At 42.0% G+C, this 124,113-nt stretch overlaps 1 protein-coding gene across 4 annotated transcripts; it reads left to right on the top strand.

The window, feature by feature from the left end:
• The first annotated feature begins 2,628 nt into the window (after positions 1 to 2,628).
• Positions 2,629 to 110,917, top strand: LOC117383618 (rho GTPase-activating protein 6-like). Of its 4 annotated transcripts, none has more exons than XM_055227337.1 (14): positions 2,629 to 3,339; positions 78,428 to 78,587; positions 85,826 to 85,897; positions 92,316 to 92,464; positions 92,899 to 93,027; positions 93,114 to 93,309; positions 93,442 to 93,497; positions 94,771 to 94,921; positions 95,012 to 95,160; positions 101,209 to 101,388; positions 105,650 to 105,741; positions 105,826 to 106,040; positions 106,275 to 106,358; positions 107,689 to 110,907. In XM_055227337.1, exons 1-14 carry the CDS (start codon positions 2,884 to 2,886, stop codon positions 108,207 to 108,209), a joined length of 2,610 nt encoding a protein of 869 aa, XP_055083312.1. In that variant the 5' UTR covers positions 2,629 to 2,883; the 3' UTR covers positions 108,210 to 110,907. The 4 variants fall into 4 exon arrangements, with proteins under 4 accessions (XP_055083312.1, XP_055083304.1, XP_055083307.1 ...); XM_055227332.1 differs by having other exon boundaries at positions 2,630 to 3,339; positions 105,823 to 106,040; positions 107,689 to 110,917; XM_033980824.2 differs by lacking the exon at positions 2,629 to 3,339 and adding an exon at positions 37,391 to 37,728 and having other exon boundaries at positions 105,823 to 106,040; positions 107,689 to 110,917.
• Positions 110,918 to 124,113: the final 13,196 nt, after the last annotated feature.

Raw genomic sequence — 124,113 nt, 5'->3', positions numbered from 1 at the left:
ACACATGAGGATTGGCCTTTTTAACCACATGTTCTAACATTCAGTCAGTGGAGTAGGTGGTGGCACAGGGTTAGTAGTAGTAGCAGTAGTAGTAGCAGTAGTAGTAGTAGTAGTAGTAGTAGTAGTAGTGGCAGTAGTATTTTGTCCAGTCTCCTTCAGTTCTTATCATATCATGTCACTGTTGTGTGTGTCAAGCAGTGCAACTTCATAAGCTCTTTATCAGCCCCTCCTCCTCCCCCTCTTCAACCCCTCCACCTCTCCCTCCTCCTTTACTTCTCCCTCCTCCACCTCTCCTTCCTCCGACTCTCCCTCCTCCCCCTCTCCCTCCTTCTCTCCCTCCCCCACCTCTCCGTCCTCCTCCACTTCTCCTTCCTCCTCCACCTCTCCCTCCTCCACCTCTCCCTCCTCCACCTCTCCCTCCTCCTTTACTTCTCCCTCCTCCACCTCTCCCTCCTCCGACTCTCCCTCCTCTCCCTCCTCCCCCTCTCCCTCCCCCTCCCCCTCCTCCCCCTCTCCCTCCTCCCCCTCTCCCTCCCCCTCCCCCTCCTCCCCCTCTCCCTCCTTCTCTCCCTCCCCCACCTCTCCCACCTCTCCCTCCTCTCCCTCCTCCCTCTCCCCCTCCCCCTCCTCCTCCTTTCGCCTCCTGCTGGTCTCTGTTCACTTCACTCACACTTTCACACACACAGCTGCACGTGCACACTTTAAACTCCTCTTTCCACTGAATGACGTCGTGTTTTCAAACTTAAAGAGACAGTGCACAGGTGTACACAGCCCCGCCCACAGCCCCGCCCACAGCCCCGCCCACACAGACCCAGGACGATATGATGCCCGGATCATGTGACCAGGCCGGAGTCCGCAGCGTGAGGACTATTATTCCCAGACGCCTTTTGGATTAATGAAAGACACGGATTAATGCGTCTATTTCCATCCTGGGTCTGTGCAAGTATGACCTCATGTACACACACACACACACACACACCCCTACACACACACAAACACACACACACACACACACACTATTCAAACACATAAAACATGATCCTCACAGACAAACACGCTCAGACTCTATTCAAACACATAAAACATGATCCTCTCTCGCTCGTGGTTCAAACACAGTGCGTTTGTTGTGTTAAAGTGATATTGTCGTGTCGTACATGTGAAGATGGACAGAGTGTCAGGAGAAGAATGTGCGGTATGTTCCCTCTATCGCCCCCTGGGGTCCAGCTGGAAACAACAGTAAAACTCAAATAGGACTTTGTGTTTTTAAGGATTGCATAAGAGGACCTCACGCGCTCTGAGGAGTGTGTACTTATATAACGTCACTTACACATAAATGTACTCAGACCTGGTCTTTGAGTCTGTGCTAAAACTGAAGTACTCAGAGTCGTTACTTCAGTAAAAGTACAGATACAAAGGTCAAAAGTTACTCAAGTAAAAGTATTTAAGTATCATAGTAAGTTCATTGTGTAAATGTAGTGACATGTTTTGGTCACAGTAACAACACAAATCAGTTTCTTCACTTTTCTTTTGAGTTTTGTGTTTATTTTTGTGTATTTATTTTTGTTTTGATAGATTTTTGTGTATTTAATTTAATTTTGTTTATTTTTCTGTATTTATTTTTTGTTTGTTTTGTTTATTTTTCTGGATTTATTTATTTATTTTTCCTGGATTTATTTATTTATTTTTTCTGGATTTATTTTTTATATTTTTTGTTTATTTTTCTGGATTTATTTTTGTTTGTTTTGTTGTTTTTTGTGTATTTATTTTTATTTGTTTTGTTTACTTTTGTTTGACCCAGTTTTGCTTGTTCTTGTTCTTGGAGTGTGTCTTTTTTGTGAAGTTAAAGTCTCTCGACTCGTTTGGCTCGTCCAGTTTTTTGTCTGGGGACAGTAAAATGTCTCACGTCTTATCACAGGTAAAGTCTCGTTTACACTTGTCCCTGATGTGTGACAATATTTATTTTTGTGACACCAACAGAGGCAGAATTCTACACAACTCACAACTTTATTTAATACAAATGTAAGAAAAGATTTTATAAATATGTCCAGGATAAAATAAAATCATCACACGAGGCTTTGACGGGATGAAACTCTGACAACCCGCCATTTTACATCGTCTTCTTCTTGGGGCCCCCTGCTGGACTCAGGGCCCTAAGCAGCTGCTCAGTCTGACCATAGTCTGGACCGGCCCTGGATCTGTGATTGTTTCATTTGGCTCGACTGAGAAATGACACATAATAAATGTTTTGATAAAAGTCAAAGTCTCTTCTTCTCTCTGTTTGTCTGATTTCAGTGTTGTGTTGTGTCGTTGTTGTTGTTGTTGTGTTGCAGATGTTGTGTTATTGTTGTTGTGTTATTGTGTTGTTGTTGTGTTGCAGATGTTGTGTTGTTGTCGTTGTTGTGTTGTTGTGTTATTGTTGTGTTTTCTTCTTCCTCTGACTTAAATTTAAACCTGATTTTCACATAAACTCTCTCACGCGCACGCGCTATAACAGATTCGAGGCGCGCCCCCGCGCGCCCGCCCCCTGTGCGCGCTCACAGCGTGTTCTCCTCGCGCACACGGGCTGGACTCTGTGTCTCTGGACTCTGGACACATCAGTCTGAGTCTGGACCGACATGAGGCGCGTGTGGAGCCGAGCGCGCACTTTGGCACGCGCTTTGGCGCGCGCTTTAAGGAGATAGAGACAGAAGGACAAGAGGAGACACAGAGGGACAGGAGGAGACACAGAGGGACAGGAGGAGACGCAGAGGGACAGGAGGAGACGCAGAGGGACAGGAGGAGACGCAGAGGGACAGGAGGAGACACAGAGGGACAGGAGGAGACGCAGAGGGACAGGAGGAGACACAGAGGGACAGGAGGAGACACAGAGGGACAGGAGGAGACATGTCGGCCGCGCACGGGCTCCTTAACAGCGTGTTCTCTTGCTCTTCACCTGCGTCCAAAGCCATCGCCAAACGGAGACTGCGCCAGACGCGCAGTTTAGATCCCGCGATAATCCGCCACTGCGGGACAGACGCCTCTGGGACATGTCCCGGCGCGGACACAGGTGCGCCTCTGTCCAGACCCTCTTCACGCAGCAGGACCCTGAAGGAGCCCATGTCTCCGTCCCTGTCCACGCCCTCGATTCCTCTGGATATTTCTCCTTCGTCCAATTTCCACTTTGACTTTGACTCAGTGACGCGCGTCAAGCGCAGCACCGCGGGGGACCTGCCGTATCTGGTGAGGGGCCCCGGGGCCGCGCCCTCCCCCAGCCCCGGGACACTCTTCTCTCCGCGGAGGTGGCTCCAGAAGAGACCGGCCCCGTCCTGCTCCCACGCGTTCGTGGTTTGGAAATCTGAGGTAAAGTCTGACAGTTTTTCACTTTTCAGCTGTTGACGCGCGTGTTACGCGCAGAGGATGAGGCGCGTGGTCAGAAGGTTTGGATGGACAGTTGTGTGTTGTGTTGAATTCTCTGATTCTCTGCAGCTTCATGAGGAACAAACTCCATAAAGTCATAAAAGTCAAACTGAGGCTGTTCTTTGGGTGAAAAGTTCTGGACTAAACACATTTGTAAAAATAGAACAGATGAAAAAGTGATTTTTGGCTCCAGGTTTTCACAGAGTCAGAGTTTAATGTCCCTGGACAAAGATGATTTCATAGTTTAAATTCACATTAATCAGACTCGCTGTTCTGTGGCTCTTCTGTGGCTCTTCTGTGGCTCTTCTGTGGCTCTCCTGTGGCTCTCCTGTGGCTCCTCTGTGGCTCTTCTGTGGCTCTTCTGTGTCTCTCCTGTGGCTCTCCTGTGGCTCTTCTGTGGCTCTTCTGTGGCTCTTCTGTGGCTCCTCTGTGGCTCTCCTGTGGCTCTTCTTCTCTGTCACCTTCTTCTTCTTCTCTTCTCTCTTGGGTGTCGTTCCTCGTTGTTTCTCTGGTGGACTTACGTCTCTCTCCAGACTCAGGTGTTTGTTCCTCTGGAGTGTCTTGCTCAGAGGCACAGGGGCATCTCCTTAAAGAGGCTCCGTGTTTTGGCTCGGAGTTTCCTCTTGAGAACATTCATTCATTTCTAATCCGTGTTTTGTGCGTGGTCTTCAGATTAAGAGAGCGTTTGGAATCCCTCACCAAAACACACTTGGGTTTATTTTTAGCGTCGGCGCTGCATAGTTGGCTCAGGATCCTCAGAGAAATGTGCGGCATTTTTACTTTTGTGGAGTTAAATCGACCTGCGGCGTTTGATTTACGACGTGAGAATGACCGGAGTTTGTGAGGCGACTCTAAAAACAACAGAAAAAACAAAAAAAACGGAGCGCGATCCAAAGAGTTTGACACTAAACGTTCCACTTTTAGCTCAGTTTTCCGGCTAATTATTCCGAGCCGTTCGAGTTTTGTCAGGATCTTGGAACACGCGGCCTCAAATGTGGTTCTCACGGCTCGGAGCGGTCGAAAGGTCAAACTCCAGCACTCCCCCGTCGCTTCAGAGCGGCTCCTCTATCTGTTCCGCTTTTCCGGTTTTGCAAACATCCCGACGCTTTTAAAAAAAAATTCCAAAATCTGAAATCTGTGTCATAAATCAACAGCGTTTTCCAAAACAACATGAGGTTACGACAAAGACGAGGGATTTTTTTTTAGGATTTATGAATATTTTTCCTTCACGGGGAGTTTTACAGTTCGCAGGGAGTGATGTTTAATCCTGAAATGAGCAGAAAAGTGTAGATTTTACATTTTAAACACAAAGAAAAACAGAAAAACAGACGGATTTTGTCAGAATATTTGGAACATTGTGTAATCTCTGTGTAATCCCTGTGAATTGAGTCGATTCCAAAGGTTTTTACAGTTTTAAAAGTCCATATTTCTCTCTATTCTCTCATCTCTGTTTAAACTGAGTTCTTTTCTCAAACTGAAAACACCCCGTTCCACCTTGTGATGTCATCAAGTGGCGATACAGGAAGTGCGACGCCGTGTTTTTAAACTCCACACACCTTCGTTTGTAGAATCATTTGGATCATTTCTGGAATCCTGGAATTGCCGCGTATCTCTGCTGAACTAAAGGTAAAAAGTGGGAGGAGTTAACTTGAAAACTCCCACTTGATGACATCACAAGGTGGAACAGAGCGTTTAGAGCGTTGGAGATGTAACAGACGAATAATAAAGTGTCTCGTGTTTTAGACTCAGGTTCGTTTTATGAGCTCTGCGAGACAAAGTTTCCATTGGCCATAAAAACAGAACAGAGCTATTTTTAACAGAACGAGGTTTGACAGACGAAAAATACACCACCTTTTATTCTTAAAGGGGATGGACACAGACTGACTCCTGCAGCTTTAAGTCGAGTTAAAATAGAGTCAGAGCATCAAAAACAGACCTGGAGTTGTGTTTTTGTTTCATTCACATGTTTGAGTCACTTTATTATCAGTCTGTAACATCTACAAAGATCAAAATGCGACGTTCCACCTTGTGATGTCATCAAGTGGGAGTTTTAAAGTGAACAGCTCCTTTTACCTTTAGTTCAGTCGAGATAAGTGGGTTTTCTAAGACTGAAATGATCCAAAATATTCGATAAATGAAGGTGTGTGGAGTTTGAAAACACAGAGAAGCACTTCCTGTATCACCACATGATGACATCACAAGGTGGAACAGAGTGTTTTCAGCCTAAATCTGCAGGTTTGTGTGTTAAATGAACAGCCGTACTGTTCCCTTACAAAAGGCTTAAAGATGCACTACGTAACTTTTCTGCTTTTCCACCACCCACTCGTCTCCATCTTGATCTGGCCTGGAATGTTCCACAGTGCGGCATTAAACTGATCTATCTGCACCGGGCCCAGATCAGATCTGAGGAAATATGCAGAGAAATAAAAACACACTGTGGAACATTACAGCCAAAGTAATGACATCGCCATGGAGACGGACAGGTGAGAAGCCCCGCCCACCTGCCCCGCCCACCACTGGAGAAAGAGGGAGAGAAGAGGGAGAGAGAGAGGAGAGACAGAGGAGAGAAATGGAGAGAAAGAGAAAAGGAGAAGAGAAGGAGAGAGAGAGAGAGACTGAAGAGGGAGAGACAGAGGCAAAGGAGAGAGAAGGAGAGAGCGAGAAGAAGGGAGAGAGAGATGGACAGAGAGAGACATAGGGAAGGAGAGAGAGAGAGAAGGAGAGAGTGAGAAGAAGGGAGAGAGAGATGGACAGAGAGAGACAGGGAAGGAGAGAGATGGAGATGGAGAAAGAGATGGAGAGAGGAGAGACAGGAGCGAGATCGTGAGAGAAAGAGAAAAGGAGAGAGCGATAGAGAGAGAGGGTAAGAGAAGGAGAGAGAGAGAAGAGAGAAGGAGAGAGCAGGATGCAGGGAGACAAAGACGGACAGAGGAGTGACAGGGTAGGAGAGAGAGAAGAGGGAGAGAGAGAGATAGAAAGAGATGGATAGAGGAGAGACAGAGTAGAGAAAAGGAGAGAGTGAGAGAAGGAGAGAGAGGGGACACATGTAAAAACCCAGATTTGACATTTTTATGATGAATCTGTTTAAAAGCTTCACGTTTGGAGCTGAGAAAGAAGAAAGAGGAGGAGCTGAAAGAGGAGTGACAGAGGAGTGACAGAGGAGTGACAGAGGAGTGACAGAGGAGTGACAGAGGAGTGACGGAGGAGTGACAGAAGAGTGACAGAGGAGTGACAGAGGAGTGACAGAGGAGTGATGGAGGAGTGATGGAGGAGTGACAGAGGAGTGATGGAGGAGTGAGAGCGCGCTGAAGGAGGAGGAAGTGAAGAAACTCGTTGAAAAAACCCAACAACTTTAACTTTTCAGTCCAGTTCAAACATGTAGTGAAACAGAGAGTCCAGATACTTCTCTCACATGAAGTAAAAGTACTTTAGTAAATGTACTTTTACTCCATCACATGCCTCTAAACCTCCTCACGTCACATCCGTCAGTTCTGTTTCTGATTTAACATGACTCAAACTCTCTCCTTCTCCTTCTCCGAGCGCCTGATTTGTGCGTTTCGCTTCTTCAAATTAACTGTTTTTTCCGCGGAGACGCCGCAGAGGCCGGTGAACGATGTTGTTTGGAGAAGAGAGTTATTTGCAGAACAAAACTGGCAGCGCGCGGACGACCCGAGCCGCGCCGACGCTCTGTGTGCACTAAATCTCTCGCGCTCACACAAGTTTTCAAACTCCCAGTGTCATATTTATTTAATCCCAAATCAGACTTTTGGCCTGAGTCGTGGTATTTGATGTTTGTGTTTGAACAATACAACAGCCACACTTCTGTTTAATGCAGCTGTTTTTAACGACGTCACCGTAGCAACCGTGGCGGAATATTACACGGGATACACAAGAGAATTTAAATTATTATATTGTGAGGTCATCTGCTTTTGTTTTGGTCTTAAATGTTTGTATTAACCCGCTCTGCATGAACCTGGGTTTTATTTATTTATTTTATATTTATTTATTATTATTATTTTTAGTTATTTAGATTTTTTGTTTATTTATTTTTTGTTATGAGTTTTTTTTGTTTTTTTTCCTTTTTTTAAAGTTATTTTGAGTTTATTTTTTGTCATTATGAGTTTTTTTTTTAAAGTTTTTTTTCTTTTTTTGTCATTTTTAGTTTATTTATTTTTTGTGATGGGTCTTTTTTAGTTTTCTTTTCTTTTTTTTAGTTATTTTGAGTTTATTTATTTATTTTTTGTTATTATGAGGTTTTTTTTAGTATTTTTTTCCTTTTTTTTTAGTCATTTTTAGTTATTTTTTAGTTATTTTTATTTTTTATATATTTAGTTTATTTTTTGTTATTTTGAGTTTGTTTTTTTTACTGTCCTCTCTCTGTCTCTGCTGCTTCAGACTCATTCTGGTCTTAAATGTTCGTATTAACCCTCTACATGATCCTGGGGTTTTTATTTCACTATTGTGTCTGTAAATCAAGATATGAACATGAGGTCTCTCCTGTTAGCGTTAGCAACAGGTTTGATTGACAGCGTTGCTAAGCGCCCTCTCCCTGCTAACGGGAAGGGGCGATACCTTCAACAGCCTCGCTCCTGATTGGCTCTTTGGTTGCTATGATACTCACGGTCAAAGTTTCAACCAACCAGCGGGTCAGCGGATTTGACTTTTTATGTCAAACGCGGGATTCAAACCTGCAACCTTCAGAACAGCGGACAAACGCTCCTCCAACTGAGCTACGCTGCTTGTGGAGAATTTGTCCCGGTGAATAAACGCCATTCTCCCTCCTCAGATGGATAAACTCCGCCCTCTGCTCGTCGCTCGCTAAAGACGAATATCAAACATCACGACAGTTTCAGCGATTAAACACAAACGAACAGGACGTCACTGAGAGTCGCAGCACACAGATCTTTACTCACATTTTAACAGTTTCATGTCGCTCCGTTGTAGGCGACGCAAACCAGTACGAACATTCGAGCGTGTTTTGCGTAGCGTGCTCCATTTTTGTCTCTTTTTTTTTTGCGGATACTTCGGGTACGCTCGATCTCCAAGGAAACGCAAATTGGCGAACTGGGACACGGCCAAAGAATCGCGCGTAACTGTTGGTATTTGTTAATAAAAACATACGTCCGCTCGATGCTAAAACAGTTTTGTGGGCGGGAACTGGTTTTAACTTCAACATCCTCGCTCCTGATTGGCTCTTCGGTTGCTATGACACTCGCGGTCGTCATACGTAGCAAACGACGACACTCTACATCGCTTCTACTGCTGCTTTTCCATCTGAGCGTCTGGTTAAATACGTGTTTACTCAGATTACCGCCGTGTACTTTTATCAGGCTGGAAAAGCATGAACCCGTGAACCTCTGCTGAGTGTAATTTCGCTCTGCCTCCCCGTTTCCTCCCTGCGTTCCCTAAAGCACGACTCAGAAGTTTCAACATCTTTGGAATCCGGATCAAACTGCGGTGACGGCCCTATCTCCCCGACACCGGCTTCGCTCCACCGCGGCTCGTTACACAACAGTTTCTTGGCTCGTTTTTTCGCTCCTCCGCGTTCTTTACACTCGATAAATACAAGCCGAAGCTGCGGCGCGTCCTCCTACAGACGAAATACCTCAAAGCAGAGATCGGAGCTCGTGGTACGGGGCGGTTTGCGGCGGGGAGGGCATCCGGGACGTTTGCACCCGCGGGACTAAAGCTCTCCGGTTCTGCGTAAGCTAGTTTAATTACACGGGGTTTTATTGAGTTTAATGGGAAGGTGCAAGAGCCAGACCTGGTTTTGAATGAGTTTATGTTTGTATTTGTGCTTCATCCGCTGTTGTGTTACTGTAAAAGTACAAATACGTGGATAATATGTAAATGTAATACTGTTCACCTTCTTAAAACGGTGTAAAATGTTCCGTAGTGCCCGTATATCACAGATTGTACTTTACATTTCTTATCTATAAAACGTAAAGTCCCACAGTTTGAGTCGTTTAAAACACTGGAACAAGCTCAACGTCTTCAAACTCGACGATAAACATCTACACACGAGTCTGCGCTTGTTCTTCACGCAAACCGACAGATACCGCAGCGAAAAATACTCACGTAAAAGTAAAAATATCACGTGAAAAAGCGACTCAAGTGAAAGTATCAAAGCGTCGGTTTAAAAATGAACCGAAAGAGTAAAAAGTCAAAGTATTTCTCTCAGATTTTGAGTCGTATAAAAGCTTCAAATGTGGTGATTTGTGCCGGTTTTGACTTTTTTGTGTTTTATTTATGAAAAAAAAGAAACAGTAGAATATAAAACATAACAGGTGGATAGAAACATGCGCCGGAGACAAAGAAACAGGCAAGAAAATGATAAATGTCAAACAAAACAAAGGACGAGAAACAGAAATAAAACAGGGGGCGGGTTGAGGGGGCGGGGTGAGGGGGCGGGGTGAGGGGGCGGGGTGAGGGGGCGGGGTGAGGGGGCGGGGTGAGGGGGCGGGGCTGGGGTCTTACAATGAGCTAATGTTTTATTATTGAGCAGTAAAATGAACGAATGAGTTTATTAATGAAGATAAATCTAGTTTTGACTTTCAGGGTTGAGTCTCTTCTTTTTTATTTATTTTTTTCCTTTTCCTTTCTTCCCTTATTATTTTCCTTCCTTTCCTTTCTCCCCCTTTTTACTTCACTTTCCTTCCCTTTCTTTCTTCTCTCTCCCCCTTCTTCTCTTCTCTTCCTTAGCCCTTCTCTTTCTTTCTTTTCCCTTCTCCTTTTCTCTTTTCTCCTCTTCCTTTTTCCTTTTTCTTTGACTGAATAATAACCTTCCTTTTTTATATTATAAAAAAAACAAAACAAAAAATCCACAAAATCAAAAAACAAAAAACAACTCAAAACAACAAAAAAATCCAACTCAAAATAACAAAAAAATACAAAACAAAAAAAACCCCTCAAAATAACAAAAAAATAAAGAACATCAACTTAAAAACTCAAAATAACAAAATTATAATAAAAATAAATAAAAAACCCTTAAAATAACAAAAAACAAACCTCAAAATAAAAACACAAACAAAAAAATCCTCAAAATAACAAAAAAAGAAAGAAAATAAACTTAAAGAAACCCTCCTCAAAATAACTTAAAAAATATATATAACAAAAACTTAAAAAAAACAACAAAACAAAACAAAACTCAAAACTCAAAATAACAAAGAAATCCAAAAAAACAACAACCTCAAAATAACAAAAAAAAAATAAAAAACAATAAAAAACATAAACTTAAAAAAAACCTTCCTCAAAATAACTTTAAAAATATCTATAATAAAAACTTAAAAAATAAATAAATAAAAAAAACAACAACCTCAAAATAACTAAAAAAAAAAAAAAAAAAAAAAAAAGAACCCAGGATCATGTAGAGGGTTAATACGAACATTTAAGACCAAAACGACAAGTCTGACCTGGAACGCGGCGGCTAGCACGTTAGCTCTGTCCGTTTCCACACACAGTCCATGCGTCGCTCACGTCTGGAGGCCGTCGACCTGCTCTGTGTCTCAGGTTTACGATAGCGTCTCGACAGGCTAATGCTAACATATTAGCTGCAATTTGGACGTGATTAAACTCCAGTGAAAACCGCATTAAAACAACGATATCCCATTTCTGAAACCAGCCCCTCGACCTAAACCCCGCGCGCCGTCCCTTTAAGAAGCTCTTTCATGTGTCTCCAGCCGCTTTCCTGTACCATTATATTAGCATAATGCAATACGGCTAACGCTAATTACGCCAAAAGGACGCCGTCGGGTTCAAAGACCTTCAACATTTGGAACGAGTGAGTTTCTAAGCCTCGCGCAAACGTAATTCGATATCGAGAGTCATTTTTGCACAATCTCCAGCTGAAAGGAAGCAGTTGTTTCGCAGCGTTTGTGGTTTTGGCCGATGTTAGATGTTTTCTCAACAGTCGACCGAAGTCTGAATAAAGATGGAACTTTAAGTAAACATTAATTTCCGCGGGTTCCAGATCTCGGCGTGTCTGTTGTGCATTACAGCTCCGTGAAAGAGGAGGCCAGTGTTGTGTTTGGTGTTTGGATTCGTGCAGCTCTGATCTAATTGTCGTGTTCGAGGCCCCCGAGCCAAACGCACAAAGCCTCGTGGGTCGTGGGGGTCGTGGGGGTCGTGGGGGTCGTGGGGGTCGTGGGGTGTGTGTGTCGCGCTGACCTCATGGCCCGTGATGTTCTCGCTAATGCGGTTTGTCACGAGGCAAAGAGGAAAAGACGTACGAGAAACTGCTCCGACAACTTCACAGCTCGACGTGCGCTGGGTCTGGAACCAGGAAGTGGACCGAGGAGGTGGAGGAGGTTGGGAACGAGGTGGAGAATGAGGTGGAGAACGAGGTGGAGAACGAGAACCGATAATGAGGTGGAGAACGAGGAGAACAAGAACAAGGCCAAGAACAAGGTGGAGAATGAGGTGGAAAATGAGATCAAGAATGAGGCGATGAATGAGAACGAGGCCAAAAACAATGTGGAGAATGAGGTGGAGAACAAGGCGGAGAATGAGAACGAGGCGTAGGTTGAGGCGGAGGATGAGGTGTAGAATGAAGTGGAGAAGAGAGGCAGAGAACAAGGCGGGGAATGAGGCGGAGAACAAGAACAAGGTTGAGAACGAGGTGGAGAATGAGATCAAGAATGAGGTGACGAATGAGAACGAGGCCAAAAACAAGGTGGAGAATGGAGCAGAGAACAAGGCGGAGAATGAGGTGGAGAATGAGACGGAGAGCGAGACCAAGAACGAGGTGGAGAACGGGGTGGAGACCGAGGTGTAGAATGAGGCGGAGAATGAGGCGGAGAAAGGGGCGGAGAACGAGAATGAGGTTGAGAACGAGGAAGAGAACGAGACTGAGAACTGAAAACAAGGTCAAAAAACGAGGTTAAGAACGAGGCGGAGCGTGAGGCGGAGAACGAGGCCGAGGTGGAGAACAAGGTGGAGAATGACGTTGAGAATGAGGCGGAAAATGAGTCGAAGAACGAGGCCAAGAACGAGGTGGAGAACGAGGCTGCGCGAGGTCCAAACAATGTCAGAGCGTCGACGTAAATCCCACAGATGACCTCAGTCGTACTCAGGGAAGTAACTGAATACATGTACTGCATATATGTACTCAGAGTACTCTGTTTGAGTAACTGTATTCGAGTACAGTTACTTTTTCAGTTGGTGGAGTACAGTTCCTCTTGGTGGTATTCAGAGTACAGTAGAGTACATTTAGCTTTCAATCCATCCATTCACTTCCTCTTAACTTCCCTCATCCCAGACACTTCCTCCAGCTCCAGGACCTCACGGTGTTCCCACATGATGACATCACAAGGTGGAACAAGTATTTTCCAGCCTAAATCCTCAGGTTTGTGCGTAGAACGTGATCTGTTGGTCTGTTTGCGACGAGGAAACGCGATTATAACGGATCAGACCGTGACGTCACTCGACTCTTTAAATATAAGTTTGTGTTTGTCGCTCACAGACTTTTCTTTATAAAATTCTTATCTGGCGTCTAAAGTTGAGCTTCATTTCCTGGTGCAGAGCAAACACGAGCTCAAGGAACTAAACCCCGTCCCACCGTGTTTTCTGATTGTATCTTTCTCCCTTTTGCGTTTATTTGAGTTTCGATCCGAGCTGCAGTTTTGTTTCTTTTAAAATGTGTGAATTATGGAACGATCCGGCGCTGGTTCCGGTCCATCTTTGGTCCGAGTCAATAAAACCGTTTCATATTGTATTTAATGAGGATTAGTTGATCCTGACGGGATTTGGGATCATTTGGGATCAGCTTCCAGAGTGAAACGAGTGTGTGTGTGTGTGTGTGTGTGTGTGTTTACAGTGTGGGCAGATCAAATATTCCCGGGTTGGACAAAGTCGGCTTTTTGGAATTCCGTGTTTGGATGGACGAGGTTCTGCTCCGGAGCCTGAAGCAGCGACTTATTTCGGAATTCCAGGTCAGGGAATTTTGTCAGGCCTCGGGATACAGACCGAGCCAGAGCCGTCCCTGTCGCAGCTTCATTTAGCATTTTTTTTGCGGGTTTATATACTCAAAAAGTACTTCTGATCGAGTACTCAAGTAAAAGTACATCTATGTAAATGAAGTACTCATAACTTTACTGCAAACACTGTGCTGTTAATCAGACTCGTGCTGTTATTTACAAGAAAAAACTGTAAATACTTAAGTAAAAGTACAGATATTAGAGCAGAAATACTCAAGTAAAAGTATCACGTGAAACAATCTCCTTGAGTAAAAGTATTAAAGTACCTGTTTAAAAATGTGCTTAAAGTTTAAAAAAGTAAAAGATTTTGAGTCTTTTAAAGCTTCAAATGTGGTAATTTTGACAAAGATTTGAGCTGAATTTTGTTCAACAGAAACGATTCAACAGATACTGCTCTTAAATGTACTGAAGTAAAAGTAATGCGTATACTTAAGTGCAGTACTTTAATACTTTTACCCCTGCGTAAGCTCCTGGGGACAGTTCAAACCTGCAGCTTCTGTTTTCTTTCATAATCGCTCCATCGTCTCAAAAGAACTCGCCGTCAAAACATCTCAACGTCTGTGTTCAGAATTTAAAGCAGCACTGCGGAACTTTCCTGCTGGAGCGTTGCCTTTTGTCTGTGTTGTTTCATAATGTGGCTCTGATCTGTTTTCACTCCCAAGTCGTTCTGATTGTTAAAAGAAAAAAAAAAAACCTTAGACCTTATACGTTCTGACTTTGAGCTGGCTCGCCTCCGCGCAGATCTGAACTGTAACATGGTTTTACAGTCTGTTCTTAAAGCTGCACTGTGCGACTTTCCAAGGTAGAGGGTCCACCGCTCACTGCTTGTCTCCATGGAGATAAGAGACGAGAGATTAGAGCCTCGTCTTTGTCCATAAAAACAACCACCGAGCTGAATTACAGACCAGATCTAGGGAAAGGAGAGCTGTTTCAGGATGAATTTCAAGGTATTTTTGAGCAATAAAAACAACTTTAATTGAACGGATGCAAGATGGATATGTTTAACGCCGTACTGTGGAATATTTCAAACAAAGTGATAGCAGAGAAAGCAGGAAAGTTCCATAGTGCACCTTTAGACCGCTGTAATACTGCAAAACCTTCCCATCGCCATGGAGACGAGCAGGTGTAGGTGTAGGTACAGTTTTTATCTGAGTATTTATGACGTGACTGTTCATTTTCTCCACGTGGGACAGTCTCAGGACGTCCCACACCAGTCACATGATCAGTCACATGATAAATATATCGATCCCGGAGCCGTCGCCCAAACGCGGAGCTGATATGGAAATGGGGACGTGTTTGAGTTCACAGTGAAACGTGGTCCTAGCTCCGGCTTATCTCCTCCTCACTCCCTCGAGGAGTCTGCGTTATCAGCCGCCGGGAAGCACTCTCCCGACGCAGCGGAATATGTGGAGCGTCTTAGGCACGCGGAGCTAAACTGTGTGAGCTAACGGTAAAACAGTGTACGCTAACGGTAAAACAGTGTGAGCTAACGGTAAAACAGTGTACGCTAACGGTAAAACAGTGTAAACTAATGGTAAAACAATGTGAGCTAACAGTAAAACAGTACAAGCTAACAGTAAACAGTGTGAGCTAACGGTAAAAGAGTACGAGCTAACGGTAAAACAGTGTAAACTAATGGTAAAACAATGTGAGCTAACAGTAAAACAGTACAAGCTAACAGTAAACAGTGTGAGCTAACGGTAAAAGAGTACGAGCTAACGGTAAAACAGTGTATGCTAATGGTAAAACAGTGAGAGCTAACATAAAACGGTGTAAACTAATGGTAAAATAGTGCAAGCTAACAGTAAAACACTACGAACTAATGATAAAACAGTGTGAGCTAACGGTAAACAGTGTGAGCTAACGGTAAAAGAGTACGAGCTAACAGTAAAACAGTGTAAACTAATACTAAAACAGTGTAATATAATGATGAAACAGTGTACGCTAACAGTAAAACAGTGTATGCTAATGGTAAAACAGTGTGAGCTAACATAAAACGGTGTAAACTAATGCTAAAATAGTGCAAGCTAACAGTAAAACACTACGAACTAATGATAAAACAGTGTGAGCTAACGGTAAAACAGTACGAGCTAACGGTAAAACAGTGTAAACTAATGGTAAAACGATGTGAGCTAACAGTAAAACAGTACAAGCTAACAGTAAACAGTGTGAGCTAATGGTAAAAGAGTACGAGCTAACAGTAAAACAGTGTAAACTAATACTAAAACAGTGTAATATAATGATGAACACTACGAGCTAATGATAAAACAGTGTGAGCTAACTGTAAAACATTGTAAGCTAAAGGTAGAACTGTGTGAGCTAACGCTAAAACAGTGTGAGCTTATAGTAAAATAGTGTGAGCTAATGGTAAAACGGTGCAAGCTCACAGTAAAACAGTGCAAGCTAATAGTAAAACCTGTAAGCTAACAGTAAAACAGTGCAAGCTAATAGTAAAACCTGTAAGCTAACAGTAAAACAGTGCAAGCTAACCATAAAACTATGCGAGCTAACTAACACACCTGTTTGTTTATAGTTTATTTGTTTGTATTATATTTAGCATAATTGTTCAAACCCTTAAATGGGCACTCTCACATCTATTAGCATACTGGCTATTAGCATACTAGCTATTAGCATACTGACTAGCCTTGTTGTTGTCCTTGTTTAGATTTAAGTCTGAGGACGGAGTTATAAACAGGAGATAGTTCATGTCTGAGGCTCCATTTCTGTTCAAAGATGGATTGTGTTTCCAAACAAAAACATCGTCTTTAACTCCTCCAACTCTCAAATAATTTATTTCCGTTAGCTCAGATCTGTACGTCACTTTAAAATCGTGTTTAGCGTCGTTGAAATCAAGGTTAACGTCAGACTGTGGTCCTGAGCTGCTCTTGTGACGCTGTTCAGTCTTTCATGAAGTGGTTGTTTTGTTTTTCCAATTTAACGTCAATCTGGAGCGACGATGTTGAAGCTAACGCCTCTTCTCGCCCGCACCGCTGGTTTAGCACAGAGCGGGCGCCTAGCAACTGTCAATCAAACCTGTTGCTAACGCTAACAGGAGCGACAACGGACATTAAGTCTTGCTGTTTGCGCTTGTGTAAATAGAAAGTTTTATCGTTTACTTGTACTTTCATAGCCAGTGTCTGCAAAAAGTTGATGTTTTTTTTTTAAATTTAACTTAAAAATCAAGTCCTGTCAATCATAACTTAAGAAAAGGACAGATAATAAGTCAGATGCCCTTCCTCGTATCCCCCTCGCTTTACACATTATGTCATTTTTACATCGTTTTAAGTCTCATTAGTGGTAGTTTTTAAAGTAAACATTAAACTTCATAATCAAAAGCTGTCAATCACAACTTAAAACAAAGTCCCGATAATAAACCAGATGCCCTTCCTCTCGTTTCGCACACATGAACGCTCGTCTAACAGTGACAAACGCAGACTCCGCCCCCTCGTTCCACGTCTTTATGTCGAATAACGTCAAACAAAACTCTTTTTCCTTCCTGCTCCTGAACTTCGAGGAAATCTGACCTTTTTCCCCCTGAGCCGAAGTTAAACACGGCGCCGAGCTGCGAAGAATCAACGTGATTTAACTCCCCCCCTCCCTCCTCCTCCTCCTCCTCCTCCTCCTCCTCTTCTTCCCTCGCTCCAACCTTAAGGAAAGCAAAACAGACCCATCCAGCGCTCCGGGTTAAAAATAGAAAGTATATTTGCGGTGGAATGACCAGAGCGGAGGATTATTTGCAGGTGTGAGTGTTTTTTTTTGCTCACGTGGGTTCGAGTGGTTGTCGTAGCGAGCGTGGACCACAGGGGGCGCCACCGCAACGTCACCCTCGAGCTCGGCACTTCAGGGTTTTTACGGTAAACTGTATGAGAACTTTAAGAGCTCGTGATCGCCGCCTGCTGGAGTCAGACTGCAGCTGTTTCATGTTTGTGTCTTTGCTGTGAAAAAGAAAAGCGACAGTTTTAAAGAGATAATACGGAACATTTTAGACTTTCATTGGACAAATATGTTTTTCCATCAGTGGCAATGGCAATAGCGTTTTTATTTTTATTTTTGACTTTATAAACTAGAACTAATGAGGCTTAAAATGATGTAAAAATATAATTAAAAAAATGTCTTAGGTGTGAAATTCAGGATCACTCTGTTCAAAACATGAATTCACTAAGATTTATTTTATTTATTTTATTATTTTATTATTTATAAACGCCAGAATTTCTTATTTTCATTATCGTCCGCTCTCTCAGGAGCAAAGACAAGACAAAATAAAAACAAATACACTCATTTAAATTTAGTGTTTCTAAGTTTTGTAAATGTAATGTCCGTTTGTGTCCAGCAGAAGGAGCCAGTGAGCTTCAGTAAAACAGGACTCAGTGACAGGACTCACTCTCACCTCCTCTTTCCCTCTCTCTCCTTCTCTCCCACTCTTTCTTTCTTCCTTCCTACCTCGCTCCCTTCCCCCTCCCTCCTTCTCCTCCCTCTCTCCCTGTACCCTCCATCCCTCTCTCTCTCCTCTCTCCTCCCTCCCTCCTTCTCTGTGGGATGACAGATGTAGTGTAGTAGTGTTTGAGTGGAGTCTTTCTCCTCCCTCTTTCCTCCTTCCCTCTCCTCTTTCTCCCTCTCTCCTTCCCTTCCTTCCTTCCTTCCTTCCCTCCCTCTCTCTCTCCTCCCGTCTTCTCTCTGGGATGACAGATGCAGTAGTATCCGAGTCTTTCTCCTCCTTCTCCTCCCTCATTCTCTGTGGGATGACAGATGTAGTAGAGTCGCTCCCTCCCCTCCTCCTCCCTCCCCTCCTCCTCCCTCCCCTCCTCCTCCCTCCCCTCCTCCTCCCTCCCCTCCTCCTCCCTCTCCTCTCCTCCCTCCCTCCTTTTCTGTGGGATGACAGATGTACTTGTGTCCGAGTAGAGTCTTTCTCCTCCCTCTCTCTCCCTGTCTCTCCCTCTCTCCTCCCTCCTTTTCTCTGTGGGATGACAGATGTAATAGTGTCCCTCCCTCTCCCTCCTTCCCTCTCCTCCCTCCTTCTCCACCCCCTCCCCTCTCTCCCTCCCTCTCTCCTCCCTTGTTCTCTCCGGTATGAAAGATGTAGTGCCCAAGTAGAGTCTTACTCCTCCCTCTCCTCTCCTTCTTTCCTCCTTCTCCTCCCTCGTTCTGTCTGACAGACGTGTTGGTGGGTGGTGTTGGTGGTGTAAACCAGGACTGAACTGGGACTGAACTGGGACTGAACCAGGACTAAACCAGGACTGAACCAGGACTGAACCAGGACTGAACTAGGACTGAACCAGGACTGAACCAGGACTAAACTGGGACTACCGTGGACATTTTGTTTAAGTCTGAGGCAAAAACAAACATTTAAAATGCCCCAAAAGCGACGCACAAGCACAATGTGGACCTGAGGACTTCTGTGTACTTCCTGTGTACTTCCTGTGTACTTCCTGTGTTCTTCCTGTGTACTTCCTGTGTACTTCCTGTGTACTTCCTGTGGACTTCCTGGGTACTTCCTGTGTACTTCCTGTGGACTTCCTGTGTACTTCCTGTGGACTTCCTGTGTTCTTCCTGTGTTCTTCCTGTGTTCTTCCTGTGTACTTCCTGTGTTCTTCCTGTGTACTTCCTGTGTATTTCCTGTGTACTTCCTGTGTACTTCCTGTGGACTTCCTGTGTTCTTCCTGTGTTCTTCCTATGTTCTTCCTGTGTTCTTCCTGTGTACTTCCTGTGTTCTTCCTGTGTACTTCCTGTGTATTTCCTGTGTACTTCCTGTGTACTTCCTGTGTACTTCCTGTGTTCTTCCTGTGTACTTCCTGTGTACTTCCTGTGGATTTCCTGTGTACTTCCTGTGACACTGGAAACACATTATACTGCAAATACTTATACATATATAAACACTACACTGTTCTAGACGTGTGAGCTAAGTAAGCTACCTGCTTGTTGCCATGGAGATGTTATAGTTTTCCCTAGAATGTTCCACAGTACGACATTAAACTCCTCTATCGTAGTTCAAAATAACATGACAAAACATTACGGTCCATGAAGAGGCTCCTTTTGTTTGGACTTCACCCACGTCTTTACTGCAAAAAAACCCCACAGTGAGCTTTAAAACACACACACTTATGAGCATGCACACGCACAAACACACACATCACACACACATCGCACACACACACACGTTGTTTTGGGATCTCCAGGGGTTTATTCTCGTCTCTAAACACGACGTCCTCAGCACAAACAGCTCTGTCCTCGTCCTCTGTGTTTACACTCGTGGTATTTGTCGTGTTACATCATTGGACTGGTGGTGGTGGAGTGTCTTGCTCAGAGGTACAACGGCAGAAGAGGTTTGAACTGATGACCCTCTGGTTAGTGGGTAAACACCGCACCACTGCTGACTGTTAGAATGAGCGTTTATTATCGAGGACAAAATATGATTTTCATTTTATCCAGAGCCGAGTCGTGAGGAAAGCAGGACTAAACCAGGACTAAACCAGGACTAAACCGGGACTAAACCAGAACTAAACCAGGACTAAACCAGGACTAAACCAGGACTAAACCAGGACTAAACCAGCACTAAACCAGAACTAAACCAGGACTAAACCAGGACTAAACCAGGACTAAACCAGGACTAAACCAGAACTAAACCAGGACTAAACCAGGACTAAACCAGCACTAAACCAGGACTAAACCAGAAATAAACCAGGACTAAACCAGGACTAAACCAGGACTAAACCAGGACTAAACCAGGACTAAACCAGGACTAAACCAGGACTAAACCAGCACTAAACCAGGACTAAACCAGAAATAAACCAGGACTAAACCAGGACTAAACCAGGACTAAACCAGGACTAAACCGGGACTAAACCAGGACTAAACCGGGACTAAACCGGAACTAAACCAGGACTAAACCAGGACTAAACCGGGACTAAACCGGGACTAAACCAGGACTAAACCGGGACTAAACCAGAACTAAACCAGGATTAAACCAGGACTAAACCGGGACTAAACCAGGATTAAACCGGGACTAAACCAGGATTAAACCGGGACTAAACCAGAACTAAACCAGGATTAAACAGGACTAAACCAGGACTAAACCAGGATTAAACCGGGACTAAACCGGGACTAAACCGGGACTAAACCGGGACTAAACCGGGACTAAACCGGGACTAAACCGGGACTAAACCGGGACTAAACCAGGACTAAACCAGGACTAAAACAAGAGTAAACTGGGACTAAACTGGGACTAAAAAAGACCTAGATACTTGCCCTGCTCCACTTGAGGCCGGCTGTGTCCACCCTCCTGCAGGGGGCGCCACCTGTTGATTTTGGTCTGAGTCTCTTCAGTCTCGGCTCAAACTCTCGTGAAAATGTGACGAGGATTTTTAAACTCACAAATGTTTGTTTTGTGGAAGAAAAAGTTTTGCATTTAAAGGCTGCACTATGGAACTTTTCTGTTCCTCTGCTCGTCTCCATGGAGAGGTCAGTGCTTTTATCTGTCGCCATGGAGACATGTGACGACACCAGGCCAGGTTTTTTATTTATTTATTTATTTATTTTTTACAAAAGCTTTAATGCCATCCTGTGGAACATTTCGGGCAAAGTAACAGCATCTCCATGGAGACGAGAAAAAGTGACATAGTGCACCTTTAACATAGAACCTCCAATACAACGATATGCACGACCGACACCACGAAAAGGTCCAGAGAAACGTCTATAAACCAAGTGTAAAGTTCATTCATGGAACTTTTTCAAATCCCTGTGATATTCCTTTAACATGAACAGAAACGTCTCATTCCTGCTGATTCCATGAGTCTGGAGTCGGAGTCGGAGTCGGAGCCGGAACTGGATCTGGGAATGAGCTGGCACCAGGACTGAGATTCTCGGAAGAACTGTGCCCCTGCCCCATGTGACGCCTTTTACTCCTCGACTGACGACTGTAAACACACGAGTACTACAAACACACGAGTACTACAAACACACGAGTACTACAAACACACGAGTACTACAAACACACGAGTACTACAAACACACGAGTACTACAAACACACGAGTACTACAAACACACGAGTACTACAAACACACGAGTACTACAAACACACGAGTACTACAAACACACGAGTACTACAAACACACGAGTACTACAAACACACGAGTACTACAAACACACGAGTACTAAAAACACACGAGTACTACAAACACACGAGTACTACAAACACACGAGTACTACAAACACACGAGTACTAAAAACACATGAGTACTACAAACACACGAGTACTACAAACACACGAGTACTAAAAACACACGAGTACTACAAACACACGAGTACTACAAACACACGAGTACTACAAACACACGAGTACTACAAACACACGAGTACTAAAAACACACGAGTACTACAAACACACGAGTACTACAAACACACGAGTACTACAAACACACGAGTACTAAAAACACATGAGTACTACAAACACACGAGTACTAAAAACACACGAGTACTACAAACACACGAGTACTGTAAACACACGAGTACTACAAACACACGAGTACTACAAACACACGAGTACTACAAACACACGAGTACTACAAACACACGAGTACTACAAACACACGAGTACTACAAACACACGAGTACTACAAACACACGAGAACTAAAAACACACGAAGAAGAAAACAGAGGAAGAAGAAATGTGGTGATACAGGAAGTGCTCCACTGTGTTTTTAAACTCCACACACCTTCATTTCTAGAATCATTTGGATCATTTCAGTCCTGGTATTAAAATAAAATCTCGACTGAACTAAAAGTAAAAGGAGCTGTTAACTTGAAAACTACCACTTGATGACATCACAAGGTGGAACGGAGCGTTTTGAGCTTTGGGGATGTCACAGACTAAAGTCTTACTCAGGTTTGTTCTCCAGGGCTGATGAATCGCCCAATACAAACCGTAGAGGTGCAGAGTGTAAACAGAGATTAGCATTGTTAGCGTTGTTAGCGTTGTTAGCATCGTTAGCGGCGGTCCCCGTGCCCGTCCTCTTCCCGCTGCGAGCTGCGTTTACCTCACTTTGACCTGAGCTCTGGAGGGGCTCTGTGCGGTTGCCAGGTTAGAGAGAAAAATGTGAGCGTTTGTGGAATCTGCAGATGGTCTGGATTAGCGGCTCGCGGGGGGCGGCGCGCTAATGGACTTTTAATACGCTCTGAAATGACTCACGCCGGAGGACATGTGTGTGTGTGTAGAGCGCACGTCTTCACACGTTTATGAGTCGGGTTTGTGGAGGGGACGCTCGGGCAAATCTGAGTTTAAGAGAAGAACGAGTAAAATATGAGCACGACGGGAACATGTTTAGTCCACAGGTGGAGGAGAGGAAAGAGAGGGAGGGAGGAGAGGAGAGAGAGAGAAGGAGGGAGAAAAAGGAGAGAGAGAGAGAAGGGAGGATTAGTGGGAGAGGAAGGAGGTAAAAGAATGGAGAGAAAGAGAGAGGAGGGAGAAAGAGAAGAAGGAGACGGAGAGGGAGGAGACTGAGAGAGAGGAGGAGGAGAGGGAGAGAGAGGAAATGAGAGAAGAAGGAGGAGAGGAGAGAGAGTGAAAAAAGAGAGAGAAGGAGGAGACAGAGGGAGAAAGAGAAGAGAGGATTAGTGGGAGAGGAAGGAGGTACAAGAAAGAAAGAAAGAGAGGAGGAAGGAAGAGAAGGGGGAGAGAGATGAGAGAGAGAAGGAAGAGAGGGAGGAGAGAGTGGGAGTGGGCAAGAAGAAAGAGAAGAGAGAGAAGGAGAGAGGGAGGAAGGTTGGAGGAGAGAGAGAAAAGGAAGGATTAGTGGGAGAGGAAGGAGGTAGAACAATGGGGAGAAAGAGAGAGGAGGGAGGACGAGGAGAGGAAAGAGGAGGAATAGAGGCAAGAGAGAGGGGAGAAAGAGAGAAAGGAGGGAGAGAAGGGAAAGAGGAGAGGGGGAAAGACAAAGAAAGAGTGAGAAGGGGAAAGAGGAAAGAAAGAGAAGAAAAGGAGGAGGAGAAGGGAGTGTGACTTTTTCAGTATCGATACCTGTGAACAGTGAGTATGTAGTATCGATACTAGTTTGAGTATCGATTCAGATCTGATTCTCGATACTTTGGACAGACCCAGAGCCGTTAACACTGGGACATGTGTAAAAGTGACACAAATATAATCACATTTGTTCATTTATTTTTATTTGTAGACGCCAAATTTACGAGATTCAAACCAATTAAAATATTTAAATTTAATTGTTCTGCTGTTTCCTTTTTGTTTTGTTTCTCATTAAATTAAATCTGTCTCCAGCTCCAGTCAAAAACAGACCTGGAGTTGTGTTTTGTTTCATTCACACAAGTTTGAGTCACACTTTATTATTAGTCTGTTACATCTCCAAACCTCAAAACGCTCTGTTCCACCTTGTGATGTCATCAAGTGGGAGTTTTTTACATTAACAGCTTCTTTTAGCTTTAGTTCAGTCGAGATTTTAGTTCAATTCCAGGTCGGAAATGATCCAAATGACTCGAGAAATGAAGGTGTGTGGAGTTTATAAACACTTCCTGTATCACCACATGATGACATCACAAGGTGGAACAGAGTGTTTTCAGTGTTTCTGTGTTAAACATGTGTGAATGAAACAAAACTCAGCTCCAGGTCTGTTTGTGACGAGGAAACGTCATTAGAACAGATCAGAAAACAGCGTAAAATGAGCTCTGTAAGTTTTATTTCATATTTCGCAATACTTTCTTTTTGGACATAAAAACGAACTTCACTACGTCTCCTGCCCAGATCCTCTTTGTGCATCATTATTATTATTATTATTATTATTATTATTATTATTATTATTATTATTATTATTATTATTATTATTATTATTATATTATTATTATTATTATTATTATTATAATATTTATTATTATTATTATATTTATTATTATTATTATTATTATTATTATTATTATTGTTATTGTTATTATTATTATTGTTATTATTATTATTATTGTTATTATTATTATTATAATATTTATTATTATATTTATTATTATTATTATATTATTATTATATTATTATTATTATTATTCACGCTAACCCAAACCCCGCCTCCTCCTCGTGCACCTCGCCTGCTTCCTCCGTCTGTTACCGTAGCAACGCGGCGCTGATGTAAACACAGCGCTGCCCCGGCCGTAGGAGGAGGAACAAAAGAGCGTCCTCAGCACAGAGAGGGTTTATGTGACGCAGAGGAGGCGCAGAGGAGACGCAGAGGAGACACAGAGGAGACACAGAGGAGGCGCAGAGGAGACGCAGAGGAGGCGCAGAGGAGGCGCAGAGGAGGCGCAGAGGAGGCGCAGAGGGAGACGCAGAGGAGACGCAGAGGAGACGCAGAGGGAGACGCAGAGGAGGCGCAGAGGAGGCGCATTAGACCCACATTTGACCCACTCTAGACCCACATTAGACCCACATTAGACCCACTCTAGACCCACATTAGACCCACATTTGACCCACATTAGACCCACATTAGACCCACTCTAGACCCACATTAGACCCACATTAGACTCACATTTGACCCACATTAGACCCACATTAGACCCGCTCTAGACCCGCTCACACCTTCAGTGTCTTTGTCTTTATCCTGTGTCTTTTCTTTCGTCCTGGTTTAGATTCCTTCTCCGAGTCTTTGGTAAAAGTCTAAACGATGTCGACGTCTCAGACGAATGTTCTACAGGCTTCACTCAGTTTGTTTGACCTTTGACCCCAGAGGCCACTCCCCCACCTTCTGTTTTACTTCACGTTTTGGTCATGCTTAAGCCCCGCCCACAGCCCCAGCGCGCTCGTGTCAGTGAGCGTGTGAGTCGTGGGAGCTCTGTTATGTAACTTCATGTACGTTGCAGGATAGGGCCAAATGCTCCAGCTCCAACCACCAGGGGGCGTCAGGAGCACATTATAACTGCACTTCCTCTGACCTAGAGCAGGTACAACTATGACACAGAACAGGAGGGTTTGTGGTTCGATGCTTCCACTGTTGTGTCATGTCATTGTGTCGTTGAGCAAGACACTTTGTCCGTCTCTTTTTTGTGTCGCCGCAGAGTCGGACGTGGAACAGTTTCATCTCAGACGAATAAAAACGCAGAGCCGCCACTCAAGAACGCACATTCCACACGACGCCTGTTTATAAGAAAGACAAATATTTAGAGAGGTGGAAAAAGAGGAGTGATAGAGGAGAGGAGAGGAGAGAGGAAGAGAAGGAGAGAGGAGAGAGAGGAGAGGGAGAAAGAGAAGGAGAGGTGGAGGAGAGAGGAGAGAGAGGAGAGGAGAGAGAGGGAGAGAAGGAGAGGTGGAGGAGAGAGGAGAGGGAGAAAGAGAAGGAGAGGTGGAGGAGAGAGGAGAGAGAGGAGAGGAGAGAGAGGAAGAGAAGGAGAGGTGGAGGAGAAGGAGAAAAGAGAGGGAGAAAGAGAAGAGAGAGGGAGGAGAAGGAGAGAATGGAGAGGTGGAGCAGAAGGAGAAAAGAGAGGGAGAAAGAGAAGAGAGAGGGAGGAGAGGAGGAGAAGGAGAGAATGGAGAGAGGATAGAGAGATGTGGAGGAGAAGAGAGGGACAGGAGAGAGAGAGAGAGAGGAGAGAAACAGAAGAGAGAGGTAGAGGAGAAGGAGAGAGGGAGGAGAGGAAAGAGGTGGAGGAGAGAAGAGGGAGAAAGAGAGAGAGGAGAGGAGAGAAAGAGAAGAGAGAGGTGGAGGAGAGGAGAAAGGGAGAGAAGAATCAGAGGAGACAGCGCTAGAGGAGAGGAGATAGAGGGGAGAGAGAATGGTGGAGGAGAAGGAGGGAAGAGAAGGAGAAAGAGAGAGGAGAGAGAGAAGAGAGTGGAGAGAATAGAGGGGATATAGAGAGAGGAAAGGGTAGAGGAGGAGAGAGGAGAGAAAGAGAAGAGAGTTTTAGAGGAGAGAAAGATAGAGAGGAGAGGAGTGAGAAAGGAGAAAGAGAGAGGAGTCAGGGTCATCACGTTTGGTTTTGATCATCTCTGATGTGATTAAGGCGACTGAAACATACAACCTGTGTGTGTGTGTGTGTGTGTGTGTGTGTGCGTGTGTGTGTGTGCGTGTGTGTGTGTGTGTGTGGGGTGAGAGTCAGGTCTGTGGAGATGCGAGCCCCCTCAGAGCATGGACACATGTTTTTCAGTTTAATAAACACAACCAAAATGGAAAAAAATGCATTTATTATTTATTATTATTTAGTCCATAATATTATCATAAAAACTCCACACTGTGGCTTTAAATCCAGTTTTCACACCACAAACACCAAATCAGACTCCACGTTCTTAAACGTCGTGTCTCTGTTTACATGTTTCACCCAGACGCTCGCTCTGTTACCACAGAAACAAGTGACGACCACTTTCTGTTGCCGTTTCATAATTTTCCTGGTTTTGTGAATAAACAGAAGCCGTAACGCGCCGCGCCGCTCGGACGCTTCATCTGGACCCGGGGGACGCTCCGTCTACATTAGTGTCTTATTATATCCTCGGAGCGTCGCAGAGGAAACGCAGCTGCCTCACACGGGCGCCATGGCAACAGGACGCCTTAATGAGCACGTGGAGCGCGCACGTGCAGGGGGCGGAGCTCCGCGGCCACGACAATGACCACATGAGAGCGGACCGGTCAGACGGGAGGAGGAACGTGTGGGACAGTGAGGACAGAGGACGGGTTTGAGCACTGACCCGGTGTCGCTCTGTGGGGTTTATGAGGGGGCGTGGCCACAGCTGCAAGGCATTATGGGAGATACTTCAGACTCATTTTAAACATCAGGAAAAGTCTGTTTATGTCAAAGAGACTTTTTCTGTATCGATACCTGGGAAAAATGAGACTCTAAAGACGAGTTTTGAGACACGAAACAGAACGAAACTCAGAGATGGAAAAGAAAGAAAGAAAGAAAGAAAGGGAGAGAAGGGAGGGAGAGGGAAAAGACAAAGAGAGAGGGAGAAGAGAGAGAGAAGATGAGGACAAAGAGAGGAGAAAAAGAGAATGGATGATGAGAGGCAGAGAGAAAGAGAGAGGGGGAGAAAGCGAAAAGAGAGGGAGAGAAGAGACAGAGAGAGCACACAAGGACAAAGAGATGGAGAAAAGGAGAAAGAGTGATGAGAGAGAGAGAGAAGGTTCTCTGTCTCTCTGATTCTTTGATTCTCTGATTCTTTGATTCTCTGTCTCTCTGTTTTTATGGCTCGCTGACTCTTTGGCTCTCTGGCTCTTTGGCTCTTTGGCTCTCTGGCTCTTTGGCTCTTTGGCTCTCTGGCTCTTCATTTCTGCACACACATAATTCTCTATCCTCCTGGTCTCCATGGTAACACACTGTTGCCTGGAATGTCCCATCGTGAGGCTTTACAGATGTTTTCATTGCTCTTAGACAAATGCATCACACGACACGGATTCTTACTGTCAGTGAGCTCGCCTCTCCACAGATCTGACCCAGAGCTGCAGCTTTTTCAGTTACGACACTGATTTTGCGACTGAAAACATTTTGAGCATTTATTTAAAACTAAAACTAAAATAAAACTGTAACGACAGAACAGCGGCGTTTAAACAAAAGACACGCTCTGGTTTATTACATCAGTTTAAATGTTCAAACAGGATATCGACTGGACCGATATTTGGAAACCGATATCCCTGATCGGACCTGTGCTTCACCAGAAAAGTTACGTAATCTTCCTTAAAATTACTACTTTGATTGTTGCTGAGGCTTTAGAATCGTAAAATATAAAGTCTGTTTTTCATCATTAAAGTTGGACACTGCACATTGAAAGGTTCGCCCTCTGTCCAGAAGGTTGCTAGATAGATTCCCCACATCTCCATTCACTTAGGCTGCTCTGGCTCCTCTGGCTCCTCTGGCTGCTCTGGCTCCTCTGGCTCCTCTGGCTCCTCTGGCTCCTCTGGCTCTTGTGTTTTTGTGTGTGTTCTCAGTGACCAGAGAATCTACAATCAATTTGCGAGTTCTTGTACGTTTCTCGAAGGTCGACGACGCCGTTTCTGATCCAAACCTGCGTCTTTACAAATGCTCGCACAAAATGGCCGACCAACTGTGAACCACGCCTCCGTCTGGACAATCCCCGCCGCTGTAAAGGTTACCTGAACAATTTTACACTGTCAAAAAATGGCCGCCTGCGAAAGTTACCTAAACAACTTTACGCCTCCAAAAACAAAATGGCCGCCGATGAAGGTTACCCGAACAACTTTACACTTACGAAAGCAAAATGGCCGCCTGCGAACGTTACCTAACTAACTTTACGTTTCCAAAAACAAAATGGCCGCCAATGAAGGTTACCCAAACAACTTTACACCTTCCAAAAACAAAATGGCCGACTGCGAAAGTTACCCAAACAACTTTACACCTCCGGAAACAAAATGGCCGCCTGTCAAGACATTGAGGTCAGGGTCGCCGCCTCCTGACCCCCGCGCCCGTTAAACCACGCTCTGATGGACAGCGCATGGAGACGAGGACCGTAAACTTACACGGGTCACTTCTTCTACCGCTACCCACAATCCTTTGCTGCTCCTCCTGCCTCCATCTTGTTTGGGGAGATTGAATCCAGACGAGCGCTGACGTCACGAGCGTTTGAACTCCAGTCGATTTTAAACGATCGATCGAAAATAACGAGTTTCCGAAGCCGAGCGAGGGTCCATTGTGATTCGAGGCACGACTGACCGACGGTATTTATTTATTTCCGTGTTTATTTTGCGTTCCGGACACAGATCTGGGCGGACGCTGCTTCGGGAGTTTCTTGCTCACATTCCGGAGCGCTGAGGTCATCCCGGTGCAGCTTTGTGCCGGCCCGGCTGTAAAGTCATTTATGGGAGTTTTACTATTCCACCCCCTTTTCTCTCTCGCTCTACAGTCCTGACACTCGAGCCGGTGAAAGTGAGGTCAAAGGTCAACGCTAAAGGAGGGAGACAGCGCTGACACGAGCTAATGAGCACGAGAACACTGGATCTGTAGTGGACCAGTCTGTTTACGGATTTGTACACAGAGAAGTGGGTTTAAAGTCGGGTTTTTCTGATACAAAAAGAGCCGATACTGCACATTTACAGGTATCGTATCGTGAGTACTCAGACCCAGAGGTGGATGAAGTAAAAGCACAGATACAGAGGTCAAAAGTTACTCAAAAAATAAAAGTCTCCACTTGTGTAAAAGTATTAAAGTGTTTGTTTAAAAATGAACTTAAAGAGTAAAAAAGTGTTGTTCATTTGTGAAAGTGTAAATGTTTTGGTACAATATAAATCCATTTCTTCATTTTTCTTATGAAGTTTGTGCATTTATTTTTGTTTTGTTTATTTTTTGTTTGTTTATTTAGTGTATTTATTTTTCTGTATTTTTTTTGTTTATTTTTGTGGATTTATTTTTTATTTGTTTTGTTTATTTTTCTGGATTTATTTTGCTTATTTTTCTGGATTTATTTTTCCTTATTCTGTATTTATTTTTCCTTATTTTGCTTATTTTTCTGTATTTATTTTTCCTTATTCTGTATTTATTTTTCCTTATTTTGCTTATTTTTCTGTATTTATTTTTCCTTATTCTGTTTATTTTTCTGGATATATTTTGTTTATTTTTCTGTATTTATTTTTCTTTATTTTGTGTATTTATTTTTCCTTGTTCTGTTTATTTTTGTGTATTTATTTTGTTTATTTTTGTGTATTTATTTTGTTTATTTTTGTGTGTTTTATTTATTTTTGTTTTGCTTAAACCTGAAGCCTCTTAAACTTCATTCAGGATGTTTCATGAACACAGTAAAAATACTCCCTCAAATCATATAAAAAGTACTTTTTACTTTTCAGTCCTGTTCAAAAACGCAGTGGAGTAGAAAGTACAGATACTGCTCTCAGATGTACTCAAGTAAAAGTAAAAAGTACACACTGTAAAATGTACTTGAGTAAAGGACAAATCCCTAAAAATTCCACTTAAGTGAAGTATTTTTCTACTTTTACTTTGTTTTATTTCACTATTGTGTCTGAACATTAATAACAGACAAATCAGGCGTCTTTTCCAAACGTCCTCTTTAACGTCTCACCTCGTTAATGTGGTGACGTCATTTCTTTTCACAGTCTATGATCTAAACTCGGGCAAACCTCATGAACGTCCAGTGATCGTTTTGAGTTTGTTCAGGACATAATTTTCAAACTGTTTTCTGGAAGTTTGACATCTCGTCCCATTAAACTCAAACGGACATTTATGTACTTGGTTGGTTTAAATCGTCTCGTGGGACGTGGACTCGGGGCCGTTCTGCTTTTATAGACATGCAGCGTCTGAGAAAACTTTTATTTTTCACAAAACGCTTTAAAAATATGTCAGCGAGACGCCATCGCTTTAAAAACACGATTTAAACTGTAACACGACCTTATCCTACCTCCTCTGTCCTCCTCTGTCCTCCTCTGTCCTCCTCTGTCCTCCTGTGTCCTCCTCTGTCCTCCTGTGTCCTCTTCTGTCCTCTGTCCTCCTGTGTCCAGAGTGACACAGATAAAGTCGAGTCTGAGGTGAAGAAGGATTGAGTTTAACTTTAATAAACAGAGACAGAAACACGCAGTATTCAGAGCGCAGTATACACGCAGTACTCTGGTCCAGGTGTGAATACTTTACAAAATACATTTTACTTTGGTTATTCATTGTTCTGTAGCTCAGAGCTGCTCAGACTTTTTCAGTGTCGCCTCTTTTAAAACGATCGTGTCTGAAAGATCCACCACCGAATACAAACATGTTACATATATGTATTTGTAAATGTTTTATGACTTCTTACATGTCCAGTGCATTTTCATGAACATGAGATAAAACTGAACAACAACTGAACTTCTCACACAGTTTGAATTTACATGAGCACGACTGGGGGCGGAGTTACGCTGCTGGAAAGTCCACAACCCGCTCTATCAGTGATAGGATCCGACGCTATAGGGTTAAACTCGCTCTTGTTTATGCAGCGTCCATGATGTGACCTCGGGTCAGGTGTGACCTGACTGTCCTTATATTAGTCATGTGACTGGATGGACTGCAGGTCATGTGACGTGTGCAGGTCGTGTGACGTGTGCAGGTCATGTGATGAGTGCAGGTCATGTGACGTGTGCAGGTCATGTGACGAGTGCAGGTCATGTGACGTGTGCAGGTCATGTGATGAGTGCAGGTCGTGTGACGTGTGCAGGTCATGTGACGTGTGCAGGTCATGTGACGTGTCCAGGTCTTTCTCTTCTACATAATAAACTACTACTGCTCCTTTGGGACAAACAACTCATGAAAATACATCCAACATTATTTTGTTCTTTTGTCTGAGTTTGACTCAGGTCATTTGGCTCAGGTCATGTGACTCGGGTCATTTGGCTCAGGTCACGTGACTCGGGTCATGTGACTCAGGTCATGTGACTCAGGTCCATCGTGTTTTCGTCTCAGTTCCGTGTCCTTGTTTGTTTTTGTGTTTTTGAAACTATGAAACTTGACCCGAGTTGTGAGATTCAGGTCGTTTGTGTTGAGAAGTACACAGCAGAGTACAGTATAGTACACAGCAGAGTACACAGTATAGTACACAGTATAGTATGCAGTATAATACACACATTCTACTGCATCAGATACATGCTAAAGAGTAAATACAACCATGAAGTACAAATACACAGAAGGAACATGGTCAAAGGTTTTTTGTTACTGCATCCACTCTATGATTATGATTTATCAGATACTTAAAGCACTACTACTACTACTACTACTACTACTACTACTACTACTACTACTACTACTACTACTATTACTATTACTGCTAATACTACTACTGCCTCAGGACCTCACAGTTCCATAAAAGCACAGTGGACTTCGGTGGAATGAGTTTATTTCAGATGTTTTGTGGCTGAGCGATGAATCTGCTCCTCGTGTTTTTTTGCTGTTGTAAAAATCCCAAAGAGAATTTAAACCTGAAAAAACAGAAAAAACTGAACCTTTGAGTCTGAGTCTGAGGCCGTTTCACTCACACATTTATACATTTATACTTTTATACTTTTATACTTTTGTACTTTTGTGTTATTTTTTACAGTTTTATTTCTTGAATTCGTTGAGTTCACTTTAGTCGTTGTTGAAGCTCTTGTCACGTCGAGGAAGAATCTGCAGATCTGTCCACACGAAAGAAAAAAAGACCCGACAGACCGACCCACAGTCTGGGGTTTTATTTAACACTAGTTTAATTCTGGGTCATATTTAACTCCTCTGATGGGCTCATTTGACCCAGTCCATGGGTTCATGTTTATAATGGGTCTGAGGACATCCCCATCTCTTCTTCTTCTTCTTCTTCTTCTTCTTGTTTTACGGCGGTTGGCAACCATTGTATAGGAGCATTACCGCCACCTACTGTTCCGGAGTATGGGACAGAAAAGGCTCACAATCTGATGCGAAAGTAAATAAAATAAAATAAAATAAAATAGAAAATAAATAAATAAAATGAAGTAAAATAATATAAAATAAAATAAATATAATCTGTCCCCCATCTGTCTAATTACCCCGGCTCAAATCCTCTCCTGTACAGAAGCTCCTCCCCCGGTTTACTCCATCTCTTCTCCAGGGGCTGTGGGTGTAACATGAGCAGAATCTTAAATATAAAACCACATCTCAGGCCCAAGTCCCTTTACTAAAGTGTTTAACAAAATAAACTATAAACACTTATATCATTGAACAAAAATACACAAGACATTAACACAAAGAAATAAACAAACTTAAACCAGTTTTCCCTCCACATGGTCCGGCCCAAGACCACACCCAAGTCTATAAAATGGCCGACATAGGCCACGCCCCCTCTTTGTCTGGACCATGTGGAGATGCAGGTAAGAGGATTAATGTATTGAACTGAATTGACACATTTAACTAAATAGAATATATTTAAACTCACTAGTGTGGGTGATTTAACTGACTGAAAACTAAACTAAACAAACCCGGGACAGTTTTATTTAGTTTAGAATTGAAAAGTTATTGAAAATGAACAGACGTGTACAAACAAAATTATACAACTATTAAAAAAGGACAAAGGCCCATTTTGTCACAACCTGGTTCAGTCCCGGTTTAGTCCTGGTTTAGTCCCGGTTTAGTCCCGGTTTAGACCTGGTTTAGACCTGGTTTAGTCCTGGTTTAGACCTGGTTTAGTCCCGGTTCAGTCCCGGTTTAGTCCTGGTTCAGTCCCGGTTCAGTCCTGGTTTAGTGTTGGTTCAGTCCCGGTTTAGTCCCGGTTTAGTCCTGGTTTAGTCCTGGTTTAGTCCTGGTTCAGTCCTGGTTCAGTCCCGGATCAGTCCTGGTTTAGTCCTGGTTTAGTCCTGGTTCAGTCCTGGTTTAGTCCTGGTTTAGTCCTGGTTCAGTCCTGGTTCAGTCCTGGTTTAGTTCTGGTTCAGTCCTGGTTCAGTCCTGGTTCAGTCCTGGTTTAGTCCTGGTTCAGTCCTGGTTCAGTCCCGGATCAGTCCCGGTTTAGTCCCGGTTTAGTCCCGGTTTAGTCCCGGTTTAGTCCCGGTTTAGTCCCGGTTCAGTCCCGGTTCAGTCCTGGTTTAGTCCTGGTTTAGTCCTGGTTCAGTTCTGGTTCAGTCCTGGTTCAGTTCTGGTTCAGTCCCGGTTCAGTCCCGGTTCAGTCCCGGTCTAGTCCTGGTTTAGTCCTGGTTCAGTCCTGGTTCAGTCCTGGTTCAGTCCCGGTTCAGTCCCGGTTCAGTCCCGGTTCAGTGACATCATTCTCTTCTGTCCAATCATATTTCAGATCTGGAGCAGCTAAATTTAAATATTTAATCTTCATTTTGTTCTCGTCTCTTGTGTCTCATTTGTGAATTTACAGTTTGGAATATTTCATGACCCAGTCCAGTGTAAACAGTGAGGAAAGCAGCTCTAGCGCCCCCATCTGGACAAATGAGAGTATGACGTCATCACGTTCAGGAGTCAAAGGTCACATGTTTCTTTAAACTCACACAAAATGATGAAACTGTGTAAAATTTAGACAAAATCACACAGATAAAGACATAAAACCTGTAGAAACACTTTTAAAAGAAGCAAACGCACCCGAGGACGAGTCTGGATTTGACCCGTTTCTCTGGGTTGTTTGAGAGGATTTGACCCAGATGGTTAGTAAACAAGACGGAAATGTGAAAATGTGTAACCCAACTCTGTAAATAACCCCAAAAAAGTGACCAAACATCAGCTCTGACCCATTTTTCAGCCATTGTGATGTTTTTTTTTTAATTTTTTCTGATGCCTGTCCCTGATTGGCTCATCCACCTGTCAATCACGCCCAAAATAACCCAGGGTTTTTCACGTTGGAGTGTTTAAACTGTTAAACTAAAAATCTAAAGTCACTGGATCATGTTTTATGATAATTAAAGTACCTGCTGCTGTGAGTCGTCGTAATAGTCGTGTTTTTCCGTCTTAAAAGTGCCGCTGAGTTGATTTTGTTTGTTTAACGTCCGAGCGTTTCGTTGTGATGTAAAGGTTGTTTTACTGGAGATCTGAACGGCTCAGTCTTTAAATATGTTTAAACTCTTTTGTTTGCTCTGGGTTTAAACACGAGCTCGACGGGACTCGTGTTGTTTTGTTTTGTCGTGTTTTTTGCGTGTTTTGTTTTGTGAGATTCCACTTTATTTCGCGTTTGTGCAGCTGTGTGTGTTTTATAAATGTAATATTAAAATGCAGATTGTGAACGACCGCGCTGATTTAGCTCCTGTTGTTCCTTTTCACGTCTTCGTTCTCGTGTTTCTTTTACACTTCCCAGAACATCTGAAGCAAACGCAGGAGGGAGTCAGACTTACGGTATGAGTTAAGATAAACAAATGTTACCGTAAAACTGTGACTGCACAAAAACACAAAGGCACGTTTCATCACACGGAGCTGCGTTTAGGGTCAGGGACGTGAAAACACTGCAGTTCAGCTCCGTTCAGTTCAGTTTGATTTTTCACTATGATCGACGCTGTAAAAGGCACAAACACAGACAGAGGTGAATATTGTGACGTTTTTCTGTTTTAATGCACAAAAAAGACACAAAAAAAGTCACACAATCTAATACAAAAGTCACTGACACTTTTAAATCTTCAGTCGCTTCTTTAATTCTTAAGTTAAACTCATCAAATTTTAGCTGTAGATAAAATGAACCTTCTGAGGTTTTTGGCGATATATTTACGGTTATAATAGTTAATTTACACTTGAACTTATCACGACTTAAACTAGAAGTAAAAATGACCTAAATAAAAAAATATTTGTCATTTTTAAGCATCCACCGTTTTTACTTTTATTTCATTTTTTAAAGTTAACTTCATTTTTTTATTATCATTTGTCTCTTCTGTATTTTTTGTGATATGTATATATATTTTTTACTTTTATTTCATTTTTTAATTATTATTATTTGTCTCTTTTATATATTTTTTGTGATATATATTTTTAAACTTTTATTTCTTTTTTATTATTATCATTTGTCTCTTTTCTATATTTTTTGTGATATATATTTTTTACTTTTATTTCATGTTTTATTTTTATTTTTTTCTGTAATTTTTTGTGATATATACTTTTTTTTAAACTTTTATTTAATTGTTTTATGTCTGTTTCAATTTTTTATTATTTTTATTATTTGTCTGTTTTCTGTAATTTTTTGAGATTTTTTTTTTAAGTTTATTTAATTTATTTATTTTATTTTTATTTCTTCTATGAATCATTCCGCCATTTTGTTTTTCCAACTCACTTTGCGTCACATTTAAATCATTTCCGCTCATGTCTCTTATTTGATCCTCGATATTCCGTTTTAAGTCGTTTATTAAGTCGTCTGAGGTTTATTCACAAACGAGTCAGGACGAGTCAGGTCTGTGGAGATACTGCCCCCTGTCTTTGAAAAACACTCGGGGCGTCTCTGGTGTTAAAATGTGGAGTTTGACCCATGTGACTCAAAGTTCCTCTGCACACTGAGGGTTCGTTCCTCGGTGCTGGATTTGCTCAGATTAATGTGGGAAGAGTCGATCTAAACGCTCTGGAAAAATAAAAGAAAAAGATTTAGAAACAAAAAAGTTATGAGTTTTTTTCAGCTGTCAGTGACTTTTGGGTCAGTCTGTGTTTGGTTGTTCGTCTTTAGGGTCTGGACTCTGAGGTGGACATGTGTGAAAATGACGTCTCTGTCTCTCTGCTTCTCTCTCTCTTTCTCAGCCTCCTTCTCTCTCCCTTCTTCCCCCTCCCTCTCTCTCCCTTCTTCTCCCTCTCTCTGTGTCTCCCTCTCTCCCTTCTTCTCCCTCTCTCTGTCTCTCTCTCTCTCCCTTCTTCTCCCTCTCTCTGTCTCTCTCTCTCCCTTCTTCTCCCTCTCTCTGTCTCTCTCTCTCCCTTCTTCTCCCTCTCTCTCTCTCTCTCTCTCCCTTCTCCCTCTCTCTCTCTCCCTCCTTTCTCTCTCTCTCTCCCTTCTTCTCCCTCTCTCCCTTCTTCTCCCTCTCTCTCTCCCTTCTTCTCACTCTCTCTCTCCCTTCTCCCTCTCTCTCTCTCTCCCTTCTTTCTCTCTCTCCCTTCTCCTTCTCTCCCTTCTTCTCCCTCTCTCCCTTCTTCTCCCTCTCTCTCTCCCTTCTTCTCCCTCGCTCTGTCTCTCTCTCCCTTCTCCCTCTCTCTCTCTCCCTCCTTTCTCTCTCTCTCTCCCTTCTTCTCCCTCTCTCCCTTCTTCTCCCTCTCTCTCTCCCTTCTCCCTCTCTCTCTGTCTCTCTCTCCCTTCTTTCTCTCTCTCCCTTCTTCTCCTTCTCTCCCTTCTTCTCCCTCTCTCCCTTCTTCTCCCTCTCTCTCTCCCTTCTTCTCCCTCTCTCTCTGTCTCTCTCTCCCTTCTTCTCCCTCCCTCTCCCTCTCTGTCCCTCTCTCTCTCTCTTTCTTTTACTCACACTTTTATTCTGTCCACTCCGTGGGAAAAACACCTTAAGACTTTCCACAATAAAATCCGTGCGCGCTGACTCTTCTGACGCGCACTCTCACTCTTATTCTGAAACTCACACCGGAAGTGCTTCGTTCCCCTGCTGCTGTCTTTACCTCCGTCCTCCCCCGCTCCACTCTCTCCACTCTCTGCCTCAGTCCAGCCTCTGTTGTGGGCAGAGTGTGAGTGCTCGGCTCGGTGCGCTCGGTATGGATCCATTTTTACGCATTACGCACGGCGCGCTTTTTGGAGACACTGAGGACTTTCTCACACGCGCGTTTGAAAACATCCACTCTTGAACCTTCTGTTTTGTTTTGAGTTACCTTTTTTTGTTTTTTGTTTTTTTTTTTTTGCTTTTGGTGCAGCGAGGGGAGACGGCGCAGAGTGAGGAGCAGCCTGACGCACGCAGACGCACCGCTTTTTTTTGGTTATTTCGTGTTTTTTTCCCGCTTTATGAGGATACTTAACCCGCAGCGATGGGTGACTCCGTGTTTCTCGACAGGCAGAACTCTTATCTGGTAAGTCCTCCGCACGAGCCTCCCTCTCTGCAGCCTCTGGGACATGTCAGTGAAGCTTTGGCGCTGTGTTCTCCTCGTGTAACGCGCACATTTGCACCAGATACTATGTCACATTTATTATTAGTCACTGACACCAAACAGCGCGTAAAAAGCAAAACAAAACTTCCTGTGGCGTGAGCAGATGTGAAGCAACGCGCTGTGTTTTGCTCGCTTCAAAAACCACTTGTTTCCTGAGTTGGAGAGTGAAAGTTTGCAGAGAACGCGCAGGTGTTGATGGTTTTTTACTCTAATGGCGCAAAGATGGAGAGATACGGGCAAAACAAGAAGATGTGGGCCCCGAGGAGACACCGGTGAGAACTGAGCCTCCGCGCGGTGCTCACCAGCTCATATTCAGCTGCCTTGCATTTTATTCAACGCTCAGTGCCACCCCTCCTTTCCCTCTTCTTTCCTCTCCTTTCCTTTTCTTTCCTTCTTTCCATCCCGTACAGTGAGGAGCCCGTGCGTCTTTGGGCACGTCTCCACTGTGCGTCCAGCGCGCGCGTGTGTGTGGTTCTCAGCGTTGATTGGAAAAACAATTTGGTTTTCTTTGGCTGCTCCGGTGGTAAAGCTGTGGTCAGGGGCCGGGGGAGAGCGGAGCACGAGCCTGTGGTGCGCGCGCAGGCCACGTAACACCACAATTACACTGTTTATCACGGGCCGAGTCAGTGCGCGCGCGTAAAAACCTCATCAGAACCGCCACTGAAATATGTTTTTGTAGAGTTTTAAAAGCAGCAGAAGAGGATCCACGCGTGAAACAAACTCGTACAAACTCATTCCACAGTTTAAAACCTGCGTAAGTGTCTGAATTATGTGTTTTATGGGAGAATATCCTTCAAAATCAAACCTGTCAGAAGCTCAAAGAAGTTCTCCACCGGTTGGGCATCTGTGTTAAAACATCTCTGACAAATCTGTGAGGAAATTGCTCTGCGCTTCTATGGGGGATTTTTTTTTTTTTTTTGGGACGGAAATAGCCGCAAATATGTTGGCATGGTTACGGAAATAAAGAAATACAATAAAAAAATGGCGTTTCTGTTGGATAGATTCTGTTTGTTTCTCCTGGTTCCAGTGGAAACCTCCAAAAAAAAAAAAAAAAAAAGCGTCCCGGAGAAATGCAGGTAACGGGAGATAACTTTCCTCCTGTCAACTTGTCTTTTTTTATTAATAGTACTGAACTTTTAGCCGGATGCCTCCGCGCTCCCGCCATTAATCCCGCGGCGGTAACTACACACAAGAACGCGGCTAAAATATGACAACACACAACACAAGTGCTGCTTTGGGTGATGTTAATGGGGTAATATAGAACATCTAAACAACTGGATCTCGCAGATGGATGACGGGACGGCGGTTTACTTTAGGCCGAAAAAAGAAACGGCGTCGGGTTTTTGTACAAAGAGCGCGCTGGATTGATCGCTTTTGAAATGAGCAGGGAGGAATTCGTTTTTAAGAATCGCAGGTTGAAGTTTGACGCAGTTTTTTTACTCAGATTACGGGAATGAGGCGATCGGGTCAAACCGGGGGGACGTACATCAGACGCGAGGGTAATAAAAACGTCCAAAAGGAACAAATCACGTTAATATTGCGTTTGCGAGTCGGAGTTTACGGCGGATTTCGGGCGGGAACGTTATACATTTCCGGGAATTTCGGCTCCTTTTGTCGGATCCGAGTCTTTTGGAATCCGTTGTCGTCGGAGAGCCGCTCAAACGCACGGTTCTTTTACGAGTTATTTATATTTAGAGTAGAGTGTTGGTCCGGTGAGCTGAAGGTTGTAGGTTCAAATCCCGCCGACTTAAAGCGGTGGCGTTTCCATGGCGACGAGACGAGCTCCTGTGTTATGCAAAATCGTTGTTTTTTTTTCGATTTTAGCTTCATAAAAACATGAATTTAACTGCGATTCATTTCATTCGTGTGTGTGTGTGGTGTTAAGAGCGACGGTGGCTCAGTCGGTAGAGCGTTTGCCCACTGATCTGAAGGTTGACGGTTCGATTCCCGCTCTCGACATGAACGTTATCAGTTTTGTTGTAAAACGTTTTGAGCTTTTGAAGGTGGAAAACGCTGAATAAAAACATGATCGTTGACGTTTGTGCGACAGAACCTGGACCACGTGTTTTTAAAATGTTTTTGCACAAATAATGATTTAAAAAAACGCCAAATATGTTTTTTTTTGTGCCCAAATCTCTCTCTCTGTTCTGATTCTTGTTGGTTCAGGATAAATAAAAAAAAACATCAAAACTGAACAGAAAAATATCTGGTTCTTTTAAAAACTGAGAACCGTTCACGTTAAGGAGCCGTTCCAAAGAGCCGACTCGTTCATTTATAAAAGCCTCAGAGGGTTTGTAGTAGAGGAAGTAAAAGTAGTACTAGCAGTAGCAGTGTAGTATTTGAAGTAACACTGGTCAGAGTTTTATGACACGTGTTTATAAAGTTGTTTTTGTAGAAGTGGAAGTGACAGAAGTGACTCGATCTGTCTGACCCCTGTATCGTCCAGTAGATCAATATGTTCTGTTCAACTCAAACTGTGTCCAAACCCCTGACCCTGTCCAACCCTGTCTGACCCCTGACCATGTCCAAGCCCCTGTCCAACCCTGTCTGACCTCTGACCCTGTCCAAGCCTCTGATCCCGTTCAACCCTGTATCATCCGTGACCCTGTCCAAGCTCCTGACCCTTGTCCAAGCTCCTGTCTGACCAATGACTCTGTCCAAGCCCCTGGCCCTGTCCAACCCTCTCTGACCCCTGACCCTCTCCAAGCCCCTGTCCAACCCTATCTGACCCCTGACCAAATCTCCTGTCCAAGCCTCTGACCCTGTCCAACCCTCTCTGACCCCTGACCAAGCTCCTGACCCTTGTCCAAGCTCTTGTCTGACCCTTGACCCTGTCCAATCCTGTCTGACCCCTGACCAAACCCCTGACTCTGTCCAAGCCCCTGTCCAACCCTTGACCCTGTCCAATCCTGTCCGACCCCTGACCCTGTCCTGTCGTAGAAAACCCTTCACATCTGGAGTGTTCCTGGCCGGGGTCCAGCTGAGGTCAGTTCCTTTACATTGTCCGGCCTCGACATAAGAGCGAACGTTTGTTGACGAAAGCGATAAACTGAAGGGGATTTTTGAATGAATTAACCTGTTTATCTTGTTTCCAGAAATACAGTAGATCAGCCATTTAAAGCCTGTTGCTAACGCTAACGCTAACGCTAACACGAACGACCTCGGGGAAAGAAGGACCTGATGTGTCTGTTATTAATGTTCATATCTTGATTTACAGACACAATAGTGAAATAAAAACCCCAGGATCATGTAGAGGGTTAATACGAACATTTAAGACCAAAACGACGAGTCGACGGAGCCGGACGCGCGCTAACAATCCTGACTAGCGTGTTTTGCTATGTACATTTATATAAACAGTCTTTGGTGCCAACATATTTCTGTTTATTCAGACTCGACTTGGACTTTAGCCAGTGTTTCTTTGTTGTGAACATAGATCCTTTGTGTTGCCAAACGTGTAATCATTTAATTATTAGGTTTTGTATGACCTAGCGTACCTAATAAAGTGGCCATGCGGGTGATTCTTTTTACTATTTTGATATTAGAGACGATACGAGCAGCTAAAGACATGAGACGTTTTGACTTGAGGGACGAGTGAGTGAATACGTCGGCTTTGTTTGTAATAAAAGAGAAGAAATGAGAGCGAAAGGGTGGAACGCTTAGAAAGAAGAGGAAAAGTAAACAGTATTTTTTTTTGTGAGTGATTGTACGATCCGTCTTCTTCCGTCAAACAGGGACACGTTTCAAAATACCGGGACGACCTGTTGGTACAAGCTTCAAATTCTCCTCTTTGTTTTCCGTGTTTGCTTCCATAGACCCTCCTCTTGTCTCTCTCATGGTCTATTGACTTCACGGACTGAGAAATGGACGTCCTTTTCCTCCTTCCTCTGCTGCGTTCTGCCTCTTTTGAGTAAATACGTCGTACAGGTAGCGTCCTCACTCGTCCGGGCGCAGTAGGTGTGTTTGTTTTCCTAGTACAAACAGTCCTGGCAAAGTGACTGCGCGGCATTCAGGCCGATGGCGCCAACGTTTGTACAGCGCGTTTGGCTTGACCTGTTTATTACAACACGCCGTTTGAATGTTTACGACCGCGCCGTAAAAATAGCTGTAATTTGTTGGTTTTTTTTCAAAGGTGTGCCACAAGGGTCCGTTATGGGGCCACTTAAACTGTACATAAACAAGCTAATTTAGTGGACTTAGGCGGTTCAGAAGTGCGTTTCAGGACATTTTTGTAGTGTTGTTGTGTTTGTGTAGTTATGTTGTCACGATACTTAACATTTCAAGCTTGATTTTGATACTGAGGAATAAACTCGATACTTGATACTCGATATTTGTTCTGATACAGCTCAAGATAAATCTAAAGATATTCAAGAAAGGTTCATTTCTGTCTTGTGAGTGGGACTTTTTTACCAACAGTTGTAGTAGTTGTTGTTGTCAAAGTAATAAACGAGTAATTGAAACGATGTACGTATTTGCTGTTTTGTAAAGGCGTCCCACAAGGCTCCATTATAGGCCCAATCAATTTGTGTAACAGCATTGGGATTTTGTGAAGTTTTGGTGTTCAAATTTGAAAGAAAGCTCACTTAATAGTAGTAGTAGTAGTAGTAGTATAAATTATGTAGCTATTTGCAGTTTTGTAAAAGGTGTCCCACAAGGCTCCATCATAGGCCCAATCAATTTTTGTAACGACTTTGGAATTTCGTGAAGTTTTGGTGTTCAAATGTGCAAAAATACCTCACTCCATAGTAGCAGCTAGTAGAAATTATATACCCATTTGCAGTTTTGTAAAAGGTGTCCCACAAGGCTCCCCTATAGGCCCAATCAGTTTGTGTAACGGCATTGGACTTTTGTGACGTTTTGGTATTCAAATTTGCAGGAAATCTCACTTCATAGTAGTAGTAATAGTCGAAATTATATACGTATTTGCAGTTTTCTAAAAGGTGTCCCACAAGGCTCCGTTATAGGCCCAATCAGTTTGTGTAACAACATTGGAACCCTGTGAACTTTTAGTGTTCAAAGTTGCAAGCAATCTCACTTCCGTTGCTTTTTTTAGACACAATCCAACTGGGAATTTATAAAACATCCAGTGAAAGCCTCAGACAAATCAAATGGAATGCCAGTGTGAAGAGCAAAGGCACTAAACGGTGGGAGGGTGGGCGTAGGCGGCGAGCGCTCCATGTGTCTCCTTAGTCATCAGTGCACAGTTTATTCACATCGATCAAGTTTGTCCTGAAGTACAGCTTAGACTAAAAGGACAGAATGTAGACAGGGCCGCTTTAAACTGAGAATGCACTTTAAATACGGCGGCGTGCGCTGGAGCGATGTGGGAGATCTTGAGAAACGGCGTCGTTAGTGGATTAGCGTTTCATGTTTGTTTAAGGGTTTTGGGGTCGTGGACTTCGCTGCAGTGGCTCATTACAGACGTGAGTGTGGGAGACTCCACATGTGTCTGTGCATTTATTAACCCGCTACTTCAAAACGCGTTTGTCCTCCATCCACAGACCTGCTTCAGCGTCGAGTCGAGTGCAGTTTTGTCTCACTGAATTTATGAGTTTTTTTTTGGGACACTGTTTCTAATCTAATGACAGGACCAGAGGGGGAAGGTAATGAAGTAAAAGTAGTGAAGTACTGCACTTAAGTAGAATTTTTAGGGATTTGTCCTTGACTTAAGTACATTTTACAGTGTGTACTTTTTACTTTTACTTGAGTACATTTGAGAGCAGTATCTGTACTTTCTACTCTTATGTTTTTGAACTGGACTGAAAAGTAAAAACTACTTTTCATCCTGAATAAAGTTTAAGAGTTCAAGCTTCAGCTTTGAGTAAAACAAAAAATAACTACACAAAAATTAACAAAACAAACAAAAATAAATCCACAAAAAATAAAAAAAACAAAAGTAAATACATAAAAATAAACAAAATGAACAAAAATAAATCCACAAAAATAAACAAAATGAACAAAAATAAATGCACAAAAATAAACCAAACAAACAAAATAAATATATGAAAATAAAACAAACAAAAATGAATACACAAAATTCAGAAGGAAAGTTAAGAAACAGATTCATATTGTTACTGACCAAAATATGTATAATTTAAATCTGTATCTCTACATTTACTATTAAACTACATTTTAAACGGGTACTGAAATACTTTTTTAATGTGATACTTTTACTTGAGTAACTTTTTACCTGTGTATCTGTACTTTTACTTAAGTAACAAAGCTGAGTACTTCATCCACTGTTGTATAGCACCGATACTACTCTTAAGTATTAATATATTGATCATTCAAAGCATTATTTTACTTCTGCTCATTAGCGACAGATATTTGGTCGTTTTAGCGTAGCGGCTATCAGCCTTACGTCTCCAGCAGAGGGCGATATTTTGTTTTGGTCGATCTGTGGCTTAAAAAACACACACAATACTTTATACTTCACACTTTAAAAGGCTCTGGGGGAGTTTGTAGTCAATTTAAAATACAGAATTTGGGGGAAAAAATCCAAATTGATCTTGTATATTGTCAAATCTCAGCAATAATCAGCATCAGACATGAAAAAAAAACCATTTGAGTCGATCGGTAATGTTAATGAAATAAACCATTTTTACATTTATTTATTTGTTTCATTTCATTTTTGAGTGATATAAGTTCAATGAAGTTTTAAAAGACCCCCAAAAAAAGTGCTAATGTAAAGTTTTTAGGTAAAAATGTCCCAATCCAGCTTTTATTTCCTTTAAAATAAAATAAAATAAGACAGAACTGGTCCAGCTGTGTTATATAGCTGCTATTTCTGTGTCTCTAACATAACGACAGACAACTTTGCATAAAAAAAAGTCGGAGATCGTCTTATTACATCATCGTCCACACGTCCCGGGATGTCGCTCCGGTTCATTTCTGTGTTTGTGCCGGAAAAGAAACTGTTCCAAACTGGAGGAAAAACAAATACCAGATTCTTGAGCTCCACCCAGACGCAAACGACTCGATAAAACGACCATTTTGTTTATTTTGGAGGTTGTTTTTTTTTTTTACAGGTCACAAACTCGTCCACGTTCGTACTTCAAAGTCTGAACAGTTTCGCAAACGCGTCCAGCCTCGTGTCTTTTTATGGAGTTTGGCAGGAGCCTGTGAAAAACATCACACAGGAACAATATTGGAAATGTTTGATTTATGAAGGGCAAACGCGCTATTATTAAGTCCAAAGCGTTACGTGAGGGTTATGGGTTTGGTCAGAGGTCAGGGAGGGGTCAGGGAGGGGTCAGGCGTGTGTCCTAGAGGGGAGTTACGCAAGAGTTTGGACCAATGTAAGAGAAAATACGAGGATTTTATAAGTCAGATCTGTGGTGCATGTGCCCAGCTCCAGTCCGACCTCAGAGTTGTTGGTTCGATTCCCAGTTCTGACAGTTTACTGAATGTCTCTCCCGCTTTCACCCCCATTTTTAACTTAAAGGCACAGTTTGCAGTGGTCCAAGGTTCCTCCCCTCTAACTTTATGCATTCAGAACATCCTAATGACTCACCATGATGAGTTTATAAGTGCTTTTCTCAACTCTATTTGATATAGTAGAGCTAGCAACCGCTAACATGCTAACGTGCACCTCCTGATTACTAAACAATAAGGCAGACATGTCATTCAGCTCAAATTCTGCTTATACACAAAATATGCAAGAAAAATGTCATTTATTTATTTATTTACTTTATGTGTTTGCTTGTTTATTTATTTTTATTTTATTTTATTACATTTATTTTAATTTAATTTTATTATATTTATTTATTTTTATTTGATTTTTTATTTATTTGATTTTTTTATTTATTTATTTATTTTGTATTATTTTGTATTATTTTGTATTTTTATTTATTTTTTTATTCACTTATTTATTTTTTATCTATTTGTATTCATGTATTTATTTATGTATTTATTTATTTATTTCGAGCACATTTATCAAACACACTTAATGCACATTTCACTTTTTTTTTTTCTTTTTTAAGCTCGAAAAGGAGAAAGAAAATGTATTAAATCTTCCATTAGAACATAAATTAAATGTTTGTTTAAGCTTCGTATTCTCTGAATCTTTACTGAACTAAAGGAAAAAGGAGCTGTTTTAAATTGTTATGTCCAAAAAAGCCCCACCAAAATCTTTATATTTTAGCAAGAAACACACGACATGAAAAGAAGGAACAAATTATCTACTGAAATCATGACTCTCTACATTCCATCTTTGAAATGAGGTGTGATCTGCTCAAATGTGAGGCCTGTGCAGTTCAGTGGAGTTTTCACACATGAACCAGGAAAACACAGAGCCACGCATGGAACGAGCCGCGCGTGGAACGAGCCACAGCAGGAAGAGCCACGCATGGAACGAGCCGCGCGTGGAACGAGCCGCAGCAGGAAGAGCCACGCATGGAACGAGCCGCAGCAGGAAGAGCCACGCATGGAACGAGCCACAGCAGGAAGAGCCACGCATGGAACGAGCCACAGCAGGAAGAGCCACGCATGGAACGAGCCACACATGGAACGAGCCACACATGGAACGAGCCACACATGGAACGAGCCGCAGCAGGAAGAGCCACGCATGGAACGAGCCGCAGCAGGAAGAGCCACACATGGAACGAGCCGCAGCAGGAAGAGCCACGCATGGAACGAGCCACGCATGGAACGAGCCGCAGCAGGAAGAGCCACGCATGGAACGCTCCCAAACCAGGGTCGCTCCGGACGCGGTCGCTACGGACGCGGTCGCTACGGACGCGGTCGCTCCGGACGCGGTCGCTCCGGACAGCTGCTGCTCTAAACATCTTCACCCAAAGACACAATGCGCTAATTGAGTTAGCTCTAGTAGCTGTTTGGCTCTGTTTGCTCTGTTAGCTCTTTTGGCACTGTTAGCTCTGTTTGGCTCTGTTAGCTCTGGCTCTATTAGCTCTGTTTGGCTCTGTTAGCTCTATTAGCTCTGTTTGGCTCTGTTAGCTCTGTTTGGCTCTGTTAGTTCTGTTTGGCTCTGTTAGCTCTATTAGCTCTGTTTGGCTCTGTTAGCTCTGTTAGCTGTTTGGCTCTGTTAGCTCTGTTTGACTCTGTTAGCTCTATTAGCTCTGTTAGCTCTAGTAGCTCAGTTTGGCTCTGTTTGACTCTGTTAGCTCTATTAGCTCTATTAGCTCTATTAGCTCTATTAGCTCTGTTTGGCTCTGTTAGCTCTATTAGCTCTGTTAGCTCTATTAGCTCTGTTTGACTCTGTTAGCTCTATTAGCTCTGTTAGCTCTATTAGCTCTGTTAGCTCTGTTAGCTCTATTAGCTCTGTTTGGCTCTGTTAGCTCTATTAGCTCTGTTAGCGAACCTACATGAACTTGTTTACACATTTTCACCAAAGGTCAAAGGGTCACAGGAGCTTACAGGTTGTCATAGAAACAAAGCATCGTCAAGTATGAAGTCATCAGTTTGAGTGTGGGTCAAAGGTCAGGAGTGTGTCGATGTGGGCGTTCGTCCGACGTGTGGGACCAGCAGCACGTCAGCTTTTTTACCAGGAATATGAAAAAATAAATGAAATGTGAACCAACTTTTTATTAATGAGTGAATCTAAGTGCTTGACTGTACTACTACTACTACTACTACTGCTACTGCTACTACTACTACTACTACTGCTACTACTACTACTACTGCTGCTGCTACTACTACTACTACTACTGCTCAATATCTAAGTGTCAAGTAATGAAAGGTCAGCTGGTCAGTTCCATAGAAATTGATATAAATTTGAATTGTCAAAAGTCCTCAAAATGGCGCCCGTAACAACAAAAAGATCATGTGACTGAATCCCATGAACTCTGCCCAAACTTGTATGTGACTGTTGCTAGGTTAGCCTGCGGTTACCATGGCAACAACTGAAATTAACAATGGAGAAAGTTGAGAAAGAATTTTTAAAAAGAGAATAAAAAGTCAGTTCTTTATATATTTGACTGGACAGACTGAATGAAAACATAAAGACGCCAGACAGAGAGCCAGAGAGAGAGCCAGACGGAGAGCCAGACGGAGAGCCAGACGGAGAGAGAGCCAGACAGAGAGAGAGCCAGACAGAGAGAGAGCCAGACAGAGAGAGAGCCAGACAGAGAGCTGGAGAGCCAGACAGAGAGCCAGACTGAACACATACTGTCTTAATCGTGTTAGAGATGACACAGATAGCGTGTAGCGTGTAGCATGTAGCATGTAGCATGTAGCATGTAGCATGTAGCGTGTGAGTCGAGGGCAGAACATGTGGGAGTGAATCAAACACGTCCTGCACCACAGCGACGGCACGTTTACTGTCAGGACTGACCCGTGTCCAGTAAAGATCAATGTACTGAGGAAGAGACTCGATACTGATACTGATACTCGATACTGATACCACAATGATAAAAACAGTCTTTATTTAAACAACACTGTGATTTTACATTTGAAATGTTTGTACTTTGTTGTATTTTCACATGTGTCAGATCTGCACTCGTCTGTCACATGTTCTCACGAGAAGAGGAAGAGGAGAGGAAGAGGAAGAGGGAGGAGAGAGACAGGGGAAAGGAATGGAGAGAGGGAGAGAGAGGAGGAAGGAGATGAGAGAGAAGAGAGAGAAGGAGGAGAAAGAGAGAGGAGGGAGAGAGAGAAGGAGGAGGGAGAGATGAAGGAGAGAAGGAGGAGTGAGAGGAGGAGGAGAAAGAGAGAGGAGGGAGAGAGAGAGAAGGAGGAGTGAGGGAGGAGAAAGAAAGAGGAGAGAGAGAAAAGGAGGAGAGGGAGAGAGAGAAGGAGGAGAGGGAGAGAGAAGGAGGAGAGGCAGAGAGAGGGAAGGAGGAAAGGGAGGAAAGGGGGAGAGAGAGAAGGAAGAGAGCGAGAGGAGAAAGAAGGAAAGAAAGAGAGAAGGATCAGAGGGAGAGGGATCAGAGGGAGAGAGAGAAGGAGAGAAAGAGAAGAGAGGAGGAGAGGGAGAGGAGGAGAGAGAAAGAGAAAAGAGAGAAGGAGGAGAAAGAGGAGGGAGGGAAGAGGAGAGACAGGAGAGAAAATGAGAGGAAGGAGATTAAAGAATGGGGAGAAAGAGAGCGAAGAGGAGGAGAGTGGGAGGAAAGAGAGACTAAAGGAATGTAGGGAGAGAAAAGAGAGAGAGAGGAGGGGAAGAGAGGAAAGAGAAAGGAGAGAGAGCTTCATAGCGCTCCGTGTGTGTAAACTCATTTGTGTCTTATTCTTTTTGTCCTAAAAATTTGACTTTTTTAGTATCGATTCCTGCCAAATATTAGTACCAAGTTTCGATACTAGTTTTAGTATCGATTCAGATCCGATTCTCGATTCTTTTGACACCAGTAAAAATAAATACATGTGGATTTGATGAGTTTTGTTGCAGTGAGAGAAAATTCAGGACATGACAAATAATAGGAGCAGAACTGGGAATGTAATTGTTTAAAAAAGAGAATAAATAAACAGTTAGTGCACAGTTCACCTGCCGTTTGCTCGTCTTAAAGGTCACACACACACACAGACACACACACACACACACTCTCCTGTTTACTTTACACTCTCTCACAGCCGCTAATGCACCTCCTCTAGAGCCAGTCCTCCTTCACAGAGGTGGTGAAGTACTTCTACTGCAAACACTCTGAGTACTGAAGTAGAAGTACTAACAGGACACACAAGTTTAAGAGGACAAAAAGTACCAATACTCCTACTACTTTTATTTCATTTACTGCTCTGGTTCCTGTTTTCACTTCAGGTACAATTCAAAATGTTCTTGGTTGTGTTATAACGTGTGCGCTCTATGGGTCAGATAACAGCACAGCGCCCCCTGCCTGTCACCGCCCGTCAGTGTTTTACTCAAACTCACTTCTTCTCCCTGGTATTTAACACGAGCGAGTGAGAAAGGCGTCTGCTCGTCTTTAAAGTGCAGGCGTGTGAGTCGAGGGCAGCGGCTCTTCCTCCTGGACACGCCCCTGAAAAAAAAAAAGGCTGATTCAGATTCAGATTAATAGTTTTGTTTTCGTAATATAATAATTGGTCATTTAAAATAATAATAAATGTGCAAAAAAATAATGAAAAAGTGAGAATTTGATAGAGGTGTGGGTCTGATATTATTTGGGTGAGTGTTTTTTATCCATTATTATTATTAACGTCACCTCAACACAGTTTATAGTTTAATAATAATAATAATAAATATAAAAATAATAATGATGATGATAATGACAATTATAAAAAAAATAAAAATGATAATAAAAATGATAAAAATGATAAACATGACAATAATAATAAAAAAATAATGATAATAATAATAATAATAATAATAAATATAAAAATTATAATAATGATAATAAATATGAAAATAATAATGATGATAATAATGGCAATAATAAAAAATAATAAATAATGATAATAATAAATATAAAAATAATAATGATGATAATAATGACAGTAATAATAATAAAAAATAATGATAATAAATATGAAAATACTAATGACAATAATAATATAAAAAAAATAAATAATGATAATAATAAATATGAAAATAATGATGACGATAATAATAATGAAAAAAAAAAATCATGATCACTTCCTGTTTAACGCGGCGGCTAACAGGTTAGCTATGTCCACTTATATACACAGTCTATGAGGTTGCAGTCTGTGTGTCTTGGTGTTTTTTTGTTCTGTTCCTGTGTCTGGTTTGTTTGTTTTTCGTTGGTTTTTATCTGAAGTTCTTCGGTTCATCTCAGGTCGTTTCAAATCTGCTGTAGAAATAAACTCCACCGTAAGTTTCTCTCTTGAAGCGCGGAGTATCTGCTAATCCAAAACACCAGAGGAGACTCCAGACTCATTTCCATTGATTTTTTTGTCGTTTTTACTGCACGTTTCAGATTTGACTTCCAGTTGTGCGTCGACCCAGAGCCGCGCTGACAGCAGAGTCTGTGCGTTTCCAGACTCACGTCCACAGACATAACTCATCATCATCTGCTTTTATAAATCTGTCACTTTGGGAAAATGGCTCCAATGTTTTTTCTTCTCCTTTTTTTTTTTTTTTTTTTTTTAACGCTGAAAGGAACAAAATATGGGTCTCTGTTTGAAATGTCATGACAAACTTGATTTCACAGTCCGCCTGTCGCAGCTCATGGTTTGGAAAAGCTGTGACGGGATATTTTTGTGTCGGATTCAAACTTTTTCTCAGTTTTTCTCAAGAAGTCGCCTGATTTGTCTGTTATTAATGTTCATATCTTGATTTACAGACACAATAGTGAAATAAAAACCCCAGGATCATGTAGAGGGTTAATACGAACATTTAAGACCAGAATGAGTCAGAGACAGAGAGAGGACACAGTTTTTCAAAAAAGTGAAAAAAAAAAAAAAAACTAAACTAAAAATTACAAAAAAATAAATAAATAAACAAAATAAACAAAAAACCCTCAAAATAAATAAAAAATATAGTAAAAAGAAAAAAAAACTCAAAATAACTAAAAAAAACCAAAAACCCTCAAAATAAAAAAAAAATAAAAAACAAAAAACCCTCAAAATAAATAAAAAATATAGTAAAAAGAAAAAAAAAAACCCTCAAAATAACTAAAAAAACCCCAACAAAAAACAAAAAATCCTCAAAATAAATAAAAAACCTTAAACAAACTTACAATATAAACTAAAAAATGAACCCCAGGATCATGTAGAGGGTTAATCTGAACATTTAAGACCAGAATGAAAAGTCTGAAGCAGCAGAGACAGAGAGAGAGGACAGTTTTTCAATAGAAAGTGAATTGGAGCCAGAGTAGATGGAGCAGGAAGTGTGGCCATGATCACTTCCTGTTTGGAACATGGCGGCTAACAGGTTAGCTATGTCCTATGTTTAAATATACAGTCTATGATCCAAATGCATGAGTTATGGTTTTAACTTTCTGTTTATAGGCGCCATTTTGAGGACTTTTGACCATCTATAACTGCAGATTTTACATAATTCTGACCCTCATGGATATACTCACAATTTGGATAAAAAAAAAAGAAAAATAAATAAGATAAAATAAATAAATATATATATATACATAAAATATAACATAAAAAAACTAAATAAATAAATAAAAATTACAAACATAAATACATAAAAAATAAAATAAATAAATTTAAAAAATGCATAAAACAATTAATAAAAAAAATATAAAACGCAAACATAAATAAAATAAAAATAAAATAAAATAAAAAATACATAAAACAATTAATACAAAAATAAATACAAAATACAAACATAAAAAAATTATAAAATAAAATAAATAAATCATGAATGTGTTTATTTCCAAAGATTTCTTTGGTATTTTGTTCTTTCTGGGTCCATTTTTTTTTGTTTTTTAACTTCTTAAAAATATTCAGCCAAACCTTGTGTACAAAAGTCTCACAGATGTAGCAGTAGTAAAAGTACTTCAGCGTAGTAAAAGTGTGTTGTTCCTCTGAAGCGGCGGCGCGTTCAGCTCATTAGCCTTTGGACGTCTCGGCTCGGCTCTCGCCTTTAGAGCCGTGTCTCAGATTGAGTCCTGATCCTATTAGAGCCGTTTACTCTTCACACCATGTGCTTTAGCCGCAGCTTTAGCCGCAGCTTTAGCCGGAGCTGCCCGAGCGTGCCGTTCCGTGTCCGTTCCGTTGTCGTTCCGTTGACGTTCCATTGCACCCATTAACTCTGTCGGGATCAGCTGTTTCCATAAGACTCTTTACTCCGAGCTTAAACCCACAGCACATACGTCGCCCGGATTAGGACTTTTCCAAACACATGTCGCTGCTTACGCTCGTGTGCTCAAGAGGTTTACGTTTGTATTAAAGAAGACTTCAGTTTCACGCTCTTAAAGATGCATTACGTAACTTCTCTAATGGACAGAGAGATGTTAATCCGCAGTATCCGCATATCCACGTCGCAGTTGTTCCATGACAGGTGTTTTTATTGCTCCCATAACGTGAACGGGCTCGTCTCTCCGCAGATCCGACCTGTATCTTTGTCTGATGGCGTCACCTGCTTGAAGACAGATCATTTTAAAGCCATAATGCGGAGTTTTCTAGGCAAAGATAACCAAAAAGTTTAAAATAACGTCTGGAAAAATGTGTTTTATTTTGTTTATTTGATGATTTTGACGTGTGAGAGGAAACATTCGGCGCGATTGAAAAGACGAAGTGTAAAAGTCGGTTAGCGCGATTAGCACGATTAGCACGATTAGCCTGATGCTAACAGGTACATGTGAAACGATTAGAACAAACAACACCGCAAAGACGGCAACAGAAACGTGTGTCAAACTTTATTTATGAAGCTCGTTACACTCATTAAATCAAACATTATGTGGCTGATTGCACGGATTTTCAAACGAACGGAGCGCCACTGACGACGGTAAAGCCAAACTGTGGAACTTTTTCATCAACTCATCAATGTAAAAACAACAAAACTCTCAAACGGAGCCTCATCGACCTCAAGCGTCTCACTCATACACTGGTATATAAATGGGCATAGCTAACCTGCTAGCCACCGCCGCGTTACAAGCAGGAAGTGATCGTGGATGCACTTCCTGCTCTATCGACTCTGGCTCCAATTCACTTTCTATTGAAAAGCTGCTGCTGTCAGACTCATTTTGGTTTTAAATGTTCGTATTAACCCTCTACATGATCCTGGGGTTCATTTTAAAAAAAATATTATTATTTTGAGTTCATTTTTATTTATTTTTTAATTGTTTCTGTTATTATTATTTTTTGTAGTTATTTTGAGTTTTTTATTTTATTTTAGTTTTTTTTTAAATTATTATTTTGAGTTTTTTTTAATATTTTGACGGATTTTTCTAAGTTATTTTTATTTTTTATTATTATTTTAAGGTTGTTTTTTTGTTTTTTTATTTAAATTTTTGTTTTTAATCTGTCTCTGCTGCTTCAGACTCATTCTGGTCTTAAATGTTCGTATTAACCCTCTACATGATCCTGGGGTTTTTATTTCACTATTGTGTCTGTAAATCAAGATCTGAACATTAATAACAGACAAATCAGGTCCTTCTTTCCCCGAGGTCGCTCCTGTTAGCGTTAGCAACAGGTTTGATTGACAGCGTTGCTAAGTAACGCTGTCACCTTCAATATCTTCACTCTTGATTGGCTCTTTGGTTGCTGTGATATTCACGGTCAAGTGAGTTCAAAATGTTTAAATTAGCCGCTATAACCGCTAGCCTCGCCGCGCTTCATTTGCCGCCGGACGCTGTGGTGACGTCACACTCTCTCCGTCAGCCTCTCGTCTCGCTCCTCGCCTCGTGCCGCCGTCTTCAGACTCTTCGCCGTATCCCATGATTTGCCGTGCGTGCGATTGCCTTAACTGCCTCGAAGCGCCGGCCGTTTTCCCGGGATTAGCCTCTATATCATCCACGCTACAGCCGTTTAGCGCAGCCATGCTAGCTCCGCGCGTGATTTAAGAGTCTATTCGTCATCTGAACTCAATATGGGCTTTTGTGCGCGGAGAGGACGTCCATCTGCGGCAGACTGTGTCCCGGCGCGAGCGTACATTCCGATGGAAGCCTGGAGGATCCTTTACTGCAAAGTCGGTCCAGACGTTGAACCCGCAACCCTGGAGTTGTGTTTTGTTTCCTTTTATTATTAGTCTGTCACATCTCCAAAGCTCAAAATGCCCCGTTCCACCTTGTGATGTCATCAAGTGGTAGTTTTCAACAGGTTTTAACAGCTCCTTTTACCTTCAGTCCAGATAAGAGGCAACTCCAGAAGCTGAAATGATCCAAATGATTCTATAAATGAAGGTGTGTGGAGTTTAAAAACACAGTGGAGCACTTCCTGTATCGCCACATGATGACATCACAAGGTGGAACAGAGAGTTTTCAGTTTGAGAGAAGAAATCAACATATGCAGGTTTGTTTGTGCGTTAAACGTGTGAATGAAACAAAACACAACTCCAGGTCTGTGTGTGACGAGGAAACATTAGAACACAGTAATATGGGCCGTTTAAATAGAGTAATATGGGCCTTTAAATAGAGTAATATGGGCCGTTTAAATAGAGTAATATGGGCCGTTTAACAACAACAAAAATAAAAAATCTTTAAAGCTTCACCAGGATGCATTTCTTCCAGTTCTAAGTCCAGACGGTAGGGCATCTGATGTAAAATCTAACCTCAAAGTGGATGTATAATTACGCCTGTAGGTGATTTGTTGTATTTGGGTAAAAATGTAGTTTTTCCTCAGTGTATCTTTAAAACTCGTCTGCCCGGGCCGCAGAGTGGACCGGGTCATTTTTAGCTCTCGTAAATTGTCCAGTGTAAAAGTCCAGGAAGTGTTGGTGAAGTGTGACTTCCTGTTGGAGCTTGCCACGGCCCTGGACGGCCCTGGGCGGCCCAGGGCGGCCCAGCTGTAGGGCTTTGTTCTCGGGGCAGTGGAGGTGACGCACGTGGGCCGGGTCAGCGAGGGGGCAGTTAGTCTGTTTAGGGATTTTACACTTGTGTTAAACGAAACACTTTGAATGGAGGCCAGCTACTGATTTGGCGAGGGTGAGGGCACTTTAAACGGCCCATTTTAGACTATTAAAACGGCCCATTTTAGACTATTTAAACGGCCCATATTCCTCTATTCTCTGATCTGTTCTAATGTCGTTTCCTCGTCACACTCAGACCTGGAGTCGTGTTTTGTTTCATTCTCACATGTTTAACACACAAACCTGCAGATTTAGACTGAAAACACTCTGTTCCACCTTGTGATGTCATCATGTGGTGATACAGGAAGTGCTCCACTGTGTTTTCAAACTCCACACACCTTCATTCCTAGAATCATTTGGATCATTTCAGTCCTGGAGTTGCCACTTATCTTGACTGAACTAAAGGTAAAAGGAGCTCTGTTAACTTTAAAAGTACCACTTGATGACATCACAAGGTGGAACAGAGCGTTTTGAGCTTAGACTAATAATAAATTGTGACTCAAACATGTGTGAGTGAAACAAAACACAACTCCAGGTCAGTTTTCGATGCGCTAACAACATTATAACATGGATTAAACGTCACGCGCACCATTAAATCAGACCGCCGCGTTAAAGGGACGGTGCTGTTTCCGTGGCGACGTGGGGCGGTTTTGTTTACGTCGTTGCCACGGACGCGTCGCATTGTTTTAGAGAAGCTCGTATTAGGCGGCAGTCGCATTTAAATCGTCAGGAATTTCAACAGAATCGTTAGAACATTCTTCCTCTTTTCCGGGGCCGGGTCTAAACAGGGACTCCCAGACTTCCCTCACCCCCAGACGCTTCCTCCATCTCCAGCAGCGGGACATTAAAAAAGCGCATGAAATTAACAAAAAAATGTAAATAAACGCCAAAGTTGAGCTGTATAACAATATATATACAGATGGAGATACTGAAACTTTGCTGCTGATGTCATCACTGCTTGTGACGCTAACTGGAGGCACTGCTCTGTCTGAAGTCATGACACAAGTTAGACTTTAATGTGTCAAAATGTGCCGTTTAAATCCATTTTGTGTTTATTTTCCTGCGTTTCCAAATGATTTAAAAACCGTGTGAGTGTGTATTTTGTCGCCACGGTAACTGCTGAACATTCCGCCATAGACATACACGCAGAAACCCCCCCCCAACGTGACTGCAACTGAAGCTGTCACACAAGTTAGACTTTAATGTGTCAAAATGTGCCGTTTAAATCCATTTTGTGTTTATTTTCCTGCGTTTCCAAATGATTTAAAAACCGTGTGAGTGTGTGTTCTGTCGCCATGGCAACAGCTGAACATTCCGCCATAGACATACATGCAGAAATCGTTCAGCGTGACTGCAAAGTGTCAGCATATTCATAGTAAATGTAGTCGTATACAGTTAAGTGTCTTGCCCGACGACAGCGTTTATCCGTGGGGTGCGATTCCGGCTCCCACAGACGAACGCTGTCCTCGTGTCCTCGAGCAAGACACTTAAAGACACCTAACCGTCCACTTTTGACAGTTAAATACCTCGTTTTGTCTCTGCGGATGCTAGCTCCAGGGACATTTTCTCTACATTAGCCTGCTTCCTTTTGCATCGCACGCCCCACGACCTCCAAAAACAAACTCCCAGCATGCCTCAGCGCGTGTGTAAACGAGGGAGCGCCGCACGTTCAGCCCGTCGCGCGATGTAAACACACGGCGAGCGACGGGTCCGCTGCGTCACTCGTTTGCACAGCTGCGCTCGCTCTTGTTACATAACTCAAAATGGTGTCATCCAAACATCGTTCGGCGTTTGACTCGGACACACGTGTTTCGCTGAAGTTTGAACCCGTTGGATTTTGTCCCGTTTTCCAGGACATTTGGTTTGGTTTAGAAAACTTCAAAAGTCCCAAACGTGGAAGACATTTGGGCTCGTGTGGATCAAACCGACGCTCCGCAGTTTCATCTGGTTTTACGTCTTCAGACCAAATGAAGCTGGACGTGTTTAGACACAGTAGTGCTTCAGTCTGGAAACTAACATGTAAAACAAGTGTCCAGACTGTGCTCAGGTTTACATCAGGTTATGTCAGATGCCCCGTCTGCTGCAACGTCTGTGTGTGTGAGAAGAGACTGGAGTAATACAAACAACTGAATAAAAGTACTACTAGTACTACTATACTACTACTAGTACTACTATACTACTACTACTGCTACTATACTGGTATTACTACTGCTACTACTGCTACTGTACTGTTACTACTACTATACTACTACTACTACTTCTACTATACTACTTTTACTGCTACTATACTGGTACTACTACTATACTACTGCTACTACTGCTACTATACTGGTACTACTACTATACTACTACTACTGCTACTATACTGGTACTACTACTATACTACTACTACTGCTACTATACTGGTACTACTACTATACTACTGCTACTATACTGGTACTACTACTATACTACTACTACTGCTACTATACTGGTACTACTACTATACTACTGCTACTATACTGGTACTACTACTATACTACTACTACTGCTACTACTACTGCTAGTACTACCACTATACTACTACTATTATTACAGCTACTACTACTACAACTACTAGTACTCATACTACTACTACAGTTACTACTACTATTATACTACTACTATCACTACTACTACTATTGCTATTATACTGCTACTACTACTGCGACTGCTACTATTACAAATACTACTACTACTACTACTACTGCTACTACTATTATACTACTGCTACTACTACTACTACTTCTAGTCGTAATATACTTGAATAGATTCTTTTTTCAGACCCAGGTTTACTTTGTTTTCATCCCTGTGTCTTAGTAGTAGTAGTAGTAGTAGTAGCAGTAGTAGTACTAGTAGTAGTAGTAGTAGCAGTAGTAGTAGTAGTAGTAGCAGTAGCAGTAGTAGTACTAGTAGTAGTAGCAGTAGCAGTAGCAGTAGTAGTAGTAGTAGTAGTAGTAGTAGTAGCAGTAGTAGTAGTAGTAGTAGTAGTAGTAGTAGTAGTAGTAGTAGTAGTAGTAGCAGTAGCAGTAGCAGTAGCAGTAGCAGTAGCAGTAGCAGTAGCAGTAGCAGTAGCAGTAGTAGTAGTAGTAGTACGACACACAGACTGATTGTTTTGTTCCGTGAGGCGTTCAGGGTCTGTGTGTTTTCTGAGAAACTGTGAAATTCTAGTTATTTTAAATATGTTGGATTTTACAAAAAGCTCCATCACATGTGAGTTTGAACACGCTAACACGTTTATACACACGCACAGAGCTAACCTGCTAGCCGCCGCGGCGCTCCAAACAGGAAGTGATCATAGCGTTAGCAACAGGTTTGATTGACAGTGTTGCTAAGTAATCAAAGTAATCAAAATAGTAGTAATATTCAGAAAATAAAATAAAAGTAAATAAAAGTAAAAATAAAAATAGTAATAAAAAATAAACAAAGTAATCAAAATAGTAGTAATATTCAAATAATAAAATAAAATTCAAATAATAAAACAATTAAAAATAAAAAAAATAAAATAAAAAAAGTACAAATAAAAAATACAAATAAAGTAAAAGTAAAAAATAAAAATAGTAATAAAATAATCAAAGTAATCAAAATAGCAGTAATATTGAAATAATACAATAAAATTCAAATAATTAAATAAATAAAAGTAAAAATAAAAATAGTAGTAATAAAAAAAAATAAAGCATTGCTAAGTATCTGCTATAACTGCTGTAGCCTCGACGAGCTTCACGTGGAGCTGAACGCCGCGGTGACATCACTCTCTCGCCGTTACAGTCCTTGGCGTTCGGCGCAGATGCCAGTTCCTAATCGCCGGATCTATTTTGTGGCACATTCCTGAGGTGATGGAGTGGCACGGTGCAGGACGGGGAGCGGTTCGGTCGTCGGCGTAAGGTTTCTCACGACGCCTATGGGAAAATCCGGACTCCGGGGTCGACTTACACGACCAAATGGATGGACGGGCTGATAACTTTGAACACGCACAAACACTCGGGACTAATATTGACTTTTGATTTGAGATACAAAGGTTTTTATTTGAGATAACGCACAAAGTGATGTTGTAGGTTAAGTTGTTCGACACTGGGTCAACACTGGAACGCACACGGGGTTTTACAAAAGAATTCAAACGGATTTCATTCGTCGTGAGATTCTGATTTTGAAAATAGTTCATTCTGGAGGTGGAGAACCAGGGGACCAGCGTGAACCAGCGTGTCTTACCCAGGAATGGCTCACTCTCCCTGGGCACAGAGTCAGGACTGTCCCCCCTGGAGGTGCAGACCCAGGGCCACATTGGTGAACTTTTAAACTTTTAAGGATTATTTTCAAACTCGTGTTAGCTCGGAGGCCCTGTTCATGTTTTATTTATCAAATGGAATCATGGGAATTATGGGAATTTTGGGAATTTTGTCCTAGTATTTCAAATGCAGCCAAGTGTTGGAAAAAAATGTTTTAATATTAAACAGAAAACAGTGATTAAAAGTCACATTATATAAGAAATTAAATTAGAAAACATAATATAACATAAACACGACGCTGTTAAAGGTTCACTGTGGAACTTTTCTGGTGCGGTCCACTCTCTCTTTGCTTGAAATGCTCCACAATATGGCATTAAAGTTCTCTATCTTCATATCTTTTATTGCACACACATGCATTCTTCCTGTGCGCGGGGTCAGCGGTCCGCAGATCTGACCAGTAACTTTGCGTCCTGTCGCCATGAAGATAAAATTTAAACACCTATTGACCTTGTGTCTCTATGGTTCTCATCTCTGTTATAATTTACGCGTTTTAAAATCAGAATGTTCATCTAAAACGAAAATAAAATAAAACTGGAGAAGGAAGAAGTACGTCCCAGTGGGCGTGTCACAGTGGGCGTGTCACAGTGGGCGTGTCCCAGTGGGCGTGTCCCAGTGGAGGTGAAAACAAAATGGCGTCTTGAAAATAGTCGATTAAAGATTAAACTCAAACATAAATCACTCCAAACACAACTTCAGAAGCTCAAAAAAACGACTAGAACATGGAGAAACATCTGACGTACTGTCTTAATCCCTAGAAAAGTTCCGTAGTGTATCTTTCTCTGTGACTCGTCTCTAACAGCCCCGGGTTCGTGTCTGTAATTTCACTCATGTTCGGCGCCTCCTGCAGTTGTTTTCTGTTCTCGTTGGCAGCGTGGAGTGCACCGCTGGACGCAGGTTTCAAATGTCTCCGAACACGTCTCACATCGAAGTAAAAGTACACCAAAGTACACTAAAGTACACACACATGCTGCTCGTACCGCGATCCCGTACTCTTGTCTTTTTCCACTCTTACAATAGGGACTTGTAATGATTAACCAGCCCGGCGCTCCGAGCTTTTTACAAGTGAAATTTAGTACGCATTCCTTTAGGTTGTGTACATTTGCAGAGGACAAAGGACTGGGTTTGAAGTACTGGACATCTGGAGAGATAAGAAAAGTCCAGAAAACGTTCGTGCTTCGGTTTTGCTCTGAGCGAGTGCCAAACGTTTCGACCAATCAGGTGGCAGAGGGCGTCCAGCGAGGGCCAGACCAAAACAACACACAAACACAGCTGGGGTAGTAATAAAAAGAGCAGGGATCAGCGTTTAGACGGGCCCGGGACACGACTACGGTCTGGACAGAGAGGAAGAGGAACTGGGAAAGATAATATTAGTCCAAATAAAAAGTTTGAATGTGTTTGACGTGTCGACTGCGGTTTGTCGACGCTCAGGTGGTTTACGTCGCATTATTCTGATACTAAAGAAAAGACAATATCCTGTGATTTTCCACTTTAAATGTTTGTACTTTGTGATCTGTTCCCACGTGTTTTATATCTGTGTGATCCCTCTGGTCTAGTCCTGGTTCAGTCCTGGTTTAGACCTGGTTTAGTCCCAGTTTAGTCCAGGTTTAGTCCCGGTTTAGACCTGGTTTAGTCCCGGTTTAGTCCCGGTTTAGTCCCGGTTTAGTCCCGGTTTAGCCCTGGTTTAGTCCTGGTTCAGTCCTGGTTTAGTCCTGGTTCAGTCCTGGTTTAGTCCTGGTTTAGCCCTGGTTTAGTCCTGGTTCAGTCCTGGTTTAGTCCTGGTTTAGTCCTGGTTTAGTCCTGGTTTAGTCCTGGTTTAGTCCTGGTTTAGTCCTGGTTCAGTCCTGGTTTAGTCCTGGTTCAGTCCTGGTTTAGTCCCGGTTTAGTCCCGGTTTAGCCCTGGTTTAGTCCTGGTTTAGTCCTGGTTCAGTCCTGGTTTAGTCCTGGTTCAGTCCTGGTTTAGCCCTGGTTTAGCCCTGGTTTAGTCCCGGTTCAGTCCCGGTTCAGTCCCGGTTTAGCCCCGGTTTAGTCCCGGTTTAGTCCCGGTTTAGTCCCGGTTTAGTCCCGGTTTAGCCCTGGTTTAGTCCTGGTTTAGTCCTGGTTTAGTCTTGGTTTAGTCCCGGTTTAGTCCCGGTTTAGTCCCGGTTTAGTCCCGGTTTAGCCCTGGTTTAGTCCTGGTTTAGTCCTGGTTTAGTCCCGGTTTAGTCCCGGTTTAGTCCCGGTTTAGCCCTGGTTTAGTCCTGGTTTAGTCCTGGTTTAGTCCTGGTTTAGTCCCGGTTTAGTCCCGGTTTAGTCCCGGTTTAGCCCTGGTTTAGTCCTGGTTTAGTCCTGGTTTAGTCTTGGTTTAGTCCTGGTTTAGCCCTGGTTTAGTCCTGGTTCAGTATTGATTCTTGTGGACTGTGAGTCTCTCCTTTCGTCCGTGTCAATCACATGAATAAATTAAATCAGATAAACAAAATGGACGCTTTGATTTTTCTCGTGCCAAATGCAAATCGCTCGTTTGTAAGTCAAATCCAGGACGAGCCGCGAGCGAACGGCGTCCGCAGCAGAAGAACACGACGATTATGAACCGAACAAGTCAAAGTATTTAATTAAACTCACATTTATTTCTACTGCACATTTCAAACATAAACACCTGTTTGTCTTTAGTGTTAAATACCAGGGAGAAGAGGCGGAGTCATCTCCAGGGACCTGCACATTTTGGTTTGTCCAGGACACAATGCACATTTATAGAAGAAGAACAGCAACAATTCAAAAAGTTCAGTTTAGACTAGAGGGCGCTGTTCTAAAGTCTGAGCGCCGCCACAGAAAAGACTCACAACTTTTATTGAAATGGTTTTAATTTAACTCAGTAGTGAAATAAACCAGTTACCAAAGTCAGAGCATTGTTCAATCCTCCTCAGCCGCGTCACAAACAGGAAGTGATCATGGGTGCACTTCCTGCTCCATCCACTCTGGCTCCAATTCACTTTCTATTGAAAATCTGTCCTCTCTCTGTCTCTGCTGCTTCAGACTCATTCTGGTCTTAAATGTTCGTATTAACCCTCTACATGATCCTGGGATTCTTTTTTTTTTAGTTTAGATTTTTGTTTAATTACATTTTTTTTAGGTGTTTTTTTTAGTTTATTTTCTTAATTTTTTTTTGTTATTTTGAGTTGTGTCTTTTTTATTTTGAGTTTTTTTGTTGTTGGTTTTATTATAATTTCTTTTAGTTATTTTAAGTTTTTTTTTTTTGTTATTTTGAGTTGGGTTTTTTTAAACTGTGTCGTCTCGTCTCCATCCTCGTCCCCGTCCTCGTCTTAGTCCCCGTCCCTGTCCTCGTCCTCATCCCCGTCCTCGTCCCCGTCTCTGTCCTTGTCCCCATCCTCGTCTCCGTCCTCCTCCTCGTCCCTGTCCTCATCTCCGTCCTCGTCCCCGTCCTCGTCCCCGTCCTCGTCCTCGTCTCCGTCCTCGTCTCCGTCCTCGTCCCCGTCCTCGTCCCCGTCCTCGTCCCCGTCCCCGTCCTCGTCTTCTCTCTGGACAGTTATAAACCCCGAGCTCTTTCGTCTCAGATCCAGGCGTTGGAGGGACATAAGTCGTGTTGACTTTCTCGCTGCAGTTCCACCTCCCACGCGGCGTGCGTCATCCCACGGAGACGAGGACGATCTGAGTCCATTAGTGAAACTTCCACATCAGAATTCAAATGAGAAACTCGAGCGTCTGCTGCCGGGAAACGTTTGGAAACATTACATTTATTTGAGAGACAAAACAGTGAATATATTTGTGTGAGTCTTTCAGCTGGAGAAGTTTGACGTGACGTTTCTGGCTCCGCGCGCAGACCGGGCTGAGCCGTTGCTACGCGCGCGCCGCTAACGTTAATGTTGATACAGTTCTCGGTTTTCGTTGCGTTTCGCGCTTATGTAACGATTACACAACGCAACCGCTAACGTCCAGAGTTCAGCGCCGTGATATTTCTGTTATATTTACCTGCGTTTAACTCTAGGACCTGAAAGGAGCTCGCCAACGACGCAGGCGGGTTGCTAGTTTTTCGTCCGTCTTTCAAACAAGCTAGCGAGGCGCGTATCAAAACATTTGGCAGTGGAAAGCGGCGTGCGTGTGGAACATGGCGGCGGCGTTCAAAATTCTGTAGTAAAAACGTCAATTTACAATCGTTATGACGTAAAATTGGACGAAAAATGCTGGAACACATTTTTATCTTCCAAAACTTAAGACGTATCGTAAAAATCTTTGTTCAAACAGTTTTGGAATTTGAATTAGCGCGAAGGAATGTCGCTTTGGCGGCGCTGATGTTCTCTTTTCGATGCGTTTACTACGGCGCATTAACGAGAACATGTTTGTGTTTGTAAACCGTGAACTCCCGTCTGATCCCGGCCGGTTTGAAGTCGAAGGAATGTCGGTTTGATCCTCCTCATCCTGTTCACAATGCCCTTGAGCAAGACACTGAACCCCAGATTACCTTTTGTTGTGGGGAACTTTAGTGCGTTTGTCTATGCAAGTACACAAATACTACAACTATGACAGTTTGTACTACTACTACTACTACTACTACTACTACTACTTTTATTTACACAGTGTCCACTTAGTTTGACTTTAATTCGACGAGGGACAGAGTTTGTCGTATCTTAAAACCGGATCAAAACGGCTTCACCAAACACGGAACATTTACTTTAGCGTAGCAACCTTTAGCATAAACCAGCCGTGTTGTGCTTGTGTCTTTATAGTTCTCATCTCTGTGGATCATTTTGTTATAAATTTACACATTTTAAATCACAATATTCATCTAAAACAGGGGCGTCAAACACATTTTCACCAAGGGCCACATCGAAGGGCCAAATGTAAAATAAATCTAACTACTTTTTTTAAATTGTCAATTAACTGTTTCTGTATTTATTACTTCTTCAAGTTACAAATATTACATGTGCATTTGCAAAGATGTAAAAAATATAACTGTAACTGCGTGTCTCCTGATAAAACGACATTTTAAAATGTCACACCTTTTAATTTACCCTGTCGAGGGCCGCATAAAATGATTTGGAGGGCCACATTTAGCCCGGGGTCCTTGAGTTTGACACATGTGAGCTAAAACAAGTTCATAAAAGAAACAAGTTTAAACTGCAGTGTCCAATAGGAGCTGACGTCGGCCTAAACGTCGTCAGAATAAAGAGTCGTGTAGCTGTGGCGCCCCCTATGGACAGATGCACGTCACACTAGAGCAGAGCGTTTTTAAATATTTGCGCTGAAATGACGACGCGACGCTGCAGAATCCTACGAGTATCAACGATTAAGAAAATAAAACTGGAGATGGAAGAAGTACGTCACAGTGGGCGTGTCACAGTGGGCGTGTCACAGTGGGCGTGTCACAGTGGGCGTGTCACAGTGGGCGTGTCACAGTGGGCGTGTCACAGTGGGCGTGTCACAGTGGGCGTGTCACAGTGAGCGTGTCACAGTGAAGGTGAAAACAAAATGGCGTCTTGAAAATGGTCGATTAAAGATTAAACTCAAACATGAATCAGTCCAAATATGAGGTTCGTTTACTCAAAATAAAACATTAAAAGTCCTGATTCGTCGCCTTTACGTTGGTTAAATTCTAACTGGAGGCTCCGCTGTGTCTTCGGTATGCGTGGTATGTACATTACGCTCGTCTTATTCCCGGTCCGACCTACCGCTGGACTTTTATCGATAACCTTCAACTTTACAACTCAACCGTGGGCCTGTTTTTACCGCGAGCTCGGGCTGAAAACGCCAAGTTACGTAACGCCCTCCCATAACAAATGTCCATAATTTGTGAGTTATTTTAGCCGTAGGCCTTTGGGATCAGCGCAGGTGGGGCGTGTGGGAGGACGGGAGGACGGGAGGACGGGAGGACGGGACGAGGCCTCGGAGGGAGAGTTAAGACGCTCGCTAATTACAAACACATGTCATCCTGAGGGAGGGTCCAGGTCAGACTCAGACTTTTACAACAGGAGCTGGAAAGAACGAGAGTCGTGTACTCGTTTGTAATCGCTTTTAGGAATTTACGGGGGCGCCCTGTCACGGAATTTTCTGATTGGACGGTCTGACACCTGCTTGTTTCCGTGGATACGCTGTGGTTTTGCTGGAAGGTTTTCACGTTACGGCATTAAACGCAGCAATAGTTTAGTCAATCTGGTGTTTTTATCGGAGAAAAAAAATGCGTTTTTACTGTCCGTGGAGCCGCCGTTTTGCAGATCTGAACTGTAACTCTCCCTTTTCCTTTACTTCCTTTGGTTTACTTTACCTCCTCCATGTTTTTAAAGTGCGCAAACCTTCAACAGTCATTTTTTTTCATCATTTCTGTGCTCAAAACGCCGTCTCTCTGCACATAATCAACTTTAGCGCTGTTGTTTTTTAGCTCACTTCTAATTATTTCACTGCGCCCTCTGCTGGTGGGAGTGGATTTGACCTTTTCTCCAAACACAATCCCTCGTTATTTCCTGAACGACCAAAGCGAAGATGCACAGAAGTATTTTAAAAAGCCTCAAAGTCAAATGTAATGCGCAGGAGCTTTAAAAAGAATAATCTCGTTGCTCGTTCTGCTCCGGAGGAATCAAAACCTCGTTAAGGAGCACTTCAAGTCAAGGATCCGAGGAATTCTGCTCCGAGTTTTATTTATTAGTCATTTATTTTGGTAAATGCAGAAAACAGGTTTAGAATAATTTAATTTGTTTTGATTTTGATGTGCAGTTTTTTATGTGTGTGAGGTTTTTGTCACGGTAAAATGAATAAATATGTAAAGATGAAGCAGTGGACTGGGAGCTGCAGGTGTGTGAGGTGGGTCAGGGGTCAGGGGTCAGAGGTCAGAGGGTCAGAGGTCAGGCAGTGGACAGGGAGCTGCAGGTGGACGTCACTGACTCCACGTTAAACACGACGCAAATAAAATCAATACTTCACCAGAGACACAAGATAAATGTTTGTGTCTCAATGCTAATGCTAATGCTAATGCTAACTGTGAGGCATAATAAATATTAAAACAACACCACAAACTGAAGTGTTCTACATATAAAAATGAATAAAATAGTCTTTATTTTGATGAATTTGAATTGTAACATGTCGTTTATTTTATATTTTGCGCTTTTAATAAACGTTAGCATAAGCTTTGACGCACAGTGAGCTAGCTAGCATGTCGCTGTGCGCTGAGTCTATTCAGTTTTCAATGACAACGTTGAAATTCTGTCACGATCTACAACTTATCTGCTGTTTATAATGTTGCAGTGACCTCTGGGGGTGTCCTAAATGTATGTGCATGGCAGAATGTTCAGCAGTTACCATGGTGACACGATGCACATGTTAGCAAACGCTGTCAAATAAGTTTTTAGGATCGTCTAAAAGCTCAAGAAAAAAGTGATTTAAAGAGGAGCCTGTAATCAGTCCGAGCTCATGGTCCTGTCAAGAAAAAACAGACTCACTGAAAAACTGTTGGCTAATGCTAATGCTAATGCTAATGCTAATCCTAGCTTGTGGCTGGGGGACTTGTTAAACAGCACACATCCTCTGTTGTAGTTCAGATAAGTCAGCTCTTTCTGGTCAGATTCTGTTAAAACAAAGCTCAGATAAAAGTCTAACAAAACCACAGACAGAGCAGTGCGCCCAGTTAGCGTCACACTCTCAGGGAATGTTGTTGACATCAGCTGTGAAGTATAAATTGTGTACGCACCAAACTAGACAAGAACATAGATTTTGAGTTGGCACATTCACTCACAAGAAGAAAACAGAACACATATAACAAATGGGCGTCGCTAACCTGCTAGCGTCACGTTCTAACAGGAAGTGATCACGGCCGCACTTCCTGCTCCATCGACCCTGCCCCCTCTCTCTGTCTCTGCTAAAAGGAAAAGTATCACATGGAAAAGTGTACTGAAGTAAAAGTATTGAAGTATCTGTTTAAACATGTACTTTAAGAGTCAAAAGTCAAAGTATTTCACACAAGTGCTGTTCATTTGTAACACAAATCAGTTTATTATTTTTTCTTCTGAATTTTATTTATTTATTTTTGTTTGTTTAGTTTATTTATGTGTATTTGTTTATTTATTTTTTGTTTATTTTTCTGTATTTATTTTGTTTATTTTTGTATATTTATTTTTGTCTGTTTTGGTTATTTTTCTGTATTTATTTTTGTTTCTTTTATTTTTCTGTATTTATTTTTGTTTCTTTTATTTTTCTGTATTTATTTTGTTTATTTTTGTATATTTATTTTTGTTTCTTTTATTTTTCTGTATTTATTTTCGTTTCTTTTATTTTTCTGTATTTGTTTTTGTTTCTTTTATTTATTTTTCTGTATTTATTTTGTTTTAAATAATTTTTTTTTCTGTATTTATTTTTGTTTATTTTATTTTTCTGTATTTATTTTTGTTTCTTTTATTTTTCTGTATTTATTTAGTTTAATTATTTGTATTTATTTATTTATTTTTTCTGTATTTATTTTGTTTTGCTCAAAGCCAAAGCTCAAACTCTTAAACTTCAGGATGCTTCATGAACACAGTAAAAATACTCCCTCAAATCAGACGAAAAGTACTTTTTACTTTCCAGTCCTGTTCAGAAACATAGCGGAGCAGAAAGTACAGATACTACTCTCAAATGTACTCAAGTAAAAGTAAAAAGGACACACTGTAAAATGCACTTAAGTAAATGACAGATACACAAACATCTCACATAAGTGCAGTACTTTACTTCACTTTACTCCTTGTACTCTCATAAACACATTGTACTGTATAATCCCGGTCAGTGTGGTCCTCTGTGGTACTGACCCGTCCAGATGTGGTCAGTGGGTCAGTATTGAGTTTTATGACACAAAACGACTCTGTTCTACTCACAGGAAGTGTTAAAAAATACTTAAAAAACCACCGTGTGTCTTTATATCCACAGATCTGACTCAGTTTATCCATTTATGAGTCGTCGAAACGTGGAAGTAGAGTTTTTATATTTATCTTGTACTTTTTCTCAGCGCTTCTGTTACATTTTTGGACCGAGCGACTGCGACTCACGACAAACTCAAACTATTACGGCTCATGATTTTGAACAATATTGTAGATTTATAATAGTTTTTGTGGTTTAAATCTGCTCTTGTTTATCATCTATATTCACTTCAGCGATATATCGAGCTCTGTTCTTGTATCCGCCATTTTGAAATCCGTATTATACTGTGGTAATTAAGAAAGTAAATAAATAAAAAATATTCTTTGTCAGTTTTAACAGTGATTAATTTGTGCTGGAAATAATCAGCGTTTAGTTTTATCACAATAATAAAAATTTAAATCCAATACTCTTTCTTTAAACAGTAGAATGTGTTTTTCCACGTTAAATATTGGTACTTTATGTTCTTTTCCCACGTGTACAGCTCAGCATCATTATAAATATGTTCAGGAAAGGTTTTAGTATCGATACCTGTGAGTGAGTATCTGGTTTCGATACCGGTTTGAGCTTCTGTTGTGTCTGATTTTGCAGAAACAGACTCATTATGAATCGGTTCTTCCTGTAAATGCCCCTGCCCCGGCTCTTGTGTAATCCAAAACACGTCTAATTCTTCATTTAAGCGACTTCAGAGGCACGAGTCCTCCGGCCGTCTCCATGGCGACGTCTCTCACTTCCTCCTTCCATTGTCTGTGTATGCGTCTCCACGGCAACACACTTTTCTCCTTTGGCTTTTTGCAGCGTTTTGAGAAACAGGAACCGCACGCCGGCATTAGTCATCTAAGTGCAGAGCGTGACCAGAGACGGAGCCGCTGCTGTCAGCTCCTGTCGGCTCCTGTCGGCTCCTCTCGGCTCCTCTCGGCTCCTCTCGGCTCCTCTCGGCTCCTCTAGGCTCCTCTAGGCTCCTCTAGGCTCCTCTAGGCTCCTCTCGGCTCCTCTCGGCTCCTCTCGGCTCCTCTCGGCTCCTCTCGGCTCCTGTCATATTTAAATACAAAGTAAAGCTCATGTTTCGATAAGTTCATGTTTCGTTGACCTTTTGCGAGTCCATTGTCAAAAAACAGGTCGTTTGGAGGCAGAAAAAGTGAAAAATGCCAAGTTTTGTCAAGATGAAATTAAAACACTGATAAGAAACGGAGCTTGGTTCAAAAGAGAGTGAGAATTTGTATTAATAATAATAATGATTTTATTTATGAGGCACCTTTCTGGAGACTCAATGTACAACAGTGAACAAGTACAAAAGTATTACAAATATACAGTAAAAACATACATTTAAAGGGACGGTGCTCTATGGTCTGGTGGTGTAGACACAGTTAAAGGGACGGTCTAATCTGATTCGTTTTTGTCTGGTTCGCCGTGTGGGAGTCGGTGTTGTGGACGTCATAAATGAATAACGCCGCGTGAGGCGTCTTGGAGCGTCTTGGAGCGTCTTGGAGCGTCTTGGAGCGTCTTGGAGCGTCTTGGAGCGTCTTGGAGCGTCTTGGAGCGTCTTGGAGCGTCCCGTCTTAAGTGGACAAATGAAGCGTGGACGTTCTGATGTCCTCATGTTTTAATGTTCCGCCATCGCCTTTGATCAAACGAGTAGTTTGCTCTGGTGTAGTAACAGCAGCAGAAACAGTAGCAGTAGAAGTAGTAGTAGTAGTAGTAGTAGTAGTAGTTGCAGTAGTAGTTGCAGTAGTAGTTGTAGTAGTAGTAGTAGTTGCAGTAGTTGTAGTAGTAGTAGTAGTAGTAGTTGCAGTAGTAGTAGTAGTAGTAGTTGTAGTAGTTGCAGTAGTAGTAGTAGTAGCAGTAGTTGTAGTAGTAGTAGTTGTAGTAGTAGTAGTAGCAGTAGTTGTATTAGTAGTAGTAGTAGTAGTAGTAGTAGTAGTTGCAGTAGTTGTAGGGACTCACCGATCCAGCCTTTTCGGGTCTGATACTGATTCCGATTCTTCTGAGTCTTTAAGTCGGTGACGATTCTGAGACTGAAACTGTTTTTTATTTATTTCATTAAACCAGGCCTGTCCAAACTGTGGCCCGGGGGCTAAATGTGGCCCTCAGATCAATTTTTCTCGGCCGTCGAGCTTCAGGTGAATTGACCCACATGACCTTAAATTGAACTTTTTACTGTATATTTCTGAAAATCGACTTTAATGAGCTCATATCAAATATTGAATGTGTCTGTGAGGATTTAAACGTCGAGTACTTCAGTCTAACTTGTAAAAATACGCAGATTTGAAGTATTCTCTGTATTTGCGACGAGTCCATGTCCCTCAATCGGCCTCAGCCTCGTCTGTGTTTTTATATTTGAGTCTTAATGAGAAAAGTCTGGACACCGCTGGATTAAACCAAAAACAAAACACGACTGAACTGATCCAAACTTGTTCTGTTTGATCTGAGCCACAACAAAAGTTTAAACATGACGAGATTTTATGGACCAAATCAGATTATAATCAGATTATAATCAGATTATAAACAGATTATAAACAGATTATAAACAGACTCATTACATCAGATTATGACACAAAACAGAACCAGGAGCCGTTCAAAGTAACTGCCTGTGTATCTGAGTACTTTTACTCAAGTAAAAGTAAAAGTATCACATGAAACAGTGTACTTAAGTAAAAGTATTTAAGTATCTGTTTAAACATTTAAGAGAAAAAGTCAAAGTATTTCACACTAGTGCTGTTCATCAATCAGTTTATTTTTTTTCTTCTGAATTTTGTGTGTTTATTCATTTTTTTGGTGTTTTTGCTTTTTGTTTGTTCAGTTTATTTTTTTGTATTTTGTTTTGTTTATTTCTTTGTATTTGTTTTTGCCTGTTTTGTTTTATTTCTTTGTATTTGTTTTTGTTTATTTTTCTCTATTTATTTTTGTGCATTTAATTTATTTTTCTGTATTTATTTTATTCATTTTGTTTATTTTTTTGTATTCATTTCTGTTTTGTTATTTGTGTATTTTTGTGGCCCCGTTGTATCTCTCGAAATCCAATATTGTTGTTGTTTCTGCAGTAAAATTAAGATTTACATTTTAAACTTTATCATAATCTCACGACCAAAACCAAACCCGAGACATTCACACGTGCGACTCTTTAAACCGTGTGCATTTCACGTTTACAGATTTGTCCGTCTCAAAAACCTCATATCGTTGGTACTTTTACTACGTCCTGAAGTATTTCCTCGCCGTCGTCACAGTTTAAACTCCCGTCTCATACTTTTGCAGTTTTACTAATGGCAGGAGACTTAGCAACGGCTTATTTTGGAGACAAACATGGCTCCTCCCCAACCCCCGACTCCAAACAGCCCTACATCTCACTACAGCCCTGTCACAATAACGTCACGCTGGAGTAAACGCTTCGTCCAACGCCACCGCCGCCGCCGCAGGAAACGCACGAGCCGCTTCACGTCGCCTCCGACCTCCGCACGTGTGTCCAGGGATTTATGTCATGAAATAAACGTGGATATGAAGGTGTCACGTGGGACGCTCGGTGATAAACAAACAATGGACGTAGCTAACCTGCTAGCCGCTACGTTACAAACAGGAAGTGACCACAGGGGGGCGCACTTCCAACTCCATCGACTCGTCTTTTTTGGTCTTAAATGTTCGTATTGACCCGACGCAAACGCAGATTACACAAATGACCTCCACGCAGTGCATCATGGGAACTGCCTAAAAAAAACGCAGGCCCCCGTCTCCTCGATGGTTCACGGTTCAGTCCCCGCGTGGCCCGTGGAGTTTGCTGCTGTGTCCTTTGACACTCGCGTAAATCTCGACTCTTCTGTTTGTGAAATTGAGGAGACGAGATGAGATTTTAGTTTTTGTGGAGGAAAAATGTAAGTTTGATTATTTTTGGGGCTTGTTCCGCCGCTTTGACGCGTTGACCAATCAGATTTAAGTATCCGATAAGTCCACATGACTCATCGTTTCGCCCAAAACATCATTAGATTTAAGATTTTACTAAAACAATGCGTGGTCTTTTCTAGTTTTGTGTATATTTTTACTTCCTGACATAGCTAACCTGCTAGTCGCCGCCGCGTTCCAAACAGGAAGTGATCATGGACGCACTTCCTGCTCCATCGACTCTGGCTTCAATTCACTTTCTATTGAAAAACTGCTGCTGTCCGACTCTATTGTGTCTGTAAATCAAGATCTGAACATTAATAACAGACAAATCAGGTCCGTCTTTCCCGAGGTCGCTCCTGTTAGCGTTAGCAACAGGTTTGATTGACAGCGTTGCTAAGTGCTCTGCTAAACCAGCAGTGTGAAGCTCGAAGAGGCGTTACCTTCAACAAGCTCGCTCCTGATTGGCTCTTTGGTTGCTATGATACTCACAGACGGAATTCAGCTCCAAATTATCCGCTAAGCACGAAAACGAGTTCGTAACGTTAGCATAAAGTGCGTTGCAAACAAAGCAGAAATATGTGAAGTAAAACGTCATTATCGAGATGTAAAAAAGGGTGAAAGGTCAGTCAGGTTTGGGGCGACAGTGGCTCAGTTTGTAGAGCGTTTGTCCACTGATCTGGAGGTTGCCGGTTTGAATCCCGCTGTCGACATAAACATCGTCGGTTTTAGCCTTGAATGTGGAAAAACGCTGTATAAAAATGTGACCATCTTTCGATTGGTCAGCTGTAAAACGCCGGTCACTGACTAATTTTCTTGCACAGTTTTCGCTCGTTTTGACGCATCTGATTTTATTCAAAACCTCGGGTCAGTTTTCCACCATTTTGAGGAGGTTAACCCTTTAGCGTCGGATGCTATCGCCGCCGTTAGACTCGCGGTTGCCGACTTTCCGTCACCATAACTCCGCAACCGATTGTGCTTCATGTAAATTCAAACGGCGTCTCAAAGCAGAGGCGTCACTGTCATTACGATAACACGCTTACGTCACCCTCGAAGACGACCAATCAGAGCGCAGACGCCGCCGGGATTCTCCGTCGAAGGAAAAACAAGGATTGATGTGTAAAATAGAGGTAAAAAAGTGATTTTTATGGCAATCCTAACTTATATTTGTCCTCAACCTCAGAAAGTGCGGCACCTTTAGACCCATGGACCCAAACCTGGACCAAGATTAGTACTTCCTGTAAACCTGGAGGTAGTAGTAGTAGTAGTAGTAGTAGTAGTAGTAGTAGTAGTAATAAACTTCATCTACGTCTTTCTCTGTCATTTTACGTTATATAAACACTTAAACTCGTGTAGTCGTACGTGTTTTTTGGATGTAAAAAAGTTAAACGTTTTGTTCCTGAACCCACTCCCCCGTTTTCCTCTGAAAGTTGTGAAACGAGCGGATAAATAAACTCATGAGTAACGAGGACGTGGCGTTGGGAAAGTGAAGGACTCGTTTAAACGGCTGTAAAATGTTCAATCCAGCGTTTTCTGTTCTGATACTGGTTCAGTCCTGTGGTTTTAAGCGTCGGTCGATACTCAATGTGGACCGATACCAGACGGAAAACAGGATTTATTTCATTTAAACAAAAATTAAATGAAACTAAACTGATCCACATGTTTTATGTAACTGAGTCTGAAGTAACCGCAGAACAAGTTTGTGTAAATAAAACTTTTTGGACCAATTATGAGCAGTAAACGTTTTATTACATCAGTTTATCTCCAACCGCCATCAACTGAACCGATATTTCAAAGCCGATATTTCAAAGCCGATATCAGATCCACCAAACCTGACGTCCTGTTGGACCAATCACAGCGGAGTCTGGAGTCAGCTGACCTGTTTGGACCAATCAAACTGCAGAGATTTGGTGTTAATCATAATATGAATATGAACCAGGTCTAAACCAGGTCTAAACTAGGTCTAAACCAGGACTAAACAAGGTCTAAACTAGGTCTAAACAAGGTCTAAACAAGGTCTAAAACAGGACTGAACCAGGACTGAACCAGGACTAAACCAGGACTAAACCAGGACTAAACAAGGTCTAAACTAGGTCTAAACCAGGTCTAAACCAGGTCTAAACCAGGACTGAACCAGGACTGAACCAGGACTGAACCAGGACTAAACCAGGACTAAACCAGGACTAAACCAGGACTAAACCAGGACTAAACCAGGACTAAACCAGGTCTAAACCAGGTCTAAACCAGGTCTAAACCAGGTCTAAACCAGGTCTAAAAGTGGACTGTATCATTCGCTCTGTAGTTCTAAACATAATTGATCCAAAGGACAAAAAGTGAACAAAATAAACTCTTAAATGAGTCAAACCCACAAACATCGATCTGTCCAAGTCCCACCTGAAGGAGCTGGAGCAGCAGTGGCTTTTACACGACCGACATCGAACAAACATCGAACTAAAATCGAACCAATATCGAACTAAAATCAAACGAAAATTGAAACAACATCGAACCAAAATCGAACCAACATCAAAGTAAAATTGAACAAACATCAAACAAACGTCGCCATCTTGAAAAGTCACTATAATTTGTTGATTTAAATTCTGGAGGGATCTATAAATATGAACGGGTAGAGTTTTGTTCATTTGCATATTTCATATTCACATTACACATTTATTATTGAGACCGACATGTTTCAGACTGCAGAAAAATCAGGGCCGTCGTCGTGGCAACAAATCAAAACACCACATCTCCAAAACAGAAAGAAAGAAACAGAAACACAGGGAGGTTTTCTGTTGGTTCTGATAAAACACAGGACGACGTCACTCGTTTTTAGTGAACAAAATGTAATGTAATACCACCTCCAGCCACCAGGGGCATCAGCATTGTGTCGTAGCATCACTTTTCCCCGTAAACCTGCATGTTATTTATGTTATTTCCAAATCCACGCCTGTTTGTTGTATTTTCCTTCCACGTTGCTATGTTTTATTTTGGATTTACGACCCAAATCGCAGTTTCCCCCAGAGTTTTCGCCAGAGTTTTCGCCAGAGTTTTCGCCAGAGTTTTCGCCAGAGTTTTCGCCAGAGTTTTCCTCAGAGTTTTCCTCAGTTTTCCCCAGAGTTTTCCTCACTTTTCCCTAGAGTTTTCCTCAGTTTTCCCCAGAGTTTTCCCCAGTTTTCCCCAGAGTTTTCCTCAGTTTCCCCCAGAGTTTCCCCCAGAGTTTTCCTCACTTTTCCCCAGAGTTTTCCCCAGAGTTTTCCCCAGAGTTTTCCCCAGAGTTTTCCCCAGAGTTTTCCCCAGAGTTTTCCCCAGAGTTTTCCCCAGAGTTTTCCTCAGTTTCCCCCAGAGTTTTCCCCAGAGTTTTCCCCAGAGTTTTCCTCAGTTTTCCCCAGAGTTTTCCTCAGTTTTCCCCAGAGTCTTCCTCAGTTTTCCCCAGAGTCTTCCTCAGTTTTCCCCAGAGTTTTCCCCAGAGTTTTCCCCAGAGTTTTCCTCAGTTTTCCCCAGAGTTTTCCTCAGTTTTCCCCAGAGTTTTCCTCAGTTTTCCCCAGAGTTTTCCCCAGAGTTTTCCTCAGTTTCCCCCAGAGTTTTCCCCAGAGTTTTCCTCAGTTTTCCTCAGAGTTTTCCCCAGAGTTTTCCTCAGTTTTCCTCAGAGTTTTCCTCAGTTTTCCCTGCGCTGTAAACAGACACTTGGGAGTCGGACTCGTAAGCCCTCTGTCTGGATGAGGCATTACACAAATTGAAAATGCGTCTCCGTTTTTTGTCTGCGTCTTGTCTTTTCCCTGACCTCTCCCTCCTCTTGACCCCTCCAGCTCGCCGTAGACGCCCAGGAATGTATGACAAGATCTGGCTTTTCATTATGATGTAATTCGCCCTCAATAGCACGGACTGTATCTGTGGAGCTAAAGTACGAGCTCGTCCTGTGAGCAGTGCATTATGGGAAAGTCTATATGTACAGTATCGTGTATTTGTGTGTTCTGTATCGTTATGTGACAAAAAATGGACTGTAGTGAGGTTTAATCCACGTTATAAAGCTCAAAAACATGTTTGACTCACACTTTATTATCAGTCTGTAACATCTCCAAAGCTCAAAACGCTCTGTTCCACCTTGTGATGTCATCGAGTGGTAGTTTTCAAGTTAACTCCTCCTCCTTTTACCTTTAGTTCAGTCGAGATAAGAGACAACTCCAGGACTGAAATGATCCAAATGATTCTATAAATGAAGGTGTGTGGAGTTTAAAAACACAGTGGAGCACTTCCTGTATCACCACACGATGACATCACAAGGTGGAACAGAGTGTTTTCAGTCTAAATCTGCAGGTTTGTGTGTTAAACATGTGAGAATGAAACAAAACACAACTTTAAATAGAGTAAAATGGGCCTTTTAAATAGAGTAATATGGGCCGTTTAAATAGAGTAATATGGGCCGTTTAAATGGAGTAATATGGGCCGTTTAAATAGAGTAATATGGGCCCTTTAAATAGAGTAATATGGGCCTTTAAATAGAGTAATATGGGCCTTTAAATAGAGTAATATGGGCCTTTAAATAGAGTAATATGGGCCCTTTAAACAGTGTAATGTGGGCTGTTTTATACGTTTGCGTGTGGCCCGTTGTTTCTGTTTATATACATATATATATATTTATTTCAGGTTCAGTGACGTTGGCGTTGGCGTTGGCGTTGGCGTTGGCGTCCTGCGCAGCGCCGTCCGAGCTCTGACTTTTCCAAACGCAGACGGTTCTTCAGATGTGGCTGGAGGAAGTTTTTAAGGAGACGATGCGTTTGTGTGTAGCGTCGTGACGTTTTACAAATTGTTTAGTGATTTGTATTTGTGGGAGATTTTAAACCAGATGCCCTCCCCTAAATCGTTGAAGAAGGAAACGTAAATAGAATTGTCCCGTGACCTTCTATGGCTCTGTTGGCGTTCGCAGACGAGGTTCTTTTTCTGTTTTACCCACGGCGAGTATTTATGTGAAGAGCAGCCGGGCGGCGACAGCGACTCTACTGCACACGTGTGATTAAAGCCGTACGACGTAACTTTTCTGGAATGTTGCGCAGTCTGGCATTAAAAATCTTCAAATCTTATTCAAGTAAATGTGTTATTGTTGCTGTAAAAACCCTGGACAAAAACGTGTTCTTACTGTGACGTGATCTGGGCGACTCTCCACAGATCTGACCTGTGACTTGACTTTTGTGGTGTCACCTGCTCGTCTCCATGGAGATAGTCGAGTTTAATGTCATACGGAACATTAAACGAGGCAATAACATTTCCTTTCAAACAAGCAGAAACGTGACATACTGCATCCAGGGCCGACTCAGACTATGGGCAGACTGAGCAGCTGCTGGGGGCCCCGAGGTCACTAGGGGGCCCCCACGAGCTCGAAAATGCTGAAAAATAATAATTGGAAAGTCTTTTTGGAAACTAAATGGCACTCAGGTGTTTATACGAGTCAAAATATTGCTCTAAAATGATTCGATGTGTTTTATTTACAGTAGCTAACTATGTGCGGCCTATTTTATTTATTTACTATTATTTATTTATTTATTAAATCAAACATTATTCAACTTGTATAAGGTTGTGCATAACATTTCTATCATGACCAAAAGGGTTTTGGCTGAAGTAAAAAAAATAAATAAATAAAAATACTTATAATGCCTCACACATTTTAATAATAACACAGAAGAATTTGAGAAAAAGCAGCATCAGTTTTTGCTTTTGAGTCGGGCATCGGTGTGGACAGCTACATGTTTACACCGGTGTATTTTACAACTTAAAACGTTTATAAATATAAGCCCACTTTAGTCAACTGGAACACATTAAAATAAACCAGAAATCAAGAAAAAAAGGTCTAGAATTTAAACATTTCTCTGGTGGAGGGCCCCCAGACTCCCCCTTTTCTTACATGTTTTTATCCTTGTGGCTTTTGCTGTTGTGAGAATTTAGAATTTTTAGTCTTTTTAAAACAGTTTTTTCGTCAAATCTGAACACGTGGAACTGAAATGACGAGGGGCCCAATGGCAAATTCTGCTCCGGGCCCCCTAAAGGCTCGGACCGGCCCTGTCTGCACTGTTTCTAAAGCTTTTATGAATGAAATTATAGTAAAATTCGCAATGGAATCTTTATAATCTTGCTTGTTTTGACTCTGTTAGCTCGATTGCTACGCTGCTAACTCCAAAGCTAACGTCCGTGTGTTATTTCCGTACAGGGCGACTTCACGTGGAGCAGCCTGTCGGGCCGGAGCGTTCGCCTGGCGCCCGTCTGCATCCAGAGCCTCTCCGAGCTGGAACGAACCCGACTCCAGGAAGTAGCGTACACGCGTCTGCACCAAGACTACGACCTGGGCTGCCAAATCACGATGCCAAAAGGTTCGCCGCGCTCACAGATTACACACATCACGCAACTTTGACGACATGAACTCACGTCTGTTCAGATGTTTCTCCAGGTTTAAGTCGTGTTTTTCTTCTCGTTGAGCCTCTGAAGTTTTATTCGGACTGATTCATGTTTGAGTTTAATCTTTAATCCGCTATTTTCAAGACGCCATTTTGTAAATAAATCCCCGTTTTCACCTTCACTGTGACACGCCCACTTGAACCGTTTCTTTTATCACGTCGCTTTAGATGAATATTGTGATTTAAAACGTGTTAATTATAACAAAACGATCCACAGAGATGAGAACTATAAAGACTCAAGCTCAAAAGGGCGGGTTTAAAGTGCATTTTGGATGTAAACAGTCCGCCGCAGTGACACGAGGAGCCTCCTGATGTGAAGGAGCAGTGGGTTTAAAATGTGATAATAAATGTGAAAATAAAAATAACAAAAAAAACAACAAAAAAAACTCAAAACAACTAAAAGAAATTATAATAAAAACAACAAAAAACTCAAAATAAAAAAGACACAACTCAAAATAACAAAAAAAAAATCAAAATAAATAAAAAATCAAGAAAATAAACAAGAAAAAAACAACAACCTCAAAATAAAATAAAATAATAAAATCTCAAAATAATAATAAAAAAATAAAAATAACAAAAAAACAAAACAAAGAAAACTCAAAACAACTAAAAGAAATTATAATAAAAACAACAAAAAACTCAAAATAAAAAAGACACAACTCAAAATAACAAAAAAAAAAATCAAAATAAATAAAAAATTAAGAAAATAAACAAGAAAAAAACAACCTCAAAATAAAAAAAAAAACGACATGAACTCAAGTCTGTTCAGATGTTTCTCCAGGTTTACGTCGTTTTTTCTTCTCGTTGAGTCTCTGAAGTTTTATTTGGACTGATTCACGTTTGAGTTTAATCTTTAATCCGCTATTTTCAAGATGCCATTTTGTAAATAAATCCCCGTTTTCACCTTCACTGTGACACGCCCACTTGAACCGTTTCTTTATCACGTCGTTTTAGATGAATATTGTGATTTAAAACGTGGAAATTATAACAAAACGATCCACAGAGATAACTATAAGGACTCAAGCTCAAAAGGGCGGGTTTAAAGTGTATTTTGGATGTAAACAGTCCGCCGCAGTGACACGAGGAGCCTCCTGATGCGAAGGAGCAGTGGGTTTAAAATGTGGTTCTTTTCACTGAGGCTGGAGCTGAGCCCAGTCTGACAGAGGATGAGATAATGGAGGATGGAAATGTACTTTTTATGGAGCGGTGATGAAATGTTTAAGGACTAAAAAGAACTATACGGAGACGTCAGAAATATATATCACAGATGGAAATTTACAAAAGAGTCGAGTCCAAGGACAATAAAAACGTGTGCGGGACTTTTTAAAGGTCCTATATCACACAGAACGGACTCTAATGAGCGTTTAACCTCCTCAAAAACAGACCTGGAGTTGTGTTTTGTTTCCTTTGTTATTCGTCTGTCCACATCTCCAAACGTCAAAACGCTCCGTTCCACCTTGTGATGTCATCAAGTGGTGGTTTTCAAGTTAACTCCCCCCACTTTTAACCTTTATTTCAGTAGCATTTGCCAATTCCAGCGCTGAAATGATCCAATTGATTCTAGAAATGAAGGTGTGTGGGGTTTAAAAACACAGCAGAGCACTTCCTGTATCACCACGCGATGACATCACAAGGTGGAACGGAGCGTTTTCAGTTTGAGAGAAGAACTCAGCCTAAATATCCAGGTTTGTTTTTCTTTTAAACGTGTGAATGAAACAGAAAACGGCTCAATATGGCTCAATATGTCACTGTGTCACCTGAAATGTTCCGCAGTACGGCTTTAAACGTGCTTATCTTGCAGTATAAACAGTGCAAACGGGTTAGACTTTCCACAGATCCGAGCTGTAACTTGGTTTTAGGAGATACAAATACAGATACGGTTTAACCATTAACATCTCCAACCAGCAGGTGGCAGACTCCAAAACGATCACACCGTTAACTCAAAAAATAAATAAATAAAAGTGATTTCTTCTGTTTTCTTTGGTTTTATGAAGGTGAAAAAAATAACATCATTTCACAATATTTAACTTTTTCACGGTGAATTAAACGTTACAGCAGTTAAACGTTTTTATATCAGATTTTTCACGTCTCTGTAAAAATACTCCGTCGCTCGCCACAATAATCCAATATTTGGGTTTGGAGAATAAACCGGCTCGGCGCTGAATGAGCTCATGGGGAAAGTCACGGGTAAAACAGCAGCGACTTAATGTGAAGTTTTGAACGTGACGTCGCCACAGAGGTCAGCTCCAAATGAAGCAAACGGAAGAGCCAATCAGGAGCGAGGATGTCAATCAAACCTGTTGCTAACGCTAATGCTAACGCTAACAGGAGCGACGTCGGGGAAAGAAGGACCTGATTTGTCTGTTATTAATGTTCATATCTTGATTTACAGACACAATAGTGAAATAAAAACCCCAGGATCATGTAGAGGGTTAATACGAACATTTAAGACCAGAATGAGTCTGAAGCAGCAGAGACAGAGAGAGGGGACAGTAAAAAATCAAATAAAAAAAGAAAACAACTCAAAATAACTAAAAAAAACTAAAAAAAACAACAACCTCAAAATAACTAAAAAAAAAAAAAATCAAAATAACAAAAAAAGAAAAAAACCCTCAAAACAACTAAAAGAAATTATAATAAAAACAACAAAAAAAACTCAAAATAAAAAAGACACAACTCAAAATGACAAAAAACCAAAAACTCAAAATAACAAAAAAAAAAAATCAAAATCAAAATAACAAAAAACTAAACACAACTATAAGAAATTATAATAAAAACAAAAAAACCCTCAAATTAAAAAAGACACAACTCAAAATAAAATAAAATAAAATAAAAATCTAAATAACTAAAAAAAATTAAGAAAATAAACAAAAAAAAACAACCTCAAAATAAAAATAAATAAATTAATTTAAAAAACTCAAAATAACTAAAAAAGAATCATGTAGAGGGTTAATACGAACATTTAAGACCAAAATGAAGCGCTCCACTAGCAGGTTAGCTACAGTATGTGCATTTACACAGTCTATGGTTAAACGTCCTCAGTTTGGTCCGTTGCTGCAGTTGAACCAGTTTCCTGCAGATGTCATGTTCCTTCTTCTTTAAATCCTCTGTGACACTGACGCTCTGTTGTGTTTTTAGATGTTTTCTCTGTAGATCAGTTTAAAGTGGTCGTCTAACTGTCGTGTGTATTTTTGCATATTTACACTTTTCTGCTGTTCTTAAACTTTAAATTGCAACACTGGAATTTTCCCATCGTTGTAAAAATAACTGTTCTCTTATCGGTCATAGTTCTGGAGGTGTTTTTGAGCCGACAGCACAAACATTGAAGTCTCTTGAACATCACGTGAACAGGCTCTTTGTATTTTACATTGTACCAGGGGCCACAGGGGGGCGCTGGTGCTCGTGTCTGTAGTAGTGTTGGTCAGAGGAGCCGATGGTGCAGATCGGCTTTGGATAAAGTTTGTTGATGTTCTTTTAGTTCTGTGTGTTTACAATGTTCTTCTGGTCCTCTGTGTTGATCATGTTTTGCTGGTTCTGTTTGTTTATAATGTTCTTCTAGTTCTGTGTGGATGTTCTTCATGTTCTTCTGGTCCTGTGTTTTTATAATGTTCTTCTGGTTCTCTGTGTTGATGTTCTTCTCATTCTGTTAATGTTCTTCTAGTTCTGTTTGTTGAGCTTCTTCTGGTCTTTTGTGTAGATAATGTTCTTTTGGTTCTGTTTGTAATGCTCTCCTGGTCCTGTGTGTTTATAATGTTCTTTTGATCTTGTGTCTTGATGTTCTTCTGGTTTTGTTGATGTTCTTCTGGTTCTATTTGTTTATAATGTTCTAATGGTCCTGTGTTCATGTTCTTCTAGTTCTGTGTAGATGTTCTTCATGTTCTTCTGGTCCTGTTGACGTTCTCCATGTTCTTCTGGTTCTGTTGACGTTCTCCATGTTCTTCTGGTCCTGTTGACGTTCTTCATGTTCTTCTGGTCCTGTTGACGTTCTCCATGTTCTTCTGGTTCTGTTGACGTTCTTCATGTTCTTCTGGTTCTGTTTGTTGATAATGTTCTTCAGGCTACAGTTGAACTGGGAAGGTTTGGAGGTCTCGGGGATTTCCGCTCGGCTTTGGGATCCGTCTGTCAAAAATCCAAACCATTTCCTATCTGCGCCTCCCCCTCCTCCTCCCCCTCCTCCTCTCTCCCTCCTCTCTCCTGCCTCTCTTTCTCTCTTGCTTCTCCCTCCTCTCTCTTCTCCCTCCTCTCTCTCTTCTCCCTCCTCTTCTCTTCCCCCCCTCCCTTCGTCCTCTCTCTTTCTCTCTCTCCTCCCTCCTCTCTCCCTCTTATTCTCTTTCCCCCGTTTCCCTCCCTCCTCACTCCCTCCTCTCTCCTTTTCCTCTCCCTTCCTCCTCTCTCCTGCCTCTCCTTCCTTTCTCTCCTCTCTTTCTCTCTCTCTCCTCTCTTTCTCTCTCCTCCCTCCTCTCCCTCCGCTCTCTCTCTTCTTCTCTTTCCCCCCTTTCCCTCCCTGCTCACTCCCTCCTCTCTCCTGCCTCCTCCTCCTCTCTCTCTCCTTTCTCTTCTCTCTCTTCTCCTCTCTCCTGCCTCTCCTTCCTATCTCTCCTCTCTCCCTCCTCTCTTTCTCTCCCTCATCCCTCCCTCCTCACATCTGCTCTTTCTCCTCACAAACTCCACACTTCTCACATACTCTCTCTTTTTTCTTTTTTCTCTTTTCTCTTTTCTTCTCTCGCTCTGACCTGGTCATAAAGTTCATAGCAAATTTTTAAAAACTATAGCATCACTGAGGAATTGAACCCTCGACCTGACGTAAGGCCTGTCCTGAGCGGAGAGGGGGATGAGGGGGAAGAGGGGGAGGTGGGGGAGGTGGGACGGGGGTCACATTTCCAAAAGCCCCGTTGAGCGACTGAAGCAGAGCAGCTGGAAAAAACATCTGGAAGTTTGGTCCAAAACTGAAAAAAAAAACGTGAAATGTGAAGCTGGAACAATCAGGTGGTGGAGAACGAGTTTGAAAAAGAAACTGATCAGAGCCGATGTCGACGGAAATTACACAACAGGAAGTGAATTCTTACATAAATAATGCTCCGCAGTATGGCATTAAACAATATATCTGCATCTATTTGAGCACATGTGTAACTACGGCTTAAAAATACAATGAAAAACGACATGTGTGGGCTCGCCGCTCCACAAACCTGACTTTTTTTATAACTTCATACGACTGAAGGGGTTTTATTCTGCACTTTTCTCATTTCATGTTAATTTTATGATGATTATTTACGCTTTAATTCGTTGTATTGTGATTTTAAAACGCTTTGAATGACTTAATAAACGTGCCTTGTCTTGCTCGTTTCCGGGGAGACGAATAATGCCACACTGTGAAACACTGAAATCAAATGAAAATATGTCGTTAAACAAATAGATTTTATAATACAAGTCTATAAAAGAACTGTGAAAAAGAACAGACTGTTTAAAGAAGTGACTGAGTGCGACGTCACCAATAGCGCTAAACCTGTTGCTAACGCTAACGAGAGCGACTTCAAGCGAAAGACGCCGCCTGATTTGTCTGTTATTAATGTTCATATCTTGATTTACAGACACAATAGTGAAATAAAAACCCCAGGATCATGTAGAGGGTTAATACGAACATTTAAGAACAAAACGACGAAATGCACCCATGACCACTTCCTGTTTGGAACGCAGCAACTTCTGGTTTTGTTGATGTTCTTCTGGTTCTATTTGTTTATAATGTTCTTCTAGTTCTGTGTAGATGTTCTTCATGTTCTTCTGGTCCTGTGTTTTTATAATTTTCTTCTAGTTCTGTGTTGATGTTGGTCCTGTGGGTTTATAGTGTTCTTCAGGTCCTCTGTGTTGATGTTCTTCTGGTTCTGTTGATGTTCTTCATGTTCTATTGACGTTCTTCTGGTTCTGTTGACGTTCCTCTGGTCCTGTGTGTTGATGTTCTTCGTGTTCTGTTGATGTTCTTCATGTTCTTCTGGGTCCGTTGATGTTCTTCAGGTCCTGTGTGTTGATGTTCTTCATGTTCTTCATGTTCTGTTGATGTTCTTCATGTTCTATCGACGTTCTTCTGGTTCTGTTGATGTTCTTCTGGTCCTGTTGATGTTCTTCATGTTCTATTGACGTTCTTCTGGTTCTGTTGACGTTCCTCTGGTCCTGTGTGTTGATGTTCTTCGTGTTCTGTTGATGTTCTTCATGTTCTTCTGGGTCCGTTGATGTTCTTCAGGTCCTGTGTGTTGATGTTCTTCATGTTCTTCATGTTCTGTTGATGTTCTTCATGTTCTGTTGATGTTCTTCATGTTCTATCGACGTTCTTCTGGTTCTGTTGATGTTCTTCTGGTCCTGTGTGTTGATGTTCTTCTGGTCCTGTGTGTTGATGTTCTTCGTGTTCTGTTGATGTTCTTCATGTTCTTCTGGTTCTGTTGATGTTCTTCTGGTCCTGTGTGTTGATGTTCTTCGTGTTCTGTTGATGTTCTTCATGTTCTTCGTGTTCTGTTGATGTTCTTCTGGTCCTGTGTGTTGATGTTCTTCGTGTTCTGTTGATGTTCTTCATGTTCTTCTGGTTCTGTTGATGTTCTTCAGGTCCTGTGTGTTGATGTTCTTCATGTTCTTCTGGTTCTGTTGATGTTCTTCATGTTCTTCTGGTTCTGTTGACGGGTTCTGTTAGCGGGTTAGCTATGTCTATTTATATAAACATGCCATCAAAGGACCAGATGTAAAATAAATCTACTTTTTTACTTAATTAACTGTTTCTTTATTTATTACTTATTCAAATTACAAATATTAAGTATTTTTTTGCCTGGATGTAAATGTGTCTGTTTAACTGCGGATCTCCTGATAAAATGACATTTAAAATCCATCAAACCTTTTTATTTACCCTGTCGAGGGGCCACATAAAATGACGTGAAGGGCCACATTTGGCACACGGGCCTTGAGTTTGACACGTGTTCTATGGTTTCGTGTTTTATTTTGTACATTTTGTCAGTTCTTTCACTCACTCAGCGACGGCATTTTGGCGCGACGCTAAAATCCGCCAGCGAACTATAAACCGTGACAACGAGCGAGCGCCATGAGAACGTCGACGTTTTATGAAATGTTTTTTGGGCGCCCGAAAAAATCTAAAAACTGTTTCTTTCTTTTCGCAGACGGACAGAAGAGGAAGAAGTCTCTGAGGAGGAAACTGGACTCTCTCGCCAAAGAAAAGAGCCGAGATAAAGGTAAACGCGGCGGTCCCTCCTCCGTTTCTCCGTGGTAATATCATCGAGTCTTTGGTTCCTCGGAGCAGGTGGAGGCAAAGACAACAACCCAGTGTTTACACGCCCCGAAAACGTTATATTTAGAGCGAGTCCTTCTATGGGGAGCCGCTCTCTCGCCGCTCCCTCGCCGTTCCCTCGCCGCTCCACTGATGCGGATTTGGCCCAAACAGCAAAGACAGCAGATATAAACAAATTCGCCGCTGTTGCGATTTCTCGACTGAAGTAACCTCCGTCCGCGCTGATAAATGGAGCGGCGTTGTTATTCTCGGCTGAAGGGCTCGGGAGCGTCTCGTGCGGCGTGCGGGGCTCCGGCTCGCGCTGCCAAACACGTTCAGACTTTAATTTTGTGTCCAGAACTAGGTCAGCGTCTTTCAGATATGAGGCGGTTTCTTCTGATGAGGGAAAGACGGGGTTTTTGAGTTGATCTTTCTCAGAATTTAAGTTTAATTTTGTTGAGATTAAAAGTGCGTGTAACTTTGGGGTCAAATTCTGCGCCCGTGTTTTTGCTTCCCATTAATATTACCACTTATTATACTTACCATACTTAACTATTTTTATTTATTTATTTAATTTATTTTTTATTAATTAATTTGTTTTTATGTATTATTTATTTTTTATGCATTTTATTTTATGTTTATTTATTTATTTATTTTTTATTTTATTTATTTATTTATTTATTTTTATTAATTTGTTTTTATGTATTATTTATTTTTTATGTATTTTATTTTATGTTCATTTATTTATTTTTATTTAATTTTTTAATTTTTTATTAATTAATTCATTTGTTTTTATGTATTATTTTTTATTTTTTTATTTTTTTTATTTTATTTATTTATTTTTATTTTTTTATTAATTCATTAATTTGTTTTTATGTATTATTTATTTTTTATGTATTTTATTTTATGTTCATTTATTTATTTATTTTTTTTATTTAATTTAATTTATTTTTTATTAATTACAATAACTCAGTTTTAACTCAAACTTTTTTTCCATCATTCAGAGAAAACATTCACATGGTTTTGCTACAGACACTACAAACACTCACTGACCTTGTGTCTGCGACAGCCCCAGGCCTGGATAAAAGCAGCAGGAAGGGCATCTGGCTCTTTCTGCTCTGTGTCCACTGCCAGTCAAACGTTTAAACATAATCTGCTCATTTCAGTCTCTTTTTTCTTTATTTTTACAACTTTCTGCAGTTTATTTGACCCGAGTTTCATTTTGTTGTGTCCCAGGCCTGGATAAAAGCAGCAGGAAGGGCATCTGGCTTAAAGCAAATCATCTTTTCTGATAGGCGGTCTGCCACTGGCTTTCTCCAGGTTATAGCTGTGTCTGGAATGTTCCGCAGTGTGGCATTATACATTACATCACACAAAACTAACAGACTGGAGTTGTGTTTTGTTTCACACTTTCCAAATGTTTTCAAATCTAAAAATTAAATGATCGTCAGCCACAAAACGACAAACTAAACACGAGATGAAAGGTTTGGTCCGGCCACCATTTCGTTTGGGGGCAAATGTGTTTATCAAGTCAGATTTAAAGGTTTGTTTGTGCAAAATGGAGGTTTAAGTCGTATTATAATGTGGTTGTGCGTCAAAAACAGACCTGGAGTTGGAGGTGTGTGGAGTTTAAAAACACAGCGGAGCACTTCCTGTATCACCACATGATGACATCACAAGGTGGAACAGAGCGTTTTGAGTGTTTTTTGTGTGTTTTTTGTGTATTAAACGTGTGAATGAAACAAAAAATCACACAACTCCAGGTCTGTTTGTGACGAGGAAACGACATTAGAACAGAACAGAAAACAGCACGTCCCCTTTAAGTCCATCAACCTTGACGTCATAGCGCCACCTGCTGATCTCTGTCGCTAAGTTTGACACCAGACTGTGAGAATCCGAGCTAATCGACGACATCGCCATGGCAACAAGCGGGTCGTGTGGACGTTCAGCCAGAAAAGCTCCGTAGTGCTGCTTTAAACACAGAGACCACCAACAGCGAAGCGAAATACGTCTTTTTTCTTCTTCTTTTTTTTCCCCCCTTGAGCCAAAGTTTACAGTTTTTATCCGCGTTGCCGTGTTTTTTCCTCCTCCTCCTCCTCCTCCTCCTCCTCCTCCTCCTCTTCTCCTCTGGTGTTTGAAACAGTTAAACAGAAGTAGGGGAGAGGTGAGGCCGTATCAGGGGAGTCGTTAGATTTATGCCGTTATGCGTGAGCCGTGTTTTCGTATAGATTCTTTCGACACAAGTGAACATGATGTGATGGTGGAAGTAGCGGTTACATAAGAGGCAGAAAATCCCGTTCATCCCGGCCCGGCTGTGGTCGCGTCGGCCCTGAACTCTGCACTTGCGGCGGAGGAATTTGTCCGGAACAGCTGCTCGGATCCCGCGCGCGAAATGAATAAAACACAGTCTGTAGATGAACTCAAACATGACTTCATAACCGCGGCGGACGCACGATCTGGGTCTGATTATGTTTAAGAACGAACGGAACAGAGGTGGAGCCGACGGCGTTCATTCTGTGCCGTTTGGAGCAAAAAAAAATAAGTTAAAATAAATCAAACTAATAGAACGTTTTAGTTATTTCGTTTGATTTAAGTCGTTAATTAAAGTGGACGTGTCACGCAATTTTTTTATCTGTTCTAATGTCGTTTCCTCGTCACAAACAGACCTGGAGTTGTGTGTTTTGTTTCATTCACACGTTTAACGCAAAAAAACAGTCAAAACGCTCCGTTCCACCTTGTGATGTCATCGTGTGGTGATACAGGAAGTAGGAAGTGCGACGCTGTGTTTTTAAACTCCACACGCCTTCATTTATAGAATCATTTGGATCATTTCAACACTGGAAATTTTTGCAAATCTCGACTGAACTAAAGGTAAAAGTGGGAGGAGTTAACTTGAAAACTATCACTTGATGACATCACAAGGTGGAACAGAGCGTTTTGAGCTTTGGAAATGTAACAGACTAATAATAAAGGATTAAAAACACAACTCCAGGTCTGTTTTTGAGGAGGAAACAGCGTTAGAACATGGGCCAATAATATAAATAGAGACAATTTATTTAGTGAGTATCTAAGAAACACACGACGACGCAGATTCCATCATTTTTGGCACAATTTTTACTGAAAATGAAACAAAAAAACACCAAAACATCTAAAAACTAACCAAGCAAAACAAACAAACAAAACAAAAACGTTTCAATTAATACTGTATTATGAGTATGTACCATAGACTGTTTATATAAATGGAGAAGCTAACCTGCTAGCCGCTACGTTACAAACAGGAAGTGATCATGGACGCACTTCCTGCTCCCATAAACTCGCCATTTTTGTTCTTAAATGTTCGTATTAACCCTCTACATGATCCTGGGGTTTTTATTTCTCTATTGTGTCTGTAAATCAAGATCTGAACATTAATAACAGACAAATCAGGTCCTTCTTTCCCCGAGGTCGCTCCTGTTAGCGTTAGCAACAGGTTTGATTGACAGCGTTGCTAAGCGTCCGCTCTTTACTAAACCAGCGATGTGGTGCAGGAAGCGGCGTTACCTTCAACAACCTCGCTCTGGATTGCCTCTTCGGTTGCTACGATACTCACGGGTCAGAATTCGACTCCAGATTAGCCGCTACAACTGTTAGCCTGAGCTTCATTCAGCGTCTGTGGCGTTTATACTAATTTGAAAGGTCCCAGGTTAATATTTAAATCGTATTATTATTTCGTTTACATTCAGCAGCGTAAAAAAAACATGTTCACAGCGCCGGTTGAAGCTGGAAACATGCTAATTTGTGCCGTGTCGTGTGTTAGCGTAGCGTTAGATGTGGTCTGGAGACATTACTCTGCTGTTCGCGGTTTCCCGGCTCCTCTTTATCTTCTGATGTCTTATTTTGGAAAACAGATGGTTCCATTAGACGCAGAGTTTTTATAAAGCGCTAACACCTGCTTTGACGCACTTCCACCGCGTGAAGGTCCAACCGCACGGCAGCGCTCGGATCTACAGAGGGATTAAAGCGAGAGCGAGAGGTTGGACAATATCGTAATTTAAGTGTTTATTTTAAAATGTGGCGACGTTTCCATATTTTAAGTGCGTAATTTTAGTTTCTGTCGCGGTAAATCCACATCTGGAGCTGTGTTTTGTTTCATTCACATGTTTGAGTCACTTTATTATTCGTCTGTCACATCTACAAACGTCAAAATGCGACGTTCCACCTTGTGATGTCATCAAGTGGGAGTTTTCACATTAACAGATTTTATTTCAACTCCACGACTGAAATGATCCAAATGATTCTAGAAATGAAGAGAGAGAGGAGAAAGAAAGAGAGAGAGAGAGAAAGGAGAGAGAGTGAGAAAGAGGAGACAAAGAAGGGAGAAGAGGGAGAGAGAAGGGGAGGAGAGAGACAGAGTGACGGGGGAGAGAGAGACAGAGGAGAGACAGACAGAGGGGAGGAGACAGAAAGGAAAGAGAGATGAGAGAGAGGAGGGGGAGAGAGAGACAGAGAGTGAGAGAGAGAGAGCGAGAGAGAGACAGAGGAGAGAGAAAGAGAGTGAGAGAGAGAAAAGAGGGGGAGAGAGAGAAAGAGGAGAGACAAACAGGGGAGGAGACAAATGAAAGAGAGGAGGAGGAGAGAGACAGAGGAGAGAGAAAGAGTGAGAGAGAGAGAGGAGGGGGAGAGAGAGACAGAGGAGAGAGAAAGAGAGTGAGAGACAGAGAGAGGAGGGGGAGAGAGAGAAAGAGGAGAGACAGAGGGGAGGAGACAGAAAGGAAAGAGATGAAAGAGAGGAGGAGAGAGAAAAGGAGAGGAGAGGGACGAGAGAAAAAGTGAGGGAGAGCGGGGAGAGAGGAGACAGAAAGGAGAGAGATGAGAGAGAGAAGAGAGGAAGAGAGAAAAAAATTCCAGGTCTGAAATGATCCAAATGATTCTAGAAATGAAGGTGTGTGGAGTTTCACTTCCTGTATCACCACATGATGACATCACAAGGTGGAACAGAGCGTTTTGAGTGTTTTTTGTGCGTTAAACGTGTGAATGAAACAAAAAAACACACAACTCCAGGTCTGTTTGTCTCTGTTTCTGACGCGGTAAATCCACGAGAACCAGACTGTAAACGACGGACAAACATCTCCAAAGTCACACAAAAGATATGATTTGGCAACACGTTCATTTTCTCGAATAAAAGTTTAAACCGTAGACTGTGTGAAGAAGTGACTGAGTGTGACGTCACTTCAGCTCCAAATGAAGCTCATCGAGGCCAGAGTTCCATATTTGGAATTCCGACCACAAGTATCATAGCAACCAAAGAGCCAATCAGGAGCGAGGCTGTTGAAGGTCACGCCCCTTCCCGCCCACACCTCTGGGTTAGCGGGGAGTTGGTATTTTCCAATTTAAAGTGAATTGGAGCCGATGGAGCCGGACGTGATCACTTCCTCTTTGGAATGTGGTGGCTAGCGCGTTAGCTTTGTATAATTCTATAAACAGTGTGGGGTTAGATTCAGCTCTGGTCAGACTGAGGACGTGCGGCCAAACGTCTTCACTCCTACAATTTGTCCAGTTGACAGATTTAGCTTTGCCCTTTAACACGGATCAGACCTGGACGACTGAGGGACACAGAGATAAACAGTAACGGTAACAATGCTAACGCTAATGCTAATTTCAAAGCATAATAATAATAATAATAATAAAAATAAGTAATTAAAAAATATACTGAAATAATCTACACTTAAAAAATAATAATTTTGTTGTTATGTATAGAGATTAGCATTAGCATTAGCATTAGCATTAGCACTGACATCCCCTTGTAAACGCAGAAGTGTCAAGTGAAGTTTTTCTCACGTGTAAAGTGTTTATTATGTTCTCAGTGACATCCACTCAGGTATGTGTCCTGACCCTAACCCCTGACCTCTGACCCCTGACCCCAAACCTCTAACTCCCCGTGCGCTGCCTGATCTGACACGATTTAGCCGTTTTAGTTCTACTCTGAATAAACCTCAGACTTTATATTAGAAATGGTGAGGCTTGTTATTAAGATTATTGATATTATTATGGTTTATTTAATTTATTTGTATTTATTTTCAGTGCTGTATATTTTAGCCTTGGTTTGCTTCTTTTTTTTTTTGTTTTTTTTGTTTTTGTAATACCATTTTTTCAATAATACAACTGTAAATCTGTAGTTCACGCGTGGAAATGTTGTGTTGAATGTGTGATGTCAGGGTCCTGCTGGTTTTGCAAATAAACCATTAAAAAAAAGAAGAAAAACAAAACAAAACACGGTGGTCCCGCTGCTGTCCAGAGAAAAACATAAAACCCGTCGTCGTAACTTTAACCCATTTTCATATCCTGCTGTGTTTTTGTCGTACATTATCCGAAGTGTTTAACGACGGTCCGTCTCCGTCTCGCAGAGTGCAACCCCCAGGCGTTCAGTATCCCACTGTCCCAGGTCATCGCCAACGACCGGACGCACAGACAGAGACAGGACGGGTCACGGCCAAACCACTCCCCCCGAGAGGACCACAAGGACTCCTCCGACCTCGTCTCCTCCATCATACAGGTGACGTTTATTCACTCGATTTAGATCAATATTGTGATTTAAAATGTGTAAATTATAACAAAATGATCCACGAGTGTCAGAACTTTTCACATAAACCAGGAGACCACATTTTCACCGAGGGCCACATCAGCAAAATGGCCGCTCTGAAAGGGCCAGATGTAAAATAAATCTAAGTACGTTTTTAACTTTTTAATTGACTGTTTCTGTTTTTATTACTTATTCAATTACAAATACTGCATATGTTTTTGCGTAGATGTAAAAATATGGTTGTGTAACTGCGTATCTCCTGATAAAATGACATTTCAAGACCATCATACCTTTAATTTACTCTGTTGAGGGCCACATAAAATGATGCGGAGGGCCACATTTTGCCCACGGGCCTTGAGTTTGACCCATGTGACATAGACGTCATTCATTGTTTATTTCCGTCGCAGTTTGCCACTAAACGTCCGTCCAACAAGGAGCTGTCGTCCAGCAACTCTTCCCTGAGCTCCACGTCCGAAACCGCCAACGAGTCGACGTCGCCCAACACCCCCGAGGCCGCGCCCAAAGCTCGCCGAAGGGTAACCGCCTCCCGCAAATATGATCGCTATGACGTCACCTGTACTTCGTCGCAATAACAGAGTGTGTTTTTTATTAACTCCTGCAGGGCGGCATGTCGGTCGACTCCATCACCGACTTGGACGACAACCAATCCCGACTTTTGGAAGCGCTGCAACTGTCGCTTCCCGCCGAAACGCAGAACAAGAAGGAGAAACAGCGAGACAAACGGCTGAGTCTGAACCCCATCTACAGACAGGTGCCGCGGGTGGTGGACAGCTGCTGCCAGCACTTAGAGAAATATGGTAAGAATCCGCAATGCGCCGGCGACGGGGCGATCTGCGCGAGCCTTTGTTACTACGGCAACAGGTGCTGGAGGCGCCCGCTGCTCTTTGAGTGTGACGACGGTGAATGTGTGATGTGTTGTGCCCACGCAGGGCTGCAGACCGTCGGGATCTTCAGGGTGGGCAGCTCCAAGAAACGAGTACGGCAGGTAAGAGTCCGAGAGCCGCGGAGAATGTCACGCGTCTTTACCGTCGTTCGCCGTCTAACGAAAAGGTTGCCAGACAAGATCCTTCGCTGTAAAATCATTTCTTTTAAAGGGAACGTTTGACTCTATTCACTGATTTCTGTTCTAATGCCGTTTCCTCGTCACACACAGACCTGGAGTTGTGTTTTTTTGTCTCATTTGCACATGTTTAACACACAAACCTGCAGATTTAGACTGAAAACACTCTGTTCCACCTTGTGATGTCATCATGTGGTGATACAGGAAGTGCTCCACTGTGTTTTTAAACTCCACACACCTTCATTTATAGAATCATTTGGATCATTTCAGTTGTCGGATCACCACTTATCTCAACTGAACTAAAGGTAAAAGGAGGAGCTGTTAACTTGAAAAGTACCACTTGATGACATCACAAGGTGGAACAGAGCGTTTTGAGCTTTGGAGATGTGACAGACTCATAATAAAGGAAACAAAACACAACTCCAGGTCTGTTTTTGATGCGCTAACAACGTTCTAACATGACTTAAACCTACATTTTGCATAACAAACAACCTTTAAATCTAACTTGGTAAAGACATTTTACCCCAAATGAAATGGTTACCGGACCAAACCTTCTCTCTTCTGTTTACGTCATTGTTTTGCGAGCTGACAATCATTGAGTTTTAGATTTGAAACCATTTGGAAAGTGTGAAAGCAATCCATCTAATATTAAGGCTGCGTTCACACTTGCTCTGGTTTTAGCCCAGTTTCGACTTGTTTTGGTCCAGTTAAAGTCCAGGTTTAGTCCTGGTCTAGTCCAAGTTTCGTTTGGGGTTTAGCTTAGCCCCAATTTCCACGTGTTTTCCGTGCAATCAGCTGTAAAAACATCATCTTTAAACGTATAAATAAAGATAAAAGCAGTCATAAGTTAGCTAAACCGCCATCACTACATTACAAGACATTGCGATTAGCTTTAGCATTAGCATTAGCATTAGCGTCTGTAAGCCACAGTGGAGCACAGCTGACCCAGTGCGGCCTGTGCACATCCATCCTCTTTATGAACAAAAGCCCGTGACATGTGCTGACGTCGGAGACACCACCCGAGGGTCAGATGTTCAGATAGCGTCCGGTCGAACTAGTTTGATCACAATTTCCGATCATGAGCAGGAAGTGAAATGCATTGTGGGTGTGCGGGTGTGTGCATACTCTGTCTATAAAGTAAAATCCATTGTTATAAAGTTGCTAAATGCTAATGCTAACTGTTTTTTTTTTTTCCCAGCTACGCGAGGAGTTCGATCGCGGCGTCGACGTGCAGCTCGACGAAGACCACAGTGTCCACGACGTCGCGGCTCTTCTGAAGGAGTTTTTGAGGGACCTGCCTGATCCGTTACTGACAAAAGAACTTTACACGGCGTTTATTAGCACCACATGTGCGTCCTTTTCACGTTCAGATCTGCTTCCTGGTATTAGTTATATCACAAGATTGAGTAACTGTTTTGTTTTGGACATTTTTGTTGCAGTATTGGAGCCAGATGAGCAGCAGAACGTGACCCAGCTCCTGATCTACCTTCTCCCAGCATGCAACAGTGACACGCTGCATCGTCTGCTGGAGTTCCTGTTCACGGTGGCTGACCACGCCCACGACCAGCAGGGCAAAGACGGACAGGAGGTGAGGGCGAGCGAGGCAGACGCGGTGGAAAGTTACGGCTTCACCTGGAGATAAGCCGCAGCTGGAAGAAGTTCACAATAACTTGAAAATATATTCTGTTCTGTGGAGGTTTAGGATCACGAGATAGGGCCAAAGCGACTGTCTGGAGGATTAAAAGGGAGAGGGAGGGGGGAAACGAGGAGGGGCGGAGTCTGGAGGCGTAAGGAACAGTGTGATTGGTCTAACAGGTATCCACACTTCAAACTCCGCCCCTTCAGCCAGGTGTTTGTGTCAGAAACACCAGACTGTAATCAGGGCAGTCATACGCGATGTCACCAACTACTTGAAATTACAATGGGCGCCAATCAGCACAAACTTTGTTTTTTTTTTTTTTCTTTTAACCAGAAAGCTGCAAATTTACCTCATTTGTACTGAAGCTGTTAAAAATGACAAAGAACAGTAGATAAATAATAGTAGAAAATAGTGAAAAAATTTTACTTAGTGTTTAGTTCCACTTTAAATATATTTTTTTATTTAATTTAATTGTATTTTTTGTGTAGTTATTATTATTAATATTATTATTATTATTATTATTTTATCCTCATTATTATTATTATTATTATTTTATCCTCATTATTATTATTATTATTATTATTATTATTATTATTATTATTTTATCCTCATTATTATTATTATTATTATTATTATTATTATTATTATTTTATCCTCATTATTATTATTATTATTATTTTATCCTCATTATTATTATTATTATTATTTTTATTATTATTATTATTATTATTGTCATTATTCTTTTTCACGATGATGATAATTATTATTTTATTATTATTATTATTAGTAGTAGTAGTAGTAGTAGTAGTAGTATATATTTTATTTTATTTTTTTTTTAATTTTATTTATTTATTTTTATTATATTGACACTGTCCTCTAACAGTATTTCAGTGACAGATCAGTGCAGATTACACCTTTGTCCCATTTATCAGTGTGAGACCAAAATAAAAACAGCCCTGAACAGTCACTTCCTTAAACACTTTGCGTCGTAAACAAACCAAACCCCGCAGTTCCCGCCGAGTCCTTCGCTCCTGAATGAATCCTGAATATGATCTGAACCATATTAACGCACTTTCCCCTGTTACGTAAACGCTTCGCCCGTTTGTTTTCGTTGGCGCGGCGCTTGGCATCCAACAGAAAAACTCCCGACGCTCTGTGTTCTGCAGAATGTGTTACTGACCTTATAATTAAAAACATATCTGCGCTAACCAGATCCAGCGCAAATATTTGGCTAGCAATTAAAGGGATAGCATCAGCGTAACAGCTAGCGTCGACATTAGCATAAAGGGCCCATACTACGCTACGCTATGCTCTGTGTCCAAATGTTTCCTCATCACAAACAGACTCACACATGTTTAACACACAAACAAACCCTGCACGTTTAGGCGGGAAAACACTCTGTTCCACCTTGTGATGTCACCAAGTGGTGATACAGGAAGTGCTCCACGTTGTTTTTAAACTCCACACACCTTCATTTCTCGAATAATTTGGATCATTTCAGCTCTGAGACACACAAACCCTGCAGATTTAGGCTGAGTTCTTCTCTCAAACTGAAAAAAACACTCTCCAAACCTCAAAATGCTCTGTTCCACCTTGTGATGTCATCATGTGGTAAAACAGGAAGTGCTCCACTGTGTTTTTAAACTCCACACACCTTCATTTCTTGAATCATTTGGATCATTTCAGAAATCCTGGAAAAATAGCTATGTATCTTTACTGAACTAAAGGTAAAAGTGGGAGGAGTTAACTTGAAAACTACCACTCGATGACATCACAAGGTGGAACGTTGCGTTTTGAGCTTTGGAGATGTGACAGACTAATAATAAAGTGTGACTCAAACATGTGAAACAAAACACAACTCCAGGTCTGTTTTTGACGCGCTAACACTATTATAACATGGATTAAACCTCGTGAGAGTCATTTTTGCGTAACGCGTGACCTTTGAACTCTCGCTTTACGTTATATCATCGCCGCTTTTATATCAAATCGATGTTGGAGTCGTGCAGTGGAAGAGCGAGCCGCCGCGGGCCACTGAGTCCCGTGACATAACAGCGCCGCGGGCCGGGGGCAGAGGCGGCGGCTTCCTGACCCGTGATCTGTGTAAATCGTTGTGTCGTCCACTCTGTCCTCGCCGTTCCTCCTCGCCGTTCGCTCGCTCGTGTAAAACTCTTGTTCGTGTGATTGTTGACACCTCCCTCTGCTTCAGTATGGACTCATATCACCTCTGTTTGCGTCCGTAGCGGCGCCGTCAAAGCCGACAGTTGAGCTTACGTAAAAAAGTTATGTAAAATGTGTTACCTCAATATAAATTATTACAATTACATAACTCAAGTATTTTAAAGGGCCCGTATGACTCTGTTTTCTGATTTATGTTCTCTGTTCTCATGAAAAACAGACCTGGAGTTGTGTTTTGTTTCATTCTCACATGTTTAACACACAAAAAAACCCCTGCATATTTAGGCTGGAAAACGCTCTGTTCCACTTTGTGATGTCATCAAGTGGTGATACAGGAAGTGCTCCACTGTGTTTTCTGCGTTTTTTTTAAACTAGAAACACCTTCATTTCTAGAATTATTTGGATCGTTTCAGCTCTGGAACACACAAACCCTGCAGATTTAGGCTGAGTAGTTCGTCTCTCAAACTGAAAACGCTCAGTTCCACCTTGTGATGTCATCATGTGGTGGTACAGGAAGTGTTTTTAAACTGCACACACCTTCATTTCTAGAATCACTTGGATTATTTCAACTTCTGTAACAATTGCCACTTATCTCTACTGAACTAAAAGTAAAAGGAGGAGGAGCTAAATTAAAAAACTACCACTTGATGACATCACGAGGTGGAACAGGGCGTTTTCAGTTTGAGAGAAGAACTACTCAGCCTAAATCTGCAGGGTTTGTGTGTTCCAGAGCTGAAATGATCCAAATAATTCTAGAAATGACGGTGTTTCGAGTTTAAAAAAACACAGAAAACACAGTGGAGCACTTCCTGTATCACCACTTGATGACATCACAAAGTGGAACAGAGCGTTTTCCAGCCTAAATATGCAGGTTTTTTTGTGTGTTCAACGTGTGTGAATGAAACAAAACACAATTCCAGGTCTGTTTTTGACGCGCTAACGACATTACAACACGACTTAAAGCGACAGGAGTCAGTTTTGCGTCATATCGTAGCTTTAAATTTGGTCAATCTCGTGATATCCGTCTCCAAATCCGTCTCCCGTTGGCGTCCTACATGTGAAGTACGCGTGGAATGACCTCGTTTTTCCCGTGTAGCGTGTCTAAACCCACGAGGACGGGGCCGGAGTATGTTTTGGCGTCTCATTCCGATGACTCCCGTGGGACTGGGAGCGGCCGGGAGGGACCTGGGAGCCGCGCGTACGTGAGCGCCGGAGCGGGGCCGAGCGCGCCAGCTGCACCGCGTCATGACGTCAGCCTCTGCGCATACCAGCCGCGGTACCTTCAGCGCGCTCCAGGAATACTGCGTGTGAGAAATATTTAAAGTATTTATTTAAAAAAACGGAAAAAAACAAAACAAAAACGATAAGACGAGCAGCGACAGTTGGACACGGCGGGACAGATTTTACATTTAAAGTGCAGTTTGTGACGTCAGATCCAGTGTTTTGCGGTTTTGCTATCGCCGTGGAGACAAGTTACCGGTCAGGTCTGTGGAGAGGCGACCCCACTTCGCTTTAAACGCCACACTAGCTCAGTTTGTAAAGCGTTTGTCCTCTGATCTGAAGGTTAACGGTTCAAATCCCGCTTTCGACGTAAACAGCGTCGGTTACCGGGCAGATCCGCTCACTTATAGGTTGTTGGTGCGATTCCAGCTCCTACAAACGAACGCTGGTGTTGTGTCCTTGGGCAAAACACTAAATCCACCTTTAACCTCCTGAGACCTGGAACACATTTTGGGTTGTTTAGGCCACAGTGCAAATCTTTTGAAGAACAGCAACAAGAACATGTTTAATTTGGAATATTTCTAGAGTTTTGAATATTTATTTTATTTTTATTTATTTATATTACATTTTTTATTTATTTATTTTTTATTTTTATTTTTGTATTATTTTTTATTTTTATTTTTTTTATTGTATTTTAAGTAATTTATTTTTTTTATTACATTTTATTTTTATTTATTTATTATTTTATTTTTAAGTACATTTTTCTTATTTTATTTTATTTCATTATTTTTTATTTTATTTTATTATTTATTTTATTTTAATTATTTATTTATTTATTTTATTTTTGTTTATTTTATTGTATTGTATTTTATTTTATTTTGATCCTTGATTCCTTGATGCAAAGAGACTTAAAAATTGTAAAAACCCTAAAAAAAAAATCCATGTTTTTTTTAAGGTATTTTTGAGCAAAGCAGCTCCATCTTTTTGGAGACAAACGGGCACCAGATCCTCCAGAAAAGTTACATAATGAAGCTTTAAAGAAAACCTGACTTCTTATTGACTTTCAGTGAATTTGAGTCTTTTTCCATCCAGACAAAAAAAACACAGTCCGACCCAAAGGTTTTCACGCTCACTTTGTTGCATGAGGAGGATTTCTGGGAACTGACTGGTGTTTATCTTTGCAAACAAGCCGTGCAGCTCCGTCTGTTTATGGCCCGCACTCGTTTTAGTCCAACACTATTTCAACAGCTCTTTGTTTATCCCACAACAAAATGGTGCTTTAAATCTCATCAGATTGCAAAAGATAACGCCATCTGCCCGACCTGTAGGCGCTAACTCCACGTACATCTCCCCCGTGGATCTATTAAAATAACTGGATCGGGTATTGCTAGCTTATAGCCGTCTCGAGTTGGCTTAGCGGACGCTCAATGCTACTTCAGCGAAAAAAATCCCTCCTGCCCGGAAAGGATTTTTCTCACAGAGCGAAATGAGATCACAAACTGCTCGAGTTCAGCTGACGGAGCAGAGACAGATTTCACAAAGGTCGAGTTTTGTGGCGAGTTTGACCTATTTTCAGATCATAAACTTTTTCTCAGCTTTTTAATCGTTAGCTTCGGCTACGCTCCCTGTCCGCTCTAGCTAAACTCAAGCTCTGATTGGTTAGAGCGGTCGCATGGTACGACATAAAAGAGCGTGTGAGCGACGTGAACGAGCCCGACTGTACTGAACGAGCCGCAGGTTTAGCACATGGATCAGAAGCTCCTGAAGCACAAACATTAGCATTTATAATTCCATTTGCAGCTGCTCCGCTCGCTCTTGTCATGCAAAGTGTCATGGGGAACAGCTAAACTGCGCCCGGTCCATGGCCACGGTCCATGTACCGAGCCGCTAAAGGCTAAACTCACGACATGTGCTAAAGGCTAAACTCACGACATGTGCTAAAGGCTAAACTCACGACATGTGCTAAAGGCTAAACTCACGACATGTGCCACTGAGCACGGCACATTGACTTCAAGGGGCGGCCATATTTAGACCCAGGACGCTACTTCTGTACATGTATCTACTGTACATCTCCCTGTAGATGCTAACTCCGTGTGCTAACTCCATGTGCTAACTCTGTGTGCTAACTCCACGTACCTCTCCCTGTAGATGCTAACTCCGTGTGCTAACTCCATGTGCTAACTCTGTGTGCTAACTCCACGTACCTCTCCCTGTAGATGCTAACTCCATGTGCTAACTCCATGTGCTAACTCCATGTGCTAACACCGTGTGCTAACTCCACGTACCTCTCCCTGTAGATGCTAACTCCGTGCGCTAACTCCATGTGCTAACTCCATGTGCTAACTCCGTGTGCTAACTCCGTGTGCTAACTCCGTGTGCTAACTCCACGTACCTCTCCCTGTACCTCTCCCTGTAGATGCTAACTCTGTGTGCTAACTCCATGTACCTCTCCCTGTAGATGCTAACTCCGTGTGCTAACTCCACGTACATCTCCCTGTAGATGCTAACTCCGTGTGCTAACTCCGTGTGCTAACTCCGTGTGCTAACTCCACGTACCTCTCCCCGTATAAGCTAACTCCGTGTTCTTTTGTCCGACTCCAGGTCACAGGAAACAAGATGACGTCGCTGAACCTCGCCACCATCTTTGGCCCCAACCTCCTGCACAAACTGAAGAACTCGGACAAAGAGTTCAGCGTGCAGAGCTCCGCCCGCGCCGAGGAGAGCGCCGCCGTCATCGCCGTTTTGGAGAAGATGATCGCCAGCTACCAGAGCCTGTTCATGGTGAGTCCAGCGCTTCACTCCACAGCGCCCCCTGTGGCGGCTCGTGTACGCTGCACCACTCACAGGCAGGGGGCGGAGTCACTCTGTGTTTTATAAAGTTATTTCAAGATGTTAAAGGTCAAAGGTCAGACATGAAGGGGCTCTCCAAAAAGGCAAACTGCTACTTCTACTTGTACTATTTTACTTCTTATTAATACTGTACTACCTTTATGTGTACTATTGCTTTTTACTAATACTCGTACTTTTACTACTAGTACTAGTGATTCTGCTATAACTACTGGAATTACTTACTTTTTACTACTGCTACTACTCCTACTGTTACTACTGTTATTTTTGTACTTTGGTAAAGTTCAGTTCAGTTTTATTTAATTTAAAATCCAGTTTAAACTGCCCAAAATAAGCCGTGCAAAAGTCAACAAAAAAAACAGACATAAAAAAACGACTTCTCTGGTAAAAAGTCGTATTTTAGCTCCAATATTTTCTGCAGAAAAACTGGCAAAACTCCAATAAACTTGTTTTTATCGACTTTAACTTTTATAATCTCATTGTTTCTACCAGAGCCCATCAGGGACATGCACGTCTCCACAGATCAGACCAGTGAAGCAGAAATGTGTGTGTGTGTGTGTGTGTGTAGACATGTGTGGGGGTGTGTGGGTGTGTGTGTGGACATGTGTGTGTTGGGGTGTATGTGTCTGTGTGGATGTGTATATGTGTGTGTGTACATGTGTGCGAATGTGTGTGTGGATGTGTGTACAGATGTGTGTAGATGTGTGTGTGAATATTTGTATAGATGTGTGTGTTTATGTGTGTGCGTGTATTACCTCTGTGACGTGTGTGTATATGTGGATGTGTGTGTTTGTGTATAGACATGTGTGTGTGTATGTGTGTGTGTGGGGGGGTGTGTTGGTGTGTGTGTGTGTATGTGTGTGTAGACGTGTGTGTGTCGGGGTGTGTGTGGGTGTGTTGGTGTGTGTGGGGGTGGGTGTGTGTGTGTAGGGGTGTGTGTGTATATGTGTGTGTGTATGGGGGTGTATGTGGGGTGTGTGTGGGTGTGTGTGTGTGTTTGTGTGTAGACGGGGGTGTGTATGTATATGTGTGTGTATGTGTGTATTACCTGTGTGTGTATGTATGTATGTATGTGTGTGTGTATTACCTGTGTGTGTATGTATGTGTGTATGTATGTGTGTATTACCTGTGTGTGTATGTATGTATGTATGTGTGTGTGTATTACCTGTGTGTGTGTGTGTGTGTGTGTATGTGTGTGTGGGGGTGTGTGTGTGTATGTGTGTGTGTATGTGTGTGTGTGTGTTACCTGTGTGACTCCTGAGCTCTTGAGGTTCATCTCGGGTCCGACACCTCAGCCCGTTGTGTGTTTTTCTCTCGCCGCTGCTCCGCTCACATTCTTGCGCTGAGCCAACGGAGCGTCTTTGTTTGGTTTTAATGTGATTCTGCGGCGGCTCGTTGAGTGAGAGGCGGCTCCTCGGGTCGGGTCGGGTCGTGCGTCTGACGGGGATAAGGGAGTTTCATAATACGTTGAACTTTGGATTTGTAGAAACGTCTTTTTCATCCGAACTGAGCGAAATGAACAAAGGGGCCATTAGCGAGATCAAAACCGCGGCGTTAAAGCGGAGTCAACAGAGCAGAACGGCGGCGTGACGTTACGGCTCATCAGGAGGTCAGGTCTGATCTGAGACGATACCGCGCAGAAGAACGACGTCAGGAGTCGGGCTGTGAAATCAAATGAGTTTTTATCCAAATTTGGACCATAGTTTGTGTAAAAAAGTGACTAAAACATCGAGGCTAGCAGTTATAGCGGCTAATTTGGATCCACGTTTTCATATTTAGAATTCCGACTGCAAGTATCATAGCAACCAAAGAGCCAATCAGGAGCGAGGCTGATGAAGGTAACAGCTTTTCCTTAGTTTAGCAACGCTGTCAATCAAACCTGTTGCTAACGCTAACAGGAGCGACCTCGGGGAAAGAAGGACCTGATTTGTCTGTTATTAATGTTCATATCTTGATTTACAGACACAATAGTGAAATAAAAACCCCAGGATCATGTAGAGGGTTAATACGAACATTTAAGACCAAAATGAGTCTGAAGCAGCAGAGACAGGACAGTTTAAAAAAAAACAAAAAACGACAAAATAAACTCAAAATAACAAAAAAAAACAAAACAAAAAACCCCTCAACTAACAAAAAATATAAAAAAATAAACAAAAAATAAATAAAAATAACAAAAAAAAATCCAAATAAATAAAAAATATAATAAAAATAACTTAAAAACAAAACAAAAAACAAACTCAAAATAACAAAACAAACAAAAAAAAATTTAAAAAAATAAACTCAAAAATAAAAACCCCAGGATCATGTAGTATATAATAAATAATAATAAAAATAACAAAAAAATAAAGAAAATAAAAAAACTGAAAATAATATACATAGATAATATATATAATAAAAATAACAAAAAACAACTCAAAATAACAAAAAAAAAACAGAAAAAAAATCTAAAAAAAATAAAATAAAATTAAATTAAAAATAAAAAAAAAATAAAAAAATAAACCCCAGGATCATGTAGAGGGTTAATACGAACATTTAAGACCAAAATGAACCACTTCCTGTTTGGAACGTAGCGGCTAGCAGGTTAGCTAGGTCCATTTATATAAACAGTCTATGGTTCAGACAGAAAAAAACAAGATTATTTTTGTTTTAAATGGCAATAATTATAAGTTTATGTTCAGGAAATGAGAGTGTTTATTCTCTCGCTACCGCAGATTAATGCTGCTGTCGTGTCCTTGGGCAAGACACTTAACCCTCCTCGTTCTGTGTGAATGTGTGAGTAGTTCCGTATATATCTATATCTATCTCTATGAAAATGTGACTATGACCATAATATTAAAACTCTCTTCATGGTGAGTCTATTACTTGACCCCACAGCGCCCCCCACAGCTGCACTCGCACACTGCACCGCTCATGTGCAATAATAGTCAGGGATGAACGGGGCTCTGGAGGACCACGGGGTTGGCTTAGTTAGAAAAAACAAGATTTGGATGGTTTAGTTTAGCTTTTATATACAAGCACAGAGAGAGGGTGAGTCACTTATGTGTTTTATGAAGTGCAGAGTGTGATCGTGTTAAATGTGTTTAAACGTTCTAAAAAAATCTCAAAAACAGTCTCCAACTCCCATCGCACTCATCACTAGGACTGTACAGACATTTATTTACCAGCGTTACAGGACCAAGGTCAAAAATACTGCTGGGTGAAACCACAGACTGTTTATATAAATGGACGTAGCTAACCTGCTAACCGCCGCGTTACAAACAGGAAGTGATCATGGGCGCACTTCCGCTTCTGTACCTGCTGCTGTCAGACTCATTTTGGTCTTAAATGTTCGTAACCCGCTCTACATGATCCTGCATTTTATTTTTTAAGGGTTTTTTTTGTGTTTTGGTTTTTTTTTTATTGAGTTGTTTTTTAGTTATTTTTATTATATATATTATTTATATATATTATTTTTAGGTTTTTTATTTTATTTATTTATTATTTTTATTATTATTATTATTTTTTTATTTTTTTATTTTGAGTTTATTTTGTCGTTTTATTTGGAAAAACTGTGTCCTCTCTCTGCCTCTGCTGCTTCAGACTCATTTTGGTCTTAAATGTTCATATTAACCCTCTACATGATCCTGCATTTTATTTTTTAATTTAATTTTTTTTTTTTTTGTTATTTTGAGATTTTTTTTCTATTTTTTTCTTTTTTATTTTGAGTAAAGTAAAGTAGTTTTTTTGTTATTTTTATTATATATATTATTTTCAGTTTTTTTTATTTTCTTTATTTTTTGTTATTTTTATTATTATTTATTTTATTTTATTTATTTATTTATTTATTTATTTTTTAGTTTATTTTGTCGGGGTTTTTTTGGAAAATCTGTCCTCTCTGTCTCTGCTGCTTCAGACTCATTCTGGTCTTAAATGTTCGTATTAACCCTCTACATGATCCTGGGGTTTTTATTTCACTATTGTGTCTGTAAATCAAGATCTGAACATTAATAACAGACAAATCAGGTCCTTCTTTCCCCGACGTCGCTCCTGTTAGCGTTAGCAACAGGTTTGATTGACAGCGTTGCTAAGGGCCCTCTCTCTGTTAAACTAGAGGGACAGACTGAGGTCGAGACTCTAAACATTTTGCCTGAACGTTTATTTGTCAAAGTGAAAATTCCAGCGGCTTGATTTGAATATTTGAAATGTCGTTGTGTAGGTTCCTCCTGATCTGCAGAATGAAGTGTTGATGAGTTTGTTGGAGACAGATCCAGACGTGGTGGACTATCTTCTGCGGAGGAAAGCGTCGCAGTGAGTAACCGACGCTTTACTTTCACCCAAACACTCCGTCCGCTCCATTTTAATCACGTTAACGTTTTACTCTTTTCCTAGAAGTTCAGACTTACACCAGCCGGAAGAACCTTTCACCCTGAGCGAGCGCCGATCGTCCAGCGACTCCAACAAAGCGTCGAGCGGCGAGGTGTCTCCGTACGACAACAACTCCCCCGTCCTGAGCGAGCGCCGGGAGGGAGGCAGCCCCGGGAACGAGGCCCTGTTCAGGATCCCAGAGCAGCTGCCGGGACAAGGACACAACTGGAACAAGGAGAAAGGTATGCTAATGCTAATGCTAATGCTAATGCTAATGCTAATGCTAACACGCTACCAATGAACGAGTCACAGAGACGCAAAATGACCCCAAACAACGGATCTGGACAGGATTTAAAATGGTGGTTGTCGTTGTAGCTCTAGACCCAAATGTAACACCCGTCCTTTTGTTTTATTTTTATTTTATTTAAATAAAATTATCAATAATAATCAATGTTTGGATTTGGATGTTTTTCCAGAGACGATATCGGAGGAGCACGCAAACATCTGGGGAACGTGGCACTCGACACTGAAGCCAGCGCTAAAAGAGCAGTCGTACACAGGTAAATACACAGGTAATACACAGGTAATAAACAGGTAATACACAGGTAAATACACAGGTAAATACACAGGTAAATACACAGGTAATACACAGGTAAATACACAGGTAATACACAGGTAAATACACAGGTAATACACAGGTAATACACAGGTAATACACAGGAAAATACACAGGTAAATACACAGGTAATACACAGGTAATACACAGGTAAATACACAGGTAATACACAGGTAAATACACAGGTAATACACAGGTAAATACACAGGTAATACACAGGAAAATACACAGGAAAATACACAGGAAAATACACAGGTAAATACTCAGGTAATACACAGGTAATACACAGGTCGTACACAGGTAAATACACAGGTAATACACAGGTAATACACAGGTAAATACACAGGTAAATACACAGGTAAATACACAGGTAAATACACAGGTAAATACACAGGTAATACACAGGTTAATACACAGGTAAATACACAGGTAAATACACAGGTAATACACAGGTAATACACAGGTAAATACACAGGTAAATACACAGGTAAATACACAGGTAAATACACAGGTAAATACACAGGTAAATACACAGGTAATACACAGGTTAATACACAGGTAAATACACAGGTAAATACACAGGTAAATACACAGGTAATAAACAGGTAATACACAGGTAAATACACAGGTAATACACAGGTAATACACAGGTAATACACAGGTAATACACAGGTAAATACACAGGTAATACACAGGTAAATACACAGGTAATACACAGGTAATACACAGGTAATACACAGATAAATACACAGGTAAATACACAGGAAAATACACAGGTAATACACAGGTAATACACAGGTAATACACAGGTAATACACAGGTAATACACAGGTAAATACACAGGTAATACACAGGTAAATACAGATAATACACAGGTAATACACAGGTAATACACAGGTAAATACTCAGGTGGTGATTCAAATCTGAAGTTATTTATTGCACAGGAAAGATGAAGGTGAGAAATATTAGATTAGCTAAAAGTGAAAGACCAAAACAGTTTTAGAAGCCCCACTGTCATTGGCCGACTGAAGTAATTAAAGCAGCATTATGCAACTTTTCTAAAGGGGAATTCGTCACCTACTTGCAGAGTTTGTGTGTCAAACGTGTGTGAATGAAACATAAAAAAACACAACTCCAGGTCTGTGTGTGACGAGGGAACAACATAAAGTAAAATGGGCCTTTAAGTTTCATATTTTAAACCGTTTGAATGTCGTTAAGTGAATGCTAACACGAGCTAGCGCCGCTCTCCTGCTGATCGCTGACGTTGTGTGTAGGTTCCCATGGCAACGTGTCCGAGGGCAGTTCCCGCAGCTCGCAGGAGGGACTCGACGGGCTCCACGGCGACGGCAGACAGCACCCGCCCTCCCCCGCCGCCCCCACCACCGCCCCCAGACCCCACCTGCCCGTGTCCAGAGTGTGCGGAGGAGGAGCGGGCCGACCGCGCCTGTCCGCCAACGCCAACAGCCAAGTGGGACGCGGCCCGGCGAGTCCGCAACAGGCCGGCGGGCACCCGGGCACGAACCCCGCCTCCAGACTGCAAAGAGGTGTGCACGTGAACGACGGGGAATCGCCCCCGCCCTACAATGCTCACCATCGATTGGCTAGTTCTGTGAGCTCGCCGCAGTTAGCCACGCCCCCGAGACCGCCCCCGTCTCCTCTGCAGAATAACTCGAGCGCGGACGGCCAACTGGCGCCGCAAAGCCCGGAGTGGCAGGACTGGCAGAGGGACCGGTGGCAAATCTGGCAACTTTTATCCTCAGAGAACGCGGACACACTCCCCGAGACGTTAGTGTGAGATCCAGAACATTCCGATGGAGCGTCACAGTTTGGACTCGCCCGTCGCTTCTCGTGGCGCCGTGTTTGTTCGTCGTCGGTGCCATGTTTGTTTTCGGTGCCATGTTTGTTGTTTACTCGTGCAGCTGCTGCCTTGATGAACTCTGACATCACGAGAGCCACTCCACATCCACGTAGAAAAATGGATGTGAAAACATTTTTTGTTTTTTGTTATTTTTGTTCCGATCATGTTTGGGAGACGAGAGCTTCGAGCGAACGCCCACCTCAAATACCTCAACAGACACTCGACGCTCTCTCTGCCGCGTCAACGCCACCTTTTTTTAAACAACACAACAATCAAACAACATTATGACCACTTTTACACCGCCTGCGAATACGTAAAGACACATTACGTCACTTTTCTGGTCTTTTTCTCCATAATATGTTGTTTTTTTCTTTGTAATTCTCCACAGTATTTACAGAATTGCAATGTTTTTATGAGTAAATTGCAATGTTTTTATGAGTAAAATCACGCCGAGAGAGGTACTTAACATCATACTGTGGAATATTCAAGGAAACGTCATAAAATCTCCATGGAGACGCCACCAGAAAAGTTACCTGGAGATGTGGAGATGCTCTAAGTCACATTTCAGCTTTGACAAAATGGGTTCTCGCTCATTTTTGTTTGTGTAGGTTTGAGCTGTGTGTGGGTGGTCATAATGTTATGGCTGATGTGGATATGGACATAGTGTTTGCTGCTACTGTACAGTGTACGCACGTATTCAGTAATGTCCAAAGTACTGACTTTTGAGACTTATATGAACAGTATATATATGTGTAAATAGTAAATACAAGTCTCCGTTTTGCCTAAACACGAGCCCTTTACGATGTGTCTGTGAATGTAAAACCACAAACTGCTCCACTTTAATGCACTAGCGCCATGGTTCTCAAACGGCTCTTCTGGCGGCCCACTTTACCCAATGGGCCACCTCTGGTCACGCCTCTGGTCACCTTTTTGACCCGACGCGCTTATAAACAAGATACGGGTTTGTATAAATAATCCAACATTAACATTTTTGTATATAATTTTATTTTTTTGCACATTTAAGTCGCTCTCGTGCCGTTTGACGTCTCCATTGCGAGTGTGTTTAGACCAGGGGTGTCCAAACTACGGCCCCGGGGCCAAACGCGGCCCTCGGATAAATTATTTTTGGCCCTCGTGCCTCCTCCTAAACCGGCCCAATTGATCAGGAAGTATTTTTTACTACAAATTAAAGAGTTTCTACCTCTATAACCTGAGAAACGTCGCATTGTATTGTGACGCAGACCTAAAAATAATCTTCCAAGTCGTGCTAAAGCTAAAATGTCGCCGTCAAACTTGTGTTAAATGCACCGTTTGACTCCCTCCGCTTCAAATATGTTTCTGTATGCGGCTGAAAAAAAGCTCTACACGATCCTGGGGTTTTTATTTCACTTTTGTGTCTGTAAATCAAGATCTGAACATTAAAAACAGACAAATCAGGTCCTTCTTTCCCCGAGGTCGCTCCTGTTAGCGTTAGCAACAGGTTTGATTGACAGCGTTGCTAAGCAGAGCGTGACATCACACTTCTTTTAACAGTCTATGCTCCTCGGTTTGGCGTTTTCTGACCTCTCCCGTCTCCTCGTTTCACGTTTATCTTTCCGTTTAAACACGTTTTTCCTTCAGTAGAACCTTTTATCCTCCGTAAACTCTCCCGCGAAACCTCGTCCACCTTTGCGTCGTGACCCTGACGTTGAGAACCACAGCACTGGGCCGTCCTTTCGCTTCGCTCCTCCTGCCTTTGCCAAAGCCGTGCCAAAGCCTCCTTGTATTTTTTTTAGAATATTTATCGTTTTTATGTCAGATTTAAGCTCGTCACATTTCACTGTGTCAAAATCATATTGGAATAACAGTCAGGATTAAGTTCATTTGTAAAAGTGAAGATTTTAAACTAAAAACATCTAAATAAATGTGAAAATCAGACCAGACTGACCTGAAATGTGGACGTTTGGCGTCATCTGGTGGAAGTTTGTCGCAACAACACGAATGAACTTTATGATTAAACCACTATTTTGTACAAAAGTATTGATATTTACCAACAGAACAGAGCTGGTAGGTGGCAGAGTCGTTTGCCTGCTTGCCTCTGAGTGAAAAGGTTGCAGGTTCAATCCTCAAAACCTCCTGACTGATTATATTTTATGATTTTGTTCCTTTTTATTACCGTTCCACCAGCTCATAACTGCTCCATCTTTACTAAAAATATAAAATCTCACTCCACACTCATTCTTTTACTTCCAGATACAAAGATTTTGGTCTATTTTCTACATTTTGTGGGTATTTGCTGGCGAATAGTTCACACACGTAATGAAATCTTCGCTCATTTTCGTTCTTTTCGTGTAAATAGTCACGTCAAAAACCCCCGTGGCGCCTTTTGCTGTTGAATTTGTGCGTTGCAATTCCTCCTTTTTGTACCTTGTAAAACTTTGTAAGCTTTGTGGATATAAGCACCTTTTGTAAAACGTGTCAAACCTGTGTGGAAAAACGAACCAGAACGCGCCGTAGAGCGACCTCCATCGTGAACGTGGTACTCGTATTATTACTAATCTGTTTGTATTCAAAAGGCTCCGAGTCGTGGTATTTCTGGTCTGGTATTGCTTTTGTACTGTGTTCTCCTCAATATCCCGAGATGATGGAATAAAACATGAGCAACTTAAACCTTCTCCGAGCCTTTATAAACACGCAAACGTTTGGACACACCCCACGCTTAAAGGTAACTGGACTTATTTGTGTTTATTTTCTATTCACATCTTTAAAGTGTGTGTCTGGAAACGCCACTGGAGGAGCAGGAGGAGGTGTCTGGGGTGAGGGAAAGTCTGGGAGTCCCTGCTCAAACTGGAGGAAAAACACGGATGGAAATTTGAAGCAGCCGTCGTTTGGTTTGTCGAAAAATGTTTTGTAGAGTTTTTTTTTTCTTTACGACGACGGAGCAAAAGGGTCAGTTAAATAAAATAAATAATGCAGACGCTACGAGAATAAAGTCGTAGCGTTTCGACATTAAAGACGTCAATTTACGAGAATAAAGTCGTAGTATTAGGAGAATAAAGTGTATTGTGACCAGTGCGTTGTGTTTTATGGAGAATTTGGAGCATTTTGTTCAGATAAACTTTCAACTGGAGTTTACACACGATGAAATACTGTGTTTTTTATCCCACCATCACCACAGTATCATCAGTATAAGTACTTTGAAGTACTTTTGACGGGACACTGCAAGTATTTGAGTTTGTTTAGTCGGAGGAACCAGACGGATTTGGAAGAAACTGCTACATCTGAACAAAATGATCCAAAATCTCCATAAAACACAACGGACTGGTCATTCACACAGCAGAATATACTCAGAAAAATACAACTTTATTCTCCAAATATTACGACTTTATTCTCCAAATATTACGACTTTACTCTCGTAGTACTATGACTTTATTCTTGTAAAATTACGTCTTTAATGTCAAAATGCTACGACTTTACTGACCCTTATACTCCGTCGTACTTTACTACATAATTCCATAGATTTTACTTCATATATTTGTATAAAAATGTATAAAGTTGTAAAAATATAGAACAAAAACATGAATAAGAGGAAGTGTCCGAGCTTTTCCAGGCCGTGTAGAAAGAAGCAGATGATTTAAACGTGTTTGAGCAGGGACCAGGTCAAAGTCGTTATTTAATTAAAGTAGTAAATGTACACGGCTCACACGTCCCACAGAGTACTACAAACAGTACTATACACAAGAGGGACGCAGTACTCTATAAAATAAAGAAACATAAGTCTAAACACAGTGAGGGGAGAGACTTTAAAAAGCTTTTATTTACAGAAAACTCATTAAAATGTGTTTTGTAAAGTACACGGGCCAATCAGAGTACTGTGTTCTGAATACTTAGGATACTTTTACGCAGAGATGTATTTAAAATATAGAGTAAAGATGCAACGGAAGATTAAAAACAGCTACTACTACTGCGAGCCCGGTACTACTACTACTGCGAGCCTGGTACTACTACTACTGCGAGCCTGGTACTACTACTGCGAGCCTGGTACTACTACTGCGAGCCCGGTACTACTACTACTGCGAGCCTGGTACTACTACTACTGCCAGCCTGGTATTACTACTACTGCGAGCCTGGTACTACTACTGCGAGCCTGGTACTACTACTGCGAGCCTGGTACTACTACTGCGAGCCCGGTACTACTACTACTGCGAGCCTGGTACTACTACTACTGCCAGCCTGGTATTACTACTACTGCGAGCCTGGTACTACTACTGCGAGCCTGGTACTACTACTACTGCAAGACTGGTACTACTACTGCGAGCCTGGTACTACTACTACTGCGAGCCCGATACTACTACTGCGAGCCTGGTACTACTACTGCGAGCCTGGTACTACTACTACTGCGAGCCTGGTACTACTACTACTGCGAGCCTGGTACTACTACTGCGAGCCCGATACTACTACTGCGAGCCCGGTACTACTACTGCGAGCCTGGTACTACTACTGCGAGCCCGATACTACTACTGCGAGCCTGGTACTACTACTACTGCGAGCCTGGTACTACTACTACTGCGAGCCTGGTACTACTACTGCGAGCCTGGTACTACTACTGCGAGCCCGGTACTACTACTGCGAGCCCGGTACTACTACTGCGAGCCCGGTACTACTACTGCGAGCCCGGTACTACTACTGCGAGCCTGGTACTACTACTACTGCGAGCCTGGTACTACTACTACTGCGAGCCTGGTACTACTACTACAAGCACACAGAGATATTTTGCTACTATATATAAAAATAAACACATAAATCTTTATAGAGGGATATTTATACTGCTGGAAACACCTGAGCTCTGTTTTTGTACAGCTTTACATATTATATATTATATAAATGTATGAGCTCTTGGGGGCCCCCTGGTGGCCTTGGGGCCCTAAGCAGCTGCTTATTCTGCTCATAGACTGATCCGGCCCTGACTGCTAACCTGGTAATACTGCTAATAATAATACTTAAGTTTTATTTAGTGCTTTTTAGAGAAGGAGACACTGACGTCCTGCAAAACAAACTCAAAACAGCTGATGTCATGTTTGTTTCACACTTTTCTGTTTTTATGTCACTATTTTTAGATAAAACCTTGAGTTAAACTTGAGTTAAACTTTATTTAAACTCATCACCAGAGCTGTGTTTTCTGTTTCTCACTGATTCTGTGCAGTTTGAACCTCCATTTTGTGCTGCCGTGTGTTCATTTGATTTAAAAAAGTAACTGTACTCTGATACTTTTACTCAAAAATTAATGTTCAGTACAACACATTCTAATAAAATACAGATATGGGACGTTTAAATCCACTTAAATCCACCGCGTGCACACGGAGAAGCAGCTGTGTGTCGTGTAGAGACAGAATTTTACATAATTTTCTCTGAACAAACACAGAAAATGCTCAGGATCAGTCGCCTTCTATCGCCCCCTAGTGGAGGGAGGACAAAAACATCAGAGCACATTATTTATACAGGTGTTTACATTAATTCAAATCACAATAATTAAATATATTCTCCTTTTTAATCAGACTCATGATGCAAACTTCAGAATCAAGCTGTTCTTTTTGTGTAACGCACGACTCCGGCCTCCAGGGGGCAGACTCTCCACGCTTCAAACAGCCGCAGTCCCATAAGGCGTGAAGAAGGCTGCTCTGGACCAAATTAAAACAGTTTTACAGAAAGTTTAAACGAAGATAAAACATTAATGAGGTGGAATTATAGTTTGTAGATAAGTTTTTTTTGACCTGGAGGTTTATTTGAAAATGTTTTACCTGACGTCAAACTGAGAGAAGATCCACTTTTACATTTAAAATAATAATAATCACACTTAATTTTAACGCTGACGACGTGAGCGACTGCGGAGGAAGTGCGTCGCGTTCAAAGGGCAGAGTTTGAGCTCGTTCATGTGAGACACAGGACGAGAAAATGAAACACAGACAAATTTAATCTGGGAAGAATTTGGCGGTGAAGCCGACGGCGACGTGAGGTCACGCTCCAGATTTCAAATTCAAAACATTCCAAACACCGCTCTGCTCGTGGCTGAACACATGAACATAAAATCACAACACGTTTGGTCTGATCAAAATCGCAATTTCAAACTTCAAATTGAAATTAAAACTTTTTGAACATGAGCCGAGTCCAACGTCTCGACTCCATAAACATGTTTTTGTTTTGTCTGGACTTTTTGTGTCTCGCGTTTAATCCGTCGCAGGTGTTTTTTGTTTTTTTATTGCATTTTTAATATGCGCAGCGTCGCCTCTCCACAGTTCTGACCCAACCTGGTGACGACACCGGTCTCCATGGAGATAGAAAAGTTTAAAGCGCCGATGTTACATTATTCTCTGATCTGTTCTAATGTCGTTTCCTCGTCACACACAGACCTGGAGTTGTGTTTTGTTTCATTCTCACATGTTTAACGCACAAACTCTGCAGATTTAGGCAGAAAACACTCTGTTCCACCTTGTGATGTCATCATGTGGTGATACAGGAAGTGCTCCACTGTGTTTTTAAACTCCACACACCTTCATTTATAGAATCATTTGGATCATTTCAGTCCAATCTCATTTATTTATTTATTTATTTTTCCACTTTATTATTTATTTATTTGTATTTACTTATTTTTCGATTTTTTCACTTTTGTATTTATTTATTCATTTATTTATTTATTTACTTTTCCATTTTTTCCACTTATTTATTTATAAATTTATTTGTATTTATTTATTTATTTGTATTTACTTATTTTTCAATTTTTTCACTTTTGTATTTATTTATTCATTCATTTATTTATTTACTTACTTTAATTAGATTTTATTTAATTTATTTGTATTTAATTTATTTTGTATTTATTTTTTTTATTGATTTTTATTATTATTTTTATTGTTTTTTATTTTTATTGTTTTTTATTTATTCATTTTTATTTATGTATTTATTTATTTATTCATTTATTTATTTATTTCGAGCACATTTATTATTTATTTATTTGTATTTATTTATTTTTAATTTTTTCACTTTTGTATTTATTTATTCATTCATTTATTTATTTATTTCGAGCACATTTATCAAACACACTTAATGCACATTTCACTTTCTTTTATTTTTTTCTTATTTAACCTCGAAAAGGAGCAGGAAGAAGAAAATGTATTAAACCCCACCATTATCTTCATTAAAACATAAATCAAATGTTTGTTTAAGCTTCTTTTTCTCTCAATCTCGACTGAACTAAAGGTAAAAGGAGCTGTTCACCTGGAAACTCCCACTTGATGACATCACAAGGTGGAACGTCGCGTTTTGAGCTTTGGAGATGAGACAAAAACACAAGTCCAGGTCTGTTTTTGATGCTCTAACGACAATATAACACGGATTAAACCTACGAGAATCACTTTATAAAACCTTTTAAACTGTTTTTAAACGTTCACAGATAAAAGAAGTTTAAAGTCGCACTGTGGAACATTCCCAGCGAAGCCATAAAATCTCCATGGAGACGATAAACAACAATACATCCACAAAATTTAACGTGACGACTTTTTAATTAAATCTGAAAATCATGTTTTAGTTTTGAATTTTTTGAGTCGAGTTTATACTTTTTGTTTCTGAAGTTAAAGCTCCGTTTCGTTTCGTGTCACGCCGTTTTAAAGCCACACTCCGGGACATTTCCACGGCGACAGTTAAGTCTCTACCAAAAAAAAAAGGGTCGTTTATCAAAAGATTTATTCCGTTTGTCAAAGCCACAGAAACAAACCCAAAACTCAGTCGGATGTTTCAGATGTTTCAGATCAGCTCGTCCGTGTTTCGTCGTGTTTCTTCGTCTCCGTCGTCGTCGTGGTCGTGGTCGCGGTTCTGCCTGATCTGGACCGCCGCCCGCTCTGAGCAGAACTCGGTGGAGCGTGACCACGAAACAAAGCTGCTTTATTTCAGACGCTAATGACTTGGCTCCGACGCTTCGGTTTGACGAGCCAAAACTGAAACTTGATTTGCCAAAAAATGCCCCGCAGATAAAACTCGGCGTTTAGGGGCGAGCGGCGGCGGCGGCGAGTTTAATGTGGAGTTTGGAGCGTTTTTTGGCGACTGGTTCTGATTCAGGCCTAAACAGAACCGTCCGCAGCAGGAGACGGAAAAACACAACTTTTCTTTGTGTCGCTTCAAACCAAAAATATGAAAGTTATTTAACAAAATCTACGTCGGACCTGGATCGTGTTTGAGCAGAAACGGAAAACAAAAAAAGACAAGTTTAAGTTTAAAGTTTCAGCTTCAGAAAACGGGAAAATGGACGATGTTTTTAGTGTCTTCACCTGGACAAAGACGGACGGATCTGCACAGCTTCAGGGCAGGTACTTGGACTTTTTATATCAAAGTGTGGACCACGTGTCTGAGTCTGTCCTCCAGGTGGCGCTGATGAGGCTCTGCTTTAGATTTGAGATTTCATAATTTTGTCACATAAATGTTTTCCACGTAAAGTTCAGTCTGTGAAGATGTTTATGTTTGGTCCGATTGTGTTTTAATTTGAGTAAAATTAGACAAAAGGTTGGTTGCTGTTTCAGACTGTCCTGTTTCAGACTGTCCTGTTTGAAGGACATGACCGACGCAGGCTCCTCCTCTATCGACCGCAAAGTCCGTGCTGAAACGGGACAGTCCTACACCACAGAGCAAACTCAACCTCTGTCTGTGCGCTAATGTTACGTCACCTAGCAACCACCTAGCAACCACCTAGCAACCACCTAGCAACCACCTAGCAACCACCTAGCTGACTAATGAGCTAAACTTGTAAAATGGACTCCAAAATAATTACAGTTTTACTTTTATTATTATTATTTCACAGAAGAAGAGTCAAGGTGTCGTCGTCGTTGTTGTTTATTTCTGTTTAGACTAAATGAAGTAAAGTTTTAATGTTTCCATCTGAAAATCAACAGACAAACGTTAGAGGTGATTTTTTTCCCCCGGTTGTAGTGAGTCTTATATAACTTTAAGAAAATACACCTCGTTTCTCCTGTAGAAAAAGTGACACACGGTGCATGATGGGATATAGAAGTGCGCGACGTCTGCTCGGACACACGCGTCGGTCGGGGTCGGTCTCCATGGAAACGCAGGACACATTCCTCGTGACAGGCCTCGTCGCTCCAGAAGTGACGTCAGTGTCCTTCAAACGCAGCCGCCGGACTGAGACACGGCGGCGGACCCGGTCGGCGGTGGAGTTGCGTTCCTTCGTTAAAATCCTCGTTGTTTACTGCTGTTACCACGGCGACAGACTGACCGGCGTCTCACCTGTGAACGTCTCAAATCGGACTTACTCCCGTGTTTTAAATGAAGCTCGTCCCTCGTTTCTACTCAGAGCAGCTGTGCGCTCGTTTACCCGTCGCTACGGTGACGTCACAGCGATGGCGGCGGAGCGGTGATACAGAATGTGATTTAACCATTGCCGGAACTACTTGTGCGTTCTGCAGAGTTAGCACACGGCGGTTAGCGTTTGGAGTTTTGCGCGACCGCGGCGTGAGCAAAAAAGACACATGCACTTAAAGCTTCACAGTGGAACTTTTCTGCTGTGTTTTCTGCATGGAGTTAATGGCATTACAGTGATCTATCTCCATGGAGACAAGCGCGCCAAGTTACAGGTCAGATCTGTGGAGAGGCGATTCCACTTTTAGTAAGAATGTTTGTTTGTTTTTTTCTTAACGGTAGGAATTTCTACAATAAAAACCTGTTATTCATTCATCATTTTTAAAGCCACACTATGAAACATTCCAGGCAAAGCTATTACAACTTCAGAAAGACAAGAAAAAGTTCCATAGTTCATCTTTAATGTCTCAGAAGGTCAAAGAGCGCAGGTTTTTATGGTCAGAATCTGCGTTTTTTGCGACGTTTATGTCAGTGGAGTACCAAGACGTACAGACGCTCAGACACAGGGAGAACGTGCAAATCTGATCACCGCTTTGACCGTACGCCGCTAAAAAGGACGCTACGTGTGTGTTAGCATCGAGCTACAGCAGTTGTGACGTCACAAACCAGCCACCCCAGCATGTGTGTGTGTGTGTGTGTGTGTGTGTGTGTGTGTGTGTGTGCGATCTACCCCGGGGATCGGAAATGCACCACGACACACATGTACAACCCCCCCTCACACACACACACACTGGCCCCTCCCCCCGGCTCCGCTCCACTTCCACACCTCGTTTGTCACAGTCTGTGTTTGCGTGTTCTCTGATGATGAGGAAGAGCAGCACAAAACACGCGAGGAAAATATTTTAGATCGCTCAGCTGGTCGGGGCTGCGTGTGGGAGGGCATCTGGGGTAAAACTGATGGTGTCGCTCGTGCGTGTTACACTGGAGGAGCGGGAAGATGAAGTTTACAGTCTCCTAAACACAAAAAACATGGAAAAATATAACAAAAAAGAACTAGAATCTGCTCTTTTTACATGTGTGTTATGGGCCCGTGGGAGGGCATCTGGTGTAAAACGACGCAGCTGAAATGTGGAGTTTAACGTACGACAGGGAAAGGACAAAAAGAAAAAGACACGATTTAGTTTGAATGAAAAATACCGAGCAGCTAAAGTGAGTTTTGAAAGTCAACGTCAGCGTGGATTTACATCACAAACGCCACAGCCAATCAGAGCGAGCCGTCGAGGACACGCCCCCTCCGACCTCAGTCTGTGGCGTTTAGATCAACTGAAATGACCTTTACGTTCAACCAGTGGAAATAAAATATAAAAAACATAGATCTGACTCGTGATGTGACTGGGATCTGATGGTTTCTATGGAGACAGCATCGTTTTGTCTGGAATATTCCACAGTACGGCATTGAATATATGTGCGTCCATGGAGACAGCAGGTTGAGTTACAGGTCAGATCTGTGGAGAGTTGAACCATTTCGCATACAATGGATATGTTCTTTTTTTTTTTCTTTTTTTTTTTTAGCATTAATGAGTTTCTGAGATTAAACACGTGCGAGTTCAGTTTAATGCTGCACTGTGGAACATTCCAGGCATCTCCAAGGATACAAGAACACGCCCTCCATGTCAGAAAAGTTACATAGTGTAGCATTAACTGTTACATTTTAAGCAGATCTGTTCATAACGGCTCAAGCTAAAAGTCGTTAAATCCGCTCTGTTCTGCAAACTGTTCTTTTCAGAGCTTTAATCATGTTCCACAGTGGAGCTTTAAATCTGCTTTATTCTTCAAACTGTTGTGTTCAGATGTTTCTCCATGTTCTGGTCGTTTCTTCTCCTTGAGCCGCTGAAGTTTTATTTGGACTGATTCATGTTTGAGTTTAATCTTTAATCCACTATTTTGAAGACGCCATTTTGTCGATAAATCTCTGTTTTCACCTCCACCTGTGCCACGCCCACTGTGCCACGCCCACTGTGCCCCGCCCACTGTGACACGCCCACTGTGACACGCCCACTGTGACGTCCGCACTTCCTTCTCCAGTTTTATTTTCGAGCTTGAACTGTTTCTTTCATGACGTGGTTTTAGATGAATTTTGTGATTTTAAAACGCGTCAATTAAAACAGAGATGAGAACCATAGAGACTCAATTTTCCCGTTACTTTGGCTAAATCGCTGCTCAAATCGGTTCTCTCGTGGTCGCTCCTTCAGGACGTGTAAAAACCGTCTGTAAATCACATCAAACTTTACTCAGGGCTGTAAAAAAAACACAGCGACTTTTGAAGCTCCGCCCTGAAGCTCCGCCCTGAAGCTCCGCCCTGAAGCTCCGCCCTGAAGCTCCACCCTGAAGCTCCGCCCGACAGGTCACATGGTCTGCAAGATTTTAGTGAGAAAGGCACTTAAAGGCTCACTATGTAACTTTTTTAGACTGTTTATATAAATGGACGTAGCTAACCCGCTAGCCGCCGCCGCCGCGCTACAAACAGGAAGTGCTCTGCTGATGTCACACTCTTTGTTTCCGTGGTGATGTTCCTCGGTCCATGGCCCTGATGACCTCGTCTGCGCTCGTTAAATTTTCTCGTGTCGTGTCAATATTTATCTCATCAAAGTGTCGTCGTTTGAAATGTTTTTAAAAGTTCTCGTTGAGCGTCTCCCGGGGCGACGGTAAAGCGACGTTTAAGTTATTTTTAGCAGCATTTTCCTTTGACGTCTTTTCAAACTGACTCGCCGCCGTGTTTTTCTTTCTTTTATGAAATGAACATCTCAGATTCTTCAGGGGGATTATTTTTGAAGCTCAAATCTGACCTCGTTTCAGGGATTTGGACGTCCAGGAGTGTCTGAGGAGGCGGGGTCAGCGGAGGTCAAACGTGAGGTCAAACGTGAGGTCAAACGTGAGGTCAAACGTGAGGTCAAACGTGAGGTCAAACGTGAGGTCAGCGGCGAGTCTGAAGCAGAACTGACCACAAGACACGAGAAACTGAAGAAGGTTCAAAAGAATTTAAAGTCAAAATGTGAACTTTAAAAATCAGGAGGTGAACGATCATGTGACCTCTGTCCTCTGTCTCCTCGTTTCCTTCCCTCGTCTCCTCTCCTCCTCTCATGTCCTGTACTCGTCTCCTCTCCTTGCCCCTTTGTCTCTCCTCCTCCTCCTCTCCTCCTCGTCTCCTCCTCCTCTTCTCCTCCTCTCCTCCTCCTGTCCTCCTCCTCTCCTCCTACTCTTCTCCTCCTCTCCTCCTCCTGTCCTCCTCCTCTCCTCCTTGTCTTCTCTCCTCCTCTTCTCCTCCTCCTCCTCTTCTCCTCCTCTCCTTTCCTCCTCTCCTCCTTGTTCACTCGTTTGTCTTTAGTTTCACTTCTGTGTTTGATCTAAATTAATTCTGAGTCGTCCAGATAAAGACGAAGACGTTTAAATGTTGAGCGTTTAGAGCTGGACAGAGACAGAGACAGAGACAGGGACAGGAGCAGAGACAGAGACAGAGACAGAGACAGGAGCAGAGACAGGGACAGGGACAGGAGCAGAGACAGGGACAGAGACAGAGACAGGGACAGGGACAGAGACAGAGACAGAGACAGGGACAGAGACAGAGACAGAGACAGAGACAGGAGCAGAGACAGAGACAGGAGCAGAGACAGGGACAGAGACAGAGACAGGAGCAGAGACAGGGACAGGGACAGGAGCAGAGACAGGGACAGAGACAGAGACAGGGACAGGGACAGAGACAGGAGCAGAGACAGGGACAGGAGCAGAGACAGGGACAGAGACAGGGACAGGGACAGAGAGAGAGACAGGGACAGGGACAGAGACAGAGACAGGGACAGGGAGAGAGACAGGGACAGAGACAGGGAGAGAGACAGGGACAGAGACAGGGACAGAGACAGGGAGAGAGACAGGGACAGGGACAGAGACAGAGACAGAGACAGGGACAGGGACAGAGACAGAGACAGGGACAGAGACAGAGACAGGGACAGGGACAGAGACAGGAGCAGAGACAGGGACAGGAGCAGAGACAGGGACAGAGACAGGGACAGGGACAGAGAGAGAGACAGGGACAGGGACAGAGACAGAGACAGGGACAGGGAGAGAGACAGGGACAGAGACAGGGAGAGAGACAGGGACAGAGACAGGGACAGAGACAGGGAGAGAGACAGGGACAGGGACAGAGACAGAGACAGAGACAGGGACAGGGACAGAGACAGAGACAGGGACAGGGAGAGAGACAGAGACAGGGACAGGGAGAGAGACAGGGACAGGGACAGGGACAGGGACAGAGACAGGGACAGAGACAGGGACAGAGACAGGACGCTGCTGGACAGGTCTGGAGCAGCTCGGGTCGTGATTTCTTCTCAGTTTGTGGAGGTCGATTTATTTTATTTATTTTTACAGAAGTTTTAAACCTTCACTTCTTTGTCGTCGTCTCTTTTCTTTATTTCCCTTCGTCTTCGTCCTCGTCTGTTTCCGTCTCTTCGTTTTCCTCCGGTGAAAATCCAAACTCTTTTCCTCCTTTTTTTCACTTTTGTCTTTTTTTCGTTATAAAAAGTTTGTGCGTTTTGGCAGAGGCGTCTCGTCGTGTCAGTCGAGCGTTTCATCAGAAGTGATGAGCGCCTTTATCCTCGTCTCCACGGAGACGTCACGGCTTAGCTCGGAACTCCCGCAGTGTGGCATTAACCTGAGGAGTACAAATACAGTACAAGGAAAAGTAAAAAGTACACAGAGGAAAAAGTACTGCAGTAAAAACCCACTGAAAAATACACGTTTATTATGAGTGTGCTCGCCTCTCCACAGATCTGAGAGAGAGAGAGGGGGAGAGAGAGAGAGAGAAAGGAGAAGAGAGAGAGAAAAGGAGGAGAGAGAGAAAGAGAGAGAAAAAGGAGAAGAGAGAAAAAGGAGGAGAGAGAGAAAAAGGAGGAGAGAGAAAAAGGAGGAGAGAGAGATGGAGAAAGGAGGAGAGAGAGAGAGAGAAGAAGGAGAGAGGGAGAAAAGGAGGGGAGAGAGAAGGAGGAGATAGAGAGACAGAAAGAGGAAGTAGAAGAGAGAGAAAGAGAGAGAAAAAGGAGGGGAGAGAGAGATGGAGAAAAGGAGGGAGAGAGAGAAAAAAGGAGGGGAGAGAGGAGATAGAGAGACAGAAAGAGAAAGGAGAAGAGAGAGAAAGAGAGAAAAAGGAGGAGAGAGAGAGAAAAAGGAGAAGAGAGAAAAAGGAGGGGAGAGAGAAAGAGAGAGAGAAAGGAGGAGAGAGGGAGAGAGAAAAAGGAGAAAGGGAGAAAAGGAGGAGAGAGAGAAAAAGGAGGAGGAGAGAGAGACTTTGTTCGGTAACATGTTTTTTTCGTGGTTATACAAACATTTAATGCCGCACTGTGGGATTTGTGGCTCTAGTTCGAGTCGTATTTAAGTTTATATGGACCAAAAGTTTAAATTTACATCGACACTAAAATTGCCTCAACTTTTTAAAAACGTCTTTCATAATCTCAGACTCGGCTCGTCTCAGCGTTTATGATTCAAAAAAGTCCAAAAAGATGAAGACGATTAAGATTCAGTCAAAACGAAACTTCAGCAGAAAAAGTAATTTGCATGAAATGAACTTTAGATAAAACACAACTCTGGGAAATGAGACTCAAACGACTCGGCGCCGCTGAAGCCACAGACGTGTTTGTGACACGGCTAACACGCTAGCTAACGTGCTACAAACAGGAAGTGAACCTGTGAGCACTTCCTGTTTGGTGTCACAGATTTGCGTCGCTGTTTCTCCGAGCGCTGAAAACAACACGACTCAAAGTTTCTTATTATAAATTTACACGTTTTAATATTTCTGTTTCGATGTTTCCGTGTTGAAATTTGACCTCGGAATTTATTTATTTTTTAATTTAGCGTAATCAAAAACGTTAACTATTAATTTGGTAAAGTAACGACCTCCTGACGTCTGTTTTAGATGTTTTTAATATTTCTAACGTAAACTAAAATTGGCCTGTTTCATAATCAAAACAGGCATGTCCAAACTGTGGCCCTGGGGCAAAATGCGGCCCTCAGACCAATTGTTTTCGGCCCTCAAACTTCCAGGTGAATTGACTCATATGACCTTAAACTGGACTTTTTACTGTATGTTTCTGAAAACTTTAACCAGCTCGCTCTCTGCTAAACCAGCGGTGTGGGCGGGAAAAGGCGTTACCTTCAACAGTCTCGCTCCTGATTGGCTCTTTGGTTGCTATGATACTCCAACTGTGGATTTTATTTATTTATTTATTTTTCTGATCTGTTCTAATGTCGTTTCCTCATCACAAACAGACCTGGAGTTGTGTTTTGTTTCGTTCACACATGTTTAACACACAAAGTTCTTCTCTCAAACTGAAAACGCTCTGTTCCACCTTGTGATGTCATCATGTGATACAGGAAGTGCTGCGCTGTGTTTTTAAACTCCACACACCTTCATTTATAGAATCGTTTGGATCATTTCAGTCCTGGAGTTGAACTAAAA

The sequence above is a fragment of the Periophthalmus magnuspinnatus genome, chromosome 2, assembly GCF_009829125.3.
Source record: "Periophthalmus magnuspinnatus isolate fPerMag1 chromosome 2, fPerMag1.2.pri, whole genome shotgun sequence".
NCBI lineage: Eukaryota > Metazoa > Chordata > Actinopteri > Gobiiformes > Gobiidae > Periophthalmus > Periophthalmus magnuspinnatus.
The sequence above is the reverse complement of the archived record's forward strand: the minus strand, read 5'-3'. Positions and strand labels throughout refer to the sequence as shown.

Coding starts and splice junctions, on each gene's coding strand:
- LOC117383618 (XM_055227329.1), top strand. CDS start 2,884: ATGTCGGCCGCGCACGGGCTCCTTAACAGCGTGTTCTCTTGCTCTTCA. Junction 92,465..92,898: donor TCGTCTCCTCCATCATACAG/GTGACGTTTATT, acceptor TTTCCGTCGCAG/TTTGCCACTAAACGTCCGTC. Junction 106,041..106,274: donor CAACTGGAACAAGGAGAAAG/GTATGCTAATGC, acceptor ATGTTTTTCCAG/AGACGATATCGGAGGAGCAC.